This window comes from Vulpes lagopus, chromosome 5, assembly GCF_018345385.1.
Source record: "Vulpes lagopus strain Blue_001 chromosome 5, ASM1834538v1, whole genome shotgun sequence".
Taxonomy (NCBI): Eukaryota; Metazoa; Chordata; class Mammalia; order Carnivora; family Canidae; genus Vulpes; species Vulpes lagopus.
In genome coordinates, this window is record NC_054828.1 from 112757485 (window position 1) to 112901663 (window position 144179).

General features: G+C 45.5%; 2 protein-coding genes, 1 non-coding gene and 1 pseudogene across 3 annotated transcripts in view; 1 reads left to right on the forward strand and 3 right to left on the reverse strand.

The window, feature by feature from the left end:
• The first annotated feature begins 7067 nt into the window (after positions 1 to 7067).
• On the forward strand, positions 7068 to 8573 carry LOC121491878 (annotated as a pseudogene).
• A 1824-nt stretch (positions 8574 to 10397) lies between these two features.
• Positions 10398 to 108232, reverse strand: DPYSL5 (dihydropyrimidinase like 5). The gene is made up of 13 exons (XM_041755333.1): positions 108109 to 108232; positions 65399 to 65663; positions 37476 to 37634; positions 34971 to 35150; positions 34056 to 34124; positions 32071 to 32115; positions 30036 to 30111; positions 28984 to 29140; positions 23602 to 23743; positions 22260 to 22402; positions 21195 to 21402; positions 15322 to 15490; positions 10398 to 13447 (listed from the first exon to the last, which is right to left on the reverse strand). The coding sequence occupies exons 2-13, from the start codon at positions 65657 to 65659 to the stop codon at positions 13362 to 13364; spliced, it is 1695 nt and encodes a 564-aa protein (XP_041611267.1). The 5' UTR covers positions 65660 to 65663; positions 108109 to 108232; the 3' UTR covers positions 10398 to 13361.
• A 20060-nt stretch (positions 108233 to 128292) lies between these two features.
• Positions 128293 to 128365, reverse strand: TRNAK-CUU. Its single transcript has one exon. It is a non-coding gene; the product is annotated as a tRNA-Lys (tRNA).
• Positions 128366 to 138916: 10551 nt separating this feature from the next.
• CENPA (centromere protein A) overlaps positions 138917 to 144179 on the reverse strand; it is a 9153-nt gene continuing 3890 nt past the window's right edge. The window contains exons 2-5 of the mRNA XM_041754306.1: positions 141489 to 141598; positions 140901 to 140978; positions 140445 to 140596; positions 138917 to 140085 (exon numbers count right to left, since the gene is read on the reverse strand). Coding sequence (XP_041610240.1) covers positions 140462 to 140596; positions 140901 to 140978; positions 141489 to 141598 — 323 coding nt within the window. The 3' untranslated portion in view covers positions 138917 to 140085; positions 140445 to 140461. The remainder of the gene's footprint in view (positions 140086 to 140444; positions 140597 to 140900; positions 140979 to 141488; positions 141599 to 144179) is intronic.

Sequence of the window (144179 nt, forward strand, 5' to 3'; positions counted from 1 at the left end):
TGCCTTTGGCCCAGGGCGCGATCCTGGAGTCCTGGGATTGAGTCCCACCTCGGGCTCCCAGCATGGAGCCTGCTTCTCTCTCTGCCTCTCTCTCTCTCTCTCTCTCTCTACGTCTATCATAAATAAATAAATCTTTAAAAAAATAAAATAAAATCAGGAAGTGGAAAAAATTATGTATCAATTATATTCAAATTTTTTAAAATTAAAAATAACATTACAATTCCAGTATAAAAAAATAAAATCATGAAGTGGGATTCTTCCAACTTTATCCATCTCTCTCTCCAATCTTGGGGGCAGCAGTTTGCCCTCTGTCCTCCAAGAAGTGTTGTTGCCTTTTTAAGTCTGTTCAGCTTTTTACCTGGTTAAGTTAGGATGGAGTGGCTACTTCTAGGCTCTTTACATGCAGCACGGGACACTGCCATGCTCTTTATTGTAAACTTGTTACACTCAAAGTAAAGCATTTTATTTAAGAAGAAAAAAGGTACTCTTAAAGGTATGAGCACTGTGACCCTTTACAGATGTATATTTTGTCACCCCTTCAAATAGCCTTTTCCAATCTTGACTGTAACCATAATATCTACCTTCCCTTCTACAATTGAGTATCATGAGATCTTCTTTCCCCTTCCTGGGTTTTAAGAAGCCTCTTTCCTTTACTGGTCATAAGTCAATTCCTGGAGAGGGTCTTAGTTTATACCCATGGATCAAAGAAAGCCTATACCTTTGATTGTTAAGGAATTGAGGTATGATAGTCATTGCACTGTTACTTGGTAAGTGCTTAACTAACTTCCTTCTTGGGTGCAGAGTCTCAATAAATGACAAAACCTAATTTTCAAATTTGTACCTGTCTCTTATTTCCTGCAACATTTTAATGTAGTCATGGCAGGATCTGGCACAACATGGACAGAGGGTGGCAGGCAGTTGCTAGATGAGGCCCGGGCATACACATGGTAAGACCCATTGAGGTCTTACTGTCTAGGCATCTTTCTTACCTCTCCTCTGCTGCCTCAGGATGCTGTAGTTAAGCTCCACTCCTGGGGTGTTTTTAGTTAAAAAGCTTACCATGGGGGGCCTGGGTGGCTCAGTCTGTTAAGCATCTGCCTTTGGCTCAGATCATGATCTCAGGATCTTGAGATTGAGTCCCGCATCAGGCTCCTTGCTCAGCAAGGAGTCTGCTTCTCCCTCTGCCTCTCCCTGCTTGTGTTCTGTCTCTCACGCTACCCCCTGCTTGTGTTCTGTCTCTCATGCTCTCTCTTTTGAATAAGTAAATAAAATCTTTAAAAAAAGATCTGCCATATAAGGTAAATATCATAAATGAAGCTACATTTCCCTTTTCTTAAAAATTTCCCACATGATTTTTAAAAATGACTGAATGCCTATTATCACCTTTAGGCTAGAACCGGGTTTTTAAAGCTTGGTGCTATTGATATTCTGGGTTAGACAATTCTTTTTTTTTTAAGATTTTATGTATTTATTTAACAGAGAGAGAGAGTGAGAGAGAGAGAGCACAAGCAGAGGGAGCAGCAGGCAGAGGGAGAGGGAGGGAGAAGCCCTGACACGGGGCTCAATCCCAGGACCCCAGGATCAGGACCTGAACCGAAGGCAGGCCCTTAATTGACTGAGCCACCCAAAGACCCCAGGGTTGGACAATTCTTAATCGTGGGCTGTCCTGGGGGACAAAATTGCCCCTGGTTGAGAACCAACCACTGAGCTAGACTGCCTTAATGGGTTACTTCAGCTCAACGGTTTGGAAGGGAGCCCTAGCCCTGATCAGATCATGTTAAACCATTATAAACCCCAACCTGTCCAATTTGTTTAAAAACTCTGCTGAACGGGTATGGCAGAATTATACAAAACTACAATTTCATTCTTGTGACTGTGATGTCAGATGAAGGTAGGATGGCTATGAAACGGTGAGTTAAAATTAAGAAAGACCAAATCCTTTCATAGCTTCCCACCCAGATACCTGGGAGAAATTACAAAACCATGTTATGGACATCAAGTAAAAACTATAAAGTGCTTCCAAGGCACATGCTTATGCCCTCGCCACTTAGATAAGAGACAGGCCTTGACTGTCCATCAGCCCACAGTGGGAAAAGTTTAACTCTAAAAGCCTGGTCATTGGAAAAGTGAGTGAATAACTCTCAGCAACCCCCACAAGTGGTGCTTTGTCCTAAAACACCCTTGGTGGAGCTTCCAGATCTCTCCTTCTGTTAACATCAGGATTCTCTCATATAACTGAGGCTTTAGATGTCCTGCCACTGATGTCTCCTTTCCCTTGGGTCCTCCTCAAAGACATTGTTCCCCAGAGACTTCTGCTCCCACAGCAGTAAAAGGATCAGAGACTAACTAGAGTCTAGTTTACTGAAAAGGATTGCCCCAGTGCCTTGAAACTTGGTGTCTTTTGGAATTGCTCAAAAGGGACCAATTCCCCTCAAGATAAGGGGACTGCAAAGCTTCAGAGGATAGTTTAAACCAAAGAATTCTAATAAAGTGAGATGCACTGAGTAGCCAGTGAAATTTAAATATGCATCAATATAAGCAAGTGTTTTCCATTTTGAGGCAATCTTTAATTTACAGGTGAAGAATCTGTTTCCTCCCAAAGGGCCTTTGAGGGCTGTAATTCATATAACATGTTGTCGGTCTATGGAAAGAAAAATAATGTTCAGAAATCTCAGGGTCTCAAAAATGATCATTAACTTCTAATAGTAAAAATGTGAAGAATTTGCATTTCCAGGAAAATATTCAATGCATTTGTGTGATTCGAGCCAGAAAGGCAGTATGACAATGAGTGTGCGATTGCATAAAGCTAAAAATTATGAAAATCAAGATTTAAAAAAATTAAATTCAATTAGTCAACATATAATACTTAGTTTCAGATGTAGTTTTTTTTAAAAGATTTTATTTATTTGTTTGAGAGAGAGAAAGCAAGAGAGTCAGAGCACATGAGTAGAGGAGAAGGGGCAGAGGGAGAGGGAGAAGCAGACTCCTTGCTGAGCAGAGAGCCTGATGTGGTGCTCAATCCCAGGACCCCAGGATCATGACCTGAGCCAAAGGCAGATGCTTAACAGCTGAGCCACCCAGGCGCCCCCAGATGTAGTTTCCAACAATTCATTAGTTGAGTATAACACTCAGTGCTCATCACATCATATGCCCTCCTTAATGCCCATCACCCAGTTACCCATCCCCCCCACCCAATTAAGATATTTTTAAGCCAAATTTTCAGCATAGTCTTAAACTCAAAAAGACAAGTTCCTGATAAGAACAGGTCATGGGGCAAAGAATAATTAAAAGGCAAAGACTTGTACAAAGTTGGTAGTTGACCCAGTGATCTCCAGTCCCTTTGTTGGTAAGAGAATCATTTGTAATTCTTATTGCTGTTTTAAAATGCTGTTTCATGGGCAGCCCTGGTGGCGCAGCGGTTTAGCGCTGCCTGCAGCCCAGGGTGTGATCCTGGAGACCCTGGATCCAGTCCCACGTCAGGCTCTCTGTATGATGCCTGCTTCTCCCTGTGTCTCTGCCTCTCTCTTTCTCTCTCTCCCTGAATAAATAAATAAAATCTTTAAAAAAAAAATGCTGTTCCAAATTTGGGAATTTAGGATTAACTGCCTCTCAAATTAAAAAGATAAAATATACTATATAATGGTTTCAGCTGGGAAATTCAATGAGTTTGGTTTTTTAAATGTAATTTTGCCTCTCTCACCCCACCTCCCATGCTCAGATGAGAATCTAGGATGTGAAATCAGGAACTTTGAATATGGCATAACTGATTTCAACATGAATTTGAATTTCTGTAGTAAAATGAAATAGCTAAAGCATTTTTTTGTAAATATGATGAAAGGCACAGAGTTTTGATAGTAGTGAAAGATATTGAGACTGAAATGTGCTACAACTGGAAAAATGTGTCTTTTATCAATTCATTCACTAAAATTCAGATAATCCAAAATTATATAAATCCACAGAAAAGCTTCAACTTAACTTCCTGCATAGCATTAAAAGAATAATATACATTGGGGAGCCTGGATGGCTCAGTTGGTTAAGCATCTGACTCTTCATTTTGGCCCTGGTCATGATCTCAGGGTCATGAGTTCAAACCCCAAGTCAGGCTCCATGATCAGGGGGGAATCTGCTTGATTTTTTTCTCTCCTCTTTGTCTGCCCCTCACCCTCACCCCACCTTTTAAAATATATATATGTTTCCCCAAAATTAGCTTAACTTTATCTGCTTAGTGTCCCAGAATTTCTAACCGGATTTTGGAAGTTTGAATTCACATAGCATTGAGGTAACGGATACTTGTATTTATCCAAAGGCCTCATGAAGTTGGGATTATATAGTGAAAATAAAAATAGTGTGCTCGTGCGCATGTGCATGAGCATACACGCATGCGTTTGTATGGGTGTAAATGTCTACATTTTGACACAGGAATCAGGAGTTCATATAAACCCTGAAGAGCCTGTGTTTAATGTGAATGTTAATGTGTACCATTCTAAGACACCAATATCTTCTTGATCTCCCATAATCAAATAAGACTTTACAACTGACACCGAATAAAAAAGAAGTCATAGCTAGGAGAATCATTTAGCAAATGCCTACAAAATTTAGTACAATACATAGTATGCTATATGTATTTTGTTGCTTAAGAAATTTGCATTTTGTAAAAAGAGAAGCTTGGAAGTCTTAAAAGGGAACAGTGTGAATTTAAAAGGCAATGCCAGACTTTACTCTGGTGGTCAAGGTCAACATCAATAGCGATAAATCATGCCAACAGTATTGCCATCGATATGATGTGATAAAAAACACACTTTTATTTCTGTAGTCCTCCCCACAAAAACCCATAACACCAGCCTGACCACTTATTTGAGAAAAACAGCAGACCAATTTTAATGGAGGAGCCTTCTACAAAACACCTGACCAATATTCCTCAAAACTGTTGAGATCATCAAAAAGAAAGTCTGAGAAATCGTCACAGCCAAAAGGAGCCCAAGGAGACAGGGCTGTGTCCTAGATGGGATTCTGAAACAGAATAAGGACATCAGATAGAAACTAAGGAAATCTGAATAAAGTACGGGTTTTAGTTAATGAGAATGTATCAATATTGGCTCATTTATTGTGACAAAAGTGCCACATTGGGGTGTCTGGGTGGCTTAGTCAGTTAAGTGTCTGCCTTGGGCTCAGGTCATGATTCCAGGTCCTAGGATAGAGCCGCACTGGGCTCCCCACTGAGCAGGGAGCCTACTTCTCCCTTTCCCTCTGCCTGCTGCTCCCCCTGCTTGTGGTCTCTCTCTGTCAAATAAATAAATAAAATCTTTTTAGAAAAGTGCCACATTAATATAAGATGTTAATAATAGGGAAAGCTGCATGTTAGGGTATGCAGGAACTCACTGTGTTATCTTTCCAATTTTTCTGTAAATCAAAAACTGTTCTAAAAAAATAAAGTCTATTTTTAAAAGAAAGCTATAGAAGGACAGAATTTGTTAAGTTAAAATTTAAGGAAGCCTTAAAATACAAAGGCTCTAATGTATTCAAAAAAATTTAAAAGGAGGCAGGAAATTCATTTGGCTGGAACCTACGTATAAATCTTGCACTAATAACTATGTGGTTGGTGTAGATGGACCAGATAGAGGCAAAGTGAAAATCTGGTACATAATTTTGGAACTCTGAGCCACTTGAGTGGAGCGAGGAAGCAGGCCTCCTCACATGCTGTAGATGCCAAGACTCCCATCCAAAAAGCTCAGTGGGAACTTAGACTTGCCACAAGGATAGAATTGAGAAAATAACGATTTTAATGAATCCAAACCATAGTATCAACAATTTTGCGTTGAGAGAATCTGTATGTATTCGATATTTTGTGTACTCATAAAAAATAATGTGGGCCTGTTGAAGTGAGCACCTCATAACTAATTTAAAATATGTACCTTAAGACTTAGGCTTTGAGATGAAATCTATGTTTAGCAGCAAAACCTCTAAGTTCACTGTATTTATGGGTCTAATTGGTTAGATTGGCAATAAGTATTTAGCACTCAGGAAAGTTTCTTTCTTTTTTTTTTTTTTTTTAAGATTTTATTTATTTATTCATGAGAGACACACACAGAGAGAGGCAGAGACACAGGCAGAGGGAGAAGCAGGTTCCACGCAGGGAGCCGGATGTGGGACCCGGGTCTCCAGGATCATACCCTGGGCTGAAGGCGGCGCTAAACTGCTGAGCCACCCGGGGTGCCCTCAGGAAAGTTTCTTAAAAAGGAAATAGAGGGACGCCTGGTTGCCTTTGGCTCAGGGCGTGGTCCTGGGGTTCCAGGATCAAGTCCCACATCAGGCTCCCTGCAGGGAGTCTGATTCTCCCTCTGCCTGTGTCTCTGTGTCTCTCTCATGATTAAATAAATAAAATCTTAAAAAAAAAAAAAAAGGAAATAGAATTTCAAATGTAGTTAGAAATGTTATAAAGTGTTCAATTAAGTGGATCAATGGGACCAAAGTCCCCTTAAAATGAAAAAGTCCCCTTACATGATAAGAGTTGGTAGACTTACAATTTTTAATGAATAATGTCTATAAGCTAAACTGAAACACTTAGGAAAGTGCCCTAGACCTTCACCACTCTGCTGTATCCATAGCCACTGAGACTTCATGAAACTTCCCACACTGTGAAGGCTCAGGGATTGTCACAGGACACCCTTATCCCTACCCCCTGCAGAAGGACCCTTTTTCCCCACCTCCCATGACGCCCTGCCCCTCAACTTTTATTGGTAGAAAACTTTTAAACTCCTGGACAAGCATATGAATGGCCTAAGGAATATATAAGCATGCATGAGGTGGCCATATAATTTACTGCCCCAATCATGACATATATGAAAGGGGGCACTATGCATAATTATTCTGGACCATGAGACTTAACCCAGAACGGTTCTGGGACAACCAGGACAAGATCCCTGCAGGTATAAATGTGTGGCTTGTGAATATACCAGGGGAAGAAATGAAGAATTCGGCTTCCATTGTAAGACACTATCAAGTCTCAACAGCATCAAGTCTCAACAGAATGTTAGATCCTGAGGAATGGGAGTCGTGAGGTGGCCGCCATGGCGCTGTCAGAGAGCCAGCTCAAGAAGATGGCATCCAAGTACAAATACAGAGACCTAACTGTATGTGAAACTGTCAATGTTATTACTTTATACAAAGATCTCAAACCTCTATTGGATTCATGTTTCTAATGATGGCAGTTCCAGGGAACTCATGAACCTCACTGGAACAATGCCTTATAAAGGTAATATATATATTCCAATATGCCTCTGGCTGCTGGACACATACCCATATGATCCCCTTATCTGTTTCATTAAGCCTATTAGTTCAAGGACTATTAAAACGGGAAAGCAGGGGATCCCTGGGTGGCTCAGCGGTTTGGCGCCTGCCTTTGGCCTAGGGCATGGTTCTGGAGTCCCATGATCGAGTCCCGCATCAGGCTCCCTGCATGGAGCCTGCTTCTCCCTCTGCTTGTGTCTCTGCCTCTCTGCCTTTTTCTCTCTCTCTGTCTCATGAATAAATAAATAAAATCTTAAAAAAAAAATAAAACGGGAAAGCATGTTGATGCAAATGGGAAGATATATCTTCCTTATCTACATGAATGGAAACATCCTCAGTCAGACTTGTTGGGGCTTATTCAGGTCATGACTGTGGTGTTTGGAGATGAACCCCCAGTCTTCTCTCGTCCCACTATTTTGGCATCTTATCCACTGTACCAGGCAACACGGCCACCAAATACTTCTTATATGCCAAGCATGCCAAGTGGAATCTCTGCATATCCATCTGGATATCCTCCCAACCCCAGTGGTTATCCAGGCTGTCCTTACCCACCTGGTGGTCAGTATCCTGCCACAACAAGTTCTCAGTACCCTTCCCAGTCTCCTGTGGCCACTGTCGGCCCCAGTAGGGACTGCACCATCAGCGAGGACACCATCTGAGCCTCTGTCATCTCAGCGGTCAGTGACAAGCTGAGATGGCGGATGAAGGAGGAAATGGATCATGCCCAGGCAGAGCTCAATGCCTTGAAATGAACAGAGGAAGACCTGAAAAAAGGTCATCAGAAACTGGAAGAGATGGTTACCCGTTTAGATCAAGAAGTGGCTGAGGTCAATAAAAACATAGAACTTTTGAGAAAGAAGGATGAAGAACTCAGTTCTGCTCTGGAGAAAATGGAAAATCAGTCTGAAAACAATGTTATTGATGAAGTTATCATTCCCACAGTCCCACTATACAAACATCCTAAATCTGTATGCAGAGGAAAATGCTATTGAAGACACTATCTTTTACCTGGGAGAAGCCTTGAGGCGGGGAGTAATAGATCTGGATGTCTTCCTGAAGCATGTGCGTTGTCTGTCCCGTAAACAGTTCCAGCTGAAGGCACTAATGCAAAAAGCAAGAAAGACTGCCGGTCTCAGTGACCTCTACTGAATTCTCTGATATCAGCCGGAGATTGGGCTCTTCTTAAAGCATTCTTTTCTTCTCTTTCTTTCTCTTATCAGTAGGTGCCCAGAATAAGTTATTGCAGTTTATCATTCAAGTGTAAAATATTTTGAATCAATACTATATTTTCTGTTTTCTTTTGGTCAAGACTGGCTTTTGTTAATGAACTTTCTATCCTCTGTAAACTTTTTGTGCTGAATGTTGGGACTGACTATGCTAAATAAAATTTGTTGCATTAAAAAAAAAAGGATGTTAGATCCTTTAAGGTTTTAGTGGGAAAGCTCTAAAACCCTTTCAAATGTGTTATCAGAGACATATCAAATAGTCTTTTATTAACCTAGCACTATAAGGTCTACCCTGTCTGTGTATCATGAAGTTTCTTCTTCATACCTGGGGTGTCATGAGACTCTTTCGTCACCACTGACTACAAGGCAATTATTAGTGTTAGGTTATACCCTTGTAAAAAAAGTCCTCCTGTAATTCAGATAGAGAGATGGAGGGTGAAGTTTGCCCTGTCACTGGCTGGAGAGGTTTTCCAGAATGCGGGTAATCTTATAAATGATCTTCATAGATTACCTTATGTTCAAGTCTGTGGTCTTTTATTTTCCAATTACATACACACAAAGGCGTGCTGTGTGCTTCTGGGTATTTTATTTTTTTCTCTCCAAACCACCCAATACCATGCACATGGCCCACCAAACATATAGCCATATAATTTTTCACCCAAACATTTAAAACAATGGATTTTTGGCAGTTAGTCAAATTCTGGTATGCTCTCCTGTTATGGGAAATCAGGGTAACACAGACACTTTGGCCCAGTCCCATCCCAAGGAGTTGGCATCCTTCACAGGCCAAGTAATAGTGTTTCCACGTGGTTCAGAAACCCCATCAGAGGGATGCCTGGGTGGCTCAGTGGCTGAGCGTCTGCCTTCGGCTCAGGGCGTGATCCAGGGGTCCAGGATTGAGTCCTGCAAAGGGCTTCCTGCATGAGTCCTCTTCTCCCTCTGCCTATGTGTCTCTCATGAATAAATAAAATCTTAAAAATAACAGCAAACCCACCAGAGTTGGTCCAGGCAACTCATTGCATTACAGCCAAGTGCTTTGCCCCAGCGGCAACACCCCAAGTGTTTCTCTCAGTTGTGGCCTTATTTGCTGAGTTGTTTATTTGATGAAAGGTGGGCAAATTCCTTTGCTGTCAACTATTTCATTCACTGCCTTAAATTCCCTTACTAGGGTTTTGTCTTCGGGGGGCTAATAAATACAAGTGGCCCTATTGTATGGAAGCAACGATTTCACTCTTCGATGTGGAAGACTTTGATACAGTAATCCCTTCCAACATCTGGCTGAGATCTAGAGAGAAGGTAGAGGAGTCTTGGTGCAGGTGGAATGGGTTGGAAGGTACAGTAGACCAATCCAAAAGGTGGGGTTCTGGAGAACCAGAGAACAGCCTGAAGGTCCTTCAGAGACACGCTGGCCTTGGTACAGCCTTCTGTCCTGTGATCTCATGAGGCCGTAGCTCCATCGGCCAAGAGTGCCACCATGTAAAGAGGGGGCTATGGGTTTCCAAAGTGGTAGCCAAGAAAAGGTAACAAAGGGTAAATGGGTTAAGCCTAGTTTCCCCGCCTTTTGTATGTAATACTTCCCCTAATTATCCCTGTTTTACTTCACTCAGCAACCTTGCCCTGGGAATCTAGCACCATAAGTCTTGGTTTTGTTCCCACTAGGAGGAGGACTGAGCACAAAGTGCTGGGTACTGAGGCTCCCACCTCCCAGCTGCTCTTCTCTGCAGACTCTGCTCAGGCCTCCCAGTGAGAGGCTACCTGCCCCGCAACATGAGTGAAGAACCGAAGCTGAGTTTTCTTAGCACGAGAAGCTTTGCCCCTGCCACCGTGGAGGACATCCCCTGCCAAACTCCCCTTTCTCTGAAGAAATACCACTGAGACCAAGTGAGAAGTAGCTACAGTTTAATACAAACCTGCACCAGAACACAATGTGTCGGGCTGTTTTGTCTTTGCCTCAAACAGGTGGCCAGAGCACAGGACCATGTGTCGTCTTGGGTTGACACAATCTTAGCACCATGACGTTTACAGAGGAGTGAGAAGTCACTTGGGTGCCGGAGGCTCCATCCCGACCCCAGGCTGTGCCTGCCGCCTGGGCAGCTGGAGGGGGTTTGGGTTTTTGCGTGGTTCTGTGATTTCTGGGTCAGTACTGGAAAAGCCCTCATCACGGCATTGGCTTGACAGACCTGCTGTGGACTCCTAGCACTACACACGCGCACACACACACACACACACACACACACACACGGTAGCACAATTTTCTGGTAACTTAGTCCCACAAACCTAGAGAGCAGCTAAGGCAAGAACAACAGTATTTATTCAGCAAGTACAAGACCAGTTTGAGAGCTGCATTCAGTGCAACCAGAGACCCTTTTTGTTCCAGCCAGGAGCAGTGGGGCTGCTGATGGAGCTGGCTGGAGCTCTGCACAGGGGCAAGGAGTGGGGAGTGGGGGCTGACCATTCATTGGGTCCCTTGAACCTCCTTCTGATTTTCATCTAGAAGCTCCTGGGCAAGGGTGGGGACTATGTAAGGATCGGGGGTGGGGGTAGGGGTGGGGGAAGGTGAGATGGAAGGGAAGGCCTAGGGTGGACCACTCCAAGATGTGGTCTCCCAGAGCCATCCCATGGACCATGCATCTCTCGGGCGGAGGCACTCAGAGAAGGTAAAGCTTTCCTAGCCCAAGCAGGGATGCTCTGCCCGCTGGCTACCACCACTGCTCGGCTCTTTGGCATCTGCCCAAGGCCCATGACCCAGCAGAGGGCTGGGATGAATAGGATGATGTGTGTTGTATCATGTCACGGTTTCCCAGGCCCAGAGCCCTACCTACTGTCCCTGTGGCTGCCCCCCTCCAGGAATGTCTTTCTTCCCTTGCTCCCTGGGGTACTATCTCTGTCCTTTCAGCTCCTAAGTGAGGAGGATGAGCATGGAGGGGGAAGTGAGGATGTGGAGGCAGCTGAAATCACATGGCAAGGCCCCCACTATTTAACTAGTTCTGGCTCAGACAATGAATATGCATTAGCTTATTTATAAGAAAAATCTATCTACCTGTGCGAAACAAAGCAGAACACCTACCAAGGGTGTAAGTCTTCTGGAGGGTTAAATTCTCAGGTGGGATCTGCAAGAGACGTCACCCCACTCTTCCTTTCCACAGCTAGGGTAGACAGCCATGCTCTTTAAGGGTCATCACGGGCACTTCTGGGGTCAGAAGGCCTACTCTTTCTGGGCCTCGTCTGTGAAATGGGGAGAACAACGAATGCTCTGTCATGTGGAGCAGTTGAGGGCTCGTGTATGGAAGCGCTTTGAAAACATGTAAAGCACTGAAGAAATGTGCAGGGTGTGACCACTAGCCCAAGAGCCCTGGCACAAGCCCCGGGTGCGCAAAGCAAATGTGCAACATGAAATCACTCCTGTGATGGGGAGGTCGGGGGGGTGGGGGCAAGGCTTAAGAAGGGCAGGTGGTCGAGTTGCTTCCCAGTTCACTCAGGGTGGACGGAGATCACCCAGCCTCTAGTGTTTCCACGGAAACCTCCTGGAGCTTCTGAGGCAGGGAGAGCCCAACTGGACGTGGGAGGAGAAGCAGGTACAGGTGGGGTGCTGACCACAGGGGCCACAGCACCTGTGCAGCAATGTGGGCTCTCCAGCTGGGTCTGCCCAGGCCCGGCCTCCCTCCCCACCCCTCTAGCCCACTCACTCCCTAGTTCCGCTCCCCCTCTCTTAGCAGGCATGAGGCCTCTTGCCAATCACACAGGAGGAGCAGCAGGGCCTCTGTCCAGTGGGGGGAGTTTCTAGGAAGTTGGGTGTTTGGGGGTGTTAGTGCTGGGAGTGGTCAGAGCCAGATATGGGAAAGGCTCCCCAGAGGCCCCCAGGGTTGGCGTACTGGGCATCCCCTAGGAATGTAGGAAACTAACCAGGAGGGGCAGGGACAGGAGGAGGGCCTGGGATGGGGCTGCGGCGGCCTGGAAGCCTCCGGGTGGGGAGGAGAGGGGCCCGTGAGGCCAGCACCTCACCCTGCTCCTGGTCTGTGCCCTCGGCTGTCTGGTCGGTGTCGAGTGCAGCGTCTCTTAAGATCCACATCTACTCCTGTTTCTATGCTATGCTAGTGACACGAAGCACCGTTATTCTTCACAGGATGCACAAACAAGTCAAACCAAACCACTGCGCAAACCAAACGTGCAAAACAAAATCATGTACACGCGCCTGGCACCAGCCCCGTGCCCCGCCCGGCTAGCCCCTTGGGGCCTGTGACTCCCAGGGGGTGGGGTGGGAGGAGGAAGAAGCTGGCGAAGGGTGCAGAGTGTCCCAACCGCACCCACACGGGCCAGGGCCACGTTGGGAAACACGGGACACGCTGGGTGCGGCTGGGAAGCCGACACCTGTCTGACTGGGGAAAAGTGACCACAGAGCCTCCTTAGAGGGAGGGGGCCTTTCCCTCCAACGCGCATCTGCTAAAGTGCTCCAGACAGCTGGCGGGTCAGCCAGGGGGCAGGGCACTAAAGTCTGGGCTTTCCCAAAGCCAGCACATGGAGGCGGCTGTAGGAGGAGGGGCTGGGCCGGGCTCTATGCATTGGGCTCTGTGCATAGTGTGGGTTTCCTGGGCTCCCCAAAAGCCTGCCGAGGTCAAGGCAGGAAAGGACTGCGGCGGGAGGAACACATCTCAAAGTGCCTGTTAGGGTTGGCTCGAAGCACAGTGAATCACGTGGCAGACATGGGGAGCTGCTCCCCGGGTCCCGTGGCCCCCTCAGGTGGTGCGCTGCCCGGCCCAGCCTCTCCCGCCCCCTGCAGCAGTGGCCGGAGGGTGTGCGGGCTGGTGGCGGCGGCGGTGCGTCCTCACTTGCGGGGGCTGGTCAGTGCCTTTACCAAATGCCGCTTGACCTGCCTCCGGGGGGAGCGAGGATCCGAGCCGAAGCTCGCTTTGGAACATGGTCATCAATTTGAGAACCTGCAGGGAAGGAAGCAGAGGGTGAGCCCGGCTGCTCACTGGGTAATAAACGTGCCGTCACCATCTCCTGGTGGAAGCTGGTAAGCCCTGTGTGGGTGTGATCTAGCCCAATCCGTAACTCCATCCCAGTTTTACAGATGAGGAAACCGAGGCTCAGGGAAGTTAAGTGACTTGCCCAGGGTTACAGAGTGTGTAAGTGGTAGAACTGGATTTGAACCCAGGTCTTTCTGATTCAGGGCCTCTGCCATTCACTGCCCTATGCTGCCACCTCTGCTGCTCCCAAGCCTGGACATGTGGTCTCCTGTGGTGCAGAGACCATGAATCAGCCCATTAGCATGTGGGCCTTTGTATGCATGTCTCAGTGAGCAAGAGACGGAGAAGGCTGGGCATTGTTCCTCCATTGTTCCGAAAAACCGAAGAACCACACCCCATAGGCCCAGCATCTTGAAATCTCAAGACTTAGGAGGCTTGGTGTCCCAGAGAGTTAATGGAACATTCTTCAGTCCAGCCCATCCAGAACAGACAAGGTGGGGTGGAAGAAAGGTGGGAGGATGCCTGATTTTGCTGAATTTGAGAGAAGTCCTGCACTGAGATGTGGCAAGAACAGAAGCCACCAGCCAGAGAGCCCACAGCTCTGAGGGCCTCGTGGCTTCCCATGGGATTGGCTGCGGCAGGAGGGACCATGCCCAGGCAGGCGTGGGAACCGACCCCTCCTGGAGTGGCAAGGCCTGAGTGTCCACTGACACTCCAACCACGGATTCCTTTCGGATTCCCAACACATGGGTCTTGTCGCTAGTGGGAGTGGCAGTGGCCTTCAGGGTGGGGGAAGAGTAATCTTGGCAATGAGATTGGCTCTGAGGATGGAGAGAGTGGTGGAGAGGACCCCCCCCACAGACTACAAACAGGAAGCATGTGTCTTTTGACCCAGGCTGCTCCCAGCACATTGGGGGGGCACAGAGGGAGCTCAGTGGGCAGACCTGCTCCCTTGGTACCCCTCGGCCTCTTGTGTTAGGACAGCTTGTGTAAGCCAGTAGTCAATATGCGCTGTGTGGAAGGATTTGGATCTTGCTCTTTTTACTGTTCAGGTCCCAGTGTGGCTCTTGTAGAGGGATGACAGGCCTCCGTCTCGTCTCGTTCTGAAGGCCGCTCAACGTGTTCACAGAGACCCAACCCTGCCCCTTTCGAGTGGATCCATCAAAGCTGCTTGCAGGACCAGGCCACCTTACAGCTTCTGCTTATGCTCCAGGAGGGCTACCGTGTTTGTGGCCATGACCACCGCCTTTCACTACTGCAGGGCACCTGGGATAAATAAAGTCCCAGAGCACAGACACACCCCATATATTATTATATATGGTATTACCCATATTAAAATTGCTGGCAAAAAGAGAAGGTGCTGGAGGGTCAAACATGGAGTTGAGATGAGGGAGGAAATGGAGTAAGGGAATCCCCTCTCTCAGAGGCTGGTGAGGAGCAGGGATGGGGACACAGAGACTACAACGGGGTGCAGTCCCATGTAGCACAGAATGTTAACCCTTCTGAGCTCTGATCACCCCTGGGGCCCCCCACTGTGTACAGAGCCCTCAAAATGTTTCAAGGGAAAAAAATATCAGGACTTAGAAACATGGGGAGAATACCAGACAAGCCATGGCCTCTTGGAGTGGCTGGTGCCCAGGGACCGGGAGAGCCCTCTTGCCCCTCCTATTTGTGTGTCTCTAACGTGGGACCAGCACTCATCTCCAAATGTGGGATAGGGGAGAGAGGGAGAAGATGCAGAGGAAGAGCTGCGGAAGTCCCTCTGCCTGGGCAGGCCTCTGCTCTAGCTACCCCTCTGGGGCAGAGATGCAGGTGGCAATCAGAGCGGCCCCTGATCTTACCAGAGAGGCTGAAGCTGGATTCATGAAGATCCCTCATGCCCCCGTGTCGGGTGACAGGCCGGGTAGGGGTGTCGGCGAGCGGTGTTCCCATCTCTTTCTTCCCAGGATGCACGACGATAGCTACATCCCCCAGGTAGGGAGTGCGGTCCACTCCCTTAACCTTTAAGGTCTAGTGAGGATGAAGGAGAAAATGGGAAAAGATGACGCCATCAGAGCCCGGGCACCAGAGCCTCCTGGATGGATGACAGGAGGTTGGCTGCTGCCACTCTTCTCAGGACCCAGATGACTATATGTGACAAAAGTTTCTTACATCTGGAGCTCAGAGAGTGGAGGATTCTTTTAAAAAAAAATTATTTATTCATGAGAGACACACAGAGAGAGGCAGGGACATAGGCAGAGGGAGAAGCAGGCTCCCTGTGGGGAGCTCGATACTGGATTTGATCCTAGAGTCCCGGGATCACGACCTGAGCTGAAGGCAGGCGCTCAACCACTGAGCCACCCAGGTGCCCTGCAGAGAATTCTTTTAACTCCTAATCCAGGTGTGTGTGCATGCATATGGGGGCCCCTGCTGGCTCCCCCTCAATATTAGTGGAATCCTTTCCAAGGCAGCAGGCAGATTTCTGAGCAATGCTATCCCCTCACTGGCCAGGCTCACTGGCCACAGCAAGAGGCCACACCTTTTGCTGTGTGATCTGACAACTTTGTGGGGATACAAGGAAAATATAGCTGATTTGAAGATGAGAATCCCCCAGTGGCAATACTAGTTAATTTTGTACTCACAAAGGCAGTAAAGTTGAGCCTATGTTCTGCATCCAGATAGTTTGGGTTCCAATCCCAGCTCTGCTTATACTTGGAAGCTCTGTGACCTTATGCAAGTTATCTAATTTCTCTGTGCCTGTTTCCTTAGGATAATAATAGTACCTATTAATATTACATCTAGAACTGTTATGAGATCAAATGAATTAATAAACATAAAGCTCTTAGAACTGTTCTGGCGCATGGCAAGTGACATAAAGGATCAGCAGCTCTAATTATGGCAGAGGTCACTGACATGTGCTTTCTCGTGTTAAAAGGTGCTACTTCCAGGAGGACTCAAAGTGAGTTTGAGCATGCACATAAGATCTGAAGGAGCAGTGTAGATGATCTACACCCCAGGCACTTGTCAGGGACATCACTTCAACCTCCTTGCTGCTTGCTGTTTACTGAAAATCTTGCTGAAACAATACACATGGGGAATTTCTTGAAGGATCTTCAGCCTACAAATTCCTTTATCTTCTCCAACAACAGATCTATCTTTTAGCTCAACCCTTTTGGTCTGAACTATTTTGGCCTTTACCAGGCTGCACTTTGGCATCCTGACTTTGGCGACTAGGGTCCCTAGGGGGTGATAGGTTGGCACAGGCTGGCTGGTGATCCTGGCAGGCCACAGTTTCTGGCAGCCCCCTCACTACTGGGTGCACACCCAACACTCTACCAGAGATACTTTCTTCCCCGAGGCCCATGCTCTCTAGGGGCTGATCATACACAGTTTTTGGAAAATGAGTTTTGTTAGTTTTCTTTTTCTGCATATATACATTCTTTTACATAAAGACTGTGACAGAACAACAACTCAACAGGTTTTTTTCCTGGGAACCTTATATTGTCATTGTAATAAGTGCTTGAGATAAAGACCCTCTGGGTTGAATTTACATCAGTCCTGGAGCTACTGCTCTTCCACGGTGGCTGGCCCCGAGGAGCGGTGCTGTGAATTGGTATCCACCTCACACTTTTATGAGGCTGGCTTTTAGAAGGGCTTAAAATAAAATAAATAAATAAATAAATAAATAAATAAATAAATAAATAAATAAATAAAAATTAAAAAAAGAAGAAGGGCTTAAAATACCTCCTCTGCTCTCTGTTGACCCTATTTCTTGACTAAAATGTCTGTTTTGGAAGGACCACAAAACTGTTATCAGATATTCTTTTTTTTTTTTTTTTAAATTGCAATAGAATTCACATACCATGAAACTTGCTATTTTAAAGTATACAATTAAAAAAAAAAGTATACAATTCAGGGGTGCCTGGGTGGCTCAGTCAGTTAAACATTGGACTCTTGATTTAGGCTCAGGTCATGATCTTGGGGTCATGAGATCGACTCCACAGAGAGCTCTGTGCTCAGCACTGAGTCTGCTTAAGATTCCCCTCCCCCCACTTGCACTCTCTCACTCTTCCTGAAAAAAAAATTAATAAAGTATACAATTTAGTGGTGTTTCAGTGGTGTATATTCACAACACTGAGCCACCACCTCTACCATCTCATTCACAAACATTTTCATTACCCAGAAGCAACCTCACACCCATTCCCCCACCCTCTAGTTCTGAGTAACCACTGATGGATTTTCTGTCTATGGGCTTTCTTGCTTCTGGACATTTCATATAAATGGAGTCATAAAATTGGTGATCTTTTGTGACTTGATTCTTTCACTTAGCATCTTTTTTTTCAGGCTCAGGTATGCAGTATGTAGTATCTGTGAGAACTCCATTTCCTTTTCTGGCTGAATAATCTTCTACCATATGAATATACCTCATTCTGCTTATCCGTTCAACAGCAGAGAGACATTTTAGTTGTATCTACTTCTTGGCCTCTATGAATAATGCTGCTATGAACATTATGTACAAGCTTTTGTGTAGACATATATTTGTATTTCCCTTGAGGACATACCCAAGAGTAGAACTGCTGGCTCATTTGGTAACCCTAATATATAGCTTTTGGGGAACTGCCCAACTGTTTTCCAAAGTGGCCGCACCATTTTACATTCCCGCTGGCAATGATTCAGGGTTCCAGTTTCTCCACATCCTAACCAACAAATGTTATTTTCCAGTTTGGTTTTTATTTTTATTTTTTATTTTTTTAAATTTATGTATGATAGTCACAGAGAGAGAGAGAGAGAGGCAAGCAGAGACACAGGCAGAGGGAGAAGCAGGCTCCATGCACCGGGAGCCCGACGTGGGATTCGATCCCGGGTCTCCAGGATCGCGCCCTGGGCCAAAGGCAGGCGTCAAACTGCTGCGCCACCCAGGGATCCCTCCAGTTTGGTTTTTAAAATGACAGCCACACTTTGCCAGACGTTCAGGTGTATGAATGCCTCACTCTTACTGCTCCTGCCAGTACCCCCTCCAGAAGCTGGCTGAGGCCGCCTGCCATTGTCCACATCCGGGGAGTAGACTGGAGATGGCCCCATTCATCTTGCAACAGACCCCGAGTTTTGAATTGAACACTGATAACTGAAGTCATGTGTTTTGTTTTTTTTTTCAGGTAACCCAAGTCTGCTCCCCCACAGCAGATTTGGTCTTTGGGAGAGAAGGGTCTTTACGTCATTCTGAGCACTCTGGGCTGTCACACAGGGAAAGCCAGCAGAATTGATCTTTTGGTGTTAACATGCCCTGCTTACTCTTACACTTTAGAGCACTGCATCTCAAATATCAGGCTTACATGCCCTCACTTCATCAAGACTGGGAATGAACCAGGCAATAGTAGGACCTCAAGGGCCCCTAAGCCAACGAATCAAGAGTGACTCAGTGGTCACAGACTGGTTCACGCTTCCCTCTTGTGCCTTCAGGAACCCAGAACTCTTGTTTGTCTGGCTACTTAAAATTGGATCCGAAAATCAGGAGTCCTGGCTGGCTTGGTCAGAGGAGCATGTGACTCTTGATCTTGGGGTTGTGAGTTTGACTCCCATGTGGGGTGTAGAGATTACTGAAGTAAATAAAACTTAAAAAAATTATATTTGATAATCAAAGATGGGGAATTAAAACTGGTAGTACCCAGCTCTAGCATTCCCCTTGTCCCAATACACATCCCCCTTCCAGCCCAGGAGAGCTGGACTATATTTGTGAAAGCTGTGGTTTTTGTCAGTGAACTTGTACAGTGGGGCTCTATGGAAGACCACACTCAGGGTGAAACAAGGTCTTGGTTAGAGGTCTGAGGAGAGCAGGAAGGCCTGTGCTAGCCTCCCATCCCACCTGGTGGAATCTTCCTTCCAGGACTGGGGCCTTACAGGCCAGCCAGAGTAGTGGGTGTTCAGAGAACAGCTGGTAAGGCACAGGCTGAAGCAGCTGCTCCTGAAAGCCTTTGGGTGGTTCCAGGAAGGAACAAGAATGGGAACAAGGAGGGGAGGCCTGAGGGACTGAGTCAGGAAGTCTGGCCTTTACATAAAGACTAGAGAACCAAGAGTTTGGCTGAAGACAAGAGGTCATGTAATCATTTCATGGCAAGTGTGCCAAGCCACAGGCAGCTCTTAAAAGGCCTATTCCTGGGATACTCTTGAGCAGATTTCTAGAGCTCAGCAACATGGCAACTGAGTCTTTTTCAGTCAGGGTCCCTTATATTTCTGGTCCCTGCTGGAAGTCAGAGCTGATGGTGAGTAGAGAACACGGTACCTAAGAGTAGGAAGCTGATGCTGGTCTGGGACAGTGACTATGATATGGTGGGTGAGGTGAGGGTGGGGAGGTGACCTGGAAGAATCTAGAAAGGGTGCCCCCACCAGCTGCTACTTCGGGCCTCTGGCCAAAAAACACACACCCCATTTTACTGAGTCTCATCCCTGCACAGACAAGTGGCTGACTGATGAGGCTGAGCTGGGCAGCTTACCAGAAACTTTGCTGAACTACTTTCAGAACACATAGTGAGTATGCTGTGTACAGAGGATTGGGAGGGACTGGACAAAAGGAACAGAAGAATAGAACACAGGAGAAGATGAATGAGGAAATTAAAAAAAAAAAAAAAAAGGATTGACATCTCTTAAGTGTGCCATGATTCCAACCACAGCATCCCAGAGCCTAGGCAAGAGAGCTGCTGGACCAGTGAGGCACGGGCTGCGGGGCTCTCGGTCATGATAGAAGAACACTTCTAGAATATTGCCTTTTGCCACAAGAAGGGGAAGGGAAACAGCACGATACTGTCCCTGTATCAGATTTGCTCTTTGCTGATGATCTGGGACATCCACCCAGAGGCCAGGACTGCACTTCCCAGCACCTGGAGTTGTCAGCAAGAACTCAGGCCTGATTCTCCGGGGCAGCTCTCAATGATAAGGCTGGACCATCAATTCCCAAGCAATGAGGGAACAGCCAGTCTTCTTTTGGGTGACTTGTCTACTCAGAGGACAGAAGCCCTGGGGATGAGATGAAGCCCAAAGATTTAGTGAACAGGTGTTTATGGAATCCAAGGACTGGGTGGGACCCCTAAAATATGCACTATTACAGACATGGTAAATCCCACCCACCTTACTACAGTCACAGGGAAAGGGAGGTTTCAGGGAAAGAGAAACTCCAGGGCAAATATGATAACCCAGGCCAAGCCAGGAATCCTATCAGAGGGCTGCCAAGAGTCCTCCTAGAGAGTAGACTTTGGGGACATCTCTGAGCATCTCGTGGTATTCCCCTAGCTGCAGGGGAATTAGCAACGGTTCTCACGACATTTTACTGTTATAGGTACCCCTTTCTGTTCTTCCAATTATTCCCAAGGTAGCCATTCCAGGCAATAGGATTCAGTGGGAAAAACAGAGAACATCTTTGAGATTTAAAATAGCCATTCCAAAAAAAAAAAAAAAGGGATCCCTGGGTGGCGCAGTGGTTTAGCGCCTGCCTTTGGCCCAGGGTGCGGTCCTGGAGACCCGGGATCGAGTCCCACGTCGGGCTCCCGGTGCATGGAGCCTGCTTCTCCCTCTGCCTGTGTCTCTGCCTCTCTCTCTCTCTCTGTGTGTGACTATCATTAAAAAAAAAAAATTTAAAATAAAATAAAATAAAATAAAATAAAATAAAATAGCCATTCTAGAATTCCCCAACAGGGGGTTTTAACTTCTTTCCATATACCTTCTTCCCCTTTCCTCATCTTACCTTTTCTCTCTGGACTAGCTTCTTGTAGACAGTATCTGGGAAGGACCTCAGCGGGTAGAACTTGCCAGTGCCCTCCGCACACATGAAGACACCATTCTCGTACACGACTCGCCCCCGGCTGATGGTGACCAGTGGTACGCCATGGCAGCGCATGTTCTCATACAGGTTGAAGTCTCCTCCCTGCACCTGGGTGCTGGCTGAGATGGTCCTGGCGGAAAGGGAGTGGTGGGAGAGAAAGCTCTGAGAAGAGGTAAAGATAATTCATCTCAGTGGGAGGAGGAGATGCTCAGTGGGATGGGATGATGCTCAGTGACAAGGGGTGATGTTTAGTGGGAAGGGAGGATGCTCTGTGGGAAGGAATAATCCCTAAAAACTGGTTGTTGCCGACTGAATTGTTATTATCTCCCAAATTTATACAGCCCCAGTCTCTGAATGTTCCTGCATTTAGAGATAGGGTTTTTAAAGAGCTAATTTAAGTAAAATGAGGTCATAGGGTAGACCCTAATCCAATCTGACTGATGTCTTTATAAGAAGAGGAAACTGAGACACCAGACATGGACATGGACACTCATAGAGGAAAGACCATGTGAAGATGGAGGGGAAAGACAGCCATTGACAACCCAAGGAGAGAGGCCTCAGATGAAACCAACCCTGGTGAGCCCTGCTGATGCCTTGATCTTGGACTTCTAGCCTCCAGAACTGTGAGAAAATCCATTTCTGCTGTATAAGCCCCCCAGTCTGTGGTAGGGCTAGGGCAGTCCCAGGAAATTAATCAACTGGGCTAAACTCTAGTGTTTATTTGCCTGTTTATTTAGATTTATTTACTTTTGAGAGAGAAGGAGAGAGCTCGGGCAGGAGGGGCAAAAGAAGAGAGACTTTCAAGTAGACTCTGCGCTGCCCAGACCATGCAGGCCTTCAAATATTTGTTGAAGTGAACCACACCTCAGGGTCATACTTCTCTATGCTAGATGCAGTGCAAAGATGATAAGCTTGTGGAGTTTTGTAAGATAAGTTCCTTAAATACCCCATATCCCTCTAGCCCTGGAAACAAGCAGCAGGTTTTACTTTGTGGCTTCTGGATCCCACACCACCACGTCAGCATCAGCTCCAGGGATGATGCGGCCTTTGCGGGGATACAGGTTGAGAATCTTCGCTGCATTGGAACTGGTAACAGCCACAAAACGGTTCTCATCCATCTTTCCTCCAACCTGAAGCATTGCAAAAGTGTCAAGTCAACCAAACCCTATGTGTGCCTCAAACCCTTGGTCACCCTTGACTCTGGCCTGTAGCCTTTCAGTTGATCAGAACAATGGCGCCAAGAAGGACAATGATGTGGGGACCATCTCAGATAAGCCAACCTGGTTGGCTTGGTTCCCAGGCTTGCTCACTCCTTACTCCTTCATCAAGCAACAGTGGTGAGTGGGCACTTTGCATAAGGCTGTCTACCTGTTGGAAATTTACCTCCTGTTTGTACAAAAAGCTCTACTCATGTGCCCACTATGGATGGGTCAGGAGCCTCCCTCCATCCACAAAGGGACATATATTTTGTTCTCTTGAAAAACATCTTACTGCCTCACCTACCAGTGAGAGCACCATGGACATCCCTCAAGGGGGATTCCTCAGCTACTCATGGGCCCCCGTGAGCTGGTGGCTTAGTCTTCAGGACTTCAAATTCTCCTTAGGTTCATACTTTGCTGTGTCTAATCTGTGATAGGTCAAGACCAAAAATACTTATTCTTCATGGGGAGAACAGGTGGTATTCAAATGAAGTCCTAGTCCTTATCTTTTTTGTAAAGCAATTAGACAAAATATATAAAGAACCTTAAAAATGTTCATATCCTTTGGCTCAGAAATCTGCTTCTAGGAATCTGTCCTAAAGAAATAATTAGAATGCTGACATATATATATTTACTCATGAACAAAGAAATTCTCTGCAGCAGTATTTGTAAGTGCAAAAATTTGAAACAGCTAAAAGTTCCAAACATCAGGGAAGGATGAACAAATGTGGTACTACCATTGGAGGAAACGTTATTAGGCTGGTAAAAAAAGATGTTTTAAAAGAATTTTTAGTGATACAGGCAAACACTCAGGATACACTGCTATATATATATATAAAAAAGATGAACCCAGTTATTATAATAACATATAGTACACACATAGAACCTGAAGGAAATATATCAAAATATTAATAATTTAATTTCTCAATATGGAATTATGGGGATTTTCTTTCCTAATATTTTTCCATACTTTCCAAATTTCTATAGTAGGCCGTACTACCTTTCTGACTGGGGGGAAAAATGACCTTTTTGGTTTTGTTTTTAAGTGAAACAAGGAGCCATTGATGCAGGCTTCCAAAGAGTGAAAACTCTTGCTAGGACTTGAGCAGAGAGGGGTCCCTAGAACGTACCACTCCTCTCTCCCAGATGACGCTCATGCGGTCCTGCACGCCACTCACTCCATGCGGAATCTTGGTGAAGTCCTCCTTGCCCATAGCTTTCTGCTTCGTAGTGAAAGGCCGGTGATCTGATGCCACAATGTTCAGAGTATCACTGGATAGAGAGAAGGATGTGACTAGTAAGGGAGGGAGGCCAGGGTTCCAAAGAGTGGGGACAGATGGAGCAGAAAAGCCTTCTCTTGGGATCCAGGCAAAGCTGATCTCTAAAGTATGACCCCTGACAAGTTATTTCATCTGTGTGAACCTCAGTTGGCTCATCTGCAGAATGGGCATATGGGCTGAGAGTGACACCAACTGCCAGTGTCAGCCTTTGGGATGTCAACTTTTAAGGGTTAAGACAGAGGGCAGAGAAAAATTGAACTTAGAATTTTGCTCATCGAGGGGAGGTTTATAGCCACAAGCCCCCATACCAACTTCCCCTCATCTTCCTCAACCTCTACCAGTCCCTGTTGGTGATAAGCACGTGCTGGGCAAAACATTTACAGGTTCAATGTTTTTGAAATGTTATTTAGCTGTTAAAAAAGATGTTTTAAAAGAATTTTTACTGATACAGGCAAACAGGATACACTGCTATATGAAAAAAAGAGTTGAACCCAGTTATTATAATAACATATAGTACACACATAGAACCAGAAGTAAATATATCAAAATATTAATAATTTAATTTCTCAATATGGAATTATGGGGATTTTCTTTCCTAATATTTTTCAATGCTTTGCTAAATAACTTGCAGCCATAGCCTTTCTTGGATGTGGAGTTCTACTGGCAGAAGGGGAAAGCAGGGCCAAGACAGAGAGAAGTCTGTCTTCATAAACCAGTCATGACATTCAAGTCAACTAGTTCATCACCCCTGCCCACCATGACCATCAGGCGGTCACTGAGGCTGGTGTCTGTGCAAGGTTGTGGGTGGCTTCAGCTCTCTGGGTGTTCTAGGCTAGCTAGGAACTTAGGGCAGAGACTCAGGAGGGTGAGACCATGCATGAGACGGCAGAGAACTTGGCCTTGTTCAGAGATCTCTGTAGACTGAGGACTCAGAGGTGGGGAGGGGCAGAGGGGGAAGGATGTCCACGTTGCCCAGGCTGGGACAACGTCAGGAGAGAACACTGTTGGAGGGCACAGAGGGTCCAGGCTGTAGCATGGGGTCATGTGGGAGAGGGGGACGATTGCTGGGACTACACAGCAGGAGCCCTAAGAGTCTAATCTATTTGTAGGAGGTGCTAAAGCCTTGGGAATGCCTGCGGGCCATCCAAGCTGCCCACATCAGAAGGGGGGAATTTGGGAGCAGAAGGCATTCACTGGGTTGGTGACCAGGCATATTTGTTAAGCCCTCAGACGATTTGGGGTCAGGCTGCTCATTGGGCTGACTACTGAGGGCCTGGCAGGGCTCATCAGTCACAAATGGTGCCAAATGACTGATGTCCTTGGCCAAATCCACAGTGAGATGACTTAGCTCTCCCTGTAGCATGGGCTGGTGTCCTCATTAGCCAAAGATGCTGCTCTGGGCCTTCTCAAAGATTGCAGGAGGGACTCTCCACAGAGTAGAGGGTTTGCTCTAGGGTGCCCCAGGGATGCCCACATACCTTGGGCCTGCAGAACCCAACAGAGTTTCACCTTCTTCTCAGAGGTCATCCAGAAGCCCGAGGAAGGTTTTAGATTGGAAGATGTGCCTTTAAGAGTCATGGGCTGAGTATTAGGGACCTCAACTTCAATTCTTTAACCAAGTCTTACTGAGCAGCCACCTTCAAAAAAGACTCCTAGGTGCCCTTGGGTTAGGTGTGAATGAACGTGGTCACATTCCAGAAGGAATTTTTTTTTTAAGATTTTTTATTTGTTTGTTTGAGAGTGAGAGTGCAAGCATGAGTGGGGGGAGGAAGTGCAGAAGGAGGAGAAGCATACTCCCCGCTAGCTGGGAACCTGATGTGGGGTTCAATCCCAGGAGCATGAGATCACCACCTGAGGTGAAGGCAGACACCTAATGGCTGAGCCACCCAGGCGCTCTTTCCAGAAGGGCTTTAGAGGTCACCTAATGCTGCCCTGAATCTAGGAGATATGACACACCAAACCATACTCTTTAAAGTTTAAAACATGACCGGCTTTCTTAAGTACTTTAACATTTTACATATTCAGATGAAAAAACTTCTGGCCCCTCTAATAAATTAGATTTTTCACACAGAGAACAAACTGATGGTTGCCAAGAGGGAGAGGGTAGAGGGATAGGCAAAATGGGTGAAGGGGAGGGGGCAGTACAGGTTTCCAGTCACTGGGATGAAAGGCACAGATAGGGAATACCGTCAATGGCACCGCAGTAGTGTTGTATGGTGACAGATGGGAGCTACACTTGTGAGCCTAGCATAACCCATAGAGCTGTCAAATCATTGTTGCATGCCTAAAACTAATGTCACATCGTGGGTCAACTAGACTTCAATTAAAAAAGAAAACAAGAAAGGAAAAAGAAACTAGATTTTAAGTAAAGGATAAACTCTTACATCTGTAGATTGTGCTTTTTACCCTGATCTGATATATAAGAAATCATATCTGAAAGTAGATCATGATGAAGCAGCACACATTTTCTTACAAGAATATGGTAATTGGTGTCTGGGTTTTCTATCAAGTATTTTGTGTAATATCAATTATCACCAACAATGCGTCCTAAAGACAAAATGATAGTGACCATAAATTCCTGTAAATAACGAAAATGTTAAACAATGCTCCAAATCCTATAAAATTGCACACTTTTACAATATGCACTGATTTTAAAAAGGAATTCAAACTCTTCTCATAATAGCTCACATGAAATTACAATTCAACTTGAGTGAATTTATTTACATAATTTATTTTTTATTTTTTTTTATTTATTTTTTATTTTTTTATTTTTTTATGATAGTCACAGAGAGAGAGAGAGAGAGGCAGAGACACAGACAGAGGGAGAAGCAGGCTCTATGCACCGGGAGCCCGACGTGGGATTCGATCCCGGGTCTCCAGGATCGCGCCCTGGGCCAAAGGCAGGCGCCAAACCGCTGCGCCACCCAGGGATCCCTATTTACATAATTTAAACTAAAAATAGGCTAGATATAAAAACTTAAATCATTCAATTAATAATACTCCCCCCACCCCCAGCCTATTTGAATTTGGGTAGGTGGAGGCCTTTACCACCCTTCTGTTCTTTCCATTGAATTGCCTGTGGCAAGCAGAGTGGTTTCAAAAAATTCTTTGACCTTGGAACTGAGCCCAAAGTATTACAGTGGGCTCTTGACACTTGTTTGTTTTTGTTGTGTTGATAATGATGATAAGGAGGCTGGTTTTTCCCAATGAGAAGCTTTTTTTTTTTTTTTTTAAAGTAGACCCCGCACCCAGCAAGGAGCCCAATGTGGGGCTTGAACTCACAACTCTGAGATCAAGACCTGAGCTGCGATCAAGAGACAGATGCTTCAACGACTGAACCGCCCAGATGCCCCTGAGAAACATTTTTATAAGTAAGAGCTGACCTGACATTTTTTCCTCTCTCATACTCCCTAATTCATTTCAGTCTGTAAGGGCCGCTGCTGCTCAATGTCACAGCAATACTGTGGGAGGGGAAATAATCACGGCATGGTGCTGCACATACACTGCCCCTCCAGGGGCCTCCTCCCTCTGAGACCTGATTGACTGTGCCCCACACCCCACTTTAAGGTGTTAACACAGCAGGATGTCTGGTGGGGATTCTCCAGTTGGTGACAACCAGGATGGAAACGTAAGCACATGCATGGATAGAGTAAGTGCCCGGTTATCTAAAGACAGTCCCCTTTAGTTGGGGCTGGCCACTTCTCTCAATCATTCTCCTCATCATCCTAGGAGAGAGAGGTCAATCACCATCCCCAGGGGTATGGAAGCAGAAGACAGGCAGGGATACTGAAATGTTGCAGAATGGATAGCCCTGTAATCTTTCCTTCCTTCTTCTTTTTTGTGGTTTGCGTGGGCTTCCCTACTCTTTCCTAGCAGTTAAGGAGGGCACATCTCAATAGGTTCACCCATGGAGAACAGAGGTGATAGCAGTGGTTATCTGTCTGAGAGGTGGACTGGTGGACTGGCCCTGGGGCTCTGGGCAAGGAGAGCCAGTGGGGTGGGGACAACCTGCCCTCCCACCATAGATAATGGCAAAGCTGTGAGAGCTTTCACTGGGGCCCAGACACTCCAGAAGGTAGTCAGGCTTGAGCTGCCTTCCAGGATCTTTGTTTATGGGGATGCTGCTGGTTCTGGAAGCTAGAAGGTAAGGAAGGAAGAGGTCAAGCTGAAATCTATCTCCTGGAGCTGGGGATGGTGTAAGGAAGACACAAGAGAGCCCACACTGGGCCTGTGCCCTGCATGATGCTTGGGTGTGGAGAAGAATCCCCCGGCCTTGAATTGGGCATGGGGAAGGGAGGACGCCGATGTTTAAAGTAGACTGGACTTTAATGACCAGAAGGGAGAGAAAGCAATGGATTCCACCCAAAATGTCATTAAAGGAAATAAAGAAGCTGCAAGCAGTTTGGGAACAGAACAAAAGCTATTCATTCAGACTGTTTGTTAAATCTGTGACTTTTCTATTTGGATCACCATGAGAAAAAGTAGTGTTAAAAAGAGAGGGAGGGATCCCTGGGTGATGCAGCGGTTTGGCGCCTGCCTTTGGCCCAGGGCGCGATCCTGGAGACCCGGGATGGAGTCCCACGTTGGGCTCCCGGTGCATGGAGCCTGCTTCTCCCTCTGCCTGTGTCTCTGCCTCTCTCTCTCTCTCTGTGTGTGTGACTATCATAAATAAATAATTTAAAAAAAAAAAAAAAGAGAGGGAGCTGGAGAAAAGAAGATCTGGAAGGAAGGATGAAGGGAAAGCGGGAGAGAGGGCAGAAGGAAAAGAGTAAAGAGGAAAGAAAGAAGGGAGGAACACACAGGAGAGAAACCGCACGCGAAGCAACGAGAGGAGGGAGAGGTGAACCCAGAGATAGAAAGGTCCACCTATATTCCCGGACACGTCAGAGGCCACATCCTATAGCCCTGCAAGGGTCTTCAGGGTAAGGAAGCAATGTCCTTTGAAATTCCGAATCGGCACTGTTCACACTGATAAGCTCTTGACTCTTACACTTCAGAAGCTCTCACTCCAACTCAAGTGGTCAGAGAAGCCCCATGGGATGGCAATTATCTGACAGGCTCTGGAGAAGGGAACCAGAGCTAAGTCCTTCCACAGGCACAAGGGAATCAACCCCAGGTCAGATCTGGGGCCTCTACGACATCACCTTGAAGATCTATAAATCCCCGGGGAGGCACATATTACGAGTCAGTGATGTGCTCCGGGGGCCCCAGCATTCTGCCGGGGTACCTTACTTGGCCAGCAGGCTCATGAGGTAGGTTGAGGTGTTGGTGTCCAGTCTCAGGGGAGGCACCGTGACATAGGCCGCCGCGTGGGACCAGTCCTGGTGGTAGTAGTGTAAGCCCGTCAGTGTGGCATGCGCGGTGGTCGTCTCAGCCAGCACAACCTTCCCTGGAAGAAGGAAGGTCAGACCATAACTGGGAAGCCACTGAACTGAGAGCTCACTGGTCTGACTGGCCACAGGTGGAGTTGCCGAAGTCAGGGGGAGGGAGGGACTTGCCCACGCTCACACAGGCGTTTGAGAACACAGAGGGGTTCTAGGCCAGGGCACTCCACATGGCTACTGCTGGCTCCAGACAAGGAGGACAGAAGGGCAGGGGTGCCGAGGAGGGGCGCTTGGAGGAGCTCCCTTTGGCTGGAGCACTGGGGCTGTAGGGTGCGGACAGGAGGAGGGAGAGGTACCGGTGCAGGTGAGACACACAAGGGGCTGCCCCTAGGGGAGAGGTGAGGGGCCAGATCTCGAGGCCATATTGCCAGAAGGCTGGAAGCCCTTGCTCTGATTTATATCCCCGGGTCTGTGACCATGACTTTGTTTCTCCTGTTACCAGGACCTCACTGGCACCCTGAGCCAGGCCATGACCCACAGGTGCCCTGGGGCTTGGACATGGAGCCAGGTGGCTGTGAGGGAGGTTGGGCTCCTACCTGTTATTTCTCCAGGGCCATCTCAGGCACCCCTTGAAAGGCCCATTGGAACTGGTCCAGTATTTTATGTTGGTTACCAAGGCAACCACTAGTAAAACCCAAGAGGCCAAAAGGTAGCAATGAACAAGTTGCCTGAAAACTTGGAAAATTTTACCAGACCCAGGAGAGGTGACAGACACGCCTGTAAAGCTGTTAGGCAGACAAGCGTGCAGAGGAAACACTGGTTCTGAACACGGAGACCGGGTTAGGGCAGAAGGCTTCTGAGGGTGACAGTGGAGAACAGGGCGGACACCGCGCTGGTGGGCCCCATAGGGCTGCAACCCCACCATGCACGCGAACTGTCCACTCCAGCCCCAGGACTCACCTTGCATCTTAGCAGCTGCGATAACATCGCCGGCCGAGATGCTGGACACGTTGACCAGGTAGATCGGGCAGTGAGTCTAAAGGAAAACCCAGTGGGAAGAGAGTGCATCAACCCCAGGAACTGGCTAAGCACTAGCCCAGCCCCGGGCAAACCAATCCTGGCCCCAGTGCCAACCCCTGCGTCTCTCAGCCCCTACTCTCGGGAATGCGGGGCAGCCCCGAGCCCAGACCGCGTGAAGCGAGGAGGAGGCAGACAGCACCCAGCACCAGAGCCCAGGGGCAATGTCAGGGCAAGATGTTGAGGGCTGAACCTCCCATCCTCTACCAGCCCAAATCAAGATGATTGATAACTTAATACAAGGGCCTATTTTCGTTCATGAGTGTGATGACCTAGAGACAGTCGAGGATTACACTGTATGAGGGCTGCTTTATCAGTAGATAGAATGCACCCTGGAGAAGAAATGAAATACAGGAGGTTCAGGGTTTGGAGTCTGAGTCAGACAGGATTGGTCTTGCAAGTAGACACCTGGATTGTAGTATCGATGAGCTTCTCCTCTCTTCACTTCTCTGGGCATATGTTTGAACTAAAAAACAGGAAGCTGGGAGTGCCTGGGGGGCTCAGTGGGTGAGCATCTGCCTTCAGGACAGTGATCACGTTCAGGACGTGATCCTGGGGTCCTGGGATCGAGTCCTGTATCAGGCTCCCCACGGGGAGCCTTTTCTCCCTCTGCCTAGGTCTCTGCCTCTCTCTCTGTGTCTCTCATGAAAGAATAAATAAAATCTTAAAAAAAAAGCAAAACCCCAAACCCAGGAATCTGGCCTTCTGTTGTTCAGATCTTTCTTTATTCTGGGGCAAGTTTCCATCAGGAAGTAACTGATATCATAACTACTATCGTGCCAGTAAAACAACGTCCTTGTCCAGTGCCCAGACTTGTAGATTGCTAATCGGAAAATTTTCCCAAATGTTACTGTGATGCCTTCTCTACTTATCAAAATGAGAGGACAGAGAGCCTAGGAAAAGGCCCAACATGTCATGTGCTTGGCACAACTTTACTAATTCTGAGATCCGCTGGACCTCCAACCTCTTGTGTTTTCTCTGGTGTTCCTAACAGCACCCCTGAGGCTTACATCCTTCAGGGGGAGTCCATGTCTTTTCAGAAGAGAGGTTCTCTGAGCATGAGTGCCCACTAGAATCGGGGGTAGGCTATTTAAAACTGATGGCTGGGCATCATTCCCACATTCCTGATTCAATAGGTCTGCGAGGGCCTGAGAATTTGCATTCTTAAACTTCTAACAAATGTCGATGCTCCCAGTCCAGGCACCACACTGAGAAAACCGGTGTTCTAGAGGCGACCGTTCAGATTATCTGAGCAAATCGAACTCTTTAATGATCGTTTAGAAGGAGAAATAACCTTGGTCTAGTGCTCTGCTGTTTATAAAGTGCCTTTCCTTCTCTGCCTCCTTTGATCCTCACAACCATCCCGTGAGAAGTGTTATTACTATACCAATTTCAGACAACAAAAGAGTCATCAGAGTGGTTGAGTGACCTGCATATGTGGAGAGCTTATATTTGGTAAAGGCCTCACATCTCTTGCTCATTTCCCACCATCACACTGCATCTGCACCCCCTGACCCTGAGCGATACCAAGGAAAACTTCTAAGTGGTCCAGAGGCAGAGGCTTAAATCTCAGTTCTCAAAGCAAACATCTACCGAATTCCTCTACAGAAGACAGAGTTTGGTTGCAGGGAGGCTCTGTGGCCTCCAAACCCATCCTCCTCCCGTGGGAACCACTTCCACTTGAGCAGTGAAGCCAGACTCAGCAAGCTCAAGGGGGTGGAAGAGAGAGCAGACAGCAAGGACCTCCACCAGGTCTGTGGGAAAAGCAGCATTCACCCAGCAAGCAGTTTTGGGGTCCTGCGAGTCAGGGATGATGTTGGCAGCCAGGACAGAATGGGACTGTGCTGTGTAGACAGAAGATTCTGGTTTCTGAACCCAGAGTCGAGAACGGGTTCAGGGGCAGGTGGGGTCTACTTACCCTGTTTGCAATGGTGATGACTCGGTGAGTGGCTTCAGCTTCCAGCTGTTAGAAACAAAGGACAGGAAGAAAACAAGCCTCACCATCTCTTCCAAGCAAGCCCACATCTGCTCGGGAGCCCACTTTGTCGAAAGTGTTGGTACATCGAACACAGAGTTGGAAGGGTCAACAGCACCCATAGGGGCTGCATTACAGGAGCACCAAGCTCCAAGCACTCTGCTTGCCCTGAGGGAATCCAAGAACTTAGTATCCCCAGCACATCCTTTTGGGATGCTACTCGGGCCTTAAATAAAAGGCAAGGAAACAAAAGCAAAGGGAAACCTAGAGTCCCATCTCTCCATGCTTTCTGGTGTATTGTCTCCACAGCCACACAGCGTGGTAGCAAAGAACAATCCTAATATCAGGCTGGAAATTAGCCTAGACCAGGGTTTCTGAACCTCAGCACTATAAACATTCTTAGTCCAGTAATTCTTGGAGGTAGGGGCTATCTGGGCACCCTGGGATCCTCAAGCAGCATCCCTCACCTCTACCCACTAGATGCCAGCAGTACCATCCCCAGGTGGGACAACCAAAACGTCACTAGGCATTGCCGAGTGTCCTCTGGAGAGCAAAATCTCCCCTGGCGTGGAGACTTTAACCAGCAGATGATGTCAGTGATGGCTCATGCTATTAATACCCTACAGTCAAAGACTTGCTCTTGCCCGCCTATAAGTGAACAAAGCCCAGTCCTGTGACCACCGCCCACTCCTGTTCTCACAGGCACACTCAGGGCCTTGCCCGACTGATGGCAGTGCCATCACATCCTGTCTCTGGATCCTTGTGCCTCGTGAACATCCAGCCAGCATTCTGCACGGAAGGCTTTGAAGAAATGGGAAATAGCTTTCTCCTCACGAATGGCAGAGGATATCTGAATAGGGTCACAGGACAAGAAGGCACTATTTGTCCAATGTGATCCCGCCAGAGGAGAATTCTTTAGCGGGGGGGGGGGGGGGGGGGCAATGGGGGATGTGGGTGGATGCCCTGCAAAACTGCACAAGGACAAAACCACAGGGCAGAAGGATGGTGGGGCTTTTCATTACCATTGCCGTGGGTCATGGGGTAATAAGGGGCAGGGAGCACGGACACCTGTGTGCCTCTGGTTGTTGGTGGGAAGCATCTGAAGTTTTCCTCAGATGCTCAAAAGGATCTCATTCCAAAAACGTTGACTCACTCACTGGCTTATAGCCTGGAATTTCTTTTAACACATGAAGGTCTGGGCAGCACGGGTGGCTCAGTGGTTTAGCACCGCTTTTGACCCAGGGCGTGATCCTGAGGACCCGGGATTGAGTCCCACATCAGGCTCCCTGCATGGAGCCGTCTTTTCCCTCTGCCTATGTCTCTGCCTCTCTCTCTCTCTCTCATGAATAAATAAATAAAATCTTAAAAAAAAAACACATGAAGGTCCTTTCACTCTGTCTCCCCACTGCCCATTCAATTTTGGGGAAAGCAGCCCCTGCTGTGCTCACTTTATCTCCCTCAGATCCCTGAAATCAGAATTAAATCAGATGGGTCTGGTTTCCCCCCAAATGTCATTCCCAAGGAAGCCCAAAGCCTTTGGCTCAGGGCATGATCCCAGGGTCCTGGGATCGAGTCCTACATCAGGCTCCCCGCAGGGAGCCTGCTTCTCTGTCTGCCTATGTCTCTGCTTCTCTCTGTGTGCTCTCATGAGTAAATAAATAAAATCTTAGAAAAAAAAGATTCTATGAATCCAGGGATGTCTGGGTGGCTCAGTGGTTGAGCATCTGCCTTTGGCTCAGGGCATGATCCTGGAGTCCGGATGGAGTCCCACATCGGGTTCCCTGCATGGAGCCTGCTTCTCTCTATGTCTATATCTCTGCCTCTCTCTCTCTGTGTCTCTCATGAATAAATAAATAAATTAAAAAAAAGAAAGATTCTATGAACCCATAGGAAAGAAGCTGACAAAAGGCACAGAAAGTTTTTCTCACCTCTTCTGGGCGGCTGATTTCGATTCCTTCTGGGCCCGTGATACCCAAATCTAGCGCTTCCTTGGCACCCTGAATAAAAGACAGAAAATTGAGTGATACAAGAAAAATCACAAACCCCAGGGACTCTCAAATATGTTGGACAGAGCCCATTGCAATAGACTTGCTACTTTTCTCACCTCTGTAGTATTCATCTCCCAAAGAGGGCAGAATCAGTACAGGGCTCCCTTGCAGTAAGGGGGCAGTTAGACTCTCCTAGGTCTCACCTCCATAAGGATGGACTATATTTTTTCCTCTTAAAATTACAGTTCTGTATCTAACCAGCAAGTTTGGGACGTGAAAGACGATCGGACTGAAAGTCAGAACTACTCCACTGAAGTCTAGTCAAGTCTCTAGCTTCCAGCCACATCTAGATGAACCCTTTCCAAGTATCCTATTTAAGATCCAGGAGCACAAAGGGACTCATCTATCAGTGAGTAGACCGCTAATAATATCCCAGCTCTTCTGGAGGGCGGATGGTAACAGGAAAGCAGAGAGCTGACTCTTATTTATTCTGATGTCAAATCTCCTTAAAATATTTCTTAGAGGTGCTTCAAATTCTTTTGCTATAATGGAATTTAAATATCATATTAGAACTAAGACATTATCTAAGACTTAGAAACCATTTTGTACTGTGAAGAGTTGTTTTTTTTGTTGTTGTTTTTTTACAGATAGTAGACAAGTTTGGATTTTCTGATTAAGATTTGTCATCTGTGGGGTTGTCAACATCTTGCACTTTCTTTTATAACTTATTTTGTCTGAACAAAATTGTGAGATGGGTGATGGGTGGTCAGGAATCTGCCCCCTACCCAGACCCAGTTATCTGTATTGGCACCCCAGCACCCCCTCCCCCATATTCTCTATTCTCTATTGCCTTGCCTCGGCCACGAGCTCCCCATTCTCAGCATGGACTCGGGGGATCGCTCCAATGTCCTTGCAAGCATGCAACACTTGATACAGCTCGCTGTCCCGAAGCATATACAAGTCTTTGTAGGTCATGAACATCTGGAAGGAGTTGACACCCTTCTCCCTTACCAGTGTCTCCATTTCTGCTTTCACCTGGAGAGCAAAATGCAAAGGCAATGCCACGTGAGTACAGATGTTCAAGAGGCTGGCTGGCAGACGCTGGCTCAGGATGGAGATGTGGGCCATATGACCACCAGCAACCTCATAGTATCATCTCACTTTTCACCCACCCCACAGGCTGCTGTGAGGTCATGTGAGCAAGCAGATGCAGAAGTACTTTGAAAATTGTCAAGTATGACACACATATAGGAACTTTATTGTTACTGTCCAGGCATGTTTCTGCTATTCCGTAGGCTTGTCCTATGTTTCTGACTCCAAGTTAGCCTTATTCATCAATGCACTAACACCTTTTTACTCTCAGGGCTTGTGCCCTCTGCCCCCTTAATAAATATGCACAATTCAGTAGAATAATGCTAAAAATCCTGAGACCCAAGGCGCCTGGCTGGCTCAGTCAATGGAGCATGCAACTCTTCTTGATCTTGGGGTTGTGGATTCGAGCCCCAGGTAGGGCTTGGAGATTGCCTAAAAGTAAAATTAAAACAAACAAAGAAATCCAATCCTGAGACTCTGGGGAAAATCTAATTTAGGAATATGATCAAAGCTACATGAATAAGGAGTTTCATCCCAACGTTACCTATATTAGGAAAAAACTGGAAGCAACATTGGTCTGACAATAGGAATATAAAGTGAGATTTATTTCGTTGATAGGACATTAGGTAGCCACCACACTGATGGTCATGAAGACCATGCAGCCAAACCAAAAATGCTCACATTGAGTAAAAGAGTTACTATGTAAAAAAGCACATATGAAGAAAAGACTGGAAGGAAATAAGCTAAAACAATAGTGGTTGTGTTGGAGTGACCAGATGATGGGCTTCTTTTCTATTTTTAAAATCTTCAGTTAGAAAGAAATTATTTGATAATAACAAAAAAAGAATTTGAAATTCTAGATGTGTGGAAGTCCCCACAACCTCTGGGGACCTGAGGATGGCTGGCCTGGCTTCAGTGTGGCTGAGAACTGGAATGGATGCTCTATTCCAGGCCAACTCCAGGTGGAGGGAATAGAGAGGCTCCAGATAGGGTCATCCACCCAGGAGGGTATCCAAAATAAACAAAACCCTCACCTGAGATAAGGGCTGACTGACATTTAGGGTGGTCTGTGCCTTTACCCAATACCAGGAGGGAGGTCTTCATGGTGTGAGGCTTGGAGGGGTCCGAGCTTTTCAGAAGGACCAGGTGAGAAATAACAGAGGAGACTGGGTGAGCCCCACACTCACAGCTAAAACCCAAGGGCAGAAGTACCTGAGGCTTTTAATTACCATCTGAGAAGGGAGTCAGGCCCTGTAGACCAGTCTCTAGAGCTGAAGAACTCTGTAAAATGTCTTAATGCTTGTTGTTTTTGTTTTTTGTTTTTTTTTAAAAGTAGACGATGTTATGCGCAAAGTGGGGTATGAACTCAGGATCCTGAGATCAAGAGCCACACGCTCTATTGACTGGGCCAGCCAGGTGCCCCAGTGCTTATTTATTTTTCTGATTCTAGGGCACCCACGGAGTACCAGCACATGGTGATTAACACGGAATTGATAAAAGAATGAGCATCCAGGCTGCTTCCCTGGGATAACAAGCAGTAAAAGTCCAGAAGTGAAACAAAATCTAAACGCTTGTCTATCTGTTTTGGGGAAGAGCAAGGAAGTAGGAATCGGGGAGAGGGGACTGGACTCTGGCCCTGAGGCCTGGATCAGTGGAAGGACAGGAAAGCCAGAGGGCCACAGTGGCTGAAGCGAGAAACGGCTCAGTGGGAGCCAGCCTCAGCATGTGCCAGGAGCAGCCTCACGGCTCTCAGAGCAGGAGCTGGGCCCCCCAGGAAAGAAGTAGCCCAGTCCATTTGTACCAGGCAGCAATAAGCCAGTCAGTATCGGACCCTCTGTTCTGTTCTGAGCCCTCAGGACCAAGCTGTCACTTCCAGCATGACAATGAGCCTGACTCTTGCCAAGCCCACTATTCAGCAGCAGCCACTTTAGGGGTCAGCGGCGCTTACCGTAAAGTATTCCGTCAAATGCTTAAAAGAGTTGCTGCTGTGGTCTGAGCAAGGACTCAGCGCTCTCCACACCTCTGGTCTTAGGCCCTCTGTGTCTGCTGGAAAACTGGCCCTTTAAATTAAGCAGAATGAGCCTTCTGGTCCTCTTGTGGAACCATGTGTTTTTTCTCTTGGCATTTGGGGGAGTTGGGATGGTGGTGGTGCGGGTCCCACACCTGTGGGAGAGAACCCCACCCTAGCTGACTCTGACCAAATGGCCCCTTTGCCTGTTCTAAAAAGAAGATTCATTCTTCTTTTGGGATTCCACCCAGCACCATTACCTTGGGTGCCCACCAGGTGATCCCCACGTGCAGGGCATAGTCACAGCAGACCTTGGGGTCCGCCAGACCCCGGCACTTCTCATAGGCATCCACGAGGGAGGTTTCCTTATCAGGCAGGACGTGGCCGATGACCATGGTGGTGCCTCCAACTAGTGCTGCCTGCAGGAGACGGGAAAAGCAGTCTCATTACATCCCTTCCCACAGCCAAGTCACCAATGCAAAGACACACAGAGTCCTTGGGTGGACATTCAGGACAGCCACAGACCCTATCAAGCAAGAGGCTGTGAGTCTCCAGTCCAGCAATGCTTGGGAAATTATAAGGAGCTGGACATACAGGAGCCAGTAACCTTTATCACCACTGTGGATCCAGCACAAACCCACTTCTTCCTTGTCATGGGTTCTAGCTCGGTGCTTTGGAAAAAACACTTAGTGTGTTACCCCAGCCTGAGGCCAGCCTTTCTTTTCCAGACTCCCCTCATCCCACACCCAATGATTTTAGCCAATGTGAATATAGAGACAACACAACCAAATGTTTGATGTAACAAAATGTCTATTTATAATTATTTAGTTATCCAGATGTATTTAAATCCTAATGAATAAAATGTTAATTTGGATATATCATTTTGTTTTATTCACTCATATTTCATGAAACGATTTTATTCCAAGTTTTCATGAGCACCTTCCGCATGGGAGTTCTTTGTTTTCAGTTTTTCCAAGCACGTTAAGTTCATTTCCATTTATCTTGTTTGAGATCGAGTACTTTTTAGGTCCCTGTATGATTTATCAATGAAAAATTACCCTATTCACAATCTCCACAAGATACCACTTAAAAAGAAATCGTTAAGAAGCCTCATTCGTGATTAAAAAAAAAAAAAAAAAGCATAGCTCCAGGAATAATTACTAAATCTGTATTAAAGATTCACCTCGCCCATGCATACTTTTTTAACAACCAATTTGGTCGGCTGACCTGCACAAACTTCCAGAATGAGCATTGACCAAAGACTATTCCTGGCTAATGTTGTTCCCAAACAAAGCTTCATCAAAACAGAATAATCAAGAGAGGGCTCTGCTACTTTCTGTATGCTCTGATAGAGGGTGACTTTTTTTTTTTTTTCCAATGAGTAGAAGTTTAGACAAAACCCATCCTTCTATTTGGGTCCTGACAGTAATTTGGATCAGCCTAAGTTTGAGTCCTCGTTCACCACCTCCCAGCTGGATAATCTCAGCCACATTACTTAACGTCTCTGAGATGCTTTACCTATAATAGCTATTATAATAGTTACTTAACCTCTCTAAGCTTTACCTAAATTAGTTCCCTGGCTGGTTAGTTGGGAAAATCAAGTGAAATGTCTTTAATAAAGTGGACTGAGTGAAGTCTGTCCTTATGTGTGCATTTAATTATCCAGACTTTGGCTGTTTATCTCTGTTTTCTGTAGAGGAAGAAAACGGGACAATGAAATTGTCTTAATGATTTCATGCTTCTCCAGTCACAGTCAAATCCTAAATCACAAATCAGAAACACTGCTGGGGATTGGGGAACTGAAAAAAGTTAATTTAGTGGTCAAAGAATTAAAATGAAAACTCTTGCAGCATGGATTTCCCATGCTGATGTTGGCTGGGCCATGTCGGGAGGGCAGGAGTCCGACTTCTTGCATGGCTTAAAGCCACCAACAGAGGGCGGTGGTTCTGCGGTACACAGCGAGGGAAATGGGATAGGGGGTGCAGGGAAATGAGAAGGGGAAGAGCAGCAGATTGTAGCTTTACTCGCTGGTTTCTATTTGTGATCTGGCTGGATGTGCTGGGCTGATTCATCCTTACAGCAGGTGGTTGTACTCTATTCTTCCCTGAAATGCATTTCTTGCCTTTACATGTAGACACAGGGGATATCAGATATTGATATTTCATACACTAAATTGTTTTTATTTTATACACTTGTTTTACTGGTTCTAGATTGTCTTCCTCTACATCCCACTCAGTAGGTCTCTAGCCTTGGATAGAAAAAGAGGGACCTGGAAACAGGTGGAAACAGGATGATAAGAGAGCTGATACTGTTCTTAAGATCTGTGGGTCCCAGAGCAAGAGGAGAAAAGGAGGTCCCTATGCTGAATCTCTAAGTGGTTAAAAGTTACAGATCAAGCTAACTGTCAAACAGAATACATTCTATCCTCCTACTACTCTAACAAATATATGGCTGAGAAGGCCAGGCCTGAATTTAGAGCTCTTGGAGTCTTTGCAGCTCTGAGCTACATTATATGGGATGTTAACCTTCAGCCTTTGCAGCTGCCCCCTGCCCACATCCCTGATCCTGGGTTCATCCTGCAGCCTGCAGGTCTAAGATCTGCTCACTCCCTGCAAAATGCTACCCTTGGACCCAGGCATGCACACACAGGTAGTCTGGTTCCCAGCAGAAGAGATTCAAGCTTGCATAGGACCTGGAAGTGCTCAGGACCATTTACTAAGAAAGTCCAGGGACCCTGAGTCTAGAAGAGGACAGTGGGCTCTGGGTAGACACGATCCCTCTTGCCTGAGCCTAAGGACAGTAACTGAAGAGTTCTGGTAGGTGTCACTGGATGATGGTGCTGACTTTCTCACTTATTGGCTGGAATCCAGGGCCAGCTGTGTGCTCACTCTACACCTCACCTCCTGGGGGCCCAGAGAAGATCTGGTAGCAATGGATGTGAGAGCACCTGTAAGCTGGGAAGAGCCACATAAATATCTGGACTAATTATTTCTGCTATTACCTCAGGCCTCAAAGCACAAGTTTAACAGGATCAGCAAAGATTCAGGAGCCCAGACCAAATGCTGGATGTACAAGTATGTACGAGCACTTGTTGCCTCTCAGGCAAGATATATACAGAGCTGGCTTTTTTTTTTTTTTTTAAGATTTTATTTATTTATTCATGAGAAACACAAAGAGGGGCAGAGATAGAGGCAGAGGGAGAAGCAGGTTCCATGAGGGGAGCCTGATGTGGGACTTGATCCCAGGATCTCGGGATCACTCCCCGAGCCAAAGGCAGATGCTCAACCGCTGAGCCACCCAGGCATCCCCAGAGCTGGCTTTTAAAATATGTACAGTTCCAACCCACGGGATGAATGCCGACAAGCTCTGTCTTCCTTGGAGTGTGATATCACAGATGTGACAGACCTTTTTACTGTCATCCCACACAGAAACAGCCTTGTAGAAATCAACAGAGAGCATGACCCAATCCTGTTTCTGAGGCTTTCAAAAGGATTATGTTTACAAGTATGGGACTGCGTGACTGCTGAATGTTCCTGGTTTTATGCAAAAATGGTGTTGGTTAAGCAAGCTGTGGACAATGTTTAATGGAAGTCAACAGAAATGATGTTCATGGAGTCTAAGTCATAACATGGAAAAAGGGTGATACTATATATAATGAGCGAAAAAGGCAGGATTCAATATGTGTGCCCAAGATGCTGAGAAGTATGTTTAAACACACAGGCACCCACACAAGGAAAAACATGGGAGGAAATATACCAAAACATTAACAAGGACTGTTTTGAGTGATGAGAATCTGAGTTATTTAGTTTCTCTAGCTTTCCGAAATCTATTTAATAGACATTATTTATAATATCTATTTTAAACAGAAATTGAGAAGAAGCTAAAAATTATTTAAAATTTAGTTAACCACATGGGGCGCCTGGGTGGCTTAGTTGGTTATGTGTCTGACTCTTGGTTTCAGCTTGGATCATGATCTCAGGGTCCTGGGGTCAAGCCCCATTGGGCTCCCCACTCAGCGGGGAGTCTGCTTGAGAGTGTCTCTCTCTCTCTCTCTCTCTCTCTCTCTCTCTGTCCTTCTGCCCCTCCTTGCAGCCCCCCACATGTTCTCTCTCTCAAAACAAATAATAAATCCTTAAAAAAATTTAGTTAACCATGCTTATGTGTTCAAAATACTTTCTTCTGAAAATTAGAAATATGAAAATTATGAAATATTTCAACCATATAGTAAAATTATAGAAAATACTACAACACATAGCATGAACTCACTAGTCAAACATAACAGATTTAACATTTTTCGCTGTTTTTTAAAAAAACATTAAAATAAAGGGGGGGCACCTGGGTGGCTCAGTTGGTTGAGTGTCTGCTTTTGGCATCCTGGGATGGAGCCCCACATCTGGCTCTCTGCTCAGTGGAGAGCCTGCTTCTCCCTCTCCCTCTGCCTGCTGCTCTGCCTACTTATGTGCACTCTCTCTCAAATAAATAAAAAACTTAAAAAAAAAAAAAAAAAGAAATACAAGCAATCCAACCAAAGCCCTCCGTCCTGTTCTCTATCCCCCTCCCCAGAGGTTGACATATAAATTGCCCTAAAAATATATAAATCTATATATTTATGCTTTTACTATGGTTTGTCTTGTTAATTTAAAAAATCTACACAAACGGTATCCTACTGTCCATACTTTTTTGCAACTTGCTTTTTTAAAAAACTCAATATCTTTAAGATCTATTTCATTCATTTTAGTTAATTAATTAATTAATTAATTAAATGAATGCTCTTCCACGTAGGTGTTTAACTCTGAGTTCATGGACATTTACCACCACATATGGTGCTTGAGTATTCCTGCTCATACGTGTACAGTCCCCATATGGAGGTAGAAGTTGCCAGGAAGTGGATGTGTAGCTTAGTGGTGCATGCACACCTCCAACTCTTACTACATGAGCCCAGGAGTTAACTACAGAGTTAATAGTGGATAACTTAATAGTGAATAAATGGACATTGGGATCATCTGTTTAATCAACAGACACAGCATTATTATACACATTTGGCAGGAGATGAAACATAACTTGAGTATTTCAAAGGGTTACCATGATTTGTTTTTGACATTTGTGATCTTCTGCTGGGTGAATCTGGATTTATTTGATGCCCAGTAATGTCACCTCCATTTGCTTCCTAATACAACCCAATATACTTATTGGTAATCCACTTTCCAGGCATAAACTTGGGCAGAACTTGTACTGAAACTCAACCTACACCTGATAGAAATGTCACCTTCATGCTTTAGAAGTTCAGACCACTGCGGGGCACACAGGGTCTCCATAGGGACCAGGGCCATGCTCAGAAAGTTGGGAAGAAATTTCAGAAAAATATGATTTATTTGCTGACATCACAGTGTTGGAGAGAACAGTGTATTGGCCTTCCTGCCTCTGTCAAGACAAGGCTCTCTGGAGAGTCACTTACCATCTTCTGCCTTGCTGCAGCTTGAATCACATTTTGCTGGGTTCCCAGTAGCAATGGTTTTTAAAAATATTCCAATTCCACACTCTCCATCCCTTGTCTCTGCCCTGCAACCCTTCCCCCAAAGCAGCAGCTTGTTCCAAGGTGGAACAGGTCAAGGCACAAACTTTGTGCTCTGCTATTTAGAAGGCACTTGAGCCAGAGCGAATCTGTGGGGTTTCTCACTGGGGAAGAGGGAGGGGCTTCCTGGAGCATATTTTCCTACAGGGCATAGACAAGGGGGTTTGTGTTGGGGGAGGTGATGGGAATAAAAAAGCAGGATCTGCTACTACATAGGCCTATCAACCAGGGGCAACTCAATCTTTAAAAATGGAATGCTAAAAAAAAAAAAAAAAAAAAAAAAAAAAATGGAATGCTCTAGCACTGAGAATCAAATAACAAGTATTTGGATGTGTTTTGTAGACTAGTGAGCGCGATGCAAACATTTCCACATTTTCTAATGCAGCTGGAAAAGGCAACACTGGTTCAGCTAGATCTGCTTCTCTTGGAATTGCTGAACTAGTTCTTTTGCTTTGCACATTAAAATTATCTTCTATCTTTTATTCACAATCTCCCAAAGTACAAGAGAAAAAAAAATCACTAGCTCGGTGGTTTCTCTCTTGCTCCAAGTAACTTCCTTCACCATCAAGGATCTGTTGGCTTCTTAAAGGCCCTCTGGAGAGCCAGCTCTGAAGCACCATGGTGTCTTGGGACTTGAGAAACTTACCAAAACAAGGACCTGAGCATTTCATCAAATGGGATGACACATGTATGGTGCTTAGAGCCATGCCTGGCACTTGGTCAGTATCTTTCTCATCCTGAAACACAAGTTCACCAGCCATGGGCAGCTTTTTGGGCACCTGGTCTGTGGGGTCCCCCAGTTCCCTGCATGTAGAGAGGCTCTCCTGTTTGGGATTTAATGATTTGCTGTCATCATGTTAAAATTCTTCATAATTTTTTAACAAGGAGTCCCATATTTTTATTGACTGGCTACATTTGCCTAATTGAGGGTCATCTGGCTCTTAACAGGCTTACACTGAACTTCACCACCAATTCAGAAAGCTCACACTGGGGGCTCAGGACACTGACTCTCTGACAATTCCCTTCCAGGCAAGTTGAGTGCAGACTACTGCTCCAGCCTCCTTTGGAGTCACTCCCATTCCTGTCTATCAATTGCCTCCTTTCTCTGAGGAAAACAAAAACAAAACAAAAACAAAACAAACCAAAAATTTAAAAACCACCCCTAATATTTCTGCAGGGTATCCCACTGCTGTGTGATCAGCTCCCTGGGGCCACCCTTTCTGTTCCCTGTGGCTATACAGACAGCTCTCAAGTCTTTTCCTGACCCAAAATTTACAGCCTATTGAGCTCATCCTGCAGCTGATTGGCTTTCTCTAAATTGTATATTTGCAATTAATTGCACTCCCAAACTTCCTTTTACTCTCCACTCTTACCTTCTGGGTCCATGGCCTCTCCCACATCATCTGGAGGCCTGGTCGCACGTCTGACCTCGCCATGCTCTTACTCTTAGCATTACCAACATAGCTAAAACTCACACTGCATTCTTTGAATTTTCTTTCTTTCTCTCTCTCTTACTTTTTAAGGACTATTTTATTTATTTATTCATGAGAGGCACAGAGAGAGAGAGAGGCAGAGACACAGGCAGTAGGAGAAGCAGGCTCCATGCAGGGGGCCCGACGTGGGACTCGATCCTGGGACTCCAGGATCAGGCCCTGGGCTGAAGGCGGCGCTAAACCGCTGAGCCACCCAGGCTGCCCTCTCTTTTTCTTTTTAAAGATTTTATCCATCTATTTGACAGAGAGAGAGAAAGAGAGGGAGAGAGAGAGCACAAGCAGGGGGAGGGGCAAGAAGAGGGAGAAGGAGCAGCGGACTCCCTGCCGAGCAGGCAGCCCAACTCAGAACTCAATCCCAGGATCTCCGAACCATGACCTGAGCCGAAGGCAGACGCTCAACCTACTGAGCCACCCAGGCACCCCGATTTTTTGAATTTTCTGCAGAGGAAAACAGACAACCTTCAATCCACAATATATTTTGGGAAAAGGACATTTTCCTCAACTTACCCTGCCCGCCATTTGCAAGCATATTAATGTTATATTTAGAGGCAAAATAGTATAGTGACAAGAATCAGGCAGATCCAGGTTTAAATTCTAACTCCATCACTTACTTGTAAGAACATGGGCAAGTTGTGTAATCTTTGAGCTCCATTTCCTCATTTGTAAGATGAGGATAATAATATATACCCATGGCGTTACTCTAACTACATGAGATAATGCATGTAAAGCACTTAGCACAGTGTCTGCACATAGTAGGAGCCCAATAAATAGTAGTGTTTATTGGCAATATGTATGGTCTGTAGGTAGCATTAATGTACACACCATGTGCCCTTTACTACATATACCAGATGCTCCAGAAGAAGCAAGAAATACAAACATCTTAGGTACTGAGAGTGATTGGCAAACAGGACAAGAAAAAGGTTCATTTGTAATAGAAATGACTTCAACGTACTATGAGAGTACAAGGCATCAAAAGTGACGTTCCTCTTGGGGTGCCTGGGTGGCTCGATCGGTTAAGTATCTGCCTTCGGGTCAGGCTGTGATCTCAGGGGTCCTGGGTGGGCTCCCTGCTCAGCGGGGAGCCTGCTTCTCTCTCTCCCTCTACCCCTCCCCCTGCTCGTGAGCTCATGCCCTCTCAAGTAAATAGATAAAATCTTAAAAAAAAAAAAAAAAAAAAAGGTAACATTCCTCTTGGTGGCAGCATCAAGTGCAAAAGGCCAAAGGAAGAGAAGGACATACTGAATAGGCAGCTTAAGAGCTGGCAGGTGGGGAAGACAGTGTGGGCAAAGTCAGGAGCATAGCAGATCTGTTTAGTTTAGGCTAAGGCAGGTCTAATTAGGACCAAACTCTGAGGACCTTGCTGAACACGGATTGCATCTGGTTGGCAAAGGTTTGCAACTTGTGTGCTACGGAGGTGGTGGTCCTGAGGGAGGGGCACAGTTCCAGAGGGGACGTGGGGCCTCATCCCCCTCCCTGGACTAGTCAGTAGTCACAGCAGGCTCCGGAGCAGAGGAAGAATGTGAAGGCTGACTTCCGATACCCTGGCTCTGGAGTGCCAGCTGCACTGTGATGGCCCTGCATTTGGGGACAGAGATGGGAGGGACAAGTGTGAAAGCTGTTTCTCAGAAGAAGCAGCAGCAGCCAGGTTTGATGCTGGAAGGGAAGGTGGTGTAAATAATGAGGGAGGTTTCATGCTTGCATGGCTGAGAAAACAGTATGAGGAGAGGGAAAGGAGTTTTTGTTCGTGCTAAGATAGAGCCGATCGGGGGCCATCCAAGTGGAGACGAGCATGATTAATGATAACCAACACCCACTGAGCCTGTGCTCTGTGCCCCTTGAACTGCTACAACGACCCTGTGAAATAGGTACATTACTGTTCCCGTTGCTTCCATGAGGCAACTGAGGGTTGATCTTCATATCTATCAGGCTGGGAGGGACCCCTCTTCCCATCCATTCAAGAGGGGCGAGGAATCGAGAAGGGAGGAGATGATCAGAGGGTGCCCGGACCCTTGGTTCCAGACCTCTTAGCAAAACAGGAAATGGAGTCAAATTCCCAGGGGCAAGGTTTGGAAAAATTAGAAGTGTGGCACTAAGCCCACACTCCTACAGGAGTGGCATGCAGAATCAGCTAGAGAGGGCTGGGCTCAGGAAGCTGGCAGAGGGCATGCAGAGGAAGCAGCCCGGGAGAGCTGAGGGAGTGGGGAGTCCAGAGGGCAGGGACGGCTGACGAAGGGTCCAGGCAGAGATCCAGCATGCCAATAAAGGGGGAGGCATCTCAGGGCTGGCCCAGAGTTTGGCTGGGGCTTAGAGTGACATTTGCATTTTTCTGTTTGTTAGCAGTGTGGGGGGACAATATCTCTGGTGGGAGAAGCCGGGACTCTGCAGCCTGGCAGACCCAGATCCGAGTTGTTCTTCCTGTATCGCCTGTGGCCTTGGGTGAGCCAGCTCTGGCCTGAGAGGATGGGGGTGCCGTTCCTGGGGGGAGGGATCGCCGAGCGGGAAGAAGGGTTGTGGTGGACGTGCTGAGTTTGGGGGAGGCACACTGAGGTGTCTGAGCTGTAGCTCTAACAGCGGAATCATGGGTAACAGGTCACCTGGGGAGGCAAGGTGAGTAGGAGGAGGTGAACTGGGATAGGGCTCTGAGCTGCACACAGAGGACTGAGACGAAGATAAGACGAGGAAGAACACTGGGAAGGGTAGCCAAGAGGTGGGAGGAAGACCAGGCTGGCCGGAGGTTATGGGAGAAGCAAGCCCTCCTACCAGGGCAAGAAACTCCCTGGCTCACCGGCTTCTAGAAGATGGGAGCTGCCCTAAAGGCTAAATGCCCGCCCCCCCTATCCCAACCCTGGGAGGCCTGAATGTCCCCTCCCCAGAAGTGAACAAACCAGGGCAGTTTGGGGGGTCTCAGGGACAGTGAACAAACATCTGCTCAGGAAGCCCTGATGTAAGCCTGTCTGGCGCTGGCTCAACAGGTGGACTCGGGGCGCGCATAGCACCACCACCAGCGCGAGCGCTCGGCGAAGGCCCAGAGGGTCTGAGGTTCCGTGTGAAGTCCTCAATCTCCCCGCCTCCCTTCAGCCTCAGCAATAAAGAGCAGGCCTCACCACCACCCCCCTTGCAAGGAGCAGGCGGGTCATGCACAGGTCAGGAGGCTGGCAACAGCTTTTCTCCTCCTTCTCCTTCTGTCTCAAATTCCTAAGTATAAAGGGGCTGCTGATTCTCTCGGTGGGGAGGGGGTGCTGCTCATGCAGCAGTGCTGGCAGCAGCACCCAGCACCAGAACCACCCGGCCGGCCTCATGTGCAGGGAAGGACGGTTCCTGAGCTCTGGGATTCTCACCCCTGGAGGTACCCAAGGCAGCAGAGAGTCACCCCTATTAGAGGGTCTTTGGATGAAACTAGACCCAGAGAGAATCTCCCAGAGAGCTGCACCTCAGCCCAAGGACTTGGTCCCTTCCTCCCTCAATGCAGGGTGTGCTCCAGGAGAGGGTCAGCTGCACAGCAAAGTACTTCCCTCAACAAGTCTTCACAACAGGGGCACCTGGGTGACTCAGTGGTTGAGCATCTGCCTTTGGCTCAGGTTGTGATTCCAGGATCCTGGGATTGAGTCCTGCATTGGAATCCCCACAGGGAGCCTGCTTCTCCCTCTGCCTATGTCTCTGCCTCGGTGTGTGTGTCTCTCATGAATAAATAAATAAAATCTTAAAAAAAAAAAAGTCTTCACAACCACCTCTTGCCACAGAGGTTTTTATACCTTAGTTTCTTAAAGCTGGGCCAAGACTGGGAACTAGGTATTTTTACTCCAAATCCCATACTCTTCTGTAAATGCTAAGAACACATCTGATACCTATAAAACAGTAACTAAGCCCAAAACCTTATAGCCTGGGGTGATCTCACCATGCCTCAGGGTTTCCTAGAGGGAATACTTAAAATAGACAACTGATAAGGAAGTATATACATCAGCCCTAACATTTTCTGGCTTCCGGAACTAGGAATACGTGGATACCAACTGGAGGGAGAATGTAAAAGCACGCATGAGATGATGCACATTTTCATGGTTAAGACATTTCCTTTAAACCATGAAATGAATTGTGTTAATTCCCAGACATGGCAGATGGGCGTGTTGCAGGGATACAGAAGCAGCTTGCTCAGTACAAAGTGCCATCACTCTTGCCGAAGCCAGCAGGCTCCTGTGGCAGTTACCTCCTGGGCTGAGCTCACTTTCAGGAGAGAGAATAATATTTACTGATCACCTACTATGTGCTGTGCTCTTAACATTATTATCTTATTTGATCCTTAAGATGAGCCTGCAATTGAAAGCAAGGACTCAGACAGATACATGTGCCCACAGCAGCATTATTCCTAAAAGCCAAAAGGTAGAAGCAACCCAAGGGTCGAGGGATGCGTAGATAGAGAAATAAATTGTGATATATATGAATGTTACCTAGTCTTAAAAAATAGGAAATTCGGACCCATGTTACAATGCAATTGAAACTGGAGAATGTTATGCTAAATGAAATAAGCCAGTCACAAATGAACTAATACTGTATGAATCCACATAGATGAAGTACCTAGGGTAGTCAAGGTCACAGTGCCAGAAAGTGGAATGGTGGTTGCCAGGGGTTGGGGGGTAGAGGGGAATGAGGTCATATTAATGAGTACAGAGTTTCAGCTAGTGAAGATGAAAAAATTCTGGGGATGGATTTTTTTTTTAATCTTTTTAAAGGGCAGCCTGGGTGGCTCAATGGTTTGGTGCCTGCCTTCGGCCCAGGGCGTGATCCTGGAGACCCGGGATCGAGTCCCACGTCGGGCTCCCTGCGTGGAGCCTGCTCCTCCCTCTGCCTGTGTCTCTGCCTCTCTCTCTCTGTCTCTCAAAATAAATAAATAAAATCTTTTAAAAAGATTTTTTTGAAAGATTTTATTTATTTGAGAGAGAGAATGAGCATGGGGAGGGGCAGAGGGAAAGTGAGAAAGCAGAGTCCCGGCTGAGTGCAGAGCCTGACTCAAGGCTCGATCCCAGAACTCTCGGATCATGATCTGAGCAGAAGGCAGATGTTTAATCGACTGAGCCCCACAGGTGCCCCTGGAGATGGATCATTACAGTGATAACATTGTGTATGTACTTAATGTCACCGACTTACACACTTAAAAATGGTTAAAACGGGAAATTTTATGTTATATTTTAGCACAATAAAGACTTTAAAAAATATGATTCTATAGGGTAGAGGTTATTCAACTCCTTTTATAGATAAGAAAGCAGACTCAGAGGAAATCGCACAGCCAGACTGAATGAGGGTCCATCTGATTCTAGAGCCCCCACGTTTCCTATATATTATGCTGTCCCTTCTAGAGCTCAGGATAGCCCTAGCCTGACTGAGGGGGCTCCCTGGCCCCAAGATTCCTCTGTGAAAAGATGGAGAAAAGCCCAAGTGAAATTGGACCTAACTGCAGTTTAGGAACAGAGGGGTAGGTGTGGCTTGAGCTTGAATTACAGGGCTAACTCTGAGAATTGTGCCAACATCCAAAATTATGAAATGAGGAGCTCCGGGCTTCTCTCTAATCCAGAATGATTATCTTCACTGCTGAGCATCCAATTTAAATTCATTGTGTCTAATACAAAGCCACAGTACAGAGCAGGCTGTCTCCCGACATGCAGTTACCATGGAGACTGGAGATGATCCTCAAAGGGAGTTATGTGGTGGAGAGAACGTGGCTGCCAGCTTCTAAGAAGCCAAGGGGCCTGGGGAAACCATTCTAAAATAGAGCTGCACAGAGAGGCCCTTTGTCATTCTCCTGCTTAGCAAAGCCCCTTCTAATCCCAAAGCAGGAAAGTTTACAGGCAAGCAGGGCGCGACCATATTTATTAAAAGTCCAGGCTGCCCACGGATGCCAGAGAGGAGGGATTTATCCACCATCCACAAATCAACCACAGGTAACCCAACTTGCTCTCCTGCCCCACGTCTACCCTGACGTGGGCGAGTCCTCATTCTGGTCCCAAAGCGAAGGATAACAATACCATCAAACTGCTGAGGGAGGCTGCCCTGGGGCCTCCCTGGATACATGGTGCTCAGGAATGGGGCTGGAGTCAAGACTGGGAGGCAGGCACACCTGTCCCTGCACTGATAAGCATGGCAAATATTTCACTTTCTGAGACTCAGCTTCCTCACCTGGGAAGAAAGGATACTGAATAATAACAAGACCTGTCTGAGGTGGGGGAGAGGGGGCTTTCAAGATCAAAATAAGTGAATATTGGATATAACAGGTACTCTGACAAATGGGCCTGGACAGCTCAACACGTCCCTCTTGTAGGAGGGCAGGGGACAGAAGCTCATCAGTGGAGAGCCATGCACCGCCAGGAGCCACCCCGGGGCCTGGGATCCCACAGTCCATCAGAGGCCCACCATGCTTCATTCTGAACCTTGTATTTTTCCACACAGCAGGGAAAATATACTCTTTGATGGGCCATTAAGCCTAGGGCGTAGAGATTTGGAGCTAGTATGCTTTCCCAAATGTGAGTTCTAGAGTATCTTAAACCAAGCAAGTGACTCAGGCCATCAACCCAGAAAAGAGAAGCTACAGCCCAAGCCTGGCAGTAACAAGGGATACCAAAAAGAATGGAAACAGGGCAGAGGGACAAGGAAAGGGTGGCAATGGCTCAGTGGTTAGAATTTCAGTCCACAAAACTTTTGTTTTTTATAGATTTTTTAATTTGCTCATGAGAGAGAGAGGCAGAGACATAGGCAGAGGGAGAAGCAGGCTCCCTGCAGGAAACCTGATGCAGGACTCAATCTTGGGACCCCAGGATCATGACCTGAGCCAAAGGCAAACGCTCAAACATTGAGTCACACAGATGCCCCAGTCCACAAAACTTTTATCTTCCTCTAGTTCCCTCAGTCCTCCCCAGCCTCCCCGTATTTGCCACTGACTGACTAAGGCAGAGAGGGAGCAAAACGGGCTCTTCCCCATGATGTCATTACAGTTTACTGTAGGGTAAGATCTGAGTCTCTTGAAGATACTAGATCTCCATCGGTATGTAGCCCAGTGTCATGAGGACAACATCCTCAAGGCCCTCACCTGGACCCCCAATACCCAGTAACATTTCTTTTAACACACACTATCCACACACACACACACACACACACACACACACACACTCATAGCTTTTCCCCCCTCCAAATAACTTGAGAAAAACGTAAAGAAAAGTCTTAGCTTTTAGCTAACAGAAAGGGACCATGCTAAGGGCAGAGGATGTTTATCAAGTATTTGGTTAATGCACTCAGTTTACTGTTCTCTTAAGTTTTTGGTTTATAGCCTGCACTAAAAAAGTTTGCTCCCAAAGAAGAAACAGCCAAGACAACTTTGAAAAAGAAGAACAGGGGATCTCTGGGTGGCGCAGCGGTTTAGCGCCTGCCTTTGGCCCAGGGCGCGATCCTGGAGACCGGGGATCGAATCCCACGTCTGGCTCCCGGTGCATGGAGCCTGCTTCTCCCTCTGTCTGTATCTCTGCCTCTCTCTCTCTCTCTCTGTGTGACTATCATAAATAAATAAAAATTAAAAAAAAAAAAAAAAAGAAGAACAGGGGCACCTGGGTGACTCACTTGGTTGAACGTCTGACTTTTGATTTTGGCTCGGGTCATAACCTCAGGGTTGCGAGATCTAGCCACACTTTGGGCTCTGTCCTTAGCATGGAGTCGGCTTAAGATGCTCTTTCTCCTTCCCCTCTGCCCCTTCCCACCGCTTGTGCCTTTACCCCAAGGAAATAAATAAATAGAATCTTTAAAAAAAAAAAAAAAAAAGCAGAACAAAGTTGGAGGACTTATACTATCTGCATTCAAGTCTTATCGTAAAGATATAAAAATCAAGACAGGGTTGTATTGGTGTAAAGACAGACAAATAGATCAAAAGACTAGAAAAGTAAGTCCAGAAATAGACCCATACATAGTCAACTGCTTTATGACAAGGGATAATCTTGTCAACAAATGGTGTTGGAACAACTGGACAGTCAACACAAAAAACTGAACCTCAACCTCTACCATACACCATATACAAAAACTAACTTAAAATGGATCATAGAGGGGCGCCTGGGTGGCTTAGTTGGTTAAGTCTTTGGCTCAGGTCATGATCCCAGGGATCTGGGATGGAGTACCAAGTCTCAAGCTCCCTGCTCAGCTGGGAGTATGCTTTTCCTCTGCCTCTGCAATCTCTCTTGCTCTCACTCTCTATTAAATAAATAAATAAATAAATAAATATCTTTAAAGAAACACCTCACAATGGAGAACTTCCATGTTGGTGAACACATGGACATGTGGGGACAGTGGTGCATCTGGAGAGGGCATGGAGGCTCCAGGTCTCGTGCCCCACCTCACCCTCTGCATCTCTTCCATCTGGTTGTTCCTGAGTTATATCCTTTTATAATAAACTAGTGATCTAGTGGGAAAAAAAAACACAAGGTACCACTACACACCTGTTAGAATGGCTAAAATTAAGAAGACTGGGGGCACCTGGGTGGCTCAGTGGTTGAGAGTCTGCCTTCAGCTCAGGTTGTGATGCTGGAGTCTTGGGATCGAGTCCTGAATCAGGCTCCCAGCATTATTTTAAATAATAATCTTTAATAAGATTTTAAATCTTAAAAAATAATAAAAAATAAAAAGACTGATCATAACAAGTAATGGCAAAGATGTGGAAACCGAAAGGATACAAAACATTGCAACCACTTTGGAAACCAGTTTGACAATTTCTTAAGAAGTTAAATATACATCTACTGTATGACCTAGACACTCTATTCCTAGGTGATTAAGTAAGGGAAATAAGCACACGTCTGCGCAAACACTTGTACCCAAATGTTCATAGTAGTTTTATCTACAAGAACCAAAAACTTAATAATGCTGAGTGGAAGAAACCAGGCCAAAAAAGGAATACATACTGGATTATCCCATTTATATAAAAATGTGAGAAAATGCAAATTAATCTATGTGATAGAAAATAGATCAGTGGTCATTAAGGGCAGAGAAAGGATTACAGGGACACAAATAAACCTTTGGGGTGATGAATATGTTTATGATATTAATGGTGATGGCTTTACAGTGTATACAAACTATACATTTTAAAATTTTATTTAAGAAAAATTTGTAAAGCTTTTATTTATTTATTCATGAGAGACACACATACACACAGAAGCAGAGACACAGGCAGAGGGAGAAGCAGGATTTATGCAGGGAGCCCGATGCGGGACTTGATCCCAGGACTCCAGGATCACGCTCTGAGCTGAAGGCAGACGCCAAACCACTGAGCCATCCAGGGATCCCTATTTTATTTTTTAAAGATTTTATTTTATCACAGGACCCTGGGATCACAACCTGAGCCAAAGGCAGACGCTCAACCACTGAGCCATCCAGGTGCCCCAAGATTTTATTTAAGTAATCTCTATACCCAACATGGGCCTAGAACTTACAACCCTGAGATCACTGACTGAGCCAGCCAGGCGTCCCTCAAACTATACACTTTTAAAAATGTGACTTATTTTATGTCAATTTGTTGAAAAAAAAAAACAAACCCACATGGATTAAAACAAAAAAAGGTGTTTTCCTAGGTTATCTAATCATGATCTTCTTCATTCTATTCAGATTCCTCTCCAAAATAGAGTTCACAATATATATTGTCTATTTTTAAAAAGATTTATTTATTTGAGACAGAAAAAGAGCGTGCATGCACGAACACACGGAGGGGAGAGGCAGAGGGAGAGAGAGAAGCAGGCACCCCACTGAGCAGGGAAGCCAATGCAGGGCTCAATCCCGAGACCCCGGGATCATGACCTGAGCCAAAGGCAGATGCTTAACCTACTGAGCCACCGAGGCGCCCCTAATTTTATTTCTAAATATTAATTGAAAATACTGTGGAGAGTTTAAATCTAAACATGAAAGTTATTATTTATGCATTAGGGGTTGGATTCATTAATCTTTAACGGTATTTCCAGCTCTAAAATTGTGGGTGAGGGGCAGCCCGGGTGGCTCAGTGGTTTAGCGCCGCCTTCGGCCCAGGGCCTTATCCTGGAGACCCCGGATCAAGTCCCACGTCGGGCTCCCTACATGGAGCCTGCTTCTCCCTCTGCCTGTGTCTGTTCCTCTATGTGTGTGTCTTTCATGAATAAGTAAATAAAATCTTAAAAAAAAAAAAAATGTGTGTGTGACTGAGCATGTGTGAGTGTGAGAATGTGAAAGTGTATGAAGGGGAGTATGAGAGAAAAAGTGATCAGTGAGAAAGTTCTTCTTACTATAGTTGGTCCATAGTTTTATCTTCATATAGTCACTAATTAAGGATCATTATAGCTCCTAATTTTTAATTAACAAGAAATAAATAAGGATCAGAAGGAGAAATAAATGTGCTTGGCTGCACTGATCACTTGAGGGAATGATGAGGCTGAAATCATCAGGGGAAAAGATCTACACACATTTCTACCTGCCAGTCAGTGCATCATTCTAAGACCTGCACCTTACATGCAATGCAAGCCGATGACCACCTCACATCAGAGGCAACTACAGCAAGGTTTGGGAAAAGAGATACTTCAATTAAGATTTTTGAGGCTTTCCATAAAGCTATGTTCAAATATTTCAAACTATTAAAAAATATGCAAGCTTTAAGACAAGAAAAAGAAGAAAGAAAAGGAAGAAAAATACATCCTTCACATACTATATGTATCACTGAAATATACAGACAGCACATGATGTATTTTTCTTCTCTATTTTCTTTTTTTAAATCCCAAAGGATGAGAATATAAAAGCAGAACTTCTTGTATGAGGTATGAAAGGTTTCCAGCGTGTTTGGGATCACAGAGGGGGCATTTATTTCTATTCTGGAACCAAAGGTTTTGAAATGCAATAATCTCTGTATAGATAAATTCCTTGCAAACCCTATTCTAGAAATTGAGGAACTGCTTGGTCACCACAGGAGATTTTTTTCCAATACTAGATGTAAAATTTATAAGAAACAATAGACCTCCTCTTACATTTGTTCTAAGTAGGGTCAACCTGGCCTACATTTTGCCTGGCCAATTAATGTAGATATAGAATGAAATTTGCTGGCAAGGTTTTGTTAAGCAAGGTAACTGATTTGAAGCAGGGCATCTTTTATAGCTCCTGATGCCTGCAGAGCTTATGACAGGTTATTTCTGCTTTTAAGAGAAAGAAGAGAGAAAATCATCTAGAATTCATCACTGTTACTATTAGACTCCATTTGAAATCTAAAACACACATAGTTAAACTAACAGTAGAAACAGAATCCAACTTTTTAGTTCCTATTGGATGCCTAACAGTTTAATATGTAGCTCATGAGAAAGCTGTACAGATTTTCCAGGGGTTGGCCCTCGATTAGAACGATTGGGTGATTGAGTGATTGATTTAATGGACCCCCATATAGTGCTTGGTAAGCACCAAGTATTATTTTAAGTTCTTTACAAAGAGTAACTCGACTAACACACATAAAATAATATTATATTCTCCATTTCCCAGAGAAGGAAATTGAGAAACAGAGAGAGATTAATTTGTCCAAATCATACAGCCAGTAAATATGGAGCTGAAAATCAGATTCCAATGGTCTACTCCAATTTGTGCTCATTAGTACCACACTGTGCTGACATCCATACAAAAGATGTTTCTTGAACATCTATTCTATGTTTCAAGCTATATAGCTCTATGGTGGGTCATGGGTTAAATATAAATTGTGGTCTCTGCCCCTCAAATACTCTTCGATTTAACTGGAGGACAAAACTATGCAGGAAACAATTTGAAAACCCCAAGAAGACAAATTATGTCAGCCAGGGAGGAGAAAGTGGGATCCTGGATCTGAATTAGGTGGAGGAAAAATGTGACATGGGCTTGGTAGGCCTCGAAGGGTTCCCTGGACAGTGGGAAGGGACGGCAGTGGGGAGCATGGGATGTTCACAGGAAGAGAAAAAACCCCTGGCCGACACATGGGAATGTGCTGCTAATGAAGACTGGAGGGAGAGGCAAGATCAGATGGAGAGCTGCCCAGGGTGAAGGCCCAGAAATCTAAACTTGACATCTTAGACAACAGGGAGCCGTGGCAGGTTCTTCAGCAGAAACATGACATGAGGCACAGAGGACTGTGAAGTGAAGGGGGGCCAGGTGATTTTCTGATTTAAAAAATGTAAATGTGGGGGGATCCCTGGGTGGTGCAGCGGTTTAGCGCCTGCCTTTGGCCCAGGGTGTGATCCTGGAGACCTGGGATCAAGTCCCATGTCGGGCTCCCTGTATGGAACCTGCTTCTCCCTCTGCTTGTGTCTCTGCCTCTATCTACATATATATCTATCATGAATAAATAAATAAAATCTTTAAAAAAATGTAAATGTGGAACCTTAAAAAGATTTAAGTAGTGGGACACCTGGGTGGCTCAGTGGTTGAGCGTCTGCCTTCAGCTCAAGTCATGATGCTGGGGTCCTGGGATCAAGTTCTGCATCGGGCTCCCCAGAGGGAGCCTGCTTCTCCCTCTGCCTATATCTCTGCCTCTCTGTGTCTCTCATGAATACATTAAAAAAAAAAAAATCTTAAAAAAAAAAAAAGATGGGATCCCTGGGTGGCGCAGCGGTTTGGCGCCTGCCTTTGGCCCAGGGCGCAATCCTGGAGACCCGGGATCGAATCCCACGTCAGGCTCCCGGTGCATGGAGCCTGCTTCTCCCTCTGCCTGTGTCTCTGCCTCTCTCTCTCTCTCTCTGTATGACTATCAAAAATAAATAATAATAAAAAAAATTAAAAAAAAAAAAGATTTAAGTAGTTGAAGCAAAATCAGTGGAGTGGAGATGGGCCAGGGCAAAATGCCTATAGGATGGCCATGGTTTTGCATATGATTCCCCCACCACCACCATGGTAGGCAAATGACTCCCAGTGAAACACGCCCTGTACAGGCCCCTCCCATGAGTATGGAAGGGGCCGGGTGAATGAGACACCATTACCCATGTGTTATATGGTACAGCTGACTTTTTCTTTTTAAGATTTTATTTATTTATTCATGAGAGACAGAGAGAGAAGCAAGCTCCTCACAGGGAGCCCAATGCGGGACTCGATCCCGGAATACCGGGATCACGTCCTGGGCCAAAGACAGATGCTCAACAGCTGAGCCACCCAGGCGTCCCATGGTACAGCTGACTTTAAGAAAGGGAGATGGGGGGGGGGGGGACACGGACCCTGAGGCTCATCAGGTGAGTTCTTAAAGGGGCAGGGTTCTTTCTGGCAAAAGAGATTCTAAGTCAGAGGGATTTGATAGAAAAGGGATTCAAAGTGATAGAGTCTCTGTTGCTGGCTTTGAAGACAGAGGGGTGCACAGGGCAAGGAACGGTGCCAGGCTCGAGTTGCTGAGATGGGCCCTCAGCTGATAGCCAGTAGGGAATTGGGGACCTCAGCCCCCAAGCTGCAAGCAACTGAATTCTGCTACAAGCACATGAGCTGGGCAGAGGACTCTGAATGCCCGGAAGAAAGCAGCAGGCCAGCCGACAACTTGATTGTATCCTTTTGAGACCATGAGCAGAGAACCCAGTTACACTGTGCTTGGACTTCCGACCTACAGAACTATGAGCTAGTAAGTGCGCATTGTTTTAATTTGTTATGAAGCAATAGAAAACTAATGCAACCCTGCATGGGTGCCAGGTCCCGCTGGGAGAGGCAGGAGAAGGGATGACCTCCAGGTGGCTTAGAGGGGGAAGCCACTTCATGAGGCACTCATGGAGATCTTCATTGAGACTGTGGGGATTCAGAAAAGGAAGACGAGCCCAGCTGTGCTGATCCCAACCAGCACAGCCGCACCAGAGGGCCACAGGACTGCGGGAAGATCAGGCATGGTGTGGTGGCAGCTGGCCCAGGAAAACCAGCTGGGAGGAGGGTGGATTCTGAGAGAAGACTCGTCAGTGTGGCCTGCTGGCAAAGCCAAGGACACAGGCAGCACGGGCTCTAGATGGACAGTAGGACAATTTCTTTTTTTTTTTTTTTAAAGATTTTATTTATCCACGAGACACACACACACACACACACACAGGCAGAGACACAGGCAGAGGGAAAAGCAGGCTCCACGCAAAGAGCCCGACGTGGGACTCAATCCCGGGTCTCCAGGATCATGCCTTTGAAACCGCTGCGCCACCGGGGCTGCCCAGTAGGGCAATTTCTTTTTTTTTTATATATATATTTTTTAAATTTTTATTTACTTATGATAGTCACAGAGAGAGAGAGAGAGAGGCAGAGACACAGGCAGAGGGAGAAGCACGCTCCATGCACCGGGAGCCCGATGTGGGACTCGATCCCGGGTCTCCAGGATCGCGCCCTGGGCCAAAGGCAGGCGCCAAACTGCTGCGCCACCCAGGGATCCCCTTTTATATATATATATATATATATATATATATATATATATATATATATATTTTTTTTTTTTTTTAATTTTAGTAAGGCAATTTCTTTGCAAAGCTGGATCTGAGAGACTGGAGACAGAGTCTACGCCAGGCCTAGGGTGGATGCAGGTAGTCACCACCTGGGAACTGACATTTATCATATGTACACTCTGTGCTGGGCACAGTGGGAAGTATTTCTCATGCGTCCTCATTTAATCCTCACAACACCCATTTGTAAATGGCAAAAAACTGTCAGCATCTAAGAAGGATGTTATTCCTCCAGGGACAAGTGGTGATTTCAAAAGCCACCATTGCAGGCAGGCAAGAGCTCACTCTGCTGTCTGCCCAATGCACGTCAGTTCTGGGATGACTTCATCTGGTCCAGGCAAAATTAGAGCCATCGTGTCAAGGAAACCCCCTGTGTGCAGCTCGCCAAAAGCAAGGTGAAAGGGGGTGAATACCTTGCTCTGGGGTTTCAGAAGAGCCCCCGAGTGACATGGGAAAAAGACCCTCAGACTGAGAAACCTGTATTGTGGTCTAGTTACCTCTGGCACTTGGGGCAACTCATTGATTTTTCCATCAATGGGAGGATGGAACTAGATTTCTAAGGTCCCTTACCACTTTTGACAGGAATGAGGACCCAAGTGAACTTGGGAACATCAATTAAATAAGCAAGACCATAGGGGCATCTGGGTGGCTCAGTCAGTTAAGCATTGGACTCTTGGTCTTGGCTCAGGCTATGATCTCAGGACCTGATGACCTGATCTTCAGGGAGCCTCCTTAAAAAAAAAGAAAGAAAAAAAAGCAAGACCATAGGAGTCTGGGTCCTGATAAGCAAGAAGTGCTACTGCAGAGCTAAAAGACTGGAAAGACATTTTGGCCAGAATTAAACAGAAATGGACAGAGTACCAGAGTTAAAAAAAAAAAAAGAAAAGAAAAAAAGGAAGTGAGCAGCATTTAAAGGTTTAATTCCAAAACAGCAAAGTAGAAGGCAAAGTAGAAAAACAGTCTGCTGGATGGATAAATGGGCTCCTTGGTAAGGATGTTGGACGCATCCTAGCCAGATGACATCCTAGCCTGTCATATCTCAGGACTCTGCCAGATAGGGCCCAGTCCTCTGCAGTGAGAGAAGGGGAGGGAGGGTCAGGACCCTCCACTGGAGGCAGGATGAGGCAGGCTATCCAAAGCCATGCCATTGAACAGCCCCTTGGCTGATCTCATGCTGGCCAAGCACTCTTCTTGGATTTGGCTTCCCTTGAAGGGAAGAATAGATGTCCTGCTGATGCTGATTTTGAGTTAATGGGAGATTGTCTCTGTGACCAGATGGCCCTGGCACAGATGAGAGAGAATCTCTGAGCCCTCAAAGAAGAGGGACAGACCCAGCCGGACTTCCATTTGATGACATCTCTACCATGGCCAGCTTCTCACTCTCTGGTGATGTCAATGGGATATAGAAAGGAGGGGAGAACACGGGGCCAGGGAAGTCTAGGAAGTTCAAAGGCACTTGGACCCAGGCTGGGATTTGGGAGCCCATTGATCTGACCCTGGAATGTGAATAGGAGAGAAGCAAATAAATAAGACTGGCAAGGGCAAGGCAAAGCAGTCCCAAGCTTTCAAAGGGGATTCCAGTGTCAGCCTGACATACAAGGTGAGGGTCAGACCAGTAGGACTAACAGCCAGGACAATGTGCTATTCAAGAATGGAGAAAGTTCCTTATTAATCCACCTGCCGATGTTAGAATCATCAGGGATGCTTTAGATAAAATAACTGATGGAGGGGCACCTGGGTGGCTCAGTCGGTTGAGCATCCAGTTCTTGGTTTCAGCTCAGGTCATGATCTCAGGATCTTGGGATCAAGCCCTGTGTCTGGCTCCGTGCTCAGCCGGAAGTCTGGTTGGGATTCTCTCTCTCTCCTCCCTCTGCCTCTGCCCCCGCTTGCTCCCTCTCTCTCTAAAATAAGTAAATAAATCTTAAAAAAAAGAAATACTGATGGGGAAGAGGCAGACCTAGAGACACAGATTTCAGTGATCTGGCCTGGGGCCTGCATACTGCTGTCATAAAAAAAATTCCCCAAGTCGTTCTGATGTAACTTGTTTCCAAGGGTTGAAAACCACTTGCCTAGCCAGTCGTTCTTAATATGTTTTTGGAGGAGCGGGAAGCAGAAAAGGCACCTGGGAGGTTTTTCCCCATTGCCCATGCCTGCCCCCTCTATCAACATCTTAGTGAAGGGGCTGTGCCTTTAGGTTAAAAAGCCTGATTCTGTTATTCTCACCCGCAGTGGAGAGCCATTGGTGGGGTGGAGCTCAAGAGCCTGCATTAACGTTCTTTATTATGTAACATTAGCTTTACACAAGAGAATAAATATAATTTATCAGTAAGTTAAGCAGAATAATAATAAAAGACCTCATGACCCATCTGAAATCCTGGACCTTGAGAAACACAGTTGGTATCACTTGTTCTCTCTCCTCCCTCTGCCCCCTGCCTCCCCACGGGAGATAACCTCCCTCTTCAATGGGGTCTGCATGATTAACTAGCATGTGGTCTTGGCACTTTGCTTCCAGGAAACCCAGGTTCTGGGCCTGGGGAGGGCAGGGCCTGCAGGTTGGGAGGGTGGGAGGAGGCGGGGAGGAGGATCATAAGCACTAGAGGCAGAGCCAGGGGAGCCAGGCAGAGCCTGCCACGGCCTCTGAAAGCAGGCAAAGCATTTGTTAAAGTACTAGAGAAATCCCTTTAGACCCAGTACAATGGAGACCCAGATGCTCTCGGAAAAGCCAGGCTTTCAACTGTTTTGTTTTCCCAGCCCTGGCTGCCACCGCCAAACTGACAGGCACGACATAGCTTAGGGGGTGCAGAGTTCAAGGCCCCGCAGATCCTTCGGGCAAGAACAAAAAGATGCAACTTGATCTCTCTTTCTCTCTAGGCTAATCACTCGGGTGAGCCTTTCCTTAGGATTATTATTCTATTATAAACCCAGATGCTTAGAGCGAATCAACTGCTACCTTCCTTAGAATGTACAAAGTAGGTCAGTGTCGGTGTACCAGGGTGCACCGCCTCTGAACGAGTGCCACAGACCATGTGAATTATTAAATCGACATGTCCCCCAGAGCAATGCTGCAACAGGAGAGCATTTTCTCTCTCTGGGGATCGTCAACCCCCTGAGGAAAGAGGAAGCCCAAGTATCCAGCTGTAGGAGCACCAAGGGGAAGGGGAAGGCGGGAGAGCAGGGGTGGGAGTACCAGGGCAGGAAATCAGTTCTCGGGAGGCTGAGACAGAACGTGGGGCAGGTCTATCCAGGGGAAATTGAGTCAGGGGCTGTGTTAGGAGACAGATGCTCAACATGAGGGCTGGTGCAGAAGGATGTCAATATTCAATATTGCTTAGGGGATGGAGAGAGAACAAAAGGTTGGTTTAGGTGACATGGGTAGCCAGGGTGGCTTTAGGATCTGTGGGTCTTTAAACACTCCACAACTAGGGCCTGACATGGATTGGGGGGCCTTAAATCACATAAGAGCTTTTATGTGTTTTCTAGAGGCAGCTGCTCCTGTGGATGAGAAGCCCAGAAAAGATCAAGAGTTACCCACCACCTTGCACAAAGATGTGTGTGCTGAGTTTTTCATTGGCTATAAAGAGCTAAAGACTCTCAGGGGAAAAGCTGTCACTCCTGGATAATGAGGTCCTGGCAGATGACAATGTGAAAAATAAGACAAAGAAGGCCAGCCTGCCCTCTGAGAGGCTGGTAGACAGCGTGGTGACAGTGTGGCATCCGACCTTGGACTAAAGATCTCCTTGATGGGGGTAGGAGCCAGAAAGCTACAATTTTGGGTGCAAGGCCTGAGCATACCACAGAATAGACCCCAGCAGGGATCTGAGGGGGTAATCACAGTTATGTTGATGGTAAATACTATGGGCTCTTTTACATTGCTGCTGGGAGTAGACATTGTTACAACCAGTGTGGAAAACAATTTTTGGCATCTCCTAAATCTGAGCACATGTGCACCCTACAACCCAGCAATTCCACTCCCAGGAATGTGCCCAGCAGAACTGTGTGCATACATTTGCTCAAAGATGTATAAGAACATCTATAGCAACAGTATAACTGGCAACCACCTAAATACCCATTGATAAGTACCGTGTGGTACGTCAAACTACAAAGCAGTAAAAGTGAATAAAGTACAACATGAACGAATTTCACAAAAATAATGTTGATATAAAGAAGATAATGTGAAGGTACAAACTACTTAATTTCATTTATATAAAATAGCACCAATCTATGAGGAGTACACCAAAAACTAAAAACCATTAACTTCTACACTTTAAATGGGTCAATTGTACGGTGTGTGAATTTCAATTAAGCTTTTTTTTTTTTTTAAACTATGATATTAGAAGTCAGGGTAGTAGTTACCCTCGGTAATGAATAATGACTGGGAGGGGTTTCAGGAGGGACTTTGATGCTGGCAATGTCTGGTTTCTTGATTTGGGTACTGATTACAAGGGTGTGCTCAGTTGTGACAGTTCTATATACTTACAATTTGTGCACTTCTTAGTATTTATGCTATGCTTCAACAAAAATAGCAACAACAATGACCACAAACCAAACAGGCCTGGCCTGGCCTGGCTCCAGTACATGGGGATTGGGAATGAGATATGCTCACCTCACTCGCTCCAGAAAGGTCCTGCCACTAGTGTACACAGCAAGAGGACCCAGCAAGGTTATGGAGTGGGGCTCCCTATTTCATCAGTGAAGCATTACCCACAAGTCCTGGAGGAATTTTCAGAAGAGAAAGTAGGGAGGCACTGCCTATGGCCTCGCTTCTCTGAGCTCGCCAGAGTAGGAAGATTCGGTCCCAGATGCTAAAGTATTAGTCTTGGGAGCATTCTTGCCTCAGAACCGGCTAGACCATGGCTACTGTGACTCCTCACAGCCCAGCTTTGTGGGGGTCCCCTCTGTTGCTCCTGGACTGGAAAGGGAGCATATCTTCAGGGAGACCTACAGGGCCAACTGCCTGAGGTGGGCAGAACTGCCTCGAATTGTGGCCCCAAGGTCAGCCTCTGTCTGCCCCAGCCAGGCTCCTCAGGGGTGGGTTTGGAGAGCCATGTCAGCCACTGCCTAGTGGGGGCATCTGAACCTCTAGGAAAGTGGATACTAGGGGGAGACACTGGAGCATGGGAAAAGGCTCCCTGAGAACCTTTTGTAGAACAAAGGTAGGATTTTAGGGTGCAGGGCCATTGGGGATCTGAGGCTGTGGGCCAAAATAGGAGAGAGGACTGATTGTAGCCCTTGGGCCAGTAGCTAGTGGGGACCCCTTCCAAGTCCTTTGGAAGTCACACAGTGTAAGGGGCTGCCTCCAGGGTCAGGGACTTGAAATCCTGAAATTCTGACTCAATTCTGCATTTAAGAAAACCTTCTAGGGTGCCTGGTGGCTCAGTCAGTTGAATGTCTGACTTTGGCTCGGGTCATGATCTTGGGATCCTGGGATCGAGCTCCACATTGGGCTTCCTGCTTGGCAGGGAGTCTGCTTGTCCCTTTCCCTCTTGCATCTCCCCCAGCTTGTTCTCTCTCTCTCAAATAAATAAATAAAATCTTTTTTTTTTTTCAAGGATTTTGTTTATTCATGAGAGACACAGATAGAGAGAGAGAGGCAGAGACAAAGACAGAGGAGAAGCAGGCTCCACACAGGGAGCCTGACACAGGACCCGATCCAGGGACTCCAGGATCACACCCTGGGCCTAAGGCAGGCGCCAAACCGCTGAGCCACCCAGAGATCCCCTCAAATAAATAAATAAAATCTTAAAAAAAAATCCTCATAGGTGACTGAAGCATAGCTGGGTCCAGAGACCCACATAGATAAACACCATTCACTTCTTCATTCAACAAACATTTACTGGGTTGCTACTCTGGTTCCTCTGGTCAGTGCCAGGCTGTCAAACCTTAAGGAGCCCAGGGTCTGGTGTTCATGGAGAGGCTGACATGTGACAGATAATTATAACGCGGAGGGATGACAGTGATGACAGAGGTTCTGGAGCACAAAAAAAGGCTAAAAGAACCCACATGCAATTCTTTTTGCAAATTGTAATATCCTCCTAATTCATTCATTTCACAGGCCTGAATTTTTGTATTTTGCATTCAGGAAGGTCCAGCAGCTCAGGCCCAGCTCAACAATTATAAATATTGTCCATTGCAACTCCCTCTGGAAGGAGAGGGTTTATTCACCTGTTTTTAAAAATAATGAAGAAGCTAGAAGAGATAATACAAGATAGCTAGCTATGTCTGTTTCATAATTACTGCCACTAAAATAATCTAGAAGAGGCATATCTATTTGTCACAATCTTTAGGGAATGGGTTTAGTTTATCATACACAAAGGAGTCCATCGGATCAATACCTCACTCCCCATCACGTACATGCACAATAACAAACACCAGCTAATTCTCTTCTTCTAGGTAGGTCTGCATTATATGACACAGAAATGTAAACATAAAATCAGTGTCCGGCCTCAGTACATAGGTAAGTGATATGATCTATAAGACTGGCCTACTATGTACCTCCTTTTCAGTAGTCATGGGGATCTATGACATCCAGCCTGGAATTTCCTATGTCAGTTGCCACCATGGCCCCATGAGAGTACCCTTCTTTCAGCAAACAGCGAGGGCATCCTGTTCACATGGGCCTACTCTGGAGCAGCCCCACAAACAGAAGAAGCCAAAGGGAAGGCACTTTCAGCAAACAGGAGCCTTACCTTGGTCCCATGGTAGAAGTCATCCACACACGTAGCATTCATGAAAGTCTGATGGAAGTGGGTGCTGGTGTCAATGCCTCCAGGGATCACCAGCTTCCCAGTGGCATCAATCACCTTGGCCCCTCCGGGGATCATCAGCTCACGGCCCACCTGCTGGATGATGCCATTCTCAATGTAGACATCAGCCTCGTGGGTGCAATCATCGTTCACCACCTTGCCTCCCTTGATGAGAATCCTCACGCTGCCTGAATTGGCAAGCATGTTCCTATGGAAGGTGAGAAGAAGGGCACCAGTTAAGGTCAAAGTCCCTTTTCACTGTAACCAAGGTCCCACTTGTTCCTATCAGAGCGCAAACTCCATGGGCAGAGTAAGTGAGCAGGGAAGAAAAGGAAGTTTCTCCACAGCCTGAGAACACTGGTCCTACAACCAGCTGGAGTCACAAACCTTCCACTGACCTCATAGTGGGACTTACTGGGAATCATAACACAGTGGCAGTAAGGATGATTCTGGGGCTCAAAGAAACATCAATGTCTACCTTTCTGAAATGTTGGGTAGGCTTGAAAGCATTTTAATATCTACTGTGTGGTTTTAATCCCAAAACATTCTGAGGAGTGGCATTTTACCAAGAAACTGAAATTGCAAGTAAGGAATTCACGGCTTCTAAACAGCCAAGTTAAACCCAGATGCCTTATATGACCAATGTCCCCATTAAACCATATGCTCCCAAAGATATCACAGGCTCCTAGGGCATGTCTCAGAGAGCCAAATTCCCTAAGCCACCCTGTTGCTTAATTTATGTCATTCTTCAGATAGATTCTGCTTCAGCTAGCCCTCCCATGCTTGCCTCAAGGCCAATACCACACCAAAGCTCCACAGCTGGCTGTACAGTAAATAAGCTCATCTGCAGAGCTTTGGATAAGCACCTTCACTCAAGCTCCATCCCCAGAGATTCAGCTTTATTTGCTCCAGATTGGGTCCCCCAGAACCACTATTTTTAAAAGCTAGAGAATTTTACCATATGCTTAAAGAATTAATGCCAATCTCTTGCAGAAAGGAGAGAAGGAAACGTTCCCAACTCATTTTATGAAACTCATTTTATTACTCTGATACCAAAGCCAAAGACAGTAACAAAAAAAGAAAACTATAGAATAATATCCCTCATGAGTATAGATACAGAAATTCTTAACAAAATATTAGCAAGTAGAATTCAGCAATACATAAAAAGAATTCTACAGCATGCAAAGGGGATTTATTTCAGGGATGCAATGTTGGTTCAATAATTGAAAATTTCATCAATGTAATCCACCATGTTAAAAGGCTAAAGAAGAAACATCACATAATCATATCATTTGATGCATAAAAAGCATTTGACAAAATTCAACATCTATTCATGACAAAAGCTCTTGGAAAAGTAGGAATAAAAGTTAACTTTCTCAACTTAATAAAGAACATCTATGAAAAACGTATAGCTAACATCAGACTTAAGCTTAAAAGACTGAATGCTTTCCCCCCTACAACTGGGAATAAGGCAAGGATGTTTTCCACTATTTTCATTGCTGTTCAACAAAGGGAGTTCTAGCCAGCTATTAAAAAATGAAATGAAGGGCAGCCCACGTGGCTCAGTGGTTTAACACTGCCTTCGGCCCGGGGCGTGACCCTGGAGACCCGGGATCGAGTCCCATGTCGGGCTCCCTGCATAGAGCCTGCTACTCCCTCTGCCTGTGTCTCTGCCTCTCTCTCTCTCTCTCTGTGTATCTCTCATGAATAAATAAATAATAAAGTCTTAATGAAATAAAAGGCATATAGATCAAAAAGGAAAAAAATAAAACCACCTCTATTTGTAGATGACATGATGGTCTGTGGAGAAAATCCCAAAGAATCTTTTTAAAATTCCAAACAAATCTTCAAAAAAAAAAAAAAATCTCCTAAACAAATAAGTGAATTCAGCAAGAATGCAAGATACAAGACCAACATACAGAAAGTTAGTTCTCTATATACTAGCACTGAACACATGTACATGCAAAAAAAATCGAAATGCTTAGGCATAAATCTAAGAAAACATATACATGATTTATATGCTAAAACCCACAAAATGCTGATGAAAGAAGTCAAAGATCTAAGTGAGTGGAGAAACATACCATATTCATGGATTGAAACACCTAGCATAGTAAAGATGTCAACTGAAAAATTGATATATACGTTTAACGCAGTTTCTATCTCAGCAAAAATCTTTTGTAGATAGAGGCTAGCTTATTGTCAAAGTTTATGTGAAACGACAAAGCTAAAATAATTTTGACAAAGAAGATAAAGAAGGAGGAATTAGTCTACCTGATTTCAAGACTTATTAAATATTATTAAATAGCTACAGTAATCAAAACTGGGTGGTATGGATAGAGGGATAACACAAAATCAGTGGAACAGAAATAGCCCACGTAAGTATGGTCAACTGATTTTTGGTAAAGGTGCAATAAAAGAATTCAATGAAGATAGTGTTTTTAGCAAATGATGTTGGATATCCATAGGCAAAAAATAAACTTGATTTAAATCTCAGATCTTATACAAAAAATCAACTCAAAATGGATTATACACTGAGTGGCCACATTTGACCACTAACCATTCTTTTCCTCTTGGAGCTCCCTTCCCTTAGCATTAAATATGCCCATGCCATAGAGGGGGATAAGGACTACAGAGAGATCTTGACCACTGCTTTGGAGGGGAGCAAGTCTTTGATAAATGGTGGTTGAAGGCAAGTTTGTGGAAACTTGTTAAGATCTTTGTGAGTAAAGGAAGCCATAAAATGGGCTGAGGACAGCATGCCTGAAGGAAGATATCAATTTAGGACAGATATAAGATTTTTCAAAAAGCTAGGAGAGTCAAAGGAGAGATTAAAGATATACGAGGACAAGGGATTACTTGTGATATAAGTTCTTGCAGAGTGGAAAAATGATGGCCATCATTAATGGAAGCCAGATCCCTGTCAACTTACATGGTTTATTTTATTTGATCCTTCTAGCAAACCTGTGAGGAAGATATTATTATGCCCATCCACAGAAGAGGAAACAGACCCAAGAGAGGTTAAGGTCAAGGCTTGTAGGAAGGAGATCTGTGAAGATACAGAAGAGGTGGGAATACCCAGGAATCTGTTGTCTCTCTGCTCTGAACAGCTGGGGGAGAGGAGCTCCTGGGAGCAGTGAAGAACAAGAGGATGTGAGCAGAATGGGGAGATGTGGTGGAGCCACTGTGGGGCCTGATATGTGAAGCAGAGTGGACACAGGGAAAGGGGTCAGTGCTCAGACAGTTGCCATGATGGTGAGCTGATAATCAGATTCCCATCCAGGAAGCACACTCCGATTGGATCAGCAGCCCTCTTGACCCTTAGGTATCTGAACAGAAATGATTTTCATTTAGACTTAGAAAAGATGGGACACAGTCTGACTAGGAGGAAGGAGACTTCACCATTGTAGGGTCTCCCTAGGCATGGATGAAGCCCACTTTTCTCCTTGGTAAACTTCTCATTCTTCAGGACCTAATTTGATTGTCCCCCTTTCTGAGAAGCCTTCCCTGGCTCTCTGGCCCTGCCCAGACTTCATGGCCCTGGAATCTATCTGCACCTCTGAACTAAGGTCCTCAAAGTCAAGAGCATTATCAGTGATCATTGTTTCTGCTCCCTCTTCAGCCCCAGCCTCCAGTATAGGATATTCAAAACCAGTAAACAAATGAATGAATGGGCTCATCCACTTGTTGAATCCCAACACAATCGAATGGGTTAAAGCAATGAGTGGTAGGTCATTCCATATTTATTTTCTGGGATATCTGGCAACTCTATGTCCAGGACAATGCTCAGCTTTTATCCCTATTCCAATACAGCAGTTACTGTGGACAGAACAAAGAAAGCAATGGATTTCCTCTTATTCTTGTCATTTTGTTGCCTGCCGCTTGCTAAGTTGGGAAGAGGCTGTGTCCCAGGATGAAAAGGCCTTAGACCCCGTTGAAAGAATACCCTCTGTAAGGAGATAGGTCGGCTCTCTGGAGATCTTAGCCCGCTCTCCTGGACACACTTGGTTAAGCAGTTTGTTTTTGTCAACCTGACCATACTGGAGTGCATGGAATCTCCACACCCAGAAAGTTTGCTGTGCCTATTTAGGTTCAACCACAAGGCTCTCCTACTGTTAGGAGAGGCCGGCCCTTTGTGGGGCTGCTGCTGGGGAACAAGTTCTGTTCCCTTGCACAGCAACAGCTATTACCCAAGAACATCTGCTCCCCACCAGGTATGGGTCCAACCTCTGGGGAGAAGTGGCCCTTCCCCTAGTGAGAAAGGTACTAGGCAAAGAAGTGGCGGGGAGTGGTCAGGCTGGAGAGATGGGAAGATGGGACAGTCCTAGCCACAAGCTTATTGTCTAAAGCTGGGATAGGGCAGCCCAGGTGGCTTAGCGGTTTAGCGCCGCCTTCAGCCCAGGGCGTGATCCTGGAGACCCGGGATCGAGTCCACGTCGGGCTCCCTGCTTGGAGCCTGCTTCTCCCTCTGCCTGTGTCTCTGCCTCTCTCTCTGTGTGTCTCTCATGAATAAATAAATAAAAATAATAAAGCCGGGATAAAGCGGAGTAGATTTGATCTTTTTGTCCTAAAATCTGAAAACTGGAGTTTTCATTTAAGATGTAATTAGGAAATGAGTTTGCACTCAGGTGAGGGACACAACCACCCTGGTCAAAGGAAGCCCGGAACATCTGACAGATGCAATCTCCCTCTCTCTCATTACAAAGCCGAGGCCAAGTGTGACCATGAAAGGAGAGATGCGACTTCTCAGTTTGCACTAGGAGAGGGAAGTGGTGGTGGTAGTAGGAGTGGCCCAAAAGACACTCCCCTAAGCCCCTGTGCAAATCTATAATTCTCATCTTTTTTAAAAAAAAAATATTTTATTTATTTATTCATTCATGAGAGACACAGAGAGGCAGAGACATAGGCAGAGGGAGAAGTAGGCTCCCCACAGGGATCCTGGGATCCTGGGATCACGCCCTGAGCCAAAGGCAGATGCTCAACCACTGAGCCACCCAGGCGTCCTTAATCCTCACTTTTAAAGCTGTTTTAGGGCAAGAGGGAAAATAGGAATACTTATGCTGGGAAACTGCTTATTGTTTGTTACTGTTGTAACACTGTTACAGAGAATATTGATTTGCTTATTAATCTAGAATACATGCTCCAGTGTCCACACCCGGAGGGTAGGGGACCTGGGAGGGTGATGTGATAATGAATTACTGGGGATTCCTGTCTGAGCTTTGTGGCTGGTATCAAAAGGCAAGGGTGTCTTCTTCAATTAGAAATGAGAGCAATCGCTCTTAGTAAGCCATCACCCCGTGCCTGGCACTTCACATGTGTTCAACTACATAGCAACTCTGACAAGTAGGAACAAGGCCAGAACCTTAGCCCCCGCCCTTTCTTTAAGATTTTATTTATTTATTCATCATAGTCACACACACAGAGATAGAGAGAGGGAGAGAGAGAGAGAGAGAGAGAGGCAGAGGGAGAAGCAGGCTCCATGCACCGGGAGCCCGACGTGGGATTCGATCCCGGGTCTCCAGGATCGCGCCCCGGGCCAAAGGCAGGCGCCAAACCGCTGCGCCACCCAGGGATTCCCTTAGCCCCCTTTTTAAGAGGAGGAAACAGAAGTATTGCAAAGTAAAGGTCACACAATTCTGGAAGAAGGATCGGGTTCATATTCAGGTCTGTCTGAGTTAAAGGAAAGGTTATGAGAGTTAGTTCTAGGTAGAAGGGTTACAGGTGATTTTTACGTTCTTCACAGGCCCCCAGGATTATGACCTGAGCTGAAGGCAGATGCTCAACCACTGAGCCACCCAGGCGTCCCCTCTAAGGAAGGTTTTAAGGTTAAATGAGGTCATAGGGTGGGGCCCTGATCTAAGGATTAGTACAGAAGGCTCCCTCCCCCACCTACCATTGTTATGGTCTTTGCCAAAGCACTGAGAAAAAGGCCTTGTAAGAAAGGAGCCATCTATTAGCCAGGAGAGTTCTCACCGGAAACCTACCGCATTGACACTCTTGTGTCAGACTTCCAGGCTCAGGATGTGAGAAAATAAATTTTGTTGTATAAGCCACCCTACCCCACCTCACCCCCCCAGTCTGTGGTATTTTGTTATGGTAGCCTGAGCAGACTAATACAAGAGCCTACAGTCCTGGCCTGGAGCCATAATGCCAACATGTTGGGGGTGTGACCCAGAACCTGGATGGATCTCAAGCCGCCTGGTGGAGCCACGTTAAGTGAATGCTGTGAGCTCCACTCCCACCCTCTGGCAGATGTCCAGCTTCAGACTACGGGCTGCTGTCATCAAAACTGCCTGTAAGCCTTCAGCCTTTTGAGGTGACTAAGTCCTCAGAACATGCAAGACTATGCTGGTGTGTTTGGATAATATCATAGTAAGGCTGCTTAATATACTCCCTCCTTGCTCGTGATGCTTTTGGAGAATATCTGTTTAAAATAAACATTTGTGGGGCATCTAGGTAACTCAGTGGTTGAGCATCTGCCTTTGGCTCAGGTCATGATCCTGGCATCCTGGGATTGAGTCCTGTATCAGGCTCACTGCAGGGAGCCTGCTTCTCCTTCTGCCTATGTCTCTGCCTCTCTCTGGCTCTTATGAATAAATAAAATTTTTAAAAAACAAATAAATAGAATGAACATTTGTGTGCACTAAATACTCTGTAACCTCACTCTCTTCAGCATCAAGCATTGAGACAACGCTGAAGATGACACACAGCCCTTGCTCTCTAGAGTTTTGGTCTAGTGGGCGACAGAGCCCCAGACTATGTTACAAAGTGACTAAATGGGTAAGGGGGACATTTCTTGCCTAAAAGCCTGAAAACTAAATTACCAGGTATTGGCTTAAACTGGGTGTCTCTCATGGAGTACCAGAGCCCAGACCTGTGAATGAGTGAGAAGAGCTGTTTGGTGATGGTGAGATGGTCTTGGGACCCAGTATCTCTTTTCTAGATTTCCAAATTGTCTGGGTGGCCAAGATGTCTCATCCCACCTAGTCCCCCCTCACCACCGAGGGTTGATATTCATTATGCTTCTCACCTCCCCCAGTAACCTCATTAGTACCACATTCCTCCAGCTTTTCCTGCTAGTCTTTGCTAAACTAAACGAAGAAAAGATATTCCTGGCATCTTTTTCTGCAGGAAGCCTTCTGTCTGTGTACATACGAGTTTGTGAACATAATGGGGTGAGGGGGTGGGTGAGTGGGGAAGATACCTGGCCCTCTTAGGAGAGTCCCTTTGAAGGGAAAAGATTTGAGCACAATTGTTGAAACACATGCTCTTAAGCTCCGCAAATGCCACTGGCTATGACTGTCTTTCCCTCTATATTTAGAAACCATTCTTCTCAGTGGTCACGATTGGTATCACTTTTACTAATTCATGATACTTCAAATTACTCATTTATTTCAAACAGTTATCGTGTAGACAGAACCAATATCTGGCCCACTGGTTTACTGTACAGCCTGTGGACTAACATTTGTATCACTGCCAAAATTCATACGTTGAAGCCCCAATCCTAGTGTGATAGTATTTGGAACTGGAATTAGGTGATGGGCGGGGGGGGGGGGGGGGGGGGGTGAGTAGTCTTCCTAAGTGGGATTAGTGCCCTTACAGGAAGAAACAGGAGATCTGTTTCACACTCCCCCATTCCTCTCTCTCTCTCTCTCTCTCTCTCTCTCCCCTCCCCTTGGTGCCCCCATCTCATGTGAGGATACAGAGAAAAGGTAGTCATCTGCAAGCCAGGAGGAGAGTCCTCACCAGGAAATGAATTGGCTGACACCTTGATCTTGGGACTTCTCAGCCTCCGGAGCTGCGAGTCATTTTCCATTGTTTAAGTCCCCTGGTCTATAGTTTTATTTATTTATTTATTCACAAGAGACACAGAGATAGTCAGAGACACAGACAGAGGGAGAAGCAGGCTCCTCACAAGGAGCCCGATGCGGAACTTGATCCCAAGACCCTGGGAACACGCTCTGAGCCGAAGGCAGACGCTCAACCATTGAACCAACCAGGTATCCCTATGGTATTTTTATTATAGCAGCGAGAGCTGACTAAGATATTATATTAGACAGAAATAAACATTACAATCAAATCATCATTAAGTGACAATTGTACCTTAAAATAAATGTCACCTCCTTTAAGGACTTCCGGCTGTATCCCACATTCCCACTTGTCTAACCAAAAACTTTGATCACCCAGCTATTTCGTCTCTGCACAGGAAAGAATTCAAATCACATGGCTGTCCTCCCAGTCAGAAATGGAAACATGCCAGATAGTTTAATGGTATTAGAAGGAATAAATCAGAACTGTGGAATTCTAGAGCTGCAGGGATTCACCAAGTCTACCCTGACTTTCCCTTCAGTCCCTGGACTTTACCAACAGTGACCTTGAACAGAAGGGAAGCAGTCCACGACAGCAGGGTACTGGTCGGTGCACTGCAAATGTGCAGATCTTAAGAATTCTACAATTTATTTGGGGAAGCAATGATGCCTTCCACAGCAAGATGGTGGATATCTTTCACATGCCAAGATTTATCCAACTGTACGCAGCTTGTATTCCCTAATTTTCTAATTCTGTGGCATGAATTCCTTATGTTCCTGAACCCATGCTGGGTGAGAGCCAAGGTGATTTGCAAGCTGGGGAAACAGCACCGTATATAGTGCAGTCTTCCTGCGAAAGCCTCTTTATGTTTAAAACAGTGACAATTACTGCTATTTGCTGTCTAATAACTGTGTTGCCAGATAAAGGAAATGTCCTGACCGCCCACCCTCCTGCTTCTTACTGCTGTGAGCCGTTCCAATGCAGAACCGCACAGGGGGCATCTTGCCGAGTGGGCAGCCAAGGTTATAGCAGCTGCTGCTTCCCGTTCATGAAATGCACACAGCCCCATGCTCCTCGAAGGCACGCAGTGCGGTCCTGCCAAGGAAATGCCAACCCCAACACTGTGTCTTGCAATCGCCTGCTTCTGTCATCACCTTCCCCAGCTCCCCTGTGCCTGCAGACGGAGGTGTGAGACACGGAGAGCCTGTACAGTCTGTCCTGCACAGCTGCCTCCTGCCAGCAGCTCAGCTGGAGAATGCCCGGGGGACTCTGGGGCTCAACAAAGCCTCTGGGGCCAGAATGATGCAGAGGGGACCCTTCCTGCATAAAGACCTTTAACTTGATAGGAACTGGTGTGTATGGTGTATATGGTGTGTATTTCCTTTTTAATAGGCATTGGTTTAAGACTTACATTTCCTCTTTTGGTCCAGCCCACAGAAGAACGTGTGATTTTACAATCAGTCACTGTGATAAATCAAGGCACGTGCAAAGCAAGAGCTACACAACTGCCCTGTGACTTGAAGGACCTACAGCATGTAAGCCAACCCTAACAGCAAATGGGGTGCTAACGGGAAGGGTAAGGGAAGCCAGTTCTGGTCGCTGGGGACACACTGAATGATGTGGCTTTTCCTTTGCTCCAAGCAGATAAAATGTGCCAAAGGATCAAAAGGCAATATATATGGCGGTGGTTAGGAAAAGAAAACAAAAATATGCAGCTGTTTTTCTCCTTCTGATCAGCACATAGAAAAGAGAAACAGAAGAATAGGAAAGCCGACCCTAGCAAAGATTGGGGGGCAGGGAGATGGGGGTGCATGTGAGTATAGCATCCTGGGATGATCCTAAAAGGCATTCTCTTTGAGATGAAAAATGAGAAAAAATAAAAGTTTGGCTAGAACACAACAACCAAGAAGGTAAGTTTGAGATGAGTGGGAAACAGCTAAGGTTTTAAGTTAATACATTTAATTTTTTGATAAAGTGAACTGCCTTTCTAAACAAACAATAAAGCACCAAACAATTCTTAACTAATATTACAGGAAGTATAATTTTATAATTCTTAATTGGCTTTACCAACTCTTGAGTTAATTTATTTTTTTAAATTATTTATTTATTTTATGATAGTCACAGAGAGAGAGAGAGAGAGAGAGAGAGAGAGGCAGAGACACAGGCAGAGGGAGAAGCAGGCTCCATGCACCAGGAGCCCGACGTGGGATTCGATCCTGGGTCTCCAGGATCACGCCCTGGGCCAAAGGCAGGCGCCAAACCGCTGCGCCACCCAGGGATCCCTCTTGAGTTAATTTAAAATGGTATTTATAACATCCATGGGAGCAGGTATAAGGAAAAATGACAAAACACCTGTGAACTCACACCATTGTCATTACCCTTGACATCCCTGCACCTCTTTTGTTCCACCCCACTCCCAGCCTCAGACATAACCACTTCCCTAGTCAATTTGTATGAACTAAAGAAAATAGCAATTAGGCAACAAGTAAAAATAAAAAAGACAAGCTCATAGCTGTTTCCGCCGCATGACCTCCTCTCCATGATCCATGATCCACATCCATGATCACACCTTACCTGCCTTATGACTGACTTCTTCAACACCTAGTACCCTGCCGCTTTCCAGGGTAAGCAGGAATCTGGAACCCATTCTATGTGAATAATGAGAGTGTGAGGCATTTAACATCCAAATGCCATGGACCATTCCACTGGAATGTTCCACAGGCACATACACTCAACCTGTCCAAAACCAGCTGCACCATCCCCAATCACCCACCCAGAAACCTGAGCCTCTTCCTAGACTCCTCTCCAGCCAGGGGAGTCTCAGTATTGGGGGCGGGTCTGCGAGGTGGGCCTGTTTTGGGTCACGTAGGAGTTTCGTGCAAAATGTTTTGAGAGATTCTGGAGGTAGAATCATGTGGGGCTCAGGTGTCTCCTAGGGGACCTGGAGGCAGAAAGGAGGGCCGATCACGCCAAAGTGTAGCACATGGACGGCAGAGGCTCCACAGGCTGTGGCCGATGTTATGTTCCCCTCTGAGACACACTGGACCTTTCATCCGGTAGTCATAAGCCATAAGAGCCCAGCACCAAAGTTATGCTAAGAGGACAAGCAGGCAAAGATGACCCGATATGTCCATGGGATGGACATGAATGTGGAGAACAAGAGCTTCTTCTTGGAGAAGCTTAAAGAAACAAGGACAAGTGGGCTGAGTCCTCAGGCTAAGATTGAGTAAGAAGTCTTCATTCCACGGCTTCATCTGGCCTGGCCTGGCCCAGCACGGGTCAGACTTCACACACCAGCACCACCAGGGCGCATAGGGCGAAAGTGAAATTCCAAGGGATTAGCCCAAGAGGGTGGTAAGAAATGGAGCTGCAGAACACTTGTTTGAGATTAGCCGTGAGAGAAACCGGACAGTTGTGGGAAGGCGAAGCTGACAGCACATACAAGCGTGTGTGGCACTGGGACAGAAGAGGCTGGCTGCATGGTGACACCCACATGTGCCTGGGTGGGCATCACTGCCCATGCGTGCAGTCTTTGCATCTCCTTTCAAGTGTTTGCTCAATGAGGTCAGGGGGCTTTATGTCTGAGGTTGAGGGAGACGGAGTACCAGCCAAAAACAGGAAATCTCCTTCCCTGAACCCAGCTGCTCTAGGGCCCTGGAAGATGGGCAGTGAGGTGTACAGACACTGGGGACAAGAATCTCTGCCTCCTGACCGAGGCCTTGGCCAGAAAATACCAGGCTTTTGTGGCCAGTCGTCACCGCCACCATCGTAGCCCTTCCCCAGGCGGACCTTCTGGCAGATTCCTCAGCCCTGCTGTGCTTTCCAGGCTCTCGCCAGCTGTCTCCAGGCCCCAGAAATAATTCCATCAGCTCTCTTGGAAGGCTAGCAGCTGCAGTGCAAGGGCCTCCAGCGGCCCACACCGGCTTCTTCCTAGAACCCCAGCCAGAGGGCGGAGGGGCCGGGGCCCACTGCCAGAAAGAGGGAGGAGGACAACAACTCTTCCTGGTCTGAGACCCCCACTCTCGGGCAGGGGGTGGGAAAAAGTCATAAACAAGGGGAAGAAATGCATTTTCCTAACTACAGAAGTGTCCCAGGAGCGCCTGGCAGGCTCAGTCATAGAGCATGAGACTCTTGATCTCAGGGTTAAGTCTGAGTCCCATATTAAGTACAGATTACTTAAAAATAAAACCAAGGGGGGCAGCCCGGGTGGCTCAGCGGTTTAGCGCCGCCTTCAGCCTAGGGCGTGATCCTGGAGACCCGGGATCAAGTCCCAAGTCGGGCTCCCTGCATGGAGCCTGCTTCTCCCTCTGCCTGTGTCTCTGCCTCCTCCTCCCCCCCCCCCCCGCCCCGCCTCTGTTTCTCATGAGTGAATGGATGGAATCTTTAAAAATTAAAAAAAAAAAAAAAAAAAAAAAATTAAAATAAAATAAAACCAAGGGGCATTTGATTGGGTGGCTCAGTTAGTTAAGCATCAGCTTTCGGCTCGGGTCATGATCCCTGCGGTCCTGGGATTGAGCCCCACATTGGGATCCCTGCTCCTCGCATGCTTCTCCCCCTCCCACTGCCTGCTACCCCCACCCCACTCGTTCTCTGTCAAATTCTTTTAAGAAATCAAAATAAGGGCAGCCCCGGTGGCGCAGCGGTTTAGTGACGCCTGCAGCCTGGGGTGTGATCCTGGAGACCTCGGGTCGAGTCCCCCGTCGGGCTCCCTGCATGGAGCCTGCTTCTCCCTCTGCCTGTGTCTCTGCCTCTCTCTCTCTGTGTGTCTCTCATGAAAAAATAAATAAAATCTTTAGGGATCCCTGGGTGGCGCAGCGGTTTAGCGCCTGCCTTTGGCCCAGGGCGCGATCCTGGAGACCCGGGATCGAATCCCACGTCGGGCTCCCGGTGCATGGAGCCTGCTTTTCCCTCTGCTTTGTCTCTGCCTCTCTCTCTCTCTCTGTGTGACTATCATAAAAAAATAAAAATTAAAAAAATAATAATAAAATAAAATCTCTTAAAAAAAAGAAATCAAAATAAAATAAAAGTGTCTCAAACCCTGGGCTACCTGATAAAGTCTAGATTTGGGATAAATACTGAGTGGAAATACATAAAAATTCTACTTTTTCTCTTTTAAACTAAAAATTAGTATGAACTAACTACAGCCATATATATCAACTCACAAACAGTAATTGAAGGAAAGAGTAAGGCACAAAATAGTAAATATAGCCCAGGTCTCCATAACATTCAAAACCAGGCAAAAACTGACTACAGTGTGTAGGCATATATAGTCATAGAAGGAAAAAACCCAAGAAACAATGATCAGAATATTCAGGGTGGTTGGCTATCTCTGGGGGGCCAGGGAGGGGCTGTGTTTGGGAAGAGGCACACAGTGAGAAGCTTCTTGAGAGCTGAAAATATTCAAGTTTCTTACTTGGGAAGGGTGGGAGTTACACAGGTGTTTGCTTTAAATTACTCTTTAAATTAGACATATTTTCTGCACTCTTCTGTATGTATCTCATAAAACATTTGAAAATTTTTTAAAAAGCTGCATGTCAATATATGAAAATGACATGCCACATGTTACTACAATTATGTAAAAATGTTGCACACAAAAACAGACCAGGTGAGAATAACAAGGTCTGTGTTGATGGGATTATAGGAGATTTTACTCCTCTAATTTTAAAATTTTCTATATAATATTATATTGATTTTATAATGAAAAAAATAACTACAGTAATTTAAAACCACATAAATAGCTTTATCCTATTTGGAAAAAAATGAAATAAGATGGAAAGATCCATCTCTTCCTTTCAGGAAATCTTACCATCATCCTGCCACCTCCTGGAAAGTTTCCTAAAAGGACTGTGCTTTAGGATAAACCAATCTCCTTCCTTATTTTGACACAAATAGATTTCAGAAGGACACAGGCTTTTTCCCCCCAGTGATGTAAGACTCCTTCAAAGAGGTACCGGATACTTCATCTTGTGCTGAAAATGTGTTTTCCATCTCTCCCTCCCAAATGCAGTGCTTTTACCTGCCATTGACTTTCCATGCAGAACACTTCCGCCAGGTCAATGACACCCCCCTTCCTGTGCCTGCTTCTGCCAGCTGACTTCTTATGAACCTGGCTCACGCCCATCACTAAGGCAAATAGGTATTTTTACCTTAACCCGGAATCTGGAGCCTGAAGAGCAAAACCTCACCAATGCATGTAGCAATACCTGCCTAATGGAACCCAACTTTGGGGAGATGGACAGCAAGGTGCAGGGCGGGGTGAGGGGACACTATGCACCCCATCACCTCCTGTGGGGGACAAGTTCTCATGGGTGACACTTCCAGACACATGTGGAAAGCACTGTGCCTGCTGGGACTGGCAGCCAAGCGGGCACTCTCAAGAGACCTGAAGGTTGGCCTGGGGTGAAAATGATCAGCTTCCCTCAACTGGGGAGTGAGGCCACTAGCCTGCCTGTGTCTATATTCCGGTGGCTTATTTTAGAGCAGCAAAAAGGAGCACACAAGGCAGCAAAGAGTGCAAGGGGGTAAGAGGAGGAAATGGAGTGGGCGATGGGTAGAAGGGGGGCAGGTGCACTGAACTTGGCTTTGCCCTCTAGCCACATGACTAACTGTTCCACGCCCACCTTCTCAGCTATAAAGTGGGTGTCAACACAGCCAGCACCATGTTATCACCACAGAGCTCTTTATGTGTCAGGCTCACTCACAATTTCAAAAAATCTTACAACACCCCTATGAGGCAGTTAGACGTGATTATCCCCATTTTATGGATGAAGAAACTGGGTTGGAATTCCTCCATTCTAGACTGGAGCTGCTTGACAGCAGATCTCAGGCTTCATTTTATCCTTCTAAGGGCTTGGCACGCAGACAAGCTCATTAAATGCTCGTTGAAGGAAGCGAGGACTGGCCAAAAGCGATAGTGGGGTAAAAGCACTCTGTGTGTATAAAATATTAGCCACAGCAATGGGCTGTTAGCAATGGGCAGGAAGGCTTCTCCACAGAGAGTTCCATGCTGGTTGTGAGTGTGTCTGGTACAAAGGAACAAAGCTGGCGTTGTCTGGGTTGAAAAAAAAAAAAGGCAAAATAAGCAGGTATAGGCCAAGAGTGGTCAGCAGATGAACTGCCCCAGGACCAAGAGGCTACACTGGGCTGGACAAGCAGCTTGGGAAGCCAGAGTATGAGGTCTAGGAGTACAGAGCAAGAGGCCCAGACTTCTGAATGAGATCCACTGGGTACAGGATGACCTGGAGCACTCAGAGAGGGATCCTGAGTCTGGCCAGGGGATGGACACATGATTTGGGGTGCTCGTCCCCTTTTCTGATCTTCCTGCTTCTTTACCTGGCACAGGTGGAGTGGAGGCTGAGAGAACGGTGACTATGGTAATCCAGGCAGGGATCCCCGGGTGGCCCAGCGGTTTAGCGCCTGCCTTCGGCCCGGGGCGTGATCCTGGAGACCCGGGATCGAGTCCCATGTCAGGCTCCCTGCACGGAGTCTGCTTCTCCCTCTGGCTGTGTCTCTGCCTCTCTCTCTCTCTCTGTGTCTCATGAATAAATAAATAAAATCTTAAAAAAAAAATCCAGGCACGAGGATGGAGTGGGTTACACTGGTGGTGCCGATGGAATAGAAAAGGAAGGAGCAGGGCTGAGAAAGGACTGAATGTTGGTGGATTCTCTAGAGGAAAGGGAAAACAGACTGGGGAAGACAATAAGAATAGAAGCATGGGCAAGCAGAGCAGAGCAGAGAGCTGGAGTGGACAGATGGAGCCCAGCTGTCAGGGCATGCCTGCAGTTTATGGAAACCCAGTGATGAGAGCCAATTTCAGCTTCTCTCTCTAGGAACCCTTCAGATCAGTCAGAAGATGGCAACTGACGCAGTCACCCAAGGTAAGGAGATGGCAGGACCAGTGAGCTACACCTACTAAATGCCAGTAAGTGCCAGGGGTCGTGAAGGCTCTTAATACGTGACATTTAATTGAAACAACTTCACGATTGCCCTTAGAGATGATGGGCCATCTCTACTTGACAGACGATGACTGGAGGTAATGACTAGCCAAGGTCACACAGCTTCATGGAAAGGAACAGGAGTAGAGGTTAATTCTAAATGCCAAATAATACAAGGATCAAAAGGTCTGGACTGTGCTAATGGGCTAACATTCTGATTTCCTCGTGTGTTGAACATTCAGGAGATGTTTCAGACAAAACACTGTACTCAAGCATGATCTGTTCTACCTACTAAATCGGTTTATCTCTGTCCTCTTTTCTCTGAACCGACTGCCTCAGCTCTGGCCCTATCATCTACCTACATTAAGATATCACTATTACCTGGATACTTCTAATGGGTCCCCCTGAGCTTCCACAGTGTTAGCATATTGAGCTTGCTAAGATGCCCATTGGATCACAGAAGCAGGCTTGGCACCTACACAATACTATACTAAGTGCCAGATACAATGGAACCAACCCCAAAGTAGTCACAAGTTTGGAGTGGAAAGAAATGCATAAACAAAAATCTCAATATGAGTTAAAAGAAGGGTTATGTCACTACGAGGAAGGAGGTAGAGGGAAGCACTTAGCATTGACTGGGATAGAGGACTTCTTCTCAGAGGAAATGCCCTGAGAGGAGTCTGACCCTTGAAAGGAGTCTGAGGGTTGTTTATGAGTTCACCATGTAGGGGGTGGAGGTGGGGAGCCAAACCTGAACCTTCCAGACAGAATGCAGAGCAGCATGGTCAGGCTGGGTGCCTTCAGGATGGCTGGTGTATGTGATGGGCTGAAGGGAGCCACACCATTCAAGGGCTGGTGGGACGTGCTCAGAGTATGGACTATAAGGCTTGCTGAGAGGGCAAGTAAAGACGTAACATCATCAGATTTGCATTTTACATAAAAATTCAAAGTGTAAACTACTAGAAGAAAATACAGAAAGATATGTTTGTAAATTTGGATGGGTTATGGCTTTTTAAGCGTAATCCAAAGCAGAAACCAGAAAAAAAAAAGGATCGATGCAGGTATGACTACATAACAATGAAAAATTGTAATATATCAAAGGACGCTGCAAAATATTTTTAATAAAGACAAAAACCAGTTATGACATGTTTGCAACATAAAACTTAGGATGAATATCTGTAATATGTAAGAGTGTTTATAAATCTTAAGAGAAAGACAAGTACTCCAGTAGAAAAAATAGGCAACGGATATAAACAGGCAACCCGCAGGGATGAAGAACACATAAATAGCTAATAAACAATGAAAAGATGTTTGTCTTTCTTAATAACCAAAGAAATGCAAATGAAAACAATGAGATTACATTTTTCACCTACCCTAATGGCACAGAAAAAGAGAACAATGCCCAGCAGGAGAAAAGCAAGCACTCAAATACACTGTTCATAGGAGTTCAAACTGATAAAACCTTACCAGAAGGAAATCTAAAAATTTCCATAAAAACTTAAAATGTAGGTTTTACATCTAGGACTTTCTTCTAGGAAATAATTGGACCATTGCACAAAAATGTATTATGAGGGTATTTTGTCGCATTATTGTTTATAATAGCAAATACTTTGAGAACAAGCTTAAGGTGTGCCAATGTGAGGACTATTTAAATAAATAATGGCATATTAACACAACAGAAGGCTATGCAGCCATTGAAAAGGATCATGTAGATCTTCAAGTATTGACAGGACGTTATCCACGATATAGTCCTAAATAAAGAAAACAGATTACAGAATAGGACCCCATGGTATGTGTATCTACTTCTGTATATATGAGATATCATATATGTTTGAATATATATGAATATGAAAGCTCACTTATACAAAAACCTTTCATCTATATATGAAAACTCCCTTACATATAAATGAACTTTTTGCATAAAACACTGGGAAGATGATTCACTAAACTATTTTTATTGTATTTTTATTTTTTAAAATATTTTTATTTATTTATTCATGAGAGACACAGACAGAGAGAGGCAGAGACATAGGCAGAGAGAGAAGCAGGCTCCATGCCGGGAGCCCGATGTGGGACTTGATCCCAGGACTCCAGGATCACACCCTGAGCCGAAGATAGACATTCAACCACTGAGCCACTCAGGTGCCCCGATTCACTAAACTATTAACTGCAGTTGTTTCAGAGAAAGGAATTGCAAATTACAGCAGGACTCAATCTCTCTGCACTATTTGATTGTAAAAATATCTGTATAATAAACCAGCTGTAGAGTCGACAATTACCCAAGTCAAGGAGGCAGGAGCACCAGAGTACACTAGAGAATACTCTGTGGAAGTCTATGCTGGGGCAGGCAACTCACTAGCAAGTCAAAATCTCTTGCACATTTATCTAACCACTATCAATGTGTACATATAATGGCCTATTAGACCCTTCTGCTTTATTTTTTTAAGATTTTATTTATTTATTTGAGACAGAGAGAGAGCACAAACGGGGTGGGGGGGGAGTATGGGAGGGGCAGAGGGAGAAGCAGACTCCCTACTGAGCAGGGAGCCCAACATGGGGCTCGATCCCAGAATCCTGGGATCATGACCTGAGCCATAGGCAGATGCTTAGCCAACTGAGCCACCCAGGTGCCCCACAAGGGCATCATTTTCAATGAGGAGAGCAAGTGATAGCTCCACAGATGAGAGCCCATAGCCCCGGTTAAGGCAGTGTCTTCTCAAATGGCTGCATAAAGGAGAACATCCCCTTTAACACTGCCCATCTGGCTGCTGCTTTCCTGGAATGAATGGTTGGAGAGATGGCTGATTGATGATGATGAACAACTGGCTGATTAGGTTCAAGAGGCTTTACCGGGCAGTTGGGTCTGAAAATGTGGAGATACTTTCATTCACTTAAACAAAAAGAGGTAATGAGCCCTTCCCTGGAGCCCTTGCTAGGCAGGGAGCACCTGCCAGAGTAACTGCCAACAAAAGGGATGAAGTCTACATCTCTTGAAACAAGTAGACAGGAGTAAATGGTTGTCTGCCCACCTAATTCATCCTGAATGCCAGAATTTCCTTTTTTTTCTTGTTCACCTGCTTCTGCTAGAAGCGAGGCATTGGAACTGATGACAGACACCAATTACTTTTATAAATACCGTTTTTTCCCTTTCTACATTTCAGAAAAGCTGGCCAGCTTCCCTTGGTCCCCAGTCCCTGGCAGCCTCCTCCCCACCCCCAGCCCAGGCCAAGGACATAACCCTGAAGGCCAACAAATCTCAAGACTAGAGTCCACCATGCTGAAGCTTCAGGTTGGGATCCTTGGCGCTGAACAAGCCCTGACTGTGCTCCAAACCTTCTGTGGCTGAGGGTCAGACCCCAGACTCCACATCAGGTTCCCGACTCCCTGCACCCACACCCTGTTTGGTAAAGGGCCTACTATCCCATTGCCAGTAGGCTGGCACACCCTTCCTGGTTGTTGCCTATTACCTTCTCCAGGGAGTGGAGGCCTGCCCATCCACGTCTGAGGTCTCTCCACCTGCTGGCATACTCTCCTGACACCAGTTGCCCCCCTCTGATCACCTGTGCCCACACTTGTATCACCGAATTACTCAGGTATATAAGCATCTCCAAGCCCTTTGAAATGTACATTGAAAAGGGTGGTGTTTATTGTTTGTAAATGGCACCCCAACAAAGCTGACTTAAAAACAAATAAAAAACAAATAAAAGGGGTACCTGGCTGGCTCAGTCCATAGGGCATGCGACTTGATCTTGTGGTTGTGAGTTCAAGCCCACATAGTGCATAGAGATTACTTATCAACACCCCCAAACTAAAACACATTTAAAAGAGAATTGCTAGGGCAGCCCCAGTAGTCCAGCAGTTTCGTGTCACCTTCACCCTAGGGCGTGATAGAGACCCCAGATCAAGTCCCACATTGGGGTCCCTGCGTGGAGCCTGCTTCTCCCTCTGCTTATGTCTCTGCCTCTCCCTCTCTCTCTCTCTCTCTCTGTCTCTCATGAATAAATAAGTAAAATCTTTAACCAAAAAAAAAAAAAAAAAAAGAGAGAGAGAGAGAGAGAGAGAGAGAGAGAGAGAGAGAATTGCTAAAAGGAGATCAGAAAAAAAAAAAAGACATAGAACTTAATAGGAATTACATTTAGTGCTAAGCTTCCTGGCAGTCCAAACAGAAGAGAAGATGATTTGGGAAGGAAAAACTTTCTATTGCTGGATAAAAGGGAGGCTCTGATTTACCCAGTAGGAAAAGCTTTCTGAATCCCAAATAATTCACTGCTCTCCTCCCTCCAACTGAACATTTAAGAGAAAGTATTGGTCAGAATATTTTAGAGAAAGCAGGTCTGCTCTCTAGATAATTCTAGAAGGAATTCATTGGACTACTTTTTAAGGAGTAAGAAACATGATGGATATATTTGACTGCAGTTTTGCAGAAGGTGCAGAAATGCTTTCCAGGGCAGCCCTGGTGGCGCAGCGGTTTAGCGCCGCCTGCAGCCCAGGGTGTGATCCTGGGGATGGGGGATGGAGTCCCATGTCGGGCTCCCTGCATGGAGCCTGCTTCTCTCTCTGCCTGTGTCTCTGCCTCTCTCTCTGTCTCTCACGAATAAATAAAGTCTTTAAAAAAAAAAAGGAATAACAAACTTAAAAAAATGCTTTCCAATGGCCATGTTTCATATAGAGCAAGTATCAATAAAAGGTTAAGGAAATACCACTACATTTTAACTTAGTGATGACATTTCTATGGAGTGTTAAAATAATATAGTGCAATTATCAGTTTATATACAGTGTTCTAATCTATACTATAAAGAGAATGCAAATATGTCTTGTCTGTCCTTTAAGTGGTAATGGTAAAAAACAGGGGTCTAAACATTACTCCTCTAGAGGCACCTGGATAGCTCAGTTGGAAGAATGTGCACCTCTTGATCTTGGGGTTGTGAGTTTGAATTCCATGATAAGTATAGAGGTTACTTAAAAATAAAACCTTAAAAAATATATTGTTCCTCTAGTGGGGCCACTGCAACTCTAGCCATCACCTAAGCCAAATTCATGCTCCTTGATTTCCTCTTCCCTCAGTTTAGTGTTCCAAAATTGAGGAAAATGTGACAGGTGACTTTAGGACATAAACAGCACTGATTCATGAGCTCTCTTTTTATACTTCTGATTACATCAAGGAAAACATCTCAGTGGGTGGGTGTGCATCAGCTAATACCTAGCACTTGTGATTTCCTTTCCTTTTTTTTTTTTTTTTTTTTTTAACAAAGGGAAGAGCAAAGTCTAGTTTGCTACCGGAATTTAATAACATTGGCTTTCATTGTATTTCTTTTTCTAGCTATTTATGGCAAATGTTCCCATTTATGGTGTTAATACAATGTTTCACTTAAACATTTAAGCAAAAATGTGAGCTATTTAAAGAAAAATATTAAGCATCAGCTCACAAATGGCATAATGAAAAATGGAAGGAAGGTACATGCACATGACTCAGGGGAGGAGACAACCAGTGTTCACCAAACTTTTCCTGTGAAAGGCCAGAAAGTAAATGTTTTAGGCTTTGTGGGCTACGTTCAGGGTATGCCCACCATGTGCTAGAGCTGAGCTGTCAGATGAGGTGGCCACTAGCCCTGTGTGGCTACTGAGCACTTGAAACATAGCTAGGGGGGATCCCTGGTGGCTCAGCAGTTTGGTGCCTGACTTCGGCCCAGGGTGTGATTCTGGAGTCCCAGGATCAAGTCCCACATCAGGCTCCCTGCATGGAGCCTGCTTCTCCCTCTGCCTGTGTCTCTGCCTCTTGCACTCTCTGTGTCTCTCATGAATAAATAAATAAAATCTTAAAAAAGAAAGAAAGAAAGCTAGTATGACTAAGGAACTAAAATTTTAATTTATTTTTATTTTATTTATTTTTAAGTGGGTAAGGCACTACACAGTACAGCTCCAGTCCATCATTAAGGAAGTGTATATTCCATTCTAGGGTTAAAAGATAAATATCACTGGAAAGATAACTTCCCCTTCAACCTTCTTTTGACTTTCTCTGCCTCTACCAGTTCATCAAGAGTTGCCAATAAATTACATTTTGATGGCAAGTCATTGTCATTATAATCAGAAATAAAGCAGGGATGACTTTTCTGACCATGATTATTAAACAGTATTTTCAATTTCCTTAAAAAATGGAATAAGAAAATTAAATCCTCAGGATAAAAACATGGAGGAAAAAGAGACAAATTGTGTTATGGTGGTATACCCAGAAAACCTAAAAAAATTGGAAAGGTAACAAATAATAAGATAAATGTAATAAAATTTGTAATTTTTTTTTCTACATTAGCAACCAGTTAGAAATAGCAACAGAAAAAAATGTTGTGTTCACAATAGTAAAAAACACTGTGAAACACTTAAGCATAAAAAGTAAAACACTGGGCAGCCAGGGTGGCTCAGCGGTTTAGCGCCACCATCGGCTCAAGGTGTGATCCTGGAGACCCGGGATCGAGTCCCACGTAGGGCTCCTTGCAGGGAGCTGGCTTCTCCCTCTGCCTATGTCTCTGCCTCTCTGTGTGTCTCTCGTGAATAAATAAATAAGATCTTAAAAAAAAAGAGTAAAAAAAAAAAAAGAGTAAAACACTAAGAAGGGTTCAGAAAAGGCAAATCTAAATATAAAGTATTTTCTCTATTTTGATAGATTTTGCTTAGCAGCTGCTCAGAACTGGGGGTGGGAATGCAAGTGACTGCAAATGGGCTTGAGTTTTCTTTTTGGGGTGATGGAAATTTTCTAAAATTAAATTGCATGATTAAATTGCACAACTCTAAATAAACCATTGATCAGTGAATTGTATAAAGTGGGTGAATTTTACTGTATGTAAATTACTACTCAATACAGCCACACACACCCCACCCCCCCCACACACACACACACAGTTAAGGAAGGCACAGATTCTTCTAGAGCTATTCAAAGTACATAAAATGGGATCTAAACAAATGAAACAAATATATTCCTAGATGGGAAAAGCTAATATAAAATTCTTCCAAAATTAATATATAAATGTAATACAATTCTTATTAGAGTTCTTAATGCATTTATTTTGAAATAGATGATAATGGAATTGAGAAGAGTCAAGAAGATTATGAAAAGGAATACTATAGGTTATGGAAAGGACTGTCCTAGGAATATTAAAAGATGTTATATGCAATTACTATAATTAAATCTATGGTGTCAGCATATGACTAGACAAATAGATGAAAGGAGCAGAATAAGGTGCTTGGTAGCAGATTTCAATTAAATCTAACAAAAGTGATACTTCAATTCAGTGGAGATGAAATGATTCACTTAATAGATGGGGCTGACATCACTGGCGATTTGTCTGGAGGAAAATTAAGTCAGCTCCCTACCTTACAACATATATTCAAATCCATAATCCATCTGGAATTTATTTAAATGTAAAACATAAAGCAATAAAAATATTAGAAGCAAGCCCAGGAAACAGTGTGTACAATTTAGGAATGGGGGAGCCCTTTAAACTCAATCTGGAAATGCAGAAGCTATAAAAGAAAAGTCACTTTTCTGTCTTTATACACATTAAAAATTTTGGTAAAGTAAATGGTATCACAGAAATAGAAAAAGTCAATAGACAATAAATATCCTGAGAAAACATATGCAGTGCATAAGACAGTTATGAACTCCTATAAATTGATGGGAAAAATACAACCAAGAAAAAGATGGGCTCAGGATATCACTAAGTGTTATACAGAAGAGCAAGTCGAAAGGACCAACAACATATGAAAAGATGTCCAACCTTTCCAGTGATCAAGAAGATGCAAATGAAAGCCATAATGAGGTGTCATTCCACATCCATCAAACTGGCAACAATTCCAGGGTGACATGTGACCTTTGGCAGGACTGGGGGTGTGGGAATAGTTGTGAGGGTGTTGCTAATGAATACATGAATTATCCAATGCTAAAAGAAAAAAAAATTATCCAATGCTTTTAGAGAACAGTCTGAGAAGTTCTCTATTAAAATTTTAAAAAGCTCTCTGACTTAGCAATTCCACTCCCAGGACTCTATGCATAGGAATAGAAGCAAGAGAAAGAAGGAGATGGGTATAGAGACCCACAGCAGCAATGTGGGTAGGACAAAACGCCACCAAAATCCTGCAAACAAACCGAATGCCCATCAATAGGGAACGGTACTATCTAAAGAAAAACTGTTCCTCTACCCCCAACACTTCCAATGCTGACCAACAGGAGTTAGTGCAGACCCCCTCGGCTGGGGCTCAGTCCCACAAGACCGCTCCCACTGCAGATGCCAGTCACAAGGACCACGTTGTCACCTGTAATTCTGACGACCTGACTATAAATCAGGGGTTCCTGTGAACCCCTCCTCAAGTCTGATAATTTGTTAGAACAGTTCACAAAGCTCAGGGAAACTATTTATTACTACTGGAGACAAATCAGAAACATCCAAATGGAAGAGCTGCATGGGGGCCAGTAAGGACAGGGGACAAGAAGCTTCCATACCCTCCCCAGGCGCACCACCCTCCCAGCACTTTGCTGTGTTCACCAACGTGCAAGCTCTTCTAACACCTCTCTTTGGGGTTTTTATGGAGGTTCCATTACGGAGACATGATTGATTCAATAACTGCCCATTGGTGATTAACTCAAATCTCCAGCCCTTTTCTATCCCAGGAGGAGTGATGGGGATGGGGGCTCAAGTTCCAACCCTCTTATCACCTGGCTGGTTCCCAAGGCAATCAGCATCTCATTTGCATAACTCAGGTTTGGGGAAGGGGGCTTATAATGAAACAAGATGCCCCCTGTCACTTGGGAAATTACAAGGGTTTTAGGAGCTCTATGCCAGGAACTGGGGATGAAGACCGAATACAGATTTCTTATTATATCACAATATTGCATTATCCATGCCATAGAATATCATGCAATTCTTTAAAAGTCAGATCTATCTGCCTTAAAACTTCTCCCAGGGGTGAGGTGCCTGGGTGGCTCAGTTGATTAAGCATTCGACTCCTGGTTTTGGCTCTTGGTTTCTGCCCAGGTCATGATCTCAGGGCTGTAGGATTGAGCCCCTGAACCCTGAGTGGGCACAGTGGGGCTCTGTGCCCAGTGCAGAGTCTGCTTTTCCCTCTCCCTCCCCTTTAGTCCTTCCCCCTGCTGGAGCTCACCCTTGCCCAGCGAGCTCTCAAATAAATAAATAAATAAATAAATAAATAAATAAATAAATAAATTTTAAAAGCTTCTTCCAGGGGTGCCTGGTGGGCTCTGTCAGTAAAGCAAGTGACTCTTGATCTTGGAGTTGTAAATTCAAGCTCCATGTTGGGTGGAGAGATTACTTAAAAATATGATCCTTACCAAAAAAACCAAAAAAATTCTTCTAAGTTGCAGTGATAAGAAAGACAGGTTATAGAGAATATGTTTTACCAAAATGGTAGTCCAATACACTTTTCCATGTCATCCACACACAGACATAATAGGATCCTATTCTGATAAAACGTACAAGGACAGAAAATATCCTTCTATCTTATTTATACACAATAATGTGTAGGAAGCAACATATGGGTGAAAACACGCCTGTTTGTTTATACCGATTACTAGAGCGTGAGGAGGTGGCATTTAGTTGAAGAGGAGTGGGAAAGAGAGGGGAAAGTCTCTTTAACAAGAATTAGAAAGAGAAAAATGCAAAACAGGATGGATGAAGGGATGTGTGTGTGATGAAGATGGTCACCAAAATGTGAACGGTGGCTGTCTCCAGGTAGGGAGATTTCAGGTGACTTTTACTTTATTTCATTTACACTTAAATATTGTTTAAAATTTTCACAGTGAATATGTATTATTTATAAAGCCAGGGGAGGGAAAAAGCAATAACATTATTGTCACTGGAGCAAAACCTATCTGACCTTTAAGGCCAAGTCAAAGTCACTGATCCTCTGTCCGTTGCCCTGCATTCTACAAAATGTGCTTTGTTTCTAATCCTAGAAGCCACACTGCAAGGCTTCAGGACAAGAGGGCTCAGATAGGCTAGGCAGCTTGCCTGGCATCACACAGAGGATCAGCCAGTCTGGAAGGCAAGATCAGCACCCAGACTTAACTCCCATTCTCTTTCCTGCCTCTGCACTGTACTCTCACGATATGGGCTGTACTGGTCACAGGGTATTTACCTTCAGTCTGGCCAACCCTATGTGTCTGCCCCCCACCCCTGCCCCAGCTGTCCCTCACTGTCCTTGACTGCTGGAGGGGAGAGAACAGGGCATCACAGATGTATCTCCATGTGAACTACTGGACCCCTACCAGACACAGCCTTGTCAATGTTCACTACTGCTTAAGAGTTGAAAAACACAAACAGGGAAGCCCTGAGCTATGTTTTCTAGGCTCTTGAGGTTCTCTTCCCTCATAGAGTCTTTTGCATGGGTCATACTACTCATTACTTTAAATTCTTTTTTTCTGGGGTGCCTGGGTGCCTCAGTGGTTTAGCGTCTGCCTTTGGCTCAGGTTGTGATCCCCAGTCCTGCATCCCGCATCGGGCTCCCCACAGAGAGCCTGCTTCTCCGTCTGCCTCTTTCTCTGTGTCTCTCATGAATAAATAAATAAAATCTTTAAATAAATTCTTTTTCTCTTTTTTAAGTAGGCTTCATGCTTGACATGGGGCTTGAACTCACGACTCTGAGATCAAGAGTTGCATTCTCTGCCAGCTGAGCCAGCCAGGCACCCCTACCTTAAATTCTTTTCTTTTTTAAAAAGATTTTATTTATTTATTCATGAGAGACAGAGACCTAGGCCGAGAGAGAAGCAGGCTCCATGCAGGAGGCCTGATGTGGGACTCGATCCCAGGACTCTGGGATTATGCCCTGAGCCAAAGGCAGATGCTCAACTGCTCAGCCACCCAGGCGTCCCCTTACCTTAAATTCTTATACAAGAAAATACATGGATTACTCCAAGCTCACCATAAACTTAAAAGGAAAAACACAAACCTATTTACACAACTTAGCTGAGAACAAAGGATTCTACAACAGGGAGGAAAGAGGGCATTTTCTGTGCTATTTATTGGCTATTTGGAGCATGAAGGAAGGATGTGCACAAAAGGTCCACCGAAGAAAGGAGAAACGAGACATTTTTAACACCACCTTAAGAGAAGAAAAAGCATGCATTTCTACACACGATTTTCTTAAACACAAGCACACTAAGCATAATATATTTTCAAACTTGTCATTGCATTGTCATTGGTTTTCATTAGGAAAGAAGAATCGCCGAGGGTGGTCTGGAGGCCCAGGGAACAGTCATTCTGTGTAAACTCAGGCAGATAAAGACAGGGCCTCATTTTCCACTCTCTGGGCCCCCTCTTTGTCACTCCCCTGAGCACACAGACCCCCCAGAGGGGAAGAGCCCGGAAGTGACAGAAGTGTGGGGGTAGGGATGGGCTCAGTTGCTCCTGACAACCTTCAGTCTGCCCCTCCCCCTGCTGCCCAAACCTCCTCCCTCTGACACCAGCCAGGCACATCCCCTCTACTTCCTAGGCCCCATCCTGCAGCTTCACACCTAACCTTGTGCCTGAAAGTTCTCTTCCCCAAATCCTGCCCTAACACCTTATAAGAAAAGGCCTTTGATGTATCCTATGGCCTGACCATTCTCTCAGCCTGAGGGCGACATTAGCTATATTCTGACTGTCACTCAGGCAGATCCACAATTTGCAAGGCCTGGCCTCCCTCCACCCTCTTCTTCCCACAGTACTTAGCATGCCCCTGGCTAGGGGCAGAGGCACAGGCAATGTTAATCATCTTCCCCTTTAAGCATCTACTCAAATAATTCAACTTTTGGATTTTTATCTGCTCTAGACAGAAAGAGCTAGATGCTGCCAGAATTACCTAGGCCTGCTCTTTCAGATCAGGGCCCAAAGAGTGTGGCATGAATGAGCCTGGGAACTCTCTGGAGCACTTTCTGGAGCATGTTGGTGGGGGTAAACATTTTAACAGCATGTGATTTCCAAAATTATTTTTTTTTGTTTTTTGTTAAAGATTTTATTTATTTATTCATGAGAGACAGAGAGAGAGAAGCAGAGACATAGGCAGAGGGAGAGGCAGGCTCCATGCAGGGAGCTCGATGTGGGACTTGATCTCGGATCTCCAGGATCACACCCTGGAACGAAGGCAGGTGCCAAACCGCTGAGCCACCCAGGCTGCCCCAATTTACAAAATTCTTGATAGCTTCATGTCAACACACAAAAAAAAGGGTATATTGTGAATTAGAGTGTAGACACCACATTCATTCTTTTAAGATTTAAAAATGAGAACAGTCACTAAAGACTATACATGATTCCATTCATATGAAACATCTGGAACAGACAAGCCTGTAGAAAGTGGGTTAGTGGTTGTCAGGAGCTGGGGGTGGAGTGGTGGGGGGAGGCAGTAGGAGAGTGACTGCTGATGGGCAAGGGGTTTCTTCCTGGGGTGATGAAAATGTTCTAAGATTAGAGCATAGTGATAGGTATACAACTCTGTGAATACACAAAAACCACCACGTATCCTTTCCAGGGGCGAACTTTATGGTATGTAAATAACACCTCAATAAAGCTGTCAATTAGGCTTCAAAGATTCCTACAAGCATCAGGGTGCTTCAGACTAAGACCACAGGACAAGCTTCAAGAAGCAGTAATAGGGAAAAATGGAAATCCCAGGCTGGTCTGCAAGTCAAGAATCAGGTTCCCAGGAGGGCATTTAGAATACAGGGATCAAGACATGTTCCCCCTGCTTCTGGTCAGCAGCTGAAACTGAACTAGTGTAAACCAAGGAAGGTACCAAAGGCACAGAAGCCAGTTTCTGGAGACCGATCTGTAGCCTGTGTCAGAGCTGTACCACACGGCGTAAAGGGGTATGTGGCTTTCCAGAGCTGAGCACCAAAGGCGTGGGATAGGCCAAGGGCAATGCAGGTGGCTGGCTTGGTGTGAGCATAAAGGGACACTCAGGTGACATGCGGGAACCTGTCTCAAGCTCCCTCAGATTGTTAACAGAGTTCATTTCCTTCTGGTCATAGGCTTTCAGCTGAAGGCCACTCTCTGCTCTGAGAGGGCACCCAATTTCTTGCCAAGTAGGTTTCCCCAACACAGCCCCTTACTTCATCAGGCGAAGAAGGAGAGTCTCCACAGCAAGTATGCTAGCAAGACAGCATCTTGTATCACATAGTTGTGGGAATGACATCATCACCTTTGCCATCTTCTATTGGTTAAACACAAGTCACAGGAAAGGATTACACAAAGGTATGAGCCCCAGGAGTTGGGGATCCTGGCAAGGGATACAGGAAGAGTCTGTCTTCACGGTCCTTACAGAGAGAGAGAACATGCCCATGAGTAAGCAGAATGTTAAGCAGAATGGAACTAATTCTACAAGATGACTTGGGGGTTTCTTAACCTGTCATCTGAAACCAAAGAGGGCAAAAATCACCAGACACTTTCTCTGTACTGGTAACAGCTCACTGGAAGCTAAACTGTCCTGGAGGTTGCTCCCTTTATGAAATGATAAAATGCTTGTAGAAAGTTCTTCACTCTCATGTCCTATGATGCCACCTGGCCCAGTGCAGTTCAGCAGCACCTGTCCCATAAAGGAAGGGATGGCAGAATGAGCCCTTGCACACATTATGGTGGGGAGTTCATGAGGCCGAGTTAATGCTTCTTCATCTTCTGTATCCTAAGATTTACACCAAATTTTCCTGAATAAAAATATTAGAAATTCTACTTGTTAATTACAGGAATGGGTCATCTTCACTTCTGGTCCCAGCACCTTTCTTTTTTTGAATGGGTTACACATTCTGTCTCTTCAGTGGCTCGAAACCCCTATTCTGCATGCTTGTGTCTTATTTTGGGGGGGGGGGGTCCTCCAAGGGGGGGCCCATTTGAGAACAGAAGCCATGGGCATGGTGCCAAGAATTAAACCCTTCTCAAGTTTTCTTGAGTCCCTAACAGGGTGAGCCAGAGCCAGTGAGGGCTGCCAAATTATTGTTATTATTGTTGGTGAGTGGGTAAAATGTATACATGACAAACATTTAAGTCATATAAATAGTCTTCTCTAGAGATCAGCACCTCATAGGTTTTGCTATATTTCTTTGCAAGGACAGTCTTATGTATATTTAAGCATATGTTTATCTATTTTGTATTGCACAAAAAAGCACGCCTTAAAGATTGCTCTGCCTTTCTTTCTTTCTTTCCATTGCGATATAAATTGGAAGTTGTTATATATCAGAACAGAAACATCCGCCTTATTTTTTAATGGCTGCATAATATTTCTTGGTCAAGATGTATCAGAATGGGATGCCTGGGTGGCTCAGAAGTTGAGCGTCTGCCTTTGGCTAAGGGCATGATCCCAGGGTCCTAGGATCGAGTCCCACATCAGGCTCCCTGCAAGGAGTCTGCTTCTCCCTCTGTCTGTGTCTCTGCCTCTCTCTGTGTCTCTCATGAATAGATAAATAAAATCTCTAGAAAAAAAAGATGTATCAGAATGTACTGAACTAGCTCTCAAATGATGGGAATTTAGGTTTGGTCTAATTTTTTGCTAGTTTAAATAATGCTGCAATAATGGCCATTTGTATTTTTCATTGTGCACATATGCTTGTAGATCTTTAGGATAAATTCGTAGAGGTGGTATTGCTGTGTGAAAGGATGTGTGCAGTTTTAATTTTGATAGGTAGTGGCCAACTGCAGTCTGCAGGTTTCTACTGGTAAGACATCGTGACACTCCCAGCAGAGACACAGCATGGCTGTCACAGAACATCAAAGTGGTGGGATAACATCTAGTCTACATTTCCTCATTGTACAGAGGGAACGAAACCATTTTGACCGAATCTCTTATGTGATCTCTATTACCTCTGCACCAGCGACCATATTGTCCAGCCCATTCATTTGACAATCATATACCTTTGAGCATATCTTTACATATATTTACATATCTCAAAGCACCTAACTTAGCACCTAGAGAACACCATTAGCTCTGCTTACTGAGTGCTTACCATGCACCCACCAGGCTCCATGCATGTATGCCACTAGTCCTCCTCACAAACATTCTTTTAAATCACAAGAAAATCGAGGCTTGGAGAGATTGACTTTGCCCGAGGTCTCTTACCCCTATAAAGTAGCAGAGTCAGAATTCAAATCCACCTCTCTCCCATGAGCAAGCTCTCTAGGAAATTGCTCTGTGCCTTACAGGCACTCAGGAAATATGGGATGTTCAAGCTTATTTCTAATAACACCTGGGTGCAAGTCGAGTCCAGTTATTGCATGGTTAGTAAACCTCTCACTTGCCAGGCTGCTCCAACATTCATCCTGGCAACTTGCATTCTATTCCCAAATATTTAGAACTTAACTAACTACTGAGTGTTCCTGATAACTTTGTGATCCCTCCACAATTTGGAGACCATTTCATGTCTTTCAAATGGCCAACTTTGGGTGCTACTTGCTATTAAGAAATAGTACAGTTTTACAGAATTGATAAAAATTGACTTTACTTGGGGTCCTCTGCCTTCCAAACTATTACTGCAGTCCTGTTTTTAATGACCAATCATCTCAGACCATTTTATGCCTACATTTACACAAATTCTTTGATGAACACCTTGCTAAGACTCATTAGAAAACCACAGGAAACTTTGTGAAGTTGGTCCGTAAGTCAAGGAATTAACTTATATTTATGCATTTGTCTTTATGTGCAAACTATCAGCTATTATGATTAAAATTGTATTATGATAAAATTGTACACCAAAAACTCATTTTAAGGGAATCTCAATTCTCAAAAACATATTACCAGCTGGGTGGTAAAATCATGTATGTGATTTCACAAAGATGTGAATAGTGTTTAAAATAATTGAAAAGAGGGGCACCTGGGTAGCTCAGTTGGTTGGGTGTTTGCTTTCGGCTCAGGTCATGATCCCAGGGTCCTGGGATGGAGCCTCGTGTAGGACTCCCGGTTCAGCGGGGAGCTTAGTTCTCTCTCTCCCCAACCCTCTACTTGTGCTCTCTCTTGCTATCTCTCTCAAATAAATACAATCTTAAAAAAAAAAAAAAAAAAGAATTGGACGCAATCTAAGTATTCTTAGATTCTTCTGACCATGGAGCCGGACTAAGGGCTCGATCTCACAATCCTGAGATTAGGACCCTGAGGTCATGAGTGGAAACCACGAGTCAAATGCTCAGCTGATTGTGCCATGCAGGCACCCGTCTTATAACTGTTTTGATTATGATTTCCTGGAGATTTTAGGACCTGTAGTATCTACAAACTAGCCTCTCAGGTATTTAGCATAACTGTATCAAAAATTTATTTTGAGTTTGTTTCTACTGAATAAAATCTGATGTATGCTGTGAAAAAAAAAAAAGGAAATGTTTAAATATAACAGTGTACCTTCTAACGGAATGGTATAGGTAGCCATTTAAAAGTTTACGTTTCTAAAAATAAAAATAAAATAAAATAAAAGTTTATGTTTCTAAATTAGGTAGGGACATAAAAATCTTTTTTTAATGTCAAATGAGAAAACAGAATATGAAATAATATGCATGTTGTAGTTACAGCTCTGTAAAAATTATGTGAGCATTATGGACAAAGGCTTGATGGAACAAGCAATCATTACATTAGCTGTATCAGTGAAACTGTCTATAGGTGCTTTGTAATTGATTAAATATTGGAATATTATACATTTTATTTTATTAAAGATTTTACTTATTTATTTACTTGACACACAGAAAGAGAGAGCACAAGCAGAGGGAGTGACAGGGAGAGGGAGAGGGAAAAGCAGGCTCCCCACTGAGCAGAAAGTCCAATGTGGTGACTCCATCCCAGGACCCTGGGATCATGACCTGAGCCAAAGACAGACACCTAACTGACTGAGCCACCCAGGCACTCCGGAATATTATACATATTAGTTGTACAAATTAAGTCCTACATTATATCTAAGTGCTTTAAGGGATACAGAGTCCAAGCAGTAAACCCAGGTTTTAAAGAAATGATAAATCTTATCTCAATCACTTGCTTGTATGAGGACTTTTACAAACATGGCAGGCCATGTGACAGGAAAAAAGTCTTTCTTAGAACTGGGGCTCTGAATGGGTCCCCTCTATGGAAAAACCTGCAGAGTTAGGAATTCATGTTCTGTGGGTGGCCAAGGTTTCATTGCCATCGTCCTGTCATCATCACATCTACACTGCTGCCCTTGATCTACAAGGGCCATGTTTTCTGCTGCCATCTCTCTGCCAACAATGAAGACCAGCAGTGAGATGGGTTTGCCTTATATCCACAATCTGAAGGCTACTGCTCTATCTTTGTGCCTCATCTATCCTGGTTTTCAGTAGTTGCAGAGGCTTTTTTCCATTATAATCCAGTTGTAAAAATCATGTCCATTTTAAATCTTTTTAGAAACCTGCAAAAAAAAAAAGGGGGGGGATCTATGCTATAATTCTACTTCCCAAATAACAAGTCTGAACTCTGTGATTCCAAGCTGCCACATTTTAAGGGATTTTTTAAGCCACCGAAATTACACAATTTAAAATTGCTATTTGACTTGATATAAGAAATGCAAAATAGTTATCAGAAGAAAAAATACTTGTTAATCTTGTTCAAGGCTGATAAGACATCTCCGGAATGATCTTTGGACCCATTTTGCAATTATAATCTGATTCTCATCTTTTCCTTAAGGAACAGGAGTAAGGAAATTGCTGTGGCAAGACTAAGGCTGAACCACAACCATTAGCTTAAAAAGGTGCACTTGAGCTACTGTGGAATGAGACACAGCTTCAAGTTCTATTTTTTGCTGAAGAATAAGAATTGGAAACCAAACTCTGATCAAGCCACGACATTATGCCAGCCTCTCGGGTTTCTAAAAATAGTTTAATCACAGCAGTGCATCCCTCAAAGTGTTTTTTTAAAAAAAATCTTTTAAAAAATGTTTTAAAATCACCATTAATCTTGCTATTTGGCACAGTCTACTAAAAAATAACATATGCAAACCCTTGACCCAGCAATTCTACTCCTAAGGATATACCCAACAGAAACACACATATGTTTACGAACAAAATATGTACTAGAATATTCACAATAGCACTATTCATGATAACCCCAAACTGGAAACCACCCAAATACCCATTAACAATATAATGGGAAGGGGTGCCTGGGTGGCTTAGCCAGTTAAGCGGCTGCCTTTGGCTCAGGTAATTTTCTCGAGGTCCTGGGATTAAGACCCACATTGGGCTTCCTGCTCAGGGGGGAGTCGGCTTCTCCCTCTCCCTTCATCCTTCCCCACTGCTTGTTCTCTCTTTCTGTCTCTAATAAATAAACAAAATCTTTAAAAAAATAGCAACATAATGGATAAATAAACATGGTACATTTATATGATGGACCGAAACACAGCAATGAAAATTAGCAAATGAAATCCAAGAGCAATGAGCAAAAGAAGCCACTCATTAAAGAGTATCCACCATAATGATTCCACCTGTGAAAAGCTGAAAAACAGGCATGGCTTATCTATACTCTTAAGAAGTCATGATGGTGGTTAGTGACGCAGGAGGAAGAGTGACTAGAAGGGGACTTATGGGGGGTGGGAGGCTGTGAGGGGGCACCTGGGTGGGTGGTGTGTGCGACTCTTGATCTCAGGGTTGTAAATTCGAGGTTCATGGTGGGTGTAGAGATTATTTTAAAAAGTCTGTGTGTGTGTGTGTGTGTGTGTGTGTGTGTGTGTGTGAGGTGCCTGGGTGGCTCATTTGGCAAAGCATCTGTCTTTGGCTCAGGTCATGATCTCAGGATCCTGGGATCGAGCCCCACATCAGGCTCTCTGCTCACTGGTGAGCCTGCTTCTCTCTCTCCTCCCCATTCATGCTCTCACTATCTCTGTCTCTCTCTCTCTCTCTCTCTTAAATAAATAAAATCTGAAACAAAAAACAAAAAAACTCTTTAAAAAAGGGGGGGGAAGGGGAAGACTTGGGGGTACTGCTAATATATTTCTTCATCTGGTGTTGATTACATGGACATGTTTAGTTTGCAAAAATTCATTAAATCATACATGTATAATTTGTATATTTTCTGTATTTCTGTTATATTTCACTGAAGAATTTAAAAATAAAAAATTAAAAAAATACACTCTCACCTACCCCACCCTCGAAAAATCACCATCTTATGCATATGTATTGCCCACACACTTGGCAATAGGGCAAGCTTAGAACAATCCAAGTAACTTCAATAAAGTCGAGCTTCACATGCATTGGAAACAGACCTTAAAAAACATTTAATGAAAAAATTGGGAGGCTGTGTTTGAATTTTATAACAGAATGAACCTATCAATCCACAAAGACAGAAATCTGGATGAAACCATAAAAATGAGAAAGGAGAGAGCTTCTCTGTCAATAGTGGGTCCTGCATGCTCTGCAGAGAGACAAAGGCAAGAACAGGACCAGACAAAAGCCGGAAGAATAAAGACCCAAAGCCTGAGAAACTAGAGTGAGCCCATGGTGGATTTGAAATCAACAAAGGGGCTGCCTGTCGATGGACACGGAAATGACACGAAGATGGTGTGGCCGAGTACTGGGCACTGCTGATGTGTGGGAGACACAAGGAGCTGTGGCAGTAACAGACCCAAACATTTTTGCTGAGCCAACGAAAATGGATAGGTGTTGGGGTTGGGGAGTGACAGCACTCAATGCAGAATGCAGATACTCTTCTTTTTCCCAGAGAATCTAGTCATTCATAAAACCTCAACTGCACTTGAGCCAAGTGATTTTAAAATTTAAATGGGGAGCCAGAGGTCTCAATGGTTGGAAGATCCTGAAAAATATCATCGAAATCATTCAGTCATTCTTTCAATATTATTTTTTTTAAGATTTTTTATTTATTCATTTGAGAGAGAGGGAGAACAGCAGAGGGAGAGGAAGAAGCAGACTCCCCACTGAGCGGGAGCCCCATGCGGGGCTTGATCCCAGAACTCGGAAATCATGACCTGAGCTGAAGACAGATGCTTGCTTAACCAACTGAGCCACCCAGACAGTCTGTATTCTTTCAATATTATTGACTGCTTACTTACTCTGAGCAGTATTTCATCCTGGAAGGTACATGGATGAAAAGGAGGTCTAAATACTATTTGAAACAAGGTGAGGAGAACCATTTTGTAACGGACTAGCCCATTGCTAAATTCTTTAGATGACTGTCAACTTTACATCCACCAGGGAAGGCTCTTACCTTGGTGTAGTGTTCCAAAGCATGGACTCTGTGTGATAGTACCTTTTTTTTATGTCAACTTGGCTAGGCTATCATACCTAGTTATTCAAACACTCACCTATAGATGTTGCTGAGAAGGTATTTTGTAGATGAGGTTAACATCTACAATCAGTTGGCTTTAATTAAAGGAGCTTTTCCTTACTAATATGCGTGGGCCTCATACAATCAGTTGAAAGGCCTTAAGAGAAAAACTGAGGTTTCCCCAAGGAAGAAAAAATTCTGCTTTAAGACCTCAACAATCAGGAGTGCCTGGGTGGCTCAGTTGTTAACTGTCTGACTCTTGATTTCAGCTCAGGTCATGATCTCAGGGTCAGGAGATCAAGCCCCGTGGTGGGCTTTGTACTGACCATGGAGCATACTTAAGATTCTCTTTTTCCATCTGACCCGCCCCCCTTCTCTCTCTCTTTAAAAAAAAAAAAAAAAAGACACCTCAACATCAGCTCCTGGCTGAGAGTTCCAGCCTGTTGGCTTACCCTATACATATTAGATTTGCTAGACTCCACAATCACAGAAGCCAATCCTTATCGGTTGTTTCCCTGGAGAATCCTAACTTATACAGACTACACAGACTCCTTGGGTTTGAAACTTGGCTTTGCCATGTATCTAGCTGGGTCATTTCTATACCTCTGTTATTTCAACTGTAAACTTGGGATAATAACAGTACTTAACTCATAGGAACTAGAACAACCCCTAGCACCGAGTAAATGCTTTGAAAGTGTTTGTTAAATACGTAATTCTGTGGTGCCAAGTTCATTTCTTAGCTGAAAAACCTGAGATATTTTTATTTCCAACAAGCTGCCATCAACCAAACATGATCGCTCTTCCCCATACCAAGATCAGAACAACCTCGGATCAGCAGCACCTCACCAGTTACAGGTGTTTAGTTGTTCTTTTAGATGGTATAGGAGCAGGTGAGATGCCAGACCAGTTCCACACATGGTGATGATTTGGCAAAGCTGGTATCAGAGCACTTCTGGAACATTCTTAACTACAAGTTCTCAGCTGCTGACAACAGCTGTGCTTCAAGAGACTCAGACTCAGCACAGAGCTATTCCTACTATTTACAAGGGTGGGAGTTCATAAAGGGGGTCCTAATCATTTTTTCTGTTCCCACGGTTGATACTGCACAGCAGCCTGCCCTGGTCCCTGGCAATTAAATATTAAATGAAGAAAAGAAATTCACAAAAAAGGGGGGCACCTGGCTGGCTCAGTCAGTAGAGCATGCAACTCTTGATCTCAGGGTTGTGAACTGAGCCTGACATTGGGCACAGAGATGACTTAAAAAAGAAAATCAGAAAAAAAGAGAAAGATTAAATGGGGAATCAAAATGTTTTTGTGGGCCTATTCTGCGGGAGATTGTGACAACAGTGATAACCAACATTTGTTGAGCACTTACTAGGTGCCAGGCACTACTCTCAATACTATTTAAACATTGTATAGATGAAAAAACTGAGTCCTCAAGAGAAAAGTAATTCACCTAAGGATAGGCAGAGTAGCAGAGTGGGGATCTGACACCTGGCTTTCTGGCTTAGGTGCAGGCTCTCCCTCCTGGGAACACTGCCTTTGAGTCTGGATTGGGAAGAGGGGGTCCAGGCAGGCACACAAGAACAAGCATCAAACTAGGCTATGACTGATAGGAGGGCACAAGGGGAGCGCCTGGGTGGCTCAGGCCCTTAACCGCCTGACTTCAGCTCAGGCCATGATCTCAGGGTCCTGGGGTCTAGCCCTGCTTAGGGGCTCTGCACTCAGTAGGAAGTCTGCTCCTCCCTCTCCCTTTGCCCTTCCCCTCGCCCACTCCTGCTCACACTTTCTCTTTCTCTCAAATAAATAAATAAAATCTTTTTTAAAAAAATGGAGGGTCAGAGGGCTCAAAGGATTCTACAGTGAAGTGTACTTCTTTTAAGTTAAACAAGTTTCAAAGGCTGAAATAGAAGCCATCATAAACAATATTCCTTTTTTTATATAAACAATATTCCTTCATGAATTTTTGTTAGAGTATATAATGTGTCCACTTTATACAAAAATACCAAATTTCATTGAAGATTTCTACCTTAGTGTTTGAACCTTTCTTTCATCTTCATATAAAAAATTTAAGGCAGGGGCACCTGGGTGGCTCAGTCAGTTGAGTGTTTGACTCTTGGTTTCTGCTCAATTCATGACCTCAGGGTCCTGAGAGTCAGCCACTTACTGGGGCTCCACATTCAGTGGGGAGCCGACTTGAAGATTCCTTCCCTCTGCCCCTCCCCCCACTCATGCTCAAGCTCACTCTCCCTCTCTCTCCTTGAAATAAATCAATCCTTAAAAAAAAAATTTTGAGGCAAAGTGATCCTGAAATTATTTCTCATTTATTCACTAGCAGTGCAATGAAATCAAATATCTTACTTATTATTCTCATTTGATTTCATATTACATCAACTTCTTCCTACAGGTTTTCACAAGGACAAAGATTTCCTGTATTGTTCTCCTACAGGATCCAGTGAACTAAGTCTTAGAGGACTTTTCTGAAATTATTTTCTTATAGCTCAGGAAATAAGAAAGGACAGGATCAGATTCTATCAGAATTTGGTTAATTTTTATACTAGCAAGACAGAGAGGATCTTAGATTTTTAAGTAATCTCTATACCCCAAGCAGGGCTTGAATTTACCACCCTGAGATCAAGAGTCACATGTGCTATTGACTGAGCCAGCCAGACACCCTGGGGTCTTAGATATTGTTTTCTAGTAATACCAACTTCTCTGGCTCTGTGTAATTATCTAAATCCTAATTGACTTCAGTGATGTGTTCAGTTATGATGGCCACTGGCCTACAATTCCCTAGAGCTAATGCAGGATCATGCTGAATCCTGGATGAGAGGAGCTGTTACTAAAGAGGGAAATTTTCCAGAGAGGCATAGCTGGAGGACAGAGGTGCGGTAACCACAGATGAAGCCTACACTAAGTCTCCAAACTTAACTTTGACCAATTGTGTACTCTTGCCTTGCTGTGTAACTGCTCCCACAGGTGGAAATACACAGTGCATTGAGCATATTGAAACTATGCTGGCTTACATCTCCATCTTGGAGAGGCTATGCCGAAAATAGCCAGGTCTTCATGGCCTATGAGCACCTTGTATATACCTAGCTGAGGTCCTCAAGGTCAAGGAGACGAGAATTAAGAATGGCACCCCAGGGCAGCCCCGGTGGTGCAGCGGTTTGGTGCTGCCTGCAGTCTGGGGTGTGATCCTGGCGTCTTGGGATCGAGTCCCACATCGGGCTTCCTGCATGGAGCCTGCTTCACCCTCTGCCTGTGTCTCTGCCTCTCTCTTCCTCTCTCTGAATGAATAAATAAATATTAAAAAAAAAAAAGAATGGCACCCCAGAATTCTGGGACTCAGCTGCCTCTCCCTTCTGGGCCCCGTCTCTCAGACATTTTCTTTTCTTTTTTTTTTTTTTAAACATTTATTTATTCATGAGAAACACAGGGAGAGAGAGAGAGGCAGAGACACAGGCAGAGGGAGAAGCAGGTTCCATGCAGGGAGCTTGATGTGAGACTTGATCCCACATCAGGACTCCAGGATCACACCCTGGGCCGAAGGCAGGCGCTAAACCGCTAAGCTACCCAGGGATCCCCCTCTCAGACATTTTCATAGGAGATAGGAGGGGGATACTGCTTTCTCTCCATCTTCCCTTTAGAAATGGGCTGATCATACTGGTATTGCTATCTCTGGACTCCCCAGGTGGAAAATACTGGTTTGGATGTTCACACAGCACTTGGTAGCATTATACCCTTAAACAAATCCATAAAATTCTTTCAAAAAGAATAAACCAATAAAACATTCCCTCCTGAAACTTTTCCCTTGGGATAATGATGTGAAAACACATTTCCTACTGAAGCTTTTTCATAAGAAAAAAACCTTCATGTCAGATTTTAGGTTTTCTAATATTGAGATTCCTGGTTTTCATCTACTCTAGAGATAGACAGGTCTATTCGCTTAGCTTAAAACATCCAGTGAACAACATTCCAGCTAATCCTTTCAGACCAGTTTTGTAAATTCTGAGAGGCACCACCTCAAAACACCATCCTTGAAAAGCAGTAAGATATAGTCAGTCTACTGCTGTTTTCCTGTGGCCGCTCAGTATACTCCAGATAGGAGGCCTTCAGGTTGGCAACTATCAAATGTTCTGGACAAGAGCCAACAGTGACATCACAGCCTTGTGCATCAACCTGGTTAAGAAAGAAAATCCTGGGGTTTCACGGCTAGACAGAGCCAAAGGCTCATCAGTTAACTTAATGGCAAATATAAGTCTCAATGATTAGTCCTATGATGCTCTCTTTTATCCTTGCTTCCTTCACTCTTGGAATAAAAATGCTTCTGCCTTGCCCTCCCTTCCCACCTTTTCATTAAATGAATGACAATTTAAAAGTATAAACCCTATGCTTAAGAGTCACCTTTAATATAAGCTAAACAATGATCAAGGGAAATCTCTAAAACAGAATTTTAGGATTGGGCAGTCCTTTCACATGTCAAGATGCTGCAGCCTGACATGAAAGATGCTTACACCGCCAGCAAGACTATGAGTGCATGGAAAGCTGTGTTGAATCCTTGTTTTGTGTTTCCATTTCTGTTCATCTGCTTTCCCGTGGGCAAGCAGCCACCTCCTATCACAGAGCCATCCCCATCTTAGGTCAGCAGGCAATATGGGCAAAATATGCAAAAGGATGGACACACTGGTTTGGGTGTGGTCACTGGCAATGGGAAGCTTTGGTCCCCTGGTTGCAGGCTCTAAAAGCCAGGAGCCGCACCCTTGGCGGGTAATCAATCTCCAAAACCACTTCTCCCGATTTCACCGCAATCCCCACCAACCCTGACTGCTCCCTCGGTGAATAAACAGCAGACCCTAGACGTGGCCAGCCTCAGCAGACAAAGCCAACCGCCCGAGGGAGCTCGCCCTGCACGGAGGCAATCACCAGGTCGCCGCGGGGCCACCACGCCGTCTGGGCTGCTGGTCAACAGCAGGAGGCAGGAGGCGACGGCGCGGAGGCCAGCAGGCATCAAAGCGGGCGGCGGCGGCTTCCTGCCCGACCCACAGTCTGGGGGGACGCGCGACTCACACCAGGGAATTAATGCAGGGGTTGGTGCTCCGAGATAAACCCCCAAAGATGAGGGCATGCCCAGAGATTTCTACGGGAGCGTTTTCTGCACCAGAAACCTGCACACTTGAGTTCGGGGGGGGGTGGGGGGCCTAGTTCGGGATCCGGAGGATACCAGTGGCGGCTATTGTTCTCCAGGTCTCCCGGGCGGGAGACGTCCCCCAGCCAGCATCTGCCACTGGACCAAGCCTTTCAGCCCCGAGAAGAAAAGGGTGTGCCTGCGGCGCTGCGGATTATCGCAAAACCTGAAGCGAGTCCCCACGGGCTGTGTCAGGCCGGGAGACAAAGCTCCTGGTGGGGACAGCTCAGCCCCGTCTCGGATCCGCCATCCTGGGTCTGTCGCCTGGCCAAGGGCCACGCCCAGCTGGCCACCTGGACCGCCAGGCTCCACGTCTGGAGCTTAGGGTCTTCAGGCCCGGGCCTCGCCTCCCAGCCGCCCGCGCCTCCCTTCCGCGGAGACCTCCCTCCCCCGGGAGACCTCCCTCCCCAGAGGGGCCCTCCCCCTGCCCGCGCGGATCTCCTCCCCCCAGGCGTCGACCCTCCGCAAACCCCGGCGGTCTCCACCCTCCAGCATCTCTCCTCCCATCCCATCCTCATTCTTCATCAGCCCCAGACTCGCCCCGCCTCGCGCCACCTGCACCGCACTCCTTCCCTCCCTCTTCAGACCCGCCCCCCGCCCCCTCTCTTTGCTCCTCAAACCCTGGTCTCCACTTGCCTCTCTCCCCGGACCCGGTCCACCTGTCCCCACCCAGCTTCCCCATCTCCCCATCTTTGCTCAGACTGAGGCCCGGCGTCCGCCTCTCCCCGTCCCAGCTTCTGTCTGGCTCCGGCTCTTGCCCCTCCCCGGCCTGGGGCGTCGATGTCGGTCGCCCGCCAAGATCGCTGCTGCGGGGAGGGCTCCCGCCCTGGGCTCCAGCGAAGGCACCCGGCTCGGCGCTCGCTCTGGGCCGGGCGGCCACAGGCGGCCTTTGTGGTTCGGGCAGGTGCCTCGGAGGCAGCAGGCGAATTGTCCTTAGGCACCGCCGCGTTGGCCAGGCGGGTGGAACGGGCCGTCGGGTCCGGTCCAGGCTGGGCAAATCCCAACCCGGAGGCGAAATGGACGCAGGGTGTGTGCACCGGTGGTAGCGGGGGGCCACGGGCAGCGACCATCTAGGGATTCGGGCAGGACGGGCCCGTAGCCAGAGAAGCCCCCGCCCAGGCTTCCAGCCATTCAGTGCACCTCGACGAGCGAGGCTGGGCGCCTACTGTGTGCTAAGAGCGAAAGCCCTTCAACCAAGCCGTCTTCTCACCCCAGTTCTTTGCAATCCCACGAGCACGCTCGAAACGCCTACTATGAGCAAGGCACTGCACGGAGCTCTGTGGGCGTACAAAGAGGACCCGATCCCGACCCCAGTTTAGCCCCGGTGGCCGCCCCAATCCCAAACCACACCTCCCGCCGCGTCCCCTGAGGCCGGGTCCCTGGGTGCACCCCTATCCCTGCCCTTTTGTGCGCCTCCCAGAGAAACGGAGGCCGTGAGAAGGATGTCCCAGCCCGGGGAAAATGAGCCCACCGCCCGCCCCGCCATCACGCACTCCTCCGGGATGCTGCGGCTGCGAGGGTCCGTCGGTCGGTCCGTCTCTCCTCGGTCTCGCCGCGGCGCGGGAGCTGCGGGTGCTCAGGGCGGCGGCGGCTGCACGCGCGCTCGCTCGATCGCCGCCTTGGAGCGCGCGGCGCTGGAGTCGGAAGCCGGGAGCTGGGGAGGGGACGTGGGTGGGGGCTGGAGGCGGCCTCGGCCAATCACCGACCCGACGCCTCCTCTCCAGCGCTCCCCACCTCGCGCTAGCAGGTTAGGGGGAGGCGGGCACAGGCGGCGCCCCGCTTCTTCGCCGCCGCGCGCGGCCGCCGCCTTGGGACTACAACTCCCGACAGGCCCTGCTGCAGGGCCGGGGTCCGAGAGGGGAAGGAGAGTGAGGCCCGAGAACCCGCCGACCCCCCTCGCGCCCTGCTCCGCGTGCCTTTGGGTTTCCATGGTGACCCACGGCCCTTCACAAAGCCCCGGCGCTGGGGCGCGCTGATGCACGAGTCCCCTGGGAGGGCTCTGGGGCGGGTCCCGAAGACACAGCACCTCCCCTCCCCCTGCACGACCCCACCCGAGGGGCTGAAACAATGCCCCGGCCGCCTCACCCGGTGGCTGCCGGGCCTGCCCTTTGCCGCCGGCTTCCCTCCCGGACCCAGTACGACGCCTTCCAAGCGGGCGCTCGGCGAGGTCGCACGCTGGAGAGGGCGGGGTGGGCGTTAGAGAAAAACATCCTCACGTCGGTACAGTACACAGTGGACGGCCACTCAGGGCCAACTAAGTTCGCATCTGCCCCCTCCGGGGACTCGAACCCCGGGTTCATTCTCTGGGCTGCTCTGAGCTAGAGCTGCTCCATCCAGAGCTCTCAGGTCCAGCCACCTGTCCTGTTTCTGACACCTTCTTTCAGGACACAGGGAAGTGTTTGGAAATGTTTTATGACTCAATTTATACTCACCTTTTTTTTCTTCACGTTTTAAATATAATTTAACTAAATCAACAAATCTAGAAAAGGAGAGGGAGGATTATCAGGCCTTAGTACCACCTCCCTAAACCCCTCTTAAGCCTTTACTGTAATCTTTTATATAGTTGTGATAATAGCTTAGCTGTGGTTTAGTAGTTTGCCTCTTTTCACTTAATGTCACTTCAAAGCCGTTTCTATTGATTAAAATGCACCAATGAGTTCTCGCCTCCAACCCCATCCAGAGTCCCTCCTGGGAACCCCAATGGGTTACTGCAGAAACCGTCTCCTCCCAGCTTGAGAGAAGAGGTGAAGGTGAGGGAGTTCCCAGCCACCTTGCCTGCGCAGCCACAGCCAGAGAGGTAGTTCACACCTCTCTACAAGTTATTTTCAACCAAAATGGTGCTTTACTTCTCCGGAGGATGCCCCACTCCTCCTCTCAACAAAACCCACAGGGGCGGCAGGGTGGCAGAGCCTGCAAAGTGAGGTGTCTACGGACCACTTTCACTGCCATCCTTTGCCAAGGGCTCAGGGCCTGGAGCAGGCCAGGCTGGCATTTGGGAAGTGCCCTGCTGGATTATTCACATTAAGTCTGCTTCTCCAAGGAGGAAGGTTTACTATTCAGCCCCCTGCCCCACACATCCTGAGTTTATGAAAGGAGCCCCCAGATGAACCTAGGGCCTACACCAAAGCATCCCTAATCCAGGGAGCCCAGGATGTGGCTGGGGAGAGGGGCTTGTCCTCCCACTGCTTCAGTTTAGGGCACTACCCTAGGGATTCACAGGCTGGCCAGGCTCTGCAGGGACCTAGGCATTTAGGCAAAATGGATTGAGCCTCAGGGAGGTGGAGTGAAGCCGCCCTCCTTACAGGCTGTCAATAGCTGGATCCCTGGGCTACCACCTTCCTTGGAAGCTGCACTTTTTGCCTCAGGGGGAGGGAGTCCTCTAGTGGAGGAAACGTTTTTTGCAACATTTAATGGACCTTAAATTTGGACTCCCTCCTTTGCTCTTCCTGGACCTAACTTCCCTGGTAAGAGAAAGAGCAGCCTTGAGGTCATCTGTCTGCTAGGAACATTGTTGAACGTCTCATCTAAACCTGAGGCGGTAAATGTCCCCAGTACTTGATTTTAGTTTTATTTGTTTGCTTTCAATCTAGGTTATCTCTCCTGGAAAGTAGAAAGGGCATAGGTCTTGGAGTCATACGTCCCTAGGTTGAAATCGTTGCTCTACTTTCTGGATAATTGACCTTGGGAAAGTTACTTATGTCATCTGAACTTTAGCTCCCTACATAACTCGAGGATCATAGCACATTTTTTTATTTTTTTATTTTTATTTTTTTTTAAAGATTTTATTTATTTATTCATGAGACACAGAGAGAGAGAGAGAGAGAGAGAGAGAGAGGCAGAGACATAGGCAGAGGGAGAAGCAGGCCCCATTCAGGGAGCCTGACGTGGGACTCGATCCCAGGTCTCCAGGATCACGTCCTGGGTTGAAGGCGGTGCTAAACTGCTGAGCCACCCGGGCTGCCCCATAGCACATTTTTAAAAAACTGCCATGATGATTGCATAAGGAAATACATATAAAGGGCATAGCACACTGCCTGGCATATAGCACACACTCAACAAATGTAGCTATAATCATTCATTTATTCAATAACAAATGGTTATGGAATAGTGTGAGGAATATAAGAATGTGACATTGCTGGGACACCTGGGTGGCTCAGTCAGTTAAGCATCCAACTCTTGATTTTGGCTCAGGTCATGATCTCAGGGTCATGAGATCGAGCTCAACCTCTTACTCTGCACTAGGCACCAAGCCTGCTTAAGATTTTTCCTCTCCCTCTTCCTGCCCCCACCACCCCCACGCTCCTGTACATGCTCTCTCTCTTTAAAAAAAATGACAATCCCATTATAACAGCTACAAAAAGCAGAATGTTGTGATTTTTACTATAAGGCTCATATGACCAGCTTGGATGAAGTAAAATAGGAATTCAGATGAGAGATAAATCAGTTCTGAACAGATCAGGAAATGGAGGAGCTTGATTTGGATTTCACCTGGATATTGATGTGCTGGATGATTCTAAGCAGAGGTCTGAGATTCCAGGATGAAGAAGTAAAAATTTGTGGTTGGGGGAGCTGGGAAGTGTTTGGAAGACAGCAGAGGAGCCCATCATGACTTGAAAATCAAGTCTTTGAAGACAAAGAGGATAGTAGATAGAACTGGTGTTGGGGCCAGACTTCTCAAAGCTGAGGGCTATTGGCTCTTATGAGTAAATGTGTTTAGGGTTCCAAATCACCTTAACAACAAGCTTCTGAATAATGGGTAAATGAAGAGTTATCATAAGAGGGGAGTGAGTGTAGGAATAGTGGGTGTTTTGGAAACACATTGGATCCTTACAACTTCACAGGGCAGATAGCACTGGTCATTTCTTACATATGAGGAGGTCCAAACTTATAGAAGTCAAGTGACTTGCCCCAAAAGTTACCCCAATATAAGCATTATCAGGGCTCCAAAACACATCTGCCTGATACAGAGCAGAGCCCTCTTGCCCCAGCAGAGAAAGCTGACTCTCCAGTGCAGAGACTATGGTGACCATGAATGACTCTCAAGGAGTCATGTTCAGTCATGTTCCTTTCTCTGCAGTTCCAACCTGTTACTTCTCGAGGTGTCCTCTGAGAAAGGGTATTCTCCAACATTCCCAAGGAGGTTAGTATTAGATTTCTTCCTCGGCCTTCTCTTTTCACCTTTTCCCCCCTCATAGGTCAATGACAACCCTAGCATGGAGAACACATTGTGAAGTCTACTTAGCCACTAAAACAATTGTGAGCCAGCAGTCAAACTTCTATATTCAGGTCAGTGCCATGGGGCAGGAACCAAAAACGAGATGGGAGATGGATAAATGGACATTGAGAGAAAGACAAGAGAGGACGCCTGTAGAAGATCTAAAGGCATAGAGCTAGGGGGGCCAGGTTGGCTCAGTTGGTAGAGAGTACTACTCTTGATCTCAGGGTTTTGGTTTCAAGCCTCATGTTGGGTGTAGAGATCACTTAAAAATAAAAGCTTTAAAAAAACAAAAAAAAATTTTTAAAAGAAAGGCATAGGGCTAAACAGATACACAAACAAGGGCAGTGGGAAATGAGACTAAGAGACTTTCAGGTCCCAGAGCTGTGGCCACCCAGCACAACACTGAGACACAGGAGGGGACAGGGATGGGGGTGGGGGTGGCTGTGCTTGAGCTGAAAACATCAAAGTAAATGCCAGTGGCTTATCATTGCTCTTGAAATGCTGATGAGCTCTCCAAAAATTTAAATCATTCCTTTGGCCTAGGAAACTTGTCCCCCCACTTTTATTTTTAAGTTTCAAAGTTTAATTTTAAAAATAAAGTGTGTCTTGTCTTGGAACTAGAATAGCCACAAGCCAACATAAAGCAAGAATCACTGGATGACTCTAGCTATCCTGGCCCCATAGCGGAAATCTATAATTTGAAATTTGCATTTATTTCACACCCACATGGAACCTATGAACTGCATGGTCTCACAATGCCAACATTATTCAGATAAGGATAAAGAGGTTTTGTTTTAAGCTGTTTTCTCCCTTAACAAGTCAACTTCATCTGGGCATTAGCAAGAATAATAGTGACAACAAGGAACAACTTAAATATATACAACCACCTTCAGAGAACAAAACCGTTACTCTAAGAGTCAGATCTTTTTTTTTTTTTTTTAAGATTTTATTTATTTATTCATGAGAGACACACACACAGAGAGAGGCAGAGACATAGGCAGAAGCAGTTTCCATGCAGGGAACCCCATGTGGGACTCAAGATCTTTTTTTTTTTTTTAAGATTTTTAATTTATTCATAAGAGACAGAGAGAGAGAGAGAGAGAGAGAGAGAGAGAGAATGAGAGAGGCAGAGACACAGGCAGTGAAAGAAGCAGGCTCCATGCAGGGAACCTGACATGGGATTTGATCCTGGGTCTACAGGATCAGGCCCTGGGCTGAAGGCGGGCTCTAAACCACTGAGCCACCCAGGGATACCCAGAGCCAGATCTTTGATCATCTTTTTGTTCCCTACCAGTCACACTCCACAGCACAATGCTTTATTAAACCCCTGATGAGTGCTGATGAGCTAAAATGGGAAAGAATTCCCTCATCCTGCCACCAAGTTGGATTTTCATTTATAAGATGAGGCCAAGGGTGCCTGGGTGGCTCAGTTGGTTAAGTGTCTGTCTTCAGCTGAGGTCATGATCCTGGGGTCCTGGGATGGAGCCCCCCGCATTGGGCTCCCTACTCAGAGGAGAGCCTGTTTTTTTTTGTTTTTGTTTTTTTTGAGAGCCTGTTTTTCCCTCTTCCTCTCCATTTGTGCTATCTTGGTTTCTCTCTCTCAAATAAATAAATCATAATAATAAGTAAATAAATAAAATGGGTCCAAAGAAATACAACACTAAAAAATACCCATCATTGCCTCTACCTGATTTTTTCTGATATTATTTTATGAAGCCAACAGAAGAGTTGGCTATTTTTTTCTCTTTAGTTGCATTACTCAAAATTTAATAAGAATTAAAGTGAATATTTATTGAACATTTCCTGCATGCTTTATGTACATTATTCATTTAATCCCTGCAGCAAACCAGTGAGAAAAGTATCATGATACTCACTTTATGAAAGAGGGAAACATGGGGTGCCGGGTGGCTCAGTTAGTTGAGTGTCTGACTTAAGCTCGGGTCATGATCCCTGATCCTGGGATCCAGCCCTACCTCAGGCTCCCTGCTCAGCGAGAAGCCTGCTTCTCCCTCTCCTCTCCTGCTTGTGCCCTCTTGCTATCTCTGTCTCTCAAGTAAATAAAATATTTTTTTAAAAAAGAGGGAAACAGAATCTCAAAGGCAAGTGACTTGCCTAAGGTCCAACAGCTCAAAGGGGTAGAGCCCAGACCAAAACCTAGGTCTAACTCAGGGTCTGTATTTGTTCCATTAGACCACACTGCCTATTATCAAACATTTTATTTACATTTGCCCTTTTCTCAAATCTATAGTGGTTTTTGGGGATTCGTAGTGTAATTTTCAGAGTGGGGCCATCCCGTCTAGCTTGGTGATTATGTTGACCTTGACTAGTTTGCCTCCTTACCTTCACAATGAAAAGCCCCCAGGTGGGTGTTCTGTGAGGTTCCCAGAGAGCCATGCATCCTGCTCTTCAAAGTTACAGTGTCTCCAGTGTCTCGGCATGCCTGGGTGGCTCAGCAGTTGAGCAATTTGCCTCAGGGCATGATCCCCAAGTCCCTGGATTGAATCCCACAGGGAACCTGCTTCTCCCTCTGCCTCTCTCTCTGGGTCTCTCATGAATGGATAAATAAAAATATTTTTTAAAAAAAGTTAGTGTCTCAGAGCACTTGGAATTGTCCCACATGCTTGCATATTCTCTGTTGTTTTTTCATTTTTTTCTCCCTCCATTTAGTTTGAGAAATTGCTTTTGGCATCTTTTCAAGCACACTGATTTTTCCTCAGCTGTGTTAGTTAGGTCTACTGATGAGCCCATCAAAGATATTCTTCACTTCTGTTACGCTGTATCTTCCTAGTACTTTTTGATTCTTTCTTAGAGTTTCTATCTCTCTGCTTGCAGTCCCCATCTGTTCTTGTTTGTTGTCTATTTTTCCATTAGAGCCTTAACATAACAATCATTATTATTTTAAATTCCCTATCTCATCATTCTATATCATAGCTGAGTGTGGTTCTGATGCTTCCTTTGTCTCTTCAGACGATATTCTTTCATGCTTTTTAAAAAAGTTTTATTTATTTAAGTAATCTCCACACCCACCCAACACAGGGCTTGAATTCACGACACCAAGATCAAGGGTCAAGTGCTCCACCCACTGAGCCAGCCAGGTATCCCTCATTCATGCTTTTTAAAACACGGCTTGTAAATTTTTGTTGAAAGCCAGACATGATGAATCAGGTAAGAGAAACTGAGGTAAGTAGGTCTTTAGTCTAAGGCTTTGTGTTAATCTGGGCAGGAGATGGGCTATATTTAGTAATTGCTATGGCTGTGAGTGCCACAGGCTTGTTTCCTCTAGTTTCCTTGTTTTTTCTTCCTCTTTTATCTTTGGGTTTCCCTGAGAATTGCTTCCTGAACAGACTCTGTGATTTGCAACTTTCCCAATTATAATCTACTGTTACTATCCTGAAGTCTGTTGATGTGGTGGAAAGGTGTTGGGAAGGGAAGTGTTCCATAATATTAGGATTAAATCTCATTTTTTTAGTATCCCTGAGTCCCTGGGCTGTGGCCTTCAGAAGCATTTCTCAGCCTTTTTTCCTCCCCTCTCTTATATGAGACAGGGAGGATAGACAGGGTCAGAGCTGGCTAATTGCTCTTTCTTCAGGTAAGAGAAGAACTCTGGGAAGGTTCCTCTTGGATGGCTCTTATTATGAAGAACTCTCTGGGCCTATTTCCACATGATTACCATGCCAGAAACATAAAGGGGATCTTCTCCAGTCTTTACCATGAGAACCTGGTGGGGTTCCTGGAAGTAAAATCCATGAAAGGATCTTTCTAAGCCTGGGTTCTGCTATAGGCTGAATGTTTGTATCCCCAACCCCTCAATTTCATATTTTGAAATCCTAATGCCTTATAAGGGAGAAATTTAGACACAGATACACAGGGAGAATGCCATGTGATGATGGAGGCTGAGTGATGCCTATAAACCAATGACCACCAAACCAAGGATTGCCAGGAACCACAAGAGGCAAGGAAAAAGTCTTCCCTAGCATCTTTCTTTCTTTCTTTCTTTCTTTCTTTCTTTCTTTCTTTCTTTCTTTCTTTCTTTCTTTCTTTCCTTCTTTCTTTTTTTCTTGACAGAGAGAGAGAGAGAGAGAGTGCCAGACAGCACAAGCAGGGGGAACAGTGGAGGGAGAGAGAGAAGCAGGCTCCTTGCTTAGCAGGGAGCCCAATGTGGGGCTCAATCCTAGGATCCTAGGGTCATGACCTGAGCTAAAGGCAGACGTTAACCAACTGAGCCACCCAGGTGCTCCTAAAGTGACCTTAAAAGACCCAACTGCTATACTTCATAAAAGACAATACCCCTCAAGGCCTGAGGCAAAGATTGGATTACAACCACTCACTGTTAAGTTTTTCAAACATGGTATTTTAAAACCATGTCAATCTCTTTTACCAGTAAAAGAGAGTGGAGAATATGGAATTGTGTAAGATCTAAGGGCCATAAATTAAGCAGTTGTACCTATTCATCCCATAGTACCAAGTCCATATACTATTCTCACCCAGGTCCCTGGGGATGCTAACTGGTTTATGGCCCTTGATTTAAAAAACACCTTCTTTTGCATCCCTTTAGTGGGGGAAGCGGCAGCCACGATTTGCCTTTGAATGGGCCTGACCTTCAAGCCCTCACAATTAATGTAGACAGTCTTGCCACAGGGATTTAGAGACTGTCCTCACTTATTGAGGGTGGAGGGTGGGGAGGGGGAGCTGCACTTAGCAAAGACCTCTGCGATATCACTTCACCTCAAGGGACTATAATTCAATATGTGGATGACATTTTAATCTGTAGTCCTACAAAGGAAACGTCTGATAAAAATTCTGTAACCTTACTTAATTGCTTGGCAGACAGAGGGTATCATGTCTCCCCTAAAAAGGCGCAAATATCTAAGCAGAAGGTAAAATATTTGGGATGTGAACCAACACCAGGCCGCTGTATTCTATCTACTAATATTAAAAAAATATATATCTTATTCTTTTTATTTTTTTAAGATTTTATTTTATTTATTTATTCATGAGAGACACAGAGAGAGAGGCAGAGACACAGGCAGAGGGAGAAGCAGGCTCCATTCAGGGAGCCCGACGTGGGACTCGATTCCGGGTCTCCAGGATCACACCCTTGGCTGCAGGCAGCGCTAAACCGCGCGCCACTGGGGCTGCCCTATTCTTTTTATTTTTAAAGATTTTACTTATTTATTTATGAGAGACACACAGAGAGAGGCAGAGATGTAGGCAGAGGGAGAAGCAGGCTCCCCGCGGGAACCTGATACAGGACTTGATCCCAGGACCCCAGGATCATGACCTAAGCCAGAAGCAGATGCTCAACCACTGAGCCACTCAGGTGCCCTGAAGAAAGTCTATATTAGATCTTGAGCCCTCAAATACTAAGAAACAACTCCGAACTTTCCAAGCCATGGCAGGCTTTTGCCACCCCTGGATTCCTGGATTTGGGCTCATAGTCAAGCCATTGTATGATTCAGCTAAAGGTCCTGATGAAGAGCCTTTACTCTGTACTAAATCCCAGCGGATGGCTTTCAGAACCTTAAAAACTAAGCTCCTATCAGTCCCAGCCTTGGATCTACCAAATTTAGAAAAACCTTTCATTTTATATAGGGCAGAGAAACAGGGCCAAGCTTTGGGAGTTCTTACCCAAATATTAGGAAATGAAACAAGACCAGCGGGCTATTTTTCTAAGCCACCTGACAATATAGCCCAAGTGTGGCCGGCTCACCTCTGAGCAGTGGCTGCAACTGCCCTCCTGACAGAGGAAGCTTCAAAACTTACTATGGGACAGTCTCTAACTGTGATGACCTCACACCAGGTCCAAAGTGTTTTAGAATCTAAAGACCATCAATGGGTAACAGGGGTGGGGGTGGAGTGTGTGGAGGGCAAATTACTAAATACGAGGCTGTGCTTTTAAACACACCTAAAGTGGTTCTTAATATCTGCCAGATTTAGGGGCACCTGGGTGGCTCAGTCCGTTAAGCACCTGCCTTTGGCTCAGGTCATGATCCCAGAGTCCTGGGATGAAGCCCTGAATCTGCTCAGCAGGGAGCCCTGAATCTGCTCAGCAGGGAGCGGAGCTCTCCTTCTGCCCCTCCCCCCTGCTCATGCACTCTCTCAAATAAATAAATAAAATCTTAAAAAAAAAAAATCAGACCCAGCTACCCTTATGCTTGGACCTGGCCATCATACTTCTTTTAATTACTTCATTTTATTTTTATTTTTATAATTTTTTATAAAATTTTTTTTACTTCATTTTTTTTTAAAGATTTATCTATTCATGATAGACATAGAGAGAGAGGCAGAGACACAGGCAGAGGAAGAAGCGGGCTCCATGCAGGGAGCCCGACACAGGACTCGATCCAGGGACTCCCGGATCGCGCCCTGGACCAAAGGCAGGTGCTAAACCATTGAGCCACCCAGGGATCCCCCTGGCCATCATACTTCTATAGAACATAACTGTTCAGAGATTATTGATCTTGTTTATTCTAGCCGATCAGACTTAAAAAGATTCTCCTATTGATATCACAGATGACAGCTGGTTTACTGATGGCAGTAGTTTCATGGAAAAGAGGATAAGAAAAGCTTGGTATACAATAGTCAGTCTAACTCAGACTATTGAAGCTAAAGCTCTTCCAGCAAATGCATCTTCCCTGAAAGCAGAGTTAACAGCTCTCACTTGTGCTTTACAATTGGCAAAGGGCCTCAGAATCAATATCTATCCTGACTCTAAATATGCCTTCCTAGTCCTACATGTGCATGGGTCAATCTGGAAAGAGAGGGGGCTATTATCAAGTCATAACTCTCCCCTTAAATATGGGCCTAAAATAGTAGATTTCTTAGAGGCTGTGCATGAACCCAACAAGGTGGCTGTAATTCATCTCAGGAGACATCAAAAGGACAGGGCCATAGAATCTAAAGAGAATAACCTCACAGACTATGCAGTGAAGCAAGCTGCTCAAAGCCTGCATATACTGAGTCTCATACCAGTCTTGACACCAATAAAAGATACATCCCCAGTCTATTCAGATCAAGAGACCTGAGTAGCCCCGGAATGGGGATTTTAAAAAAATGCACAGGACTGGTTTATAAATGATAGAGGAAAAATCTTTATACCCGAAGGCACCCAATGGAAACTCAGGCAGCATATGCATCAGACTACTCATTTGGATAAAAAGGCCCTGGAATAAAGCATTAAAAACCCCCTCAATGGGGGTGACTAGGTGGCTTAGTGGTTGTGTGTCTGCCTTTACTCAGGCTGTTAACCCCTGGCCCTGGGATCAAGTCCTTGGTTAGACTCCCCACAGGGAGACTGCTTCTCCATCTGCCTATGTCTCTGCTTCCCTCTGTGTCTCTCATGAACAAATAAATAAAATATTAAAAAAAAAAAACCTTCAATTGAATTAACTTAATCACTACCAGAGGGTGCTATTCACACACCTCCTCCACTTTTAAGGCCAATCCAAAGGTGGGGGAGTACTGATGATTTGCTAAACTCTACCTCTGAAACTAATATACACTGTATTACACTGATTTTAAATAAAAAAAATTAATTACTATTGACATTCCACCTGGCACCTACAATCCTCTGTAAAGGTGGGAAAGGCTAACCACATCTTAAAGCAGCATCTTACCAACTAAGCATTTAGACTTAAGAAAACTGGATTACTCTTTTACTGGCTTCTCCAAATGAGGATTGCCTCCAAACAACCAACAGGGTTAAGTCCCTTTAAGTTACCATGTGGAAAACCTTTTTTCATTGCAGACCTGTCAATAGATGGAGAGACTATAATGCTCTATTAAATTATTCACTTGAGGCCGAGTTAATTCATAAATCTCTAAATGAATATGCAAACCATATCCTCCTTCAACCTGATCTGACAGTCACTAGCAACCCACCCCATGTAAACCCTGAAGACATGGTTTATTTAAAAGATTGAAAGTCTGATACAGCAGGGGACTTAATTCCAAGACAGAAGGGTCCCACCAGGTCATATTATGTACTCCCTTGAAGTAAAATTAGAGGGATGCTCTTTATAGGCTCCTATATCTAGAATAAAAACCTGTATCCCCTTCACAGGAAACCAATGAGCAGACTAATGAATGTGTCTTCTTATTCCTGTGAACCATGGAAGATCTCAAATTTCTCTCCAAACAACAATAAAGAACTGGAGAAAAATTTTAGTTCACTATCAAAGGTCTTTTTTATTCAGAGGTCTCTATCTTATTATAATACTAACCTTTTTCTGTTATCTTTTCTGGTGTCTCCCTGGCTGGTGCCAAGATTCTTTCATTACCCTAACTTCCAGATGAACCTCAGGGGGTTTCATATATGTTGTCTACCTTAGATTGGCTGCCTCTGCCTTTGGTAACTCCTAGATATAAATTCCCCAGCTGACCAATTTTGACCCAAAGGTAGGGACATCTCTATGCCTTTGTCCAGCAGGAAGAAGTTAGAGAAGATGAGGCCTCCCCCCTCAACGATCTTAAAGATTTAAGGGTCAAAATTGTTGGGGGTGGGGAGGATAATGTGGGAAACAAAGGAGAAGGAAATGTAGATAAAATTAAATGTCCTTAAAACCTGCAGCCCATTGACAAATAGTTGAGATAGGCAGATCATAACATTTCCTCCAGGAACCCAAGTCTTCTCTAACATATGAAAGTCCTTTTGGAACTTCCTTTATCTTTACTTCCCCCCACCCCAAGGTATATAATCAGTTGCTCCTCACAATCTCAGGGCAGCAGGAGGCAGCAGCGGCAGCAGCTCTTTCTGTCCACGGGTCCTGTTCCTTTGCTTTAATAAAACCACCTCTATGCACCAAGGACATCTCAAGAATTTTTTCTTGGCCAGTGGCTCTTGACCCCACCAACACACCAGCATTCAAAACACTACATCAAAAATCACATCAAGGGGCATCTGGGTGGCTCAGTGGTTGAGTGTCTGTCTTTGGCTCAGGGCATGATCTGAGGGTCCTGGGATCGAGTCCCGTATTGGGCTCCCCTCTGCCTATGCCTCTGCCTCTCTCTGTGTGACTCTCATGAATAAATAAAATCTTCAAAAAAAAAAAAAATCACATCAAGCTGAAGCCTGGGAGAGTGTAGGAATGAGTGCAGAGGGACAAAGGAGGGCACCTTGGGATACTTAGGGCAGGGGAGCTGGGGAGGGGAGGCTGCCGAGGGTAGGGAGAGGCCCAACCTGAGGGGCTGTGGCGGAAAGGGGAGCTCCAGCTTCAGGGTCTTCAGAGTCTCACTGTTGGGAGCTCCAACCCCGACGCTGAGTGAGCTTCGGCTGCCTTGCCTGTAACGGGGTGCTGACGGTACCCTTCTGTGAGCTCAAGGATGAGTTCAAGGATGGCCGGCACAGCACCTGCAGTGGGAGACACCCCAGAATGAGACTGGTGTGCGGCGAGCAGTTGCAGGAAAGGGAGAAGGTGGAGGTCCGCTTGCCGGCTCAGGAGTAGCGCTGGGTGGAGGCCAGGGGAAGCCTGGCAGGGAGAGGAGGGGGCCCAGGCAGGTGGACAGGGGCTAAGAGGAGGACTGGCAGGATCCGAGAAGGTTTCTTCCAGCTTCAGGACATAGCCCCGGCCAAGTTTGTAGATGAGGAGAAATGTCCCATGAAGGGCAAGCAGCTGAAAGCAGAGAGGAGATGAGGGTGTAGGATAGGAAAAGGTGGGTCCTGGGGGAAGGGAGAGGGAACAGCATTGAGAACACAGAGGAATCTGGGGGCCACCCTGCCAAGGAGAAAATACCTGACATGGCAATGTATGGAGGACAGCCCCAGTCTGGGGCTGGCTGGGGTCCCAGAGCCCTTAGGCCAGGACAGCCCTGGCCCTCCATCCCCACCCACACTGCAGGGGGCCGCTTCCATTGTGGTCAGCACTGGCTCCTTGGGATTCGGAGAGAAAGTGCTTGTGGAATCCTCAGAGCTGCTTGATACAAAGGCCTTCGGGGACTTGGCCCTGCCAGGGGTCTGTGCAGAACTAACACCGCATGCAGCGATGCCCTCACTTTGGAGAGGCACTCAAGCTCCCTGGGCTCCCATTTACCCATCTGTAAAATGGGGTCAATCTCACCTGTCTACTTCCTGGCATGCCCCTGGGGAGATATGCAAAAGCCTTTTGTAAATCGTAAAGAATTATAAAATTCCAGAGATTATGACTGATGTCATCATGGCTCCTAGGGGAAATGGGTTCTTTCTCCACTGGCTTCTTTCTCAGAAAGGTTTGTAGAAATTGTTTTGATGTGCTTTGATCTCCTTGGCAGAAAAGCCCCGAATAAATTCAATATGTCACGGCAGATTCGTCTCTCTGCTGTGGAACTGAGGGTGACCAATTTTACTCAATAGCTTGTGACAACCTTTCGGAATTGCTTAAACCCCTGAGCCCCACCGTCCTGGCCCCTGAGACTGCTGTCCCCCGAGCCATCCTCACGTAGCCCAGGGCTAGCTGGGAAGACCTTTCCAAGGCCAACACTGTTTCATGGCTGTGCTCCTTGCTTGGTGATGTGGAGAACAGAGGCAAAAGGAAATGTAGACAAAATGAAATTTCTTTACAACTTACAGCCCGTTGACAAATACTTGAGACAGGCAGAGTATGGCATTCCTCCAGGAACCCCCCACACTCTTAATGCTAATGCTTTGCTAGAGGCAGAAAAACCTTGGTTTGACCATAGCTAGGCCTCTGGGATCCTGTAAGTCTTCTTTGATGTATGGAAATCTTTTTGGAAACTTCCTTTGTCTGTCCCTCTACAACTTAAAAGTATACAACCAATGGCTCCTCACAATCCCAGTGCAGCTCTTTCTGCCCATGGGTCCTGTCCCTGTGCTTTAATAAAACCACCTTTTTTGGGGCACCTGGGTGGCTCAGTCAGTTAAGCGTCTGCCTTTTGCTCAGGTCATGATCATGGAGTCCTACATCGGGCTTCCTGCTCATCGGGGAGTCTGCTTTTCCCTCTGATCCTCCCCCCTCATTCTCTCTCTCTCTCTCAAATAAATAAATAAAATCCAAAAAATAAAAAATAAAAATAAAAATTAAAAAACCCAACCTTTTTTGCATCAAAAACATCTCAAGAATTCTTTTTTGACCATTCACGCCTAGACCCCACATCACATCACTTGGAAGCAGAGTGTCCACTCCTGGTGGTGGTCGTTCCGGTGATTTGGGTCTGTCTACTGCTCAAGCTCCCTTTCTGCTGCGGCTCCTCAGCCTCCCTGAACGCATGGCTGTGGAACCATAAGGATAATAGCAGCTGCCACTTTGAGGTGGCAGGTGTGTCCTCCACACCAATGTGTTCAGCCCTCATAATATCCAGTGAGAAGTTTCTCCTACCCCTAGATGCTATGTGGCTTAGAGGGAATGAGCAACTTGCCTGCATCACTGAGCTACAGTCAGAGTTGGGGTTCAGACCTGAGGCTGTCCCACACCAGGTTTACTTTCCTTCCTACTGGTAACGGACTACCTGGTATGGAAGATGGAGATCCTGACACCTCTCAGACCTGTCAGGAGGAATAGGTGCATATCTGCTCACATGAAAGCCCTTGGAACATAGAAGATTCCTTATCAATATGGTCTTTTTATGTTTTATTTATTTGTCTTTGTATATTTTTTATTGGAGTTCTATTTGCCAACATATAGCATAACACTCAGTGCTCATCCTGTCAAGTGCCGCCCTTAGTGCCCGTCACCCAGTCACCTCAACACCCCCCCCCCACCTCCCTTTCCAGCATCCCTTGTTCGTTTCCCAGAGTTAGGAGTCTCTCATGTTCTGTCTCCCTCCCTGATATTTCCCACTCATTTTCTCTCCTTTCCCCTTTATTCCCTTTCACTATTTTTTATATTCCCCACATGAATGAGACCATATAATGTTTGTCCTTCTCCGATTGACTTATTTCAGTCAGCATAATACCCTCCAGTTCCATCCACATTGAAGCAGATGGTGGGTTTTTGTCATTTCTAATGGCTGAGTAATATTCCATTGTATACATAGACCACATCTTCTTTATCCATTCATCTTTCGATGGACACCGAGGCTCCTTCCACTGTTTGGCTATTGTGGACATTGCTGCTATACACATTGGGGTGCAGGTGTCTTAGTCTTTCACTGCATCTGTATCTTTGGGGTAAATCCCCAGCAACACAATTGCTGGGTCATAGAGTAGCTCTATTTTTAACTCCTTGAGGAACCTCCACAGTTTTCCAGAGTGGCTGTAGCAGTTCACATTCCCAACAACAGTGCAAGAGGGTTCCCCTTTCTCCACATCCTCTCCAACATTTGTTGTTTCCTGTCTTGTTAATTTTCACCACTTACTGGTGTGAGGTGGTATCCCATTGTGGTTTTGATGTTCTTTCTTTTTATAATCATTTTTTTAATTTATTTTTTTAAAGATTTATTTTCAAGAATAAAGATTTATTTATTTATTTTCAAGAAAAAGTGCTCTGTGTGAACAAGCAGGGGGAGGGGCAGAGAGAGAGAGAGAGAGAGAGAGAGAATCTCAATCTGATTTCTTGCTGAGTGCAGAGCCCTACATGGGGCTTGATCCCACAGTCCTGGGATCATGACCTGAGCTGAAACCAAGAGTCAGACGCTCAACAGACTGAGCCACGCAGGCACCCTTTTATAATCATTTTCTATTTTTTAAAAAAGATTTTATTTATTTATTCATGAGAGACAGAGAGAGAGAGAGGCAGAGACACAGGCAGAGGGAGAAGCAGGCTCCACGCAGGGAGCCTGATGTGGGACTCGATCCTGGGACTCTAGAATCATGCCCTGGGCCGAAGGCAGGTGCTAAACCACTGAGACACCCAGGGATTCCCTACAATCATTTTCTAATTTAAATGCCTGTACAGATGTTGCCTGTGTGGTGGTCTAATCTGGTTTATTTTCCTTCAGATTTCTTCCTGGGCCCGTGGCCTGCTGTTCTTGCCACCTGAGAAGGTGGGCATGAGCTGTGAGGTTGCAGGCCTCTCTTCCTACCATGAATTCTACAGTTCCTCCTACTCAAGATTCTCTGCCTGGGGGTTCCAGTGGAAAAGGCCCCAGATGAGCCTGGGACTCCCTCCCAAGCACATAGGGATCCATTCCTTCTACTTAGGACACACTGCTTCTACTGCTGCCCTGAATAGTCATGCCACATGTCTGCCAAGATGACAATTCTCCTTCTCACACCACACCTTCTCCAGAGTGGGCCCACGACCTCTTTCCTTTTTTTTTTTTAATTAATTTTTTATTCATGAGAGACATAGAGACATAAGCAGAGGGAGAAGCAGGCTCCCTGTAGACAGCCTGACATGGAACTTGATCCCAGGACCCCTGGATACATGACCTGAGCCAAAAGCACTCAACCACTGAGCCACCCAGACATCCCCAACGGCCCTTTCCATTGTCACAGCTGGCTTGTCTTTTTGTGGAAACCCTTGTAACAGCAAGATCTGGGTGGTACCCGAGGGCTGGATTCGGGTGCCAGGGCTGACATAAAAATTCCACAGATTGGGGGCACCTGGCTGGCTCAGTAGATAGAGCATGTGACTTGATCTTGAGGCTGTGAGTTCAAGTCCCACACTGGTGTAGCAATTACTTTAAAAAATTATTTAAAAAAAAACAACAAAGACGAAGTACCATAGATTGGGGTATAGCAGTAATTTATTCTCTCATAGTCTGGAGGTTGGAAGTTCAAGATCAAGGTGCTGGCAGGGCTGTTTCTTCTGAAGTCTCTCTCTGTGGCTTGCAGGTGGCCATCTTCTCCCTGCATCTCCACATGATCTGTCCTCTAGACCCATCTGTATCCAAATGTTTTCTTCTTATGAGGAGACCAGGCATATTGCATTGGGGCCCACCCTCATGACTTCATTTTACTTTGATCACCTCTCTAAAGACCCTTTCTCCCATTATAGGCATATTCCAGGGTACTGGGGTTAGGCCTGAACAAAGCCCGTGACAAGGGCCAAAGGCATATTTTAACGAGATCTCGGAAGTCAGAATCCTGCAGAGTGAGGGCAGGACTGCAGGGAGGGAGGGGGCAAAGATCCCTTGACTCCTGCCTTGTTCTGATGTACCTGGCGGGATCCCTGGGTGGCGCAGTGGTTTGGCGCCTGCCTTTGGCCCAGGGCGCGATCCTGGAGACCCGGGATCAAATCCCACGTCAGGCTCCCACTGCATGGAGCCTGCTTCTCCCTCTGCCTGTGTCTCTGCCCCTCTCTCTCTCTCTCTCTCTACGTCAGGCTCCCACTGCATGGAGCCTGCTTCTCCCTCTGCCTGTGTCTCTGCCTCTCTCTCTGTATGACTATCAAAAATAAATTAAAAAAAAAAATGAAGTACCTGGCTCTGGTGATCACTAGGGCTTCAGCCCTTTTTTGCATCGCAGAAAGGAAGGAACCTGGAGTTCTCCCTGGGGTCCCAGGAGAGTTGGACTCTGCTTTTCGTGGGAACAGGTTTGGGGAGCACAAGAACAAGGGGACCTAGGGCCCCCTAAGATCTTGGGGGTGACTTGGTGCTTACTCATGTCATAGTCCAATGCTGTGTCTTTTCTCTATCACTTCTCTCTCCTCCCTGTCTTCCGGGCTGGTCATCCCCATTACTGAGGTGGGACTAAGGAATCCTCCCCCCGCCATCCCTCTGCCCCACCTCAGGCCTGCAAAGTCTCCTTTACCTCAGGAGGGGAGTCTCTTTGCCCAAGAATTCACTTACCCTTCCTGGGCTTCTGTTTCCTTGGCTGTGGAATGGGGCTGGGAGGGACCCCAGGGGGAGAGCCTAGTGAGCCCCAGGCCAATGGGAGTCCCTGGAAATCTCTTGGGGGTTCTTTTTTTTTCTTTTTGGGGGATTCTTGCTGGACAGTCCTCTCCTTGTCGATGTAGGTTCTGGGAGAGACTGAGAGATACTGGTTATCGCTAACCACCCCCCCGGGGCTGGGTGTACAGACCCATCTAGCTGCTCCCCCTTCCCCAGTACACCCTGTGGGGCTGGTGACCTTGGCTTTGGTGTGCCATAATCCTGGTCCACCAGCTAGCATGGGAGTCACCCATGTAGGGCCTGCTCATCACCGCACCGAATTACCAGGCTGTCTTTTAACTGTCACACATACTTCTAATGTGCCTGGTACACCTCCCTGTTTTATTTTTAAAATTTTTTACAAGATTTTATTTATTTATTCATGAGAAACACACAGAGAGAGGCAGAGACAGGCAGGAGGAGAAGCAGGCTCTCTGTGGGGAGCCTGATGCGGGACTCCAACCCAGGACTCTGGGGTCACGACCTGAGCCAAAGGGAGATGCTCAACCGCTGAGCCACCCAGGTGCCCCTGTAAGTTGCAGCTGAATTGTTTCTCTATACTCAGTCTTTCAAGTCCGTAGTTTACATAGTAAATTCAACTGCTCACAGCTTTACACATTTAGTGAAAAAACCCAGTGGTTCAGTCTCAGAGAAGAAAAGAGGACATCATGGGGGTGGGGAAAGAGCTGAAGTGGTTGCCAAAGCATCTTGGTGCTGGGTGTGGGAGAGCCCAGAAAGAAGCTGAAGAAACAGCAGGGCGGGAAATGAAGGTATGGCTCGTTGGCTGGGGCGTGCCTCTTCCTTGAGATTTTACACAGCCTGGCTTTAGGAGTTGATTGTGAACAGCTCTGCTCCTATAGAATTCCTCAGAGAACTGGAAAGTGCCTTTGAGAGAGGGGCTTTGTGTCTACATGAAACCTTCTTTTTCTTTCCTGATTTGAGTGGCATAATCATAAATTTAAATACTTTCAAACCAAGGAGATGGAATCTCTGATATTATAGTCAAGATGGATAACCCAGTGGTGACATTGGAACTGGTCTCATGACTGTCTTTTTACAAGAAAGCCTGTCATGTTAGGGAGGGGGCGTCTGACCTGTACAGCCCCAATAGGGGGAATTTAGAAATAGTTGGTGGAGGGATCCCTCGGTGGCGCAGCGGTTTGGCGCCTGCCTTTGGCCCAGGGCGCGATCCTGGAGACCCGGGATCGAATCCCACGTCAGGCTCTCGGCGCATGGAGCCTGCTTCTCCCTCTGCCTCTCTCTATCTCTCTGTGACTATCATAAATAAATAAAAGTTAAAAAAAAAAAAGAAATAGTTGGTGGAAATGACAGTTTTTTTCTGGAGTGAGAGGTGACAGGGATGGCATAGGCTGCCTTGGGAGGTAGTAAGCTCCTGGCCACTAGAGGAGTCTAAGGAGAAGCCAGAGGGCTTTGCAGGGGTCTAGCAGGGAAGAGGTTGTTGGAGAGAAGATTCAGACACAGGACTATGGATAGATTGGCTGGATACTACATATATTCCAGAAGCTGAGTCTTTGATTCTCAGAAAAGGCTTTAAAAAAACAAATTTTATTTTGAGGCACTAACCACTATGCCTCTTGTGTCTTGTGGTAGGATCCGGGTCCCTCTGAGGCTGGCTGCTCCTGTTCCTTGCTGCTTTTCCTGTGGGGAAGTTCCAGGTGAGTGTCATGCTAATCATCATTTTAAGTAAGCTTTATGCCCAACGTGGGGCTTGAACTCACAACCCTGAGATCAAGAGTCACATGCTCTACCGACTAAACCAGCCAGGCAACCCAAGTGTCATGCTTTTTTTTTTTTTATTAAAGATTTTATTTATTTATTCATGACAGACACAGAGAGGCAGAGACACAGGCAGAGGGAGAAGCGGGCTCCATGCAGGGAGCCTGATGTGGGACTCGATCCCTGGTCTCCAGGTTCACGCCCCCGGCCGAAGGTGGCGCCAAACCGCCAGGCCATCAGGGCTGCCCAAGTGTCATGCTTTTAATTAACAGCATAGTTGGGTTTTCAGTTCTCTGGGTGTCTAAACATTATCTGATAAAATGGAGTGTGTACCATGTGCATGTACTTGTACATTGGGGAAACTGAGGAAGCTTGAAAGGCTGAAGAGACTTGGAGAGACACTTGTTATGTGCAGGGATGGTTTCGTATGACAGAGGACTGAATTACATTCTTTCACCACAGCCTTGGCTGGCATTTCAGGATATGGCCCTCTGCCTTGTACTCTGATAAGCCCTGCCTCCATGCAGGCTGACGGACACCTGGGGCTGGAGTGGCGTAGGGACTGTCCAGAACATAATGAATGTACAGTGAGAGCCACCTTGTGAATGCTCTTCAGCTCAGATGGAGACTCTGAAATGAAAGTCTCTCGTCTCTCTACTGGATCGAGCTGCATTTGGTTCTGTCTAAATGCCTCTACAGGCTGGGGATTTGGAATCGGTTGTATATTCTCATCAGTTTAGCCAGTGAGAACAATAGCTGTTATCAGCAGGGATTCAAACATATAAACATTGAGGCCCACATCTGTTTTTTTTTTTCCCCAATTGGAAAGATGTGAAATTACATAATTTGAAAAACAATTATATTGAATGTTTAAAATGACAAAACTAGCATTCTCTTTGCAAAATATTTAACGATACAGAGGTGCACGAAGGAAAGTTAATGATCTCTCCTTCCTTTCCCAATCCCATGCTCATATAGACAGCTCGGGTTGGATCTTTCTACCCTTCTCTCTATATGCTTGCAGACATACACAAACTTAAAGTTACTTTGAAAGATAACAGCTATTTATTTATTTGAGAGAGAGAGACAGAGAATGAGCAGTGGGGAGAGGCAGAGGGGGAGAGAGAGAGAGAGAGAGAGAGAGAGAGAAGCAGACTCCCTACTGAGCAGGAGTCCAATGTGGGGATCGATCCCAGGATGCCAGGATCATGACCTGAGCCAAAAGCAGGTGCTTAACCAACTGAGCCACCCAGGTGACCCTATAATTTTCCTTTTTAATTATTTTTTAAAAATTTATACATAGAGAGGGGAGGGGAGGGGCAAAGAGAAAGGGAGAGAGAAACCCAAGTAGAGTCCACACTGAGCATGAAGCTCAATGCAGGGCTTGATCCCACAAAGTTGAGATCAGACCTGAGCCAAAACTAATTCAGACACGAAACCGACTATACCGCCCAGGCGCCCCCCCCGCCCCCAGTTTTCCTTTTTTACTTATTATATCATGAAAGTCCCTCCAGACCAAAGATATAGATTTTATTTTTATTTGTTATTATTTTTTGTAGCGGGAAGAAGGGGCAGAAGTAGAGGAAGAGAGAGAATCTTAAGTAGGCTCCACGCCTAGCATGACGGAGCCTAAGGCGGGGCTCAATCTCAGGATGCTGAGATCACAACTTGAGCCAAAATCAGGAGTCCAACACTTAACCAACTGAGCCACCCAGGTGCCCAGATATAGCTTTTATTTGTTAGTTTTATTTTATTTTATTATTTTAAAAAGATTTTATTTATTTATTCATGAGAGATACAGAGAGAGAGGCAGAGAGAGAAGCAGGCTCCGTGCAGAGAGCCTGATGTGGGACTTGATCCCGGGACTCCAGGATCACACCCTGGGCCGAAGGCAGGCGCTAAAGCACTGATCCACCCAGGGATCCCCTATATGTTAGTTTTAATAGCTATGTAATGTAATATGGATATGCCATATTTCATTGTATGGATGTACTATAGTCGGCTTAACCATTCAGGTAACTTCCCATTTTTTGTAATAACAGAAGAATAAGGAATGAGCAAAAATAGATACAAGTGTCTATGAGAACTTAATGTATAGTATAAAGGAGGCCTTTTCATTCTATAGAGGAAAATTCAATAGGCACTTTACTTAATAAATGATGCAGGCATATTTTGCTGGTCATCTGGAAGAAATTAGACTCCTATATCATACCATATATATGAATACATTTCTCCCAGAAGTAAAAAAAAATATTTGCAATATATTTGACTTAATAAGGTTAATATCTAATATATAAAAGTTTCTAGGGGTGCCTGGGTAGCTCAGTTGGTTAAACCAACTCTTGATTTCAGCTCAGGTCATGATCTCAGAGTTGTGTGATTGAGCCCCACATCAAGCCCTATGTTGGGCTCAGCACTCATCTGGGAGTCTGTTTCTCCCTCTCCTTTTGCCCCTCCATCCGCTTGAGCTCTCTCTCAAATAAATAAATATTAAAAAAAGTTTCTACAAATTGATAAAGAAAAGTAGATAAAGGATATGTAGGATTGGGGCAGCCCCGGTGGTTCAGTGGTTTAGCGCCGCCTTCAGCCCAGGGCGTGATCCTGGAGATCCGGGATCGAGTCCCACGTTGGACTCCCTGCATGGAGCCCGCTTCTCCCTCTGCCTGTGTCTCTGCCTCTCTGTCTGTGTCTCTCATGAATAAATAAATAAAATCTTTAAAAAAAAAAAGGATATGTAGGATTTACAAGAATGGAAGGTAAATGACCAATAAACACACATGTAGCCTCTCTGGTGGTTAGGGAAAATATGAATTAAAAAAAGATACTATTTTTTTTTATTCACATCTATGGCTCGGGTGTCTTCCTGTTCCAGTTGGGAGCCTCAGGGTCCACCACCCAGGACCACAGAGCCACAGTCTACAGGGGACTCTCCAGGAGCTGGTTTATGGCCCAGCCAGACAGTAACAGGAGCTAACTGAATTCTTGGGGGCAGGTCATAAGTGAGATGGTACAAAAGTGAGGGGAGGGTACTAATCCAATGAAGATGATGAGAGATATCTCTCAAACTCATCAAAGAACAGTAGATCTATAAGTATGGGCAAACTCACAGAGCTGCATGGGGATGTACCTGGGGTGATGTGGAGATGGGTGAGGATAAAGGAACTTCATGGGAGCAGTGAGTGGGAAGTGAGTGGGGAGAGGAAGAACTGGCTGTGGGCTTCCCTTTGGTTATCCAGTCTACTTTCACTGTTGATTGTTGATATTCCCAACAAGGAATACTGAACAGTATTTCTTTCTTCCAAGCTATGATCTGGGTCCCTCTGCTTATGATTTTTCTGTTATGGGTGACTTGCTTGACCATAGCAGCAGGAAGTAAGGATGGTTGTCTACACCCATCTCTTCAGTGCCCTCTTGGTTACTTTGGGTTCTAGATATTATAATTATAATTTAGAAGCAAAGCTGCCTAGTTTACTTTAAAAAAAAAGGATTTTATTTTTTAATGTAATTTTTACACCCAACATGGGGGGCGAACTCAGAATCCTGAGAACAAGAGTTGTATGCTCCAACAACTGAGCCAGCCGGGCACCCAAGAAGAATCTGCCTAGTTTAAACCTCTTGGACTTTGAAGAAGTTTCCAGAGGCTGACAGATGACTGAACATGTAGTACCTCAAAATCTCTAACATGGGTAGTATACTATGGAGTCCAGTCACAATTTATTCCTTCACCCACTCATTCATTTGTTCACTCGGTAAGTAGTTATTCTGAGCTGAGAACTGGGCTCAGAAATGGGGACATGGGGCAGCCTGGGTGGCTCAGCGTTTAGCACCGCCTTCAGCCCAGGGCATGATCCTGGAGACCCTGAATCGAGTCCTACATTGGGCTCCCTGCGTGGACCCTGCTTCTCCCTCTGCCTGTGTCTCTGCCTGTGTATGTGTGTGTGTGTGTGTGTGTGTGTGTGTGATGAATAAATAAAAAATCTTAAAAAAAAAAAAAAAAAAGAAATGGGGACATGGAGACAAGGATGACACAGTTTCTGCTCTCCTGGAGCTCAGGGCAGCGTTGCTTACCAGCCAGCTCTGTGAGTGAAGAAAAGCCTTTCTTCTCTCTGTGGTTCAGTTTCTGATTTTTAAGAGAAAGGCTGTGCGGGGTGGCTTCTAGGGTCCAATTATGAAGATTCTAAAATTCTGCATTTACTGAAGTTAGAGCTTCCAGGGCACAGTTATTACCTAGCTCTTTTGGTGAAGAGTGGCAAACGTGGTCTCTTTGTCACCTGTGACTGCCTCCAGCTTAGCACCATGCCAATGGGGTGGCATTCTGCTGGCATCCCTGAAGCATTATCCCACCGCTGCAGACAGCTCACAATTGGCGTTTGCCCAGGTAAGCCACACAGCCTCATCGGTCAGCAGCGGGTCTCCTCCGGTGCCTGGCGCCCTCTGCTGGATGGAGACTCTGGGTTCATGTTTACAATATAAACTGGTTCATAGATATTAAAAAACTTTTTTTTTTTATTGTGGTAAGATACACATAGCATAAAATTTACTATTTTAATAATTTTAAAGTGTACAGCTCAGTGTTATTAAGTATATTCAGATTGTTGTGCAACCATCACCACTATCCACCTCCAGATCTCTTTTCCTCTTACAAAATGTAAACTTGTACCCATTAAATTTTAACTCCCCTTCCATTCTCCCCCAAGCCTTAAGCCCCTGCCAATCACCATTCTACTTTTGACTTTATGTTTTTGAGTGTTCTAAGTACTTCATATAAGTGGAATCGTAGGGTATTTGTCTCATTGTGACTGGCTTATTTTGTTGAGTGTGGTATCCTCAAGTTCCATCCATAAGCATGTGGGAACTTCCTTCCCTTTTAAGGCTGGATAATATTACATTGTATGTATATGCCACATTTTACTTATCCATTCATCTGTTAATGGACACAAGTTGCTTCACATTTTAGTTACCGTGAATAGTGCTGCAATGAATGTGGGTGTACAAATCTCTATGGGGTCTTGGTTTCAATTCTTTTGGGTATTGCTGGATCATATGGTAAATCTATTTTTAATCTTTCTAGGAGCCACTATACTGTTTTCCACCATTTTGCCTTCCCACCAGTAGTGAACAAGTGTTCCGATTTCTCCGCATCTAACTAATGCTTGTTATTTTCTGCTTTTTTTTTTTTTTTTTTTTTTTTAAGATTTATTCATGAGAGACAGGGAGAGAGAGAGGCAGAAACATAGGCAGAGAAGCAGGCTCCATGAAGGGAGCCAGATGTGGGACTTGATCCCGGGACTCCAGGGTCATGCCCTAGGCCAAAGGCAGGCGCTTAACCACTGAGCTACCCAGGCATCCCTATTTTCTGCTTTTGTTTTGTTTTACTAATAGCCGTGCTAACAGACGTGAGGTAGTATCTCATTGTGGTTTTCGTTGGCACATTCCTAATAATTAGTGACATAGAGCATCTTTTCATGGGCTTATTGGCAATTTGTAGTATCTCCTTTGGAGAAATGTCTATTCAAGTCTTTTACCCTTTTTTGAATAAGTTGTTTATTTTGTTGTTTTTGAGTTTTAGTTCCCTATATGTTCTGCTATTAATCCATTATCAATTATGCTTTGCAAATATTTTCTCTTTCTGGAAGTTGCCTTTTGCTCTGTTGATAGGGCCCTTGGATGCACAAAAGTTGTGAATTTTCATGAAGTCTAATTTGTCTATTTTTTTCTTTTGTTGCCTGTGCCTTTGATGTCATATTCAAGAAATCACTGCAAAATCCTATGTTGTGAAGGTTTTATCTTATGTTTTCTTTTTTTTTTAAATCTTTTTTTTAATCCTATATTTTCTTCTAAGAATTTTATAATTGTTGCTATTACATTTAGGTGTTTGGTCCATTTTGAGTTGACTTTTCTACATAGTGTGAGGTAAAGGTCCAACTTAATTTCTTTGCATGGGAATATTCAGTTTTTCCAGTAATATTTGTCAAAGTGACTGTCTTTCCCCTACTGTCAACCATTTGGCCATATATGCAAGGGTTTATTTCTGGGCTTTTTATTCTATTCCATTGGTCTGTCCGTCTTTATGTCAGTGGTCATTTGGACCGCTGTCCTACTGAAGACAACTGAAAAAGCTGGACAAATATATATATATTTTTTCCCGAAAAGTATTAAAATGCTAACAAGATAGTGATTGCTTATTAGTAATTACTGATCCAAGATCAAAGAAAGGATGGACATCTAGAGATGAGCTCTTTAAAATTATTTTTTTTTAAATATTTTACTTATTTATTCATGAAAGACACAGAAAGAGAGGCAGAGACATAGGCAGAGGGAGAAGCAGGCTCCACGCAGGGAGCCCAATGTGGGGCTCGATCCCAGGACTCCAGGATCATGCCCTGGGCCAAAGGCAGATGCTTAACCACTCAGCCACACAAGCACCTGAGCTTTATTTATTTTATTTTATTTTAATATTTTATTTATTTATTCATGAGGGACACAGAGAGAGAGAGGCAGAGACACAGGCAGAGGAAGAAGCAGGCTCCATTCAGGGAGCCCAACATGGGACCTGATCCCAGGTCTCCAGGATCATGCCCTGGGCTGAAAGCGGCGCTAAACCGCTGAGCCACCAGAGCTGCCCCCTAGAGATGAGCTTAACAGCAGATTCAACCTAACATTTTCTCTTGGGAGTTTGCCAGTCCTGAAGTAGTAGTCAAGAAATAAGCCATGTTTTTGGCAGCCTTGTAGTAGAGAGAAAAAGGTTGAAGTACAAGGCCTCCAAGGTAAGCAGGATAAGCGAATTGGCTGTACCTTAGGAATAAGGTGAATGAGAGGAAATTCAGACCTGAGGCAGACCTTGGCTTTGAATCATCTGGGTGGCTCAGAAAATCTCAAGCTCTGAAGTTGAATTAAGTTGGTTCTAAATGTTTAGTGCCTCCAGGCACCTGGTAGAAACAACAACAACAACAACAACAACAACAACAACAACGCTCTCTAGAGAAAGATATCATTCTATTCAAGTTATTTCCTCGCATGGATGTGTCAGGCATACTATCAAACGTAATCAAGCACCAAAGAGAAAGAAACCGAGGAGTGTGAATCAACAGAAAACATGAATAGAAACAGATCCACAGGGACTCTAAATATAAGACTTATCAGACACAGCCTGCAAAGTACTGTGCTTACTATGCTAAAAGATTTAACAACCAAGCTCAACATTTTCAGCAGGAAACTGGGAACTATAAAAAGTGACATGACAGGGGTGCCTGGCTAGCTCAGTCGGTAGAGCCAGCAACTCTTAATCTTGGGATTGTAGGTTTGAGCCCCACACTGAGTGCATAGCTTTAAAAAAAAAAAAAGAGTGGTATGACAATTTTGGCAACAAATAGAAATTCTAAAACAACAAAATGCAGTAACTGAAATTAAGATTCAGACAAGTTTTTTTTTTTTTTTTTTTTTTTTAAGATTTGAGAGAGTAAGAGAGAGTGTGTGTTGCAATATGTGGGGGAAGGGCAGAGGGAGAGAGAGAATCTCAAGCAGACTCCATGCTGAGCATGGAGCCCGATGTGGGGCTCCATCTCACAGCCCTGAGGTCATGACCAGAGCCAAAATCAAGAGTTGGACACTCAACTGACTGAACCAGCCAGGTGCCCCTTGGTCAGGTTTAAAAGTGGATCATACATAGCTGAAAGAAAATCAAATAATTCCAAGGCAGGGCAGAAGAAACAATTGGGTGTGCAGCAAGGGATAGACAAAAGGATGGAACACAGAAGAGGGAAAGAAGCATTATCAAGGATTTGGTAGTAAGATGGAAAATCAGCAACCCAGAAAGAGGAGAGAGAATAGCGGGAGGCATTATTTGAAGAGATGATGGTTGAGGACTTTCCAAAATTGATGAAAAGACATCGTTCCCTATTCAGAAAGCCCAATAAATACCATTAAGATAAGTAAAAAGCAAGATAAACAAAAATCCACACATAAGAGAGGTCATAATGACATTGTATGACACCAAAAATGAAGAAAAATCTTTTAAGGAGAGATTACCAGAAAAATAATGTTAGCTTCAAGGGGGCAACTGTTGGCCTGACGGCTGACTTCTCATCAGCAATCACAGAACCCAGAAAATAGTGGAATCAGCTTTCTCTTGTGAAGAAAGAAAACAGCTGCCAATCTGCAATTCTCTACAGTTAGAGCCTGGACATGGATTTGCAGGGATGGGGAGATGAGGAGAGGGGCCAAGAGTAATGAGGTCCTGAAAGCCAAGGCTGATGGACAACAGGTACTGATCCCACAGACCCACGAGAGCAGGATCCTCAGCTTGCAGTGGGGAAAGGGAGGAGCACCATGACCCATGCAGCCAGATCTTCACAAGCCAAGGCAACTAGGAGCCTCGAGTCCCTCTGTCACCGGCTGTGGACGGAGGACCAGCTGCACTGTTGAGGCGGCAGCTCCCTCAGTGCTCCTTCCGTAGCACTCGAGTCTCTTCCCCATCCCAGCACAAGTCTGGACACTTGGGTCTCTGCACTCTGGGGTGTGTGGGGTGAGGAGGGGGAGCAAAGCCAGGGAGAGTAAGGAAGTTTATGCTTCCTAATAAGTGGATCTTATTTTTTTAATTTTTAAAAAGGTCTTAAGAGAGAGAGTACAAACAGGGGGAGCGGTAGGCAGAGGGAGAGGGAGAAGCAGGCTCCTTGCTAAGCAGGGAGCCTGATGCGGGGCTCGATCCCAGGATCCTGGGATAATGACCTGAGCTGAAGGCAGATACTTAACTGACTGAGCCACCCAGGCGGCCGTGCAGAGTAGATTTTAAATATGGATTTCCTCAGCTCTCTCCAGCAACTAGACCCAGTCAGGCCTGTCTCCTCCCAGCAGGCTGGAGGACTCTCTGCAGGGGAGCTGGCTAGACTGAGAATGGGCCTCTCCAGCAAAGGTCTCAGCCGACCACTCCCCAGCAGGCTCCTGGGCAAGTCCCATCAGTGCAGACTCCCCAGGACCTTCCCTGTCTGCCACTTTTCATTGTAAGAGTTGTTAAACATTAAAGGAAAACCTCGTGAGAAAATCAGCTTGGAAAACAGAGACCGTGGCAAAAACAAAAACCATAACAAAAAAATATTATAAACATCCTTAAAAAGGCATTACATCCAATGAGACTGGGACTTGAGTCTTTAGGCTCCAAGCTCCTTTCTCGCCCTATGAGATCTCTGTAACATGAGGGGTTAGAAGGTGGCCAATTGTTTTCCCAGACTCTCCTGCAGCTGCTTCTGGTTAGGTCCTGCCAGTGGAAAATGCTGGTGGGGCCTGAAAAATGGGAGGAAAAAGGAGACATTTGTCTTTTGTGGTCTGGTGGGGCCTATGGCAGCAGAAGCAGCAGAGGACGAGGGCATTCTTGGGTCATTGATGGCCTCAGGAACACTGGTTGGAACAGTGGCTCCAAGTTCCTGCTCAGAAGCAACTGTGCGGCTCTAAGGCAGTGCTGGCGGAGGCCACACTTGCAGCAGAGCAGCTGTGGTGAGGGCCGTGGGCACTGGAGGCTTCCCAATCTCTGGGTAGCACCTTCTCTTCCCATTTGCTCTTCTAGCCCTAATATTATTTAGTCAATCTTTTCCATTAAATTCTTCTTTGATTGAAATATCTAGGCTGGTTTCTGTTTTTTTCAATAAACACTGACTGGGATATTATAAATATTCCAAAACTAAGAGTTCCTAGCTATTAAAAATGTGAAAGCAGAAATAAAAGAACAACAACAACAAAAAGAAATGAAAGAACAAATGGAAAAATAATGTTGATGGAATCATCCAGAAAAACAAACACAAAATTCCCAACAAGGTAAGTACTCAAAGTTTACAGTAAACTGTAACAGAACATAATTATGATGTGAGTTACTTATTCTCATGCTTCCCTGTAAATACCAGTTGGTGGATTCTGCCAGACACGTGACATCTGTTGCATGTGTCCTGGGTAGTACAATTTAATTTACTTATTTAAAAAAAAAATTTTTTTTTTTTTTTTAAAGTAGGCTCCATGCCCAACCTGGGGCTTGAACTCACAACCCTAAGGTCGAGTTGCATACTGTAGAGACTGAGCCAGCCAGGCACCACTGGTTAGTACAATTTTAAGAGAGCAGAGATTTCAATTAAAAAAAAAAAAAACAGGGGATCCTTGGGTGGCTCAGCGGTTTGGCACCTGCCTTTGGCCCGGGGTGCGATCCTGGAGTCCCGGGATTGAGTTCTGCGTTGGGCTCCCGGCATGGAGCCTGCTTCTCCCTCCTCCTGTATCTCTGCTTCTCTTTCTATGTCTATCAAAAATAAATACATCTTTAAAAAAACAAACAAAAAAAACAAAACTAAACACAGGGTAGCCTGGGTGGCTCAATGGTTTAGCGCCATCTTCAGCCCAGGGTATGATCCTAGAAACGGGGGATCGAGTCCCATGTCGGGCTCCCTGCATGGAGCCCGCTTCTCCCTCTGCCTGTGTCTCTGCCTCTCTGTGTCTCTCATGAATAAATAAATAAAATCTTAAAAAAAAAAAACCCAAACAACTAAAGACAGACTATAACCTTCTAATTAAAGTACTCTGACAAGAACTTTAAATATATTCATAAAGTAAATAGAGTTTATTTGATGTCTGTGTAAATAGGACTTGTTATGGAACAGGAAGAGGTTTTTCCAAAGGGTTAAAATTTATTCAACAACAGAACTTGGTCCTTCCTTTCAGTTTGTCTCAGAATGTGGTTGCCTGAGGTATCACTGTCAGAAGTGATTTCCATCACATGCAAAGTCTGAAAGTCTTTCAGTGGCACTTTCTGTTTCTCTGGAAAACACTTTAACTGCTTTTGGTTGGAACAGGAGGCAAGGTTTTTATCTGCTCACACTCTACTCCATGGGAGCCCAAACACACCCCGCCATTCTCTTGTTTGAATGGTGGCCGCTTGGAAAACAGCGTACAGATGGAGAACTCAACATTAACACACACAAAAAAATGTAGTATCTCTATACGCGCTAACTGTAATTTTGCTTTACAGTTTTTTCATTAAAGAAATATTCTTATTTTTATTATCGCTCCACAAAGAAGTTCTAAAAAACACCTGTAAAAACTTTGAAAAGGCACTCTAAAACCCCAGAATGAAAAATTCTAAAGTATAAATCATGATACGTCTTCTATGATTTACAAATAAGTTCTACAAGCTAGAATTTCTGAATGACTTTGACAGGAATTTACTCAAAGGAACCAGAACACCAGGACTTAAAGATTTTCTATTTTAACCCCAACTGAGTTTTTAAAAAGCTACACGTGTGTTGACAAGCAGGGCCCACACATCACTTGCTGCCACCACTCATGATGAGGTTAACAGAGGGACAGGGATTTGTGCCTGGGATGTGCCAGGCTCCTCCATGCAGCTGACAGAAGGGGTCGCGTTTTGTTTTGTTCCCTGGTATTTTACAGAAAATATACATATGGTAAAAAAATTTAAATGGTACAGGAAGATCTCGAATAATAAGACAATATCCTTTTTTCCCATAGCCCCAAAAATCTGATAACTTCAAAATGATTCTGCAGTCATGTGACTAATTTGCATTATGAAGTGAACCTTGGAGACTCAGTTCTCTGGAATGACGCTGATTTTCTCATGTATTACCTCTGTTACAGAGGAAAGCCATGCAGTCTTCTCCTTCTTAAATAAATCAATTACACAAGCAACATGCACACTGCTCAGAGACGGCCAGTCCGGGCACCTCCTTGGGCTCCACGGGTCTGTTCCTGGCTCTGGACAGTGTCCCTGGCGTCATCCCTGCAAGTCAGGTATCACATTTACTATCAAGGCAATTTCAAAAGTAAGAAAACTTCTCTTAATCAAAACGAGTCATCTGGTCCTTGTAAAACAGAGGCTGAACTCTGCCAGGTTCGTGTTGTCTGGTCGTTAGTAAATAGATAAATATTTTTATTTAACATTGTACAAAAGGACAGGAACCATAGACTCCTAAGCATTCAAGCTAAAACCAAGTCAAACCTTTCCTAGAGAACAAAGGGAAGGTGAGACAGCAGGGACCATGGATGGAAATTCCTCCACATAAACGCCCATCCCAGTGATGGGCAGCTGGGTGCTTCTTCCCCCAGGGGTGCTCTCTCTGGCGAGCAGGAAAGGCTTACAGAGATGGGGCCAGGGCTCAGCCAAGCCCTTCCTGAATGCCTCGGATCCTCCTGGCCAGCTGTACATCCTTCGGGAAGAGAGTAACACGGCCAGCATGTAAGGAGAGAAGATAGGCGTCCTCAAAGAGATGAACTAGAAATGCTTCTGCAGCCTGGGGGCAGAGAGAAGAGTCCAAGGACTGACACCCGAGGGGGCATGGGCTACTTTCTTCTCTCAGAGCCCGCGGTGCTTAGTCCCTGAGGGTTTCTGGGACTGTCTGCAAGACTGCCCACAGAGTGAAGGGGAGCCTGGGAATTCTGCTACCGCCCAACAGGGATCCGGCCTCCACACCCTGGGTGTTCCTTGATGCTCTCTCTAAGGAGGCAAGAATCCTGTGTGGCATGCCTGTCAGCCCTGTGCAATTCCGAATGCCTTTCCCCCGTTCTCACCCAACTGTACCTGGGCCCCCTTCTTACCTCTTGCAGGGCCAACAGGGCCTGGGCTTGCCAAGAGAAGTCCACACCGCGTGTGAATTTAACACATATCTCTCTCACCTGTGAAGGAGTGGGGATGGGGAGCCAAGGGGAGTGGAGTGGGGAGGAGTGGACAATAAAAGAAGAGAGATTCAAGGGAAGGTCGACTCTTTCTATGAGTCTCCAAGAATCTTCATTTCTGTGATACCTCTGTGGTCCTTAATCTTAGGACCTAACTAGTAGCTGATGTCCATTCCCTGGAGCTTAGGAATTGGCATGTCTCCCCTATTGGTGGTGGGGAGAGAAGGAGGCAATCTCCTAGGGTAGGAAGATGGATAATAGCATGGATGGATGAGATGGTTCCTATTTATATAATCAAAGAGTACAGTTTCAGAGGTGGTAGGGTTTAGAAATTAATTCCATAAAGAACCAGAAGGTGTCCTTGGTGGGCTCATGGTTTCCAAAGATGGAGAGTCCTCAGTCCTCTGGTTAGAGAAGAGGTCCCTTAGCCTTTTGGGCAAGAGATGACAGGGTCCCCACCACCTGGGAGATTTAAAGAAAGGAGGTAGCATGGGGGCGGGTGGAACTCACCAGGCGGCTGAAGGGGTTCTTCCTTAACAACAGGTTTGTACTCTTCTGAAGCTTTCGGATCTCCTTCAAAACCAGATGTTTTCGGGAACCAGGGTGACGGGAAGAAGTGCCTGAGCAAAAGAGTTGGGTCATCAAGTACAGTGGTCAATGGGAGATGCCTCACAGCTTGGCTGAGATAGGCAAACTGTCAAATCACTAGTCTCTGTTAAGTTGCACAAAAGCAGATTTCACCCCTTTCACGAAGATGGTGCCGAAGGCGAAGAAGGAAGCCCCTGCCCCTCCCAAAGCCGAAGCCAAAGCAAAGGCTTTGAAAGCTAAGAAAGCGGTGCTGAAAGGCGTGCACAGTCACAAAAAAAAGAAGATCCGCACCTCACCTACATTCCGAAGACCCAAGACCCTGCGTCTCCGAAGGCAGCCCAAATATCCTTGAAAGAGCGCCCCCAGGAGAAACAAGCTTGATCACTATGCCATCATCAAGTTCCCCTTAACTACTGAGTCAGCCATAAAGAAAATAGAAGACAACAACACACTTGTGTTCATTGTGGATGTCAAGGCCAATAAGCACCAGATCAAACAGGCTGTGAAGAAGCTCTATGACATTGATGTGGCCAAGGTCAACACCTTGATCAGGCCTGATGGAGAGAAGAAAGCATATGTTCGACTGGCTCCTGACTATGATGCTTTGGATGTTGCCAACAAAATTGGGATCATCTAAACTGAGTCCAGCCGGCTATAAATCTAAATATAAATTTTTTCACCATAAAAAAAAAAAAAAGCAGATTTCAGTCTATCGTTTACTATCATTATCTTCAGCAACTGTTGAACAGCAGAGAGTTGCTAAATAAATATTGGTTGAATGAATGAGTCATCCTTTGAGGATCTTACCTTCAATAATGATCCTTTAAGGGTATTATCTTAAATGCCAATTCTTCATTAAGACTTTCCTGATTAAAAAAAAAAAAAAAAAAAAAAAGACTTTCCTGATTCCCAATTGCTTCTAAATTGATTCATAAAGGCTTTCCTGATTCTCAATTGCGTCCAAACTGATAGGTCACCTCCCTGCTCTGAGCCCCACGGTACTTTGGGCATCTCTCCTATCTTTCCCATCTAGATTGGAAACTCAGTTATTTTGTGTTTAAGTCTTTCTTTTCTTTTCTTTTTTTTCTTTTTTTCTTTTTTTTTTTTGAAAGACAACAACTTTTTTTTAAAGAGCTGGAACGAATCTGTGAGGTTTTCAAGCACAGTTCCCTGTCTCAGTTATCCTGAGGCCCAAAGAGGTGAAGACAATTGGCCAGAGCTTATTTGTGGCCAAGGAGATGTGCATAACTTGGTGCCCGTGTTGGGTCACCAGGCTATGGAGCCAGAGCCTTTGGCTCAAAGCCTGGTTCCAAAAACAACAAAAAAGAAAAAAAAAATCTTAAAAATACTCCCCAAAGTATAGGTCAAAAAAGCCAAACTCTGATCTGAGATTAAAAACACAAGAATACAAAACAAAGTCAAAGAGGAAACTTAATGGATATTGACTATTTAGAAATGAATCAAAAGTCTACATCTCAAAACTTATAGCTAAATGGTACTAGAAGAAAACATACAGGCTCAAGATTGATTCTCCATTAGAAAAGGAAAGCATTAAAAGACACCTAAATATTCAACTCAAGTGTCAGGAAGAGAATTATTAAATTAAACCAAAAGCAGATAACCAAATATTCAAGATAATAAACCAAACTAATGAAAAAGAGAGTAAAACAAAGAATAGTTCTCTTGCTGGATAATTAAAACCAAGGACCCAAAAAATGAATGAACCTCTCATAAGCTGAGCAAAGAATAAAAAAAGAACTACATGAAAACTTACTTTTTTTTGTTTTTTTTTTTTTTAAGATTTTATTTATTTATTCATGAGAGAGAGAGGCAGAGGAAGAAGCAGGCTCCATGCAGGGAGCCTGATGTGAGACTCGATCCCGGGACTCCGGGATCACGCACTGGGCCGAAGGGAGAGGCTCAACTGCTGAGCTGCCCAGGCATCCCGAAAACTTACATTTTGAAGAAGAAAATTAATTTCAGAAATGTTACTCAAGGTCCAGCCAAGGAAAAAGGAGCCACACCAAGTAGTAATTCCACATTGGGGGTGGGGGATTTATTAGTGAACTAATTACAGACTCTTAGAAGAGCTGCACGAGTAAACAGGTGACAGGGAGGCAACCCAGAGATGCTTGTGCTCCGCAGCTGGCACTGGAGACATTATCTCTGGGTAGGGAATGTGGGCCAGAGAAACAGGCCAGTGTCCAGGGGACTGGTGACATTGAGGAGAAAGGAGGCGGCTCCACACTCAGGAGCCATGCTCCCCACCCCACTGGTCGGCAATCCACAGTCACTAGGAGGCAGCCTTTAATAGACAGACATGGCAGTCACAGAAAATGGAAGGATGACCACAACCCAATCTCCCCAATGTGAGAAAGACAATGCCATGAAAGGAAGGAACCAAACTCAATAAACAAAATGACCAACACTGGAGGAATCGGAGTTAACAGGGAAAAAAGTGACTCTGAGAAAAACATGTGTAATAAATAACCTCAGAGGAGTAGGAGATGTGAAACCCAGGCCACAGAATAAGCAGTAATGAATGTAACCAACCAGAGAGATCATGGGGAAGAACTGGGGTTAGATGTTCAAGAGTTGGGTCTTGCAGTGTCA

Bases quoted from the DNA above. Each gene is read 5' to 3' on its own strand.
- DPYSL5 (XM_041755333.1), bottom strand. From the start codon at position 65,659: ATGCTTGCCAATTCAGGCAGCGTGAGGATTCTCATCAAGGGAGGCAAG. The intron at 22,403-23,601 runs GTACGTTCTAGG...GCAATGCTTCAG, and splicing joins TCATCTGGGAGAGAGGAGTG to GTTGGAGGAAAGATGGATGA. The intron at 13,448-15,321 runs GTAAGATCAGGG...CCTTCCCTGCAG, and splicing joins ATCCAGCTTCAGCCTCTCTG to GTTCTCAAATTGATGACCAT.